Consider the following 144179-nt stretch of genomic DNA (forward strand, 5'->3'; position numbering starts at 1 on the left):
TACTCGCTATCAAACATCTAGTGATGATGACTCTGACTGTGATTCAAAACCCAGCTACAAAACACTTGCTAAAATTGCAACTGAACAACAGAAAGCTATGGAACATATTCAAAAACTGTTAGACAGAAGCGATGATCTATTGGGTGCTGAAATGACTCGATCTGAATCCTTAATTGAAGACATAAAAAATCTTCACGTTAAGTATCTGGAACTTGAAGATCATCTTGATACTCTCTCAACAACTCATGAAAAGCTTTCCTATGATTATCTTCAAAGGAAGCAAGAACTTGAGAAATTGAGAGCGGCTCATGAAGATCTTCAAAAGGAAAACGAGTCACTTCACGCCGAACAGATCAGTTCCGCTCAGGAAGGATTTGAACCACCATGTCTTAAATGCATTGAGCGTGATAATGCTACTTCTGTTGCTGAATGTTCCACTGCTACTGCTGTTGCAATATCTTCAACTGTTGATGTGGTAACTAACCCCTCTGCTGAGGATACCACTGCTATTGCTGATGAGAATGCTAGGTTGAAGACATTGCTTGAAACAGGGATGTACAAAAGTCTTAAAGGACATCAGACATTATGTGATGTCCTCAAGAAGCAGATTCTGAACCGAAACCCTAGGAAAGAGGGTGTTGAGTTCGTAAGGAAAATAAATGCAGATGGCTCTTACTGGAGACCTGAGCAGTACCCCAAAACCACATGGGTTGCTGCAAAGGAACTTTCAGCAGATCCATCCAATTTATCTGGCTTCACTTGTGCTAAGCCCATTATCATTGATGAATCCTTTGATGCAAACTATAAACTGTTTAAGAATCAAAATGGTGAAGTGTTTGCCAGGTACATTGGTACTAACTGCAGGAATGGACCGCCTATGAAGAAGATCTGGGCTCCGAAAAAGTGTCTGGAAAATCTTCCTGTGAATGTCTTCATGACACCTCACTTGAGGAAGACAAACCTCAGACCAAAGGCTTCACACGGTCCAAAGGCTTCATACAAACAGAGGACTCACCTGAGTCACACTAACGCAAATGTTTTGCACGGAAACCATACTCAGGCATATGAATATGAGAGTGGTTCATCGAACCGTCATGTTCATATGACCAAAAATTATTCTGCTTATTCCTATGAGTATTATTGTCCACCTGCAAGACTGTTTGCTAAGGCTTCAAAGCCAAAATTCTCAGATGCTGCACTTAGACTTATTGCTTCTAAGCCACCCTTGAAGATGTGGGTGGTTAAGAAAGCTTAACTCTCTTTTGCAGGAAAAGGTCTCCAGCAGAAAAACAAAATCTTCTGACGCTATTGCTGGGGACCTTAAAAATCTTGTAGGGCGCAAGATAAAATGCCCAAATGGCATCATTATGTACTTCGTTCCTGAACCGCATGCTACTCTCCCTGTTAGTCCTAATCTGGATCTAAGTTTTCATAAGCCACTGGTTCGTCAAATGTTTTTGCTTCACAATTCTCTTCGTGAAGCCTATCCCCCTAACTGCACTGTAGGGTACGACACCAGCGTCTTCAAAGTCTTCAGAATGGATTATTGACAGTGGGTGTACAAATCACATGACTCGCAAAAGAAGCCTTCTTATGGACTCAACCTTACGCCCATCCGACAAGAGCCACATCACATTTGCTGACACTGGTAAAAGTAAGGTATTGGGTCTAGGTAGAGTTGCAATCTCAAAGGATCAACACATGGATAAAGTCATGCTTGTTGAATCCCTTGGCTTCAACTTAATGTCTGGCTCAATGCTTTGCGATTTGAACATGATCGTAATGTTTGGAAAATATCGTTGCCTAGTACTAATGGAATCTGACAAGTCTCTAGTGTTTGAAGGGTATCGAAAAGATGATCTGTACGTGATAGATTTCTCAGCAGGGCCACAACTTGCAGTATGTCTTCTTGCAAAAGCTTCAGAATGCTGGCTTTGGCATCGGAGGCTTGGGCATGCTGGCATGAGGAACCTCCACACCCTTGCGAAGAAGAAGCATGTCATAGGCATCAAGGGCGTCAAGTTCAAGAAAGATCACTTATGCGGTGCCTGTGAAGCAGGGAAGATTACAAGAGCAAAACATCCTTCGAAGACAATCATGACTACTACTCAACCCTTCGAACTGCTCCACATGGATCTTTTCGGCCCCACTCACTACTCAACTTTTACTACTACTGCCTGCCTCTATGGCTTTGTCATTGTTGATGATTACTCTAGATATACTTGGGTGCACATAATCCTTTACAAGAATGAAGTGCAGGATGTCTTCAGACGCTTCGCCAATCGTGCTATGAACAATTTTGGCGCCAAGATAAAACACATCAGAAGTGACAATGGCACTGAATTCAAGAACACTGGCCTTGATACATATCTTGATACCTTGGGCATCACACATGAATTCTCAGCTCCGTACACGCCACAGCAGAATGGCGTCGTCGAACGCAAAAACAGAACACTCATTGAGATGGCCAGAACAATGCTAGATGAGTACAAGACTCCAAGAAAATTCTGGACTGAAGCCATTGACACTGCATGCCATACAATCAATCGTGTTTATCTTCACAAGCTTCTGAACAAGACATCTTATGAACTCCTAACTGGCAAGAAGCCAAATGTCAGTTACTTCAGAGTATTTGGCGCAAGGTGCTGGATCAAGGACCCACACCACACCTCAAAGTTTGCACCAAAAGCACATGAGGGCTTTATGCTTGGATATGGAAAGGATTCGCACTCCTACAGAGTCTTCAATCTCTTTCATTACAAAGTGGTTGAAACAGTGGATGTGCGGTTCGATGAGACAAATGGTTCACAAAGAGAGCAACTGCCAAATGTGCTAGATGAGATTCCAGCTAGTGAATCAATCAAGCTAATGGGAACTGGAGAGATTATACCTTCTAAAGCTCATCCTGAAGAAGAACTTATCATCTCAGCACCTGATCAACATGAAGACAATGCTCAGCCGGAAGACATTCCTCCCAACAACAACACAGATCAGCAAGAGCAAAGTCTTCGCCCTGTACATCCTCGTGTTGCCAATGAAGTGCAGATTGACAGAATAATTGACAGCATCAATGCACCTGGTCCACTCACTCGTTCAAGGGCAACTCAGCTAGCAAATTTCTGTGGGCACTTCACATTCGTCTCAATATCAGAACCCAAGAAAGTTGAAGAAGCCTTCATGGAACCTGAATGGATTCAAGCTATGCAAGAAGAGCTTCAACAGTTTGAGCTGAATAATGTATGGGAACTGGTTAAGTGTCCTGATCCATGGAAGCACAACATAATAGGCACCAAATGGATATACCGCAACAAACAAGATGAGAATGGTCAAGTTGTCAGAAACAAAGCTCGTCTCATTGCTCAAGGATATACTCAAGTGGAAGGCATTGACTTCGATGAAACATTTGCTCCCGTGGCTAGGCTTGAAGCCATACGCATTCTGCTGGCCTATGCAAATCATCATAACATACTTCTATATCAAATGGATGTGAAAAGTGCCTTTCTCAATGGCAAGATTGAAGAAGAAGTGTATGTTGCACAACCGCCTGGCTTTGAAAATCCAAAACATCCTGACATGGTATACAAGCTCAACAAGGCACTGTATGGCCTCAAACAAGCCCCTAGGGCCTGGTATGACACACTCAAATACTTCCTGAAGAGCAAAGGCTTCATACCTGGTTCCCTGGATCCCACTCTTTTCACGAAGACATATGATGGTGAACTGTTTGTGTGCCAAATATATGTGGATGACATTATCTTCGGCTGCACCAATCAGAAGTACAGTGAAGAGTTTGGATATATGATGCAAGAGCAATATCAGATGTCCATGATGGGGGAGCTGAAGTTCTTCCTTGGTCTTCAAATACGACAACAACGCAATTGCATCTTCATATCTCAAGAGAAGTATCTCAAAGATTGCCTAAAGAAGTTCAGTATGCAAGACTGCAAAGGCTTCACAACACCAATGCCAGCCAAACATCATCTAGGTCCTGACGACAATGGTAAAGAGTTCGATCAAAAGGTATACCGCTCCATGATTGGTTCTTTGCTTTATTTATGTGCATCTAGGCCAGATATTATGCTCAGTGTTTGCATGTGTGCTCGATTTCAAGCGGCACCAAAGGAGTCGCATCACTTAGCTGTGAAGCGAATTCTTCGATATTTGGCTCACACCCCAACTCTAGGATTATGGTATCCAAAGGGCTCAGAGTTTGATTTGGTTGGATTTTCGGATGCTGATTATGCTGGTGACAAAGTTGATCGCAAGTCTACATCAGGCACATGTCACTTTCTGGGACGATCACTTGTATGTTGGTCTTCAAAGAAGCAGAACTGTGTATCTCTCTCCACTGCTGAATCTGAATACATTGCTGCTGGATCTTGCTGCGCTCAGCTTCTGTGGATGAAGCAAACACTCAAGGATTATGGCGTTCATCTGAAGCAAGTACCACTTTACTGCGACAACAAAAGTGCCATCAAGATTGCCAACAACCCAGTTCAGCACTCGAAGACAAAGCACATTGAAATTCGTCGTCACTTTCTCAGAGATCATGTTGTGAAGGAAGACATTGATATCATATACATCAACACTGAAGAACAATTGGCAGATATCTTCACCAAGCCCTTGGATGAGAAGAGATTTTGCAAGTTACGGTGTGAGCTAAATATCCTGGAATCCTCAAATGTCCTGTGATCAGGCACACATCCTAACACTTATGCATATGATGACTTAGATGTGCAACACACGAAGTGAAGTATATCTTCAAATCAATGAAGACATACATTCTAAGTGTGAATACATTAATGTGGAATTTGACTTCAGAGCGCCACGATAATTGTGCGCCGTGTCTGGGTCTAATACTTCCTATACGGTGGGTAACGCCACCACCAAATGTTCTGTTTTGAAGTGTTTCACTCAAGGCGTTACCTTGCAATATCTTCACATTTGGTTTGGCTTCGAAATCAACATGTCTTCATGATTATCTTCACTACGTTGATTATATAGATGTATACATACTAGTGTTCTGTCCTCTACAGCATTCACTTATAGCTATGTCTTGTTGGTTGAATCTTTTGAACTAAGTGAATGTGATCGGACCCTAATCTCTCTATGCTTTCTATCTCAAATTCTATCTCTCCAAGTCATATGCATTCTATTGAAACTGTCGAATGTCTTCGCTGCGTCCTTGTCAGCAGAAGATATAGAGACAACCATAAAGTCTGTTTTCAATGCTCATTCCTCCACATAAAATCCGGAGAAGTAGGAACGACCGCCCGACAATCCAGGCGTGCGTGGGACGTGGAACAAACCCCAAACTTCCGCAAACAGGCCACGCGTTCCTCAGATGCTAATCGCCAGGGGCACCTGTGTAATAGCACAGTGCCGCCCCTGTGCCTATAAATTCACACTTACCGCGGTCATTATCTCCTTCTTCCACCCTCGCACGAACCCTAGCGCCACCGCTAGCTCTCGACGACGCCGGTGACGAAGCGCTTCGCTGCCGCAACCTCTCCGACGCCGTCCCCATGCCGACCACGGACATCGTTCTCTCCGCCGTCGCCGTAGGTGTCTTCCGTCGCCAAGTTAGGGCACGGAGGACTGAACTGCTCGGCATCATCTCTCACTTCCGTCTAGCAGTTCCAAGTGTGGTAAATAAAACCTCTTTTTACAGCCCCTTTTGATCTCATGGTTCTGTCACTTTCTACCATAAGAAGTTTATCTTCACACGAGTTAGATCTTTCAATCTGCATCTCATAACATGCCTAGTATATTCACTTGTGCTTCATGAAGTAGTTAGATTCCTCACTTGTACTGATCTATGGGTTCGTACAAATCTGGAACCAACTTCTTATCTATGAGTGAATGTCTTCGCACGATGAGGTCAATGTCTTCTAAACTGATTAATCTTCAAAACCTTCTGAGAATGCATATGACCTCTTCCCCTTCCCTCGCACCTTAATGCTGTCACAGGTACATGTCCGTGGGAGAGTCCTTCGGTTCTCATAGTCTGCATTCATTTGCAGAATTCCTACAGCAACACATAAATTCTCCTGAAGCAGTTCCTGTTGGTCCAGCAAAAGAAATCCTTTGAAGCCTTTGAGAGTTTTGAAGCCTTTCAAGTTAAAGTCTATGGCTTCACAAGCAGCAACAAGGAAAGGGGGCAGACAGCGACGCGAAGGAACTTCCAAAGATCTGCCTGAAGACCTGGCAGAAATGTATAAAACAGATCCAGAAGAGAGTTATGGGCAGCGCAAGACCCGGATCCAATGGATTCGACGCTATTGGGCAGAACAATGGTTCAAATACCGCTTCGTCACCCAGGAGTATGCTGAGAAATGTGCCATCAAGAGACCATGGGGGGACATCCTTTACAAGAATCTCATACCCAGGACCAGAGATGAAGCCATTGCTCAAGGCTTCTACGCATGCATGGTCCGAGGACCACAGCCTGATGATGCGCATCCGTCGTCACTCCTCTGGTGTCGTGACGACAATCTGTTCAAGCGCAACTTCCAGTTTGCCCAACAATCAGCGAAGCAGAACAAGAAGAAATTTGGGTTAGACTTCAACCCTGGCCCCTCCGCACCAAGGGCAGATGGCACACGCTACGCAGAACCCAATATCATCGGTCCATTTGCCAACCTTGAGGGCCTCATCACCCACATCTTAGTCCAAGGGACTGCCGTGAATGACCCTCCAGCTGACTCTGAGTCTGATGAAGCTCCTGCTGTACCGAAGCCAAAGCAGTCAAAGAAGCCAAAAGCTTCAAAGCCGGCCCCTTCATCAAAAATCTCAAGGGCGAAGCCATTGGCAACTGCACCTCCTGAAGACAGTGTGCAGTCTGAAGACGTATCCCGCGTCTCCAAGACCCAGAAGGCCAAGGTGCCTCAGCCACACACCGGCAAAGAGCTCACAGCTGCTGCCATTCTGCGGAGCGAAGCCATTGATCTGTCAAGTGATGAAGATCTTGGAGATGACGCTCTAGAGCAGCTCATCAAGAGCAAAGAAGAAGCTGAGATCTTCAACAATTTGCCTCTCTTTGATGTCGCCATCATCCATAACTTCATCGACGAATGGTTTGCCAAACCGAATATAAGCTTCGACGATCTGCAGCTGCCTGTTGGCCTCAGCGTCGCCTTCCAAGGCGCAATTGCTTCAGAACTTGCCATTGCCCAGCGCATTGTTGAACTGAAGCAGAAAATTGATCATGAAAAGGCTCAGTTCAAGAAGAATATGGCCAAGCTCAGCGTGCAAGAAGTAAAGAGCTTCAAGACCATGTTGCATGAGCTCAAGGAAAATTTTCTGAAGAAGCGTGCAGAAGCTCAGGGCTCACGTGAGCAGATGAAGTCTCTGGCTGAAAGATGTGTACAAGCCTACAATGAGGCTGAGAAGCGCAAGGCACTTGGGCGTCCTGGCATCGACCCCAAGATGGCCGCGAAGAAGAAGAAGAAGCTTGCTATGGCTGAAACAGAGGCACCTAGGCAAGAAGCAGTTCCAATTGTCTTCCCAACTGCAACGACTGGCTTTTTGTGAAAAGGCCAGTTAAGTGAATGATAACATTGTGAGTTGATTCATGGTAAGATCATGCCAACTTTCACAAGTATATCAGCAAGACAACTCCATCTAGGAGATTCTCTAAGGAGAAAATCATATTCTACACATATAGCAAACCTGCATCATATAGCACTACAAATTAATGCTTGACATTCAATTTGAGTTTATATTTTGTTCCATCCATATACATGGTATATAATGTTGCATTTAAAAATCTAAATTTGTACCATTATGAGCAGCAAATATTGTACTTGAAGGAAATATGCCCTAGAGGCAATAATAAAGTTATTATTTTATTTCCTTATATCATGATAAATGTTTATTGTTCATGCTAGAATTGTATTACCCAGAAACATAATACTTGTGTGAATACATAGACAAACTAAACGTCACTAGTATGCCTCTACTTGACTAGCTCGTTAATCAAAGATGGTTATGTTTCCTAACCATAGACATGTGTTGTCATTTGATTAACGGGATCACATTATTAGGAGAATGATGTGATTGACATGACCCATTCCATTAGCTTAGCACCCAATCGTTTAGTATGTTGCTATTGCTTTCTTCATGACTTATACATGTCCTATGACTATGAGATTATGCAACTCCCGTTTGCCGGAGGAACACTTTGTGTGCTACCAAACGTCACAACGTAACTGGGTGATTATAAAGGAGCTCTACAGGTGTCTCCAAAGGTACATGTTGGGTTGGCGTATTTCGAGATTAGGATTTGTCACTCCGATTGTCGGAGAGGTATCTCTGGGCCCTCTCGGTAATGCACATCACATAAGCCTTGCAAGCATTGCAACTAATGAGTTAGTTGTGAGATGATGTATTACGAAACGAGTAAAGAGACTTGCCGGTAACGAGATTAAACTAGGTATTGAGATACCGACGATCGAATCTCGGGCAAGTAACATACCGATGACAAAGGGAACAAAGTATGTTGTTATGCGGTCTGACCAATAAAAGATCTTCGTAGAATATGTGGGAGCCAATATGAGCATCCAGGTTCCTCTATTGATTATTGACCGAAGACATGTCTCAGTCATGTCTACATTGTTCTCGAACCCGTAGGGTCCGCACACTTAACGTTACGATGACAGTTTCATTATGATTTTATATATTTTGATGTACCGAAGTTAGTTCGGAGTCCCGGATATGATCACGGACATGACGAGGAGTCTCGAAATGGTCGAGACATAAAGCTTGATATATTGGAAGCCTATGTTTGGACATCGGAAGTGTTCCGGGTGAAATCGGCATTTTACTGGAGTATCGGGAGGTTACCGGAATGCCCCCCCGGTAACCTAATGGGCCTTAATGGGCCTAGTGGAGGAAGAGGAGAGGAGGCCTAGGGGCTGCCGCGCGCCCCTCCCCCAAAGTCCGAAATGGACAAGGAGGGGGGGCGGCGCCCCCCTTTCCTTTCTTCCCTCTCTTCCTTCTTCCCCAAGTCCTAATCCAACTAAGGAAAGGGGGGAGTTGTCGGAGTAAATAGCCATGGGTAGCCTAGCCGGCTTCCCCTGGCCCTTCTGAAAAAATTACGAGCCCGTCCGGCTCTCAAGAACCCAAGACATGGGGCCGCCTTCCCCTCGCTGGCTATCATCCAGGCCGGCTTTCGGAAGGCGGCCTGACTTTAGCCCTCATGAAGAAAGCCACGGGAGGGCCGACTTCGGGAAGCCGGCCGTGAGAAGGCTCACTCCAAGAAGCCGGCTCCCAAAAAGCGGTCGAGATCGTACCCTCAAAGTTTGCACCCACCTAACGGCGGTGCGACGGGGCGCGGCTACAGTGAAGCCTGCCACCCCCGAATCCCGGAGCACGCCTGACACAGTGCGCCGTACGGAGTGGCCATGACATGTCCGGCGCGGCACTGTTGCCATGTTGACCCTAATGTCACCCACGACGGGCCGCCAGCGCGGCCCCCAGACGGTGGGCCCCTTCGGGCAGAGAGACACCCGAAGGCGGCCACGCCTCCCCCCAGTCGGCCCAAGACAGAGCCGGCTCCCCGCAGCCGGCATGCCACCTCCCTCGAAGGAAACGCCCCATTAAGGAGACAAGACGCGGTGAGGCTACAGCGATCGCCCGACGGGCGGCGGCACTGTAGCCGCGCCTACCATGACGAAGCCCACGTCACCAAGATGGAGCCACAGTACCCCGCCGCCGACCAGGCCCTGGACAGTGGGGCCTGCCTGTCGACCAAGGGGCCGGCAGCCGGCGGCACCCACCAGTCGGCGGGCCCCAGCAGCCGGCGCGGAAGCCGGCGAGCGCAGTCACAGACGGCTGGGCCCCGCGCCCAGTCGGATTACCATTGTACCCCCGGGGGGTAGGCCTATATAAACCCCCGGGGCACCCATGCAAAGGGTTCGACCCCCTGCTAGCCCTAGACACCATACCAGGAGAAGAAGCAGGCTAGTCGTGCCCTTCTCCGTCCTCCCACCAAACAGCTCAACGAGCATTGTGTAGCTACTTGTCCATCTAGTGATCATGCGGAGACCCCGCAGAGCAGCAGTAGGGGTGTTATGTCCACGGAGAGCCCCGAAGCTGGGTAAGATCCGCCGGCGTGCATGTCTTCGCCTTATCCCGTTTCCAGGCACCGGCGATGTCTTACTGGCTCCCACAATGATAAGCCACCCATTGGCATATGTCGCTCCTACCACCCGACATTTGGCGCCCACCGTGGGGCCAGGTGCACCGTCATTCGGAGACCTGTTCTGGACGGGAACCCTTTTCCTCCCCTGCGAGCGTAGCCAGCCCAGCACGCCCGATGACGCTTGCCACGACGCGCGGCAAGGCGTCACCAACACCTGCGTAGCGAGCAGTCTCACCGATCTCCTCGACAAGACCCTCATCTCCGACGAGCTCGCCTCCGATGCGAGCACCGACCACCTCGCCAACCTCCTCGGCCAGCTCCATGTCTCCAACGAGCTCGCTGTGGATCTGGAGTCGGTTGGCTCCACCGATCCGATGCCAGTTGACTCCGACACGGCCTCGTTCGACACCTTCCCCACCAACGTCACGATCTACAACGACCCGCTTCCCCGAGCCGATGGCTGCGACGCTGTCACCACCGAAGTGATGGTTGTCGGCCACGGCGGCCTCGCCGACGAGAGCGACCACGACGCCCCACGCGCGGCGGCCCACGACTTGTCCACCCCCCTCCCGGCTAATGCCGATGACGAAGCACTAGAGGGACGCCGCCTCGCCCTCCTCGTAGAGGGCCGGAGGCTGGCTTCCGTAAGACGCCTCACTGAGGCTTACCAGCGCGAAGCTGACCGCGCCGCCTTCGGCACGCCGGCCCCGGGCGGGCCAAGCCGGGCCGGCCTTGTCAAGCAACGCGGCGCCGTCATCGCCGACACGCTGGGAGTCGACCGCCCGGTCTACGCCACTCCGCTCGAGAACTTGCGTGCCGCCCAGGCGGCCGTAGACGAGTTGGACGGCTTGGAGGCCGAAGACCTCCCCCACATGACCCGGCGCATCCAGCAACTGATTGACGCAGCCGCGCAGCGACACGAAGCCGACGCCCACGCGAAAAGCCCTCCCCCGCGCCGAGATCACGGGGCGACGTCCCGGACACCGACTACGAGCAACACCCGCGCGCGGCGCGAGAAAGAGCTGGCTGCCAGCCGCAGCCGGACCCGAATCTCCATCAAGCGAGACGCGGACGGCCATCCCCGAGCCATGGAATGGCGGGGCAACCCGCCTCCGCCTCCACCCCGTGGAGAGAGATATCCCGCCCCAACACCAGTGGCGCACCCGACTCTCAGCGGCCGGCTAGGCCGCCGCGAAGGAGTCGGCGAGAATGACGCCCGCCATCGGATCGACCGCCTGGCGCGATCCCTGGCGTTGGAAGAAGAAGACGATGGCGGCCCGCCTTGTTTCGGCCCCCGCATCCGCGACTAGCCCTTCCCCAAAGGGTTCTCGCTCCCAAGAGACACGCCCAAGTACAACGGCTCCGTGAAGCCGGAAGATTGGTTGATCGACTACTCCACGGCGGTTAGCATAGCCAACGGCAACCGGCGCATTGCCGTGAAGTACGTGCCCCTCATGCTGCAAGGCACGGCACGGACCTGGCTCAACAGCCTCAAGCCGCGCAGCATCAACAGCTGGCTGGACTTCACAGAAGCCTTCATCCGCAACTTCACCAGCACCTACAAGCGGGCTCCCAAGCCCAGACAGCTCTCCCTGTGCGTACAAGGCCCTGCCAAGTCCACTCGCGACTACCTCACGCGTTGGGCCGAGCTCCGCAACTCTTGCGAAGGGGTGCATGAGGTGCAAGCCATAGAATACTTCACAACCGGATGCCGAGAAGGCACCCTCCTCAAGCACAAGCTCCTCTGCGACGAGCCGACTACCCTCGACGAGCTTCTGGACATAGCGGACAAGTACGCCACTGCCGACTCCTCGATGAAGACCGAGCTTCGGGTAGACGCGTCCGGGAAAGTACTTAACCCGGCGCCCAAGACACCGGCTGGGCATTCCGGCCAACGCCCACACTCGAACGACTACAAGCGCAAGGGCCCCGCGCCGCCTCCCGCCAGTCGGCAGGTGGCCACAGTTGAAGACGCGCCGCCTGAAGGGCGACCCGCGCCCAAGAAGCCCAAGGGCGGCAGGCCGGCTTGGCAGCCTGCCTTCTCCTACGAGCAAACTCTCGACGCCCCCTGCAAGTTCCACAGCGGCGCGAAGCCGTCCAACCACACAACCCGGAAGTGCCATTGGCTCACGCGAATCTCTAAAGGCGAGGGGCTCGTGCCGCCTCCGCCTGCCGGCCCGCCGCCTCCGGCCCCGCCGCCTCCGGCCGCTCGGCCCGCAGTCAGAGCCGTGCACGACGAATTCCCCAACGAGCAAGCAACCTACATCGTCTTTACGAGCCAGCCCGAAGACCGGCGCAGTAGGCGCCGAGAGCACCAGGAAGTCAGCGTGGTCGCTGCCAACCCCGCCGGACACATGCATTGGTCAGAAAAGCCCATCAGCTGGAGCCAGGCCGACCATCCAGAGGTGATGCCGTCTCCAGGCTCTTATGCCTTGGTCCTGGAAGCCACCCTTGCAACAGACAGAAGCGCTGCCCGCTTCTCCCGTGTGTTGATAGACGGCGGGAGCAGCATCAACATCCTGTACCGTGACACCCTGGAGAAGCTAAACGTCAAGACGAAGCAGCTCATGCCTACTCGGACAGTGTTTCATGGCATCGTACCCGGCCTGTCCTGCGCCCCCATTGGCAAGATCAAGATTGATGTACTTTTCGGGGACAAGGAGCATTTCCACCGGGAAGCGATCTGGTTTGAAGTGGTGGACCTGGAGCCCTTACCATGCATTGCTTGGCCGACCTGCCTTGGCAAAATTCATGGCAGTTCCCCACTATGCATACCAGTAAGTGCATCTAGTGCCACCCCTAGTTGGTTTTGGAGTATTGACGACAAACCTAGTTGAGGGACTAATGTGTTTGTGAGAATTGCAGGATAACACAGGTAGAAGTCCCTCATTGATTCGGTTTTACTACCAGAGATGACCCCTAAAAATGTATGAAGACATTGAAGCCAAAGGTGGTATATGAAGATATTCACATTGAAGACTATGACAAAAGAAGACACGTTATGAAGCCTATGGAGCTCGAAGACTTAGATCTTTCGTAGTTCTTTTTCTTTTGTGTTGAGTCATAGGAACCACTGCACTGTTAAGTGGGGTCCAGGAGAACCAATTAGAATGACTGAAGTGATGCCTAAACCAAAAAGAAACCTATGTCTTCGAGTGAAGACAATGAGAGCGAATCTTGTCCAGAGCCGGACAAGTCAGCTTTGCTTGTAGCCCAAGTAAAGTTGCCATGAGAGTTTGAAATCTGACCGTTGAGACACGTGTCAGTTCCTTAGTGACCCAGGGTCATTTCAGACAAATCAGGTCGGGTTGCCAAGTGGCTATAAATAGCCCACCCCCTACAACCATAAACGGTTGGCTGCTCAGATTTCAGTGCACGGCTTTTCTCGTTTGAGAGCAACCCACCTCGAAGCCTTTGAGAGAAAATTCCTAGCGAGGAGAAAAGCCCTAACCACCCAGAGCCAGAGAACATTGGGCATCACTTAAGTCTTCTTGTCTGTGTGATCTGAAGACTTATTACACTTGAGGACTGTGAATCCTCCAGACGGTTAGGCGTGGCGTTCAGAGCATCCAAGAGACATTGTGGATTGCCAGTGAACGAAGTTTGTGAAGGTTTGGGAGTCTACCTTGAAGACTTACCAGAGTGATTGGGAGAGGACTATGTGACCTTAGCTCAAGGAGAATACGGTGAGGACTTGGTGTCCTGAGCTGCGTGTTCAGGACTGGGTGTCCGGGACTGTGTGTCCTAAGGTTTAAATACCTAGCCGCTCCAACCAGACGTACAGTTGTCACAGCAACTGGAACTGGTCCAACACATCATTGTCTTCAACGAGTCACTAGTTTCATCTTCACTTCCTTTTTCTTACTGTTACTCATTGTGAAGCCATTGCATGCTTGCTCTATCTTTTGTCTTCACAACGTGAATGTATGATCTGTTTGGCTTCATAACTTCTTCCTACCTGATCCTTATTACACTGTAGCTGTTTGTCATTGTGCTTTCACTCTATTGAATACTTGACCATGGCTGGCCTAGTGTAATCTAACTTCCGCTGCATAGTAATAGGCATAATCTTTGCTGTTTGTCTTCATAACTCCCACGTTTTGAAGACTTTCATGAAAATCGCCTATTCACCCCCCCTCTAGTCAATATAACGCACTTTCAATACCTCAAGATGAAGATACCAAGCACCAAAGGCGTCATCACCGTAGCCGGCGATTACAAGAAGTCCTCTGAGTGCGCGGCAGCCAGCAGCCGGCTGGCCGAGTCCCTTGTGATTGCCGAAGAAAAGAAGATGTTGGACCGAGTCGTGGCCATAGCCGGCAAGCAGTCGGCTGTGTCCCCCGACCCCAAGGAGCATGATGCTCAAGGATCTTTCCAGCCGGCCAAGGAGAGGAAGAAGATACCTCTTGACCTCGAGCACCCAGAGAGGTTTGCCGTCATCGGGGCAAACCTAAACAGCAAATAGGAAGGCGAGCTCGCCGATTTCCTCCCTGAGAATCGGGACATCTTTGCATGGTCCCCCAAGGACATGCCGGGTGTTCCGAGGAAATTCGCCGAGCACAAACTACACGTTCGAGAAGACGCGAAGCCAGTCAAACAACCTCTTCGCCGACTGTCGGAGGAGAAACGCAGGATTGTAGGGGAGGAGATAGCCCGGCTTCTGGCAGCCGGCTTCATTATGGAAGTTTTCTTTCCAGAGTGGCTCGCCAACCCGGTCCTCGTGCTAAAGAAGAACAACAAGTGGCGCATGTGCATAGACTACACAAGCCTCAACAAGGCCTGCCCCAAAGATCCCTTTGCCCTGCCAAGGATTGACCAAGTGATAGACTCCACAGCCGGATGCGAGCTGTTGAGCTTCTTGGATGCTTACTCAGGATATCACCAAATAAAGCTGGATCCGGACGACCGCCTGAAGACCGCCTTCATCACGCCATTTGGAGCCTTCTGCTACCTGACTATGACATTCGGCTTGAGAAATGCCGGTGCCACTTTTCAGCGTTGCATGCAGAAGTGCCTCCTCAAGCAGCTCGGCAGAAACGCTCACGTTTACGTGGACGACATCGTGGGGAAGACGGAGAAGCGCGGCACCTTGTTGGGAGACCTCAAGGAAATGTTTGAGAACCTACGCCGGTTCCAAATCAAGCTCAACCCCGAGAAATGCGTGTTCGGAGTGCCAGCCGACCAGCTCCTAGGCTTCCTGGTCTCCGAACGCAGCATCGAATGCAACCCGGTGAAGATCAAGGCCATCGAGAGAATGGCGATCCCCACCAAGCTTCGAGACATTCAGAAGTTCAACGGGTACTTCGCCTCCTTGAACCGCTTCATCAGCCGGCTCGGAGAGAAAGCTCTCCCCCTCTACCGCCTGATGAAGAAGAGCACTCACTTCGAGTGGAACGACCAGGCCGACCAAGCTTTTCACGAGCTGAAGAAGATGCTGGCCACGCCGCCCGTTCTGGTGGCGCCGACTGAGAAAGAGCCCATGCTCCTCTACATCGCCGCAACCAGCCGGGTGGTCAGCACCGTCATCGTAGTCCAACGCCCAGAAGAAGGCCGAGCCCAGCCGGTCCAGAGGCCGGTGTATTATTTGAGCGAGGTGCTGTCCGCCTCAAAGCAGAACTACCCGCACTACTAGAAGATGTGTTACGGCGTGTACTTCACCGCCAAGAAGCTGCAGCCCTACTTTCAAGAGCATCCCGTCACGGTCGTATGCACCGCCCCGCTGGCCGAGATCATAGGCAGCCGGGACGCATCCGACCGGGTGGCTAAATGGGCCATCGAGCTGGCCCCTTACACGATCTTCTACCAGCCCCGCACCGCCATCAAGTCCCAAGCACTGGCCGACTTCCTCGTTGACTGGGTCGAGACCCAGTACCTGCCGCCGGCTCCCGACTCCACCCATTGGCGCATGCACTTCGACGGGTCCAAGATGCGCACCGGCTTGGGAGCCGACGTCGTCCTTACCTCTCCCAAAGGCGACAAGCTCAGATACACGCTACAGATCCACTTTGCCGCCTCCAACAACGTGGCCGAGTACGAGGCGCTCATACACGGGCTCGGCTTGCCAAAGAGCTCGGCATTCGCCGGATCCTATGTTATGGCGACTCGGACCTGGTGGTCCAGCAATCATCCGGCGACTGGGACGCCAAGGACGCAAATATGGCGAGCTATCGCTTCCTGGTCCAACAACTCAGCGGATACTTTGAAGGATGCGAGTTCCTCCACGTACCGCGAGCCGACAACGAGCCAGCCGATGCCCTGGCTCGAATAGGCTCTACTCGGCAAGCAATACCAACCGGCGTCGCTCTACAACGCCTCCTCAAGCCATCTATCAAGCCGTCTCCAGAGTCCGACTCCATCTTCGTGCCGCCTGACCCCGATGCAGCCGGGACCGGCTCGAGGAACCAAGCAGGCGATCCCGAGACTCCCGCAGCTGGCCCGGGGACTTCGGCAACCGGCTCGGGGACTGCCACACCCGGCTCGGGGACTGCGGTAGCCGGCCCGGGGACTGCACCAGCACAACAGCTGGCGGCCGACTCCAGCATCTCACCACCCAGCCCGCCCACCCTGGTGGCAGTAGCCACTTTGGCAGTAGAAGAAGTCGCGGCTCCGTCATGGGCTCAGTCCATCCTCAACTTCCTAGTAAACCAAGATCTGCCGGCTGACGAAACAGAAGCAAGACAAGTCCAACATCGAGCCGGAGCATACACAATCGTCAACAAAGAACTAGTCAAGCGCAGTGTCACTGGAATCCTCCAACGGTGCGTCGAGCAAAAGAAGGGCATTGCAATCCTTAGAGACATTCACCAAGGAGAATGCGGCCACCATGCGGCCTCAAGATCACTTGTCGCCAAAGCCTTCCGCCATGGTTTCTTCTGGCCGACTGCTTTGGATGACGCCAAAGAATTAGTTAAACATTGCAAGGGGTGCCAACTCTTCAGCTCCAAGCAACACATGCCGGCTTTGGCACTCAAGACCATTCCCCTCACTTGGCCCTTCGCCGTTTGGGGACTGGACATGGTGGCCCCATTCAAGACGGCGCGCGGCGGCATGGCGCATTTGCTCGTCGCCGTGGACAAATTCACCAAGTGGATTGAGGCAAAGCCGATCAAGAAGCTGAATGGGCCGACTGCTGTGACGTTCATCGCAGACATAACAACTCGGTACGGCGTGCCACACAGCATCATCACCTACAATGGCACGAATTTTGCCAAAGGAGCCTTGGCACGTTTCTGCGCAGCCCAAGGTATCCGGCTGGACTTAGCATCCGTCGCCCACCCGTAGTCAAACGGCCAGGTCGAGCGAGCCAACGGCCTCATCCTCTCCGGCATCAAGCCCCGACTGGTCGTACCTCTGGAGCGCTCAGCCGGCTGTTGGCTCGATGAGCTGCCGGCTGTCCTCTGGAGTCTGCGCACTACACCAAACAAGTCAACCGGCTTCACCCCTTTCTTCCTTGTGTATGGTGCCGAGGCGGTCATCCCAACTGACATCGAGTTCGACTCGCCTCGAGTAACCACATACACGGAAGCGGAGGCCAAGGAAGCACGAGAAGACGGCGTCGACCTGCTGGAAGAAAGCCGGCTGTTAGCCCTCAGCCGGTCTGCCATCTACCAGCAGGGTTTGCGCCGCTACCACAGCCGGAAGGTCAGGCCAAGATCTTTCCAAGAGGGCTATCTTGTGCTCCGGCTGATCCAGCGAACAGCCGGCCAGCACAAACTCTCGGCCCCTTGGGAAGGCCCCTTCGTCATCAGCAGAGCTCTAGGCAACGACTCCTACTACCTGATCGACGCGCAGAAGCCGAAGGCATGCAAGAGAGACGACTCCGGCAAGGAGTCGGAATGACCATGGAACGCCAACCTCCTTCGAAGATTTTACAGTTGAAATGCGGTATGTATCACTCTAACTTTTGTATTATGTATGAGACAATAGGCCCCCCGAGGAGGGCTTGGGGACTGCCATCTCTTATCTATAAATGAAAAGTATCATGCTTATGACCTTGTCATTTCATTTACTTGTTCCGTCCGGCACCGGGTTCGACTAGTCGGCTCGGGGACTGGCCGACTGGAGTTATATTAGAAGTCCTACCCGCAGTCAGACAAGTAGTGTGCCGGCTCCCAAGCCTTCTCTTGCCAAAAGTCGCAGTTCGAAGAACCGGCTGTCCGGCTGGCAAGAGTTAAAGGCAGGAACGGGCGCCCACACGAAAAACGGCTAGGGACTAACGGACTAATATATCAAAAGCCGGTTTTTCTCCAACCGCCGACTGGCTACCAGAGTAGCCGGCCGGCCGGTTTCCATTCACTTCACTTCAATCCAAGAAAGCTCAAGTACTTGCCTCCCCAAAGGGGGAAGGCGGCAAAGGAAAAGGCCTAAGGATATAAAGCATACGCGAATGGAAACCAAACATGCACATAACAATATTTACATAAAAGACCTCCGAGAGGCCAGCATTCAACATAGTTTGGATACACCCCCAGTGGGTGGAACTGCGGAAACTTAATGAAGATTGTTCAAAAGACAACAAGCAGGAAAAGTAAAGACGGCAGGTCAAGCTGGCGGAGCGACCGACAAGCCGGGCTGGTTGGCGGAGACGGTTGTGCCGACTGAAGGAGCGGCCGGCTGGCGAACCTCGGCTTGGTCACCGCCTCCCGCAGAGGGCGCCCTTCCACGCGCCTCGTTGCTGGAGGCATGGTCGGCCTAAGGTCGGCCGGTTGTTCCACCAGCCGGCTCGACGTCTTCGCCGTCCTCCTCTTCGTCATCCTCGCCCTCGTCGCTGGAGGCGATCTCCTCTGCCGAGTCCTCGCCCACCGCCGGGTTCAGCCCGAACCACTCCTCCGGCTGGGCAACACCGTCATCATCGATTTCGGGCGCAAAAACGCTGATGTCGGTGCACTCGGCGATCTTCGAAGCCCGCTGGGCGATAGCCGGCCTCACCTCCTCCAGCTCCGCGTCGGCCTCCATCCGCCAAGTGCGCAGCTGGTCCAGGCTTAGCCCTGGGTACCAAGCCCGAACGAACTCCAACGCCCGCCCGGCTCCGAGGCGGGCCGCCGATGCCTTCCAAGCCTCAAAGCAACCGACTGTGACCTCCAGCCAGTCGGCAGTTCGGCTTGGGGTGCGGGGGATCGTCTCGCCGGGCCAGAGGGCGGCCAACACTTGTGCCCCGGCACGTTGGAGCCGGCGAAGCATCTGATGAGCCGGCTGCAACCACGCCTGGACAGCCAAGAGCTGCTCCTCAAGCGTCCGGTTCGTATCCGGCGCGATGTTGGCCCCCGCCTGACGGCGCGCCTCGCGATGGGCCTCGATGCTTTGGGCGGCGAAGGCGGAGTAGCCGGGGAAGTAGTCTGCACCAAAAAACAAGCAGCAGCTCAAGTTAAGCCAAAAACCCAGGTGGCAAGGGGCAGGAGAGGGGCGAGGAAGGCGGCTTACCGTCGATCAAATCCTCGATCCGGCCGAAGCCTTCATCCAGGGCTCGCCGGGTCTTAGCCCAGCTCGCCGCCTCGGTCTCAAACTCTGCCTTCAGGGCGGCCTCGCTATCCTGTGCCTTCTGCAGGACCGCCTTGTGGCTCTTCTCTTGGTCGGCCAGCTTCTTGGCCAGGCGATCACGCTCCTGGACCAAGGCAGCGTACTCGGCATCCTTGGTATGAAGGGCGGCCTTCGCTTCGCCGAGCTCCTTCCTCAAGTCGGTGTTGGCCCCTAAAGACAAAGAAAAAGAAAAACCAATAAGGAAAGAGTCGTCAAGAAAGATCCGACCCGACAGCTCAGCAGTCGGCCCAAATCTCGGGGACTACACCCAGTGGGTGCGCTGACGCGCCCCCACAGGAGACAGACAAGATCGAGTACTTACTTCGGCTGTCGGCCAGGTCGCCGGTCCTCCGGCTTAACTCCCGAGCCTGGGAGTTGAAGGCGGCAGCATGGAGGTTGTGATATTCCTGGAAGTTCAGACAAGAGGCAAAAATAAGGTAGCCGTCAAGAAAGATCCGACCCGACTGCGCAGCAGTCAGCCCGAATCTCGGGGACTACACCCATTGGGTGCGCTGACGCGCCCCCACGGAAGAAATTAAGAGAGCAAAGCGGCCAAGAATGAAGGACTCACCCGGATGGTGGCTCGCGTCGACAGGAACTCCTGGGTGAACTGTTGCAGCAGGGCGGCCTGAGCTTGCAGCCGGCTCCGGACCCCTTGAGCCGCCACATTTAGCTCGCCAGTCCCTCCGCTGGGAGTCCACTCGGACGTGGCAGTGCTGGCCGCCTCCAGATCTTCCGCCGACTGGCCTGCGCCCGCGACTCGGCGCGACTCCGGCGGAGCGGCGCCTCCCCCTGCGCGCCGGCCCGTCACCGGCTGCACCTCGAGGCCGGCTCTCTCCTCCGGCTCACCCCCGGCCGGCCCCTCTAGCGCCGCTGACGATTGGCCGCCTTGGCCCGCTCTGGTTGGCGCTGCTGGCGGCGCTCTCCTCGCAAAGGCCACGGGGTCCTCCCCCCTCTCCATCAGCGGCGGGTCTTGGACGATCTCCTCCGCCAAGGGCAATGGGGTGTCGGGGGCCATGGCTCGGAGGGGAATGGCGAGCAGCGGAGGCTGGTTGCGCGGACCCTCCGCCTCCGTCTCCGCGGTCGCCGCCTCCGCCTGGGCCTTGGCTGCCGCGTCGGCCTGCTCCCTCGCCGCCTGGGCGGCCGCTTTCTCCGCCGCCTCGCGCTCCTCACGCGCTTCACGGGCGTTCTGCTCTGTGGCCTCCCTGAGGTCGGCGCGGGGTCCACGCGGCGGGAGCTTGAACAACCTCCAGTCGGCCCAACTACGGAGCCGCCCGGACCACGCTCAAGGGAAAGCGGCGCCCTGTTCAGCAAGCGGAAGAAGTTAAGAAGAATGCTCGAACAAGAAGAGAATGATGAAGAGCATGCGACAAGGCAATTGACGACTTACGCTGAGACCGCCTGAGGCTGCTTCACCGCCTTGCGGAAGCGGGCTGCTTTCGCAGCCGCCTCGTCTCGCTTGGTCGCCGCGGTGGAGGCTTTGGACTTCTTTGGCCGACTGCCGAAGAGGCCTGAAGCGGCCTGGCGCTTCTGTGCACCACCGCCGGCAGCCGGCGCGATGGACGAGCCCGCGCCCTGATGGTCGGCCGCCGGCTGGCGACGCGGGGCGACTTCGGCTTCAGCATCATCTGGCCAGTCCTCGAAGCTCGCGGTGAGCCTTGAGCCCCCGGGCTCGGCGTCGTCCCCCACGACGGCGTCTTCCATGGCGGCCGCCCCCAAGTCCGGATCGTCGACGTCGTCCGCCGTGCGGTCGGGGGCATACTGTCGTTCTATCCCCGCTGTCCCAGTCATCGGCGGGAGAAGGGGGTTCTGCTAAGAAGGACCGACTGATTAGAAGCCGGCCATCATAAAGCCGGCTACCAATGAAAGGAAGAAAGAAAGGAAAGCTTACCACGGGCGGAGGGTTGGCGCGAGAATACGGCGCCTTGCCGTATCGCTAGTCCTCGGCGAGCTTGCAGTTGGAGATATAGTTTACCATATACGATACCTCCGCGTGAGGCATCTCCCTGGTGCTCAGCCGGCTTGGGTCGAAGCGGCCGCTCATCTGGCACATCATGTGGGGCCGGCTTTGGAGAGGAGATATCCGGCGCTCCACGAAGGCGGCCACCAAGTCGGCCCCGCTCAGGCCTTCCGACTGGATCATCAACCGAAGCCGGGAGACGGCAGCGTTCCCGGCCTGAGACAGCGATCGGGACCGGAAACTCCATGAAGCCTGCCTCCCAGCCGGCGCGCCGGCTACATAAGCCGGCAGGTTGACGTGGTCTCCTTGCTCGGCGATGTTATTCACGTAGAAGTATGATTTCTGCCAGATCGTCACCGACTGGATCAGGGGGATGGGCGGGAACGGGTTGTTCTCGCTTGCCCTCCTCATGGCGATGAAGGCCCCGCAGGGGGCGGGCACACCCGCGACGACGGTGCCGAGTTTGCTCTGGAAGAACTCCCCCCAGAGCTCCAGCGTGGGGAGCAGCCCCAAGAAACCTTCGCAGAGGGAGACGAAGGCCGACAGTAGCATCACCGCATTGGGCGTGAGGTGATGCGGCTGAAGGTTGTAGAACTCGAGGAAGGAGCGCAGAAATCCGCTCGCCGGAAGGCCGAAGCCGCGCAGGAAGTGCGAGCGGAAGACTACCCGCTCGCCCTCCTCCGGCGCCGGCGAAATCTCCGTCTTCGGCGCCAGGCGGACCCGCACAAGGTTGGCGTCGGGCAGGCGCCGAGTCTGGTGGAGGAACTCAATGTGGTCTTCATGGACGTTGGAGCCGTCCCACGAGCTCGACAACGCCATGGGAGCAAGACGATGTGGAGGCGCGGCAGCGCTGAGACGGGAGGCTGCGGCGGCAATGAGAGGAAGAAACGAGGGCGAGAAGGGGCGGTGCGAGAGAGAGAGTGCGAACCTCTGCCGCTCCCCCTCCTCCCCCCTACTTATAGGCTTGCGTGGCGAAGCCGAGGAGGCGCGGCGTGGGGAAACGTGGGGATCGATCATGCCCACTCCCCCACGTCCCGCGCTTATTATGCCTTAACGGCGAAATAAAACCACCGCGGGAAGGCGAGCGACCCATGTGGGCCACGAAAGATCCGCGCTCGGACCAAGGCCTGCGAGTGGCGGGCCCGGGCCTGCGGCGGCGTCCCGTCGCGCGCGTGCGCTAGCAGGATCTCGCTGCCACGTGGCCGCAGGAGGGCCCGCGGTCAGCACGCAGGTCGACCCCTTTTTCGCCTGCAAGACGCGGAGCTCTCTGAAGTCGGCATACACCTGCATAGCCGGCTCTTCAGGATGGGAAGCTGACCAAGCTTCTCGTCCCTTTGTTCGCCTCGGAGCTCGATCAGCTTCGGGGACTACTGTCGGAGTAAATAGCCATGGGTAGCCTAGCCGGCTTCCCCTGGCCCTTCTGAAAAAATTACGAGCCCGTCCGGCTCTCAAGAACCCAAGACATGGGGCCGCCTTCCCCTCGCTGGCTATCATCCAGGCCGGCTTTCGGAAGGCGGCCCGACTTTAGCCCTCATGAAGAAAGCCACGGGAGGGCCGACTTCGGGAAGCCGGCCGTGAGAAGGCCAACTCCAAGAAGCCGGCTCCCATAAAGCGGTCGAGATCGTACCCTCAAAGTTTGCACCCACCTAACGGCGGTGCGACGGGGCGCGGCTACAGTGAAGCCTGCCACCCCCGAATCCCGGAGCACGCCTGGCACAGTGCGCCATACGGAGTGGCCATGACCCGTCCGGCGCGGCACTGTTGCCATGTTGACCCTGATGTCACCCATGACGGGCCGCCAGCGCGGCCCCTAGACGGTGGGCCCCTTCGGGCAGAGAGACACCCGAAGGCGGCCACGCCTCCCCCCAGTCGGCCCAAGACAGAGCCGGCTCCCCGCAGCCGGCTTGCCACCTCCCTCGAAGGAAACGCCCCATTAAGGAGACAAGACGCGGTGAGGCTACAGCGATCGCCCGACGGGCGGCGGCACTGTAGCCGCGCCTACCACGACGAAGCCCACGTCACCAAGATGGAGCCACAGTAACCCGCCGCCGACCAGGCCCTGGACAGTGGGGCCTGCCTATCGACCAAGGGGCCGGCAGCCGGCGGGACCCACCAGTCGGCGGGCCCAGCAGCCGGCGCGAAAGCCGGCGAGCGCAGTCACAGACGGCTGGGCCCCGCGCCCAGTTGGATTACCATTGTACCCCGGGGGGTAGGCCTATATAAACCCCCCGGGGGACCCATGCAAAGGGTTCGACCCCCTGCTAGTCCTAGACACCATACCAGGAGAAGAGGCAGGCTAGCCGTGCCCTTCTCCTTCCTCCCACCAAACAGCTCAAGGAGCATTGTGTAGCTACTTGTCCATCTAGTGATCATGCGGAGACCCCGCAGAGCAGCAGTAGGGGTGTTATCTCCACGGAGAGCCCCGAAGCTGGGTAAGATCCGCCGGCGTGCATGTCTTCGCCTTATCCCGTTTCCAGGCACCGGCGATGTCTTACTGGCTCCCACAATGATAAGCCACCCGTTGGCATATGTCGCACCTACCACCCGACAGGAGTCCTACTCCCGGTAGGAGTAGGACTCCTCCTGCGCGCCTCCTCCTAGGGCCGGCTGCACCCCCCCTTGGCTCCTTTATATACGGGGGCAAGGGGCACCCCTAGACACACAAGTTGATCTCTAAGATTGTTCTCTTAGCCGTGTGCGGTGCCCCCTTCCACCATAGTCCTAGATAATATTGTAGTGGTGCTTAGGTGAAGCCCTGCGATGAGACCTTCAAGGGATTGACTACGAAGCTCGACTTGTCGCAAAAGGTTTTCGACAAGTTCAAGGGATTGACTACGATGAGACCTTCTCACCCATAGCGATGATTAAGTCTATCCGAATCATGTTAGCAATTGCCGCATTTTATGATTATGAAATTTGGAAGATGGATGTCAAAACTGCATTCCTGAATGGATTTTTGGAAGAAGAGTTGTATATGATGTAGCCGGAAGGTTTTGTCGATCCAAAGGGAGCTAACAAAGTGTGCAAGCTCCAGCGATCCATTTATGGACTAGTGCAAGCCTCTCGGAGTTGGAATAAACGCTTTGATAGTGTGATCAAAGCATTTGGTTTTGTACAGACTTTTGGAGAAGCCTGTATTTACAAGAAAGTGAGTGGGAGCTCTGTAGCGTTTCTGATACTATATGTAGATGACATATTACTAATCGGAAATGATATAGAATTTCTGGATAGCATAAAGGGTACTTGAATAAGAGTTTTTCAATGAAAGACCTCGGTGAAGCTGCTTACATATTGGGCATTAAGATCTATAGAGATAGATCAAGACGCTTAATTGGACTTTCACAAAGCACATACCTTGACAAAGTTTTGAAGAACTTCAAAATGGATCAAGCAAAGAAAGGATTCTTGCCTGTGTTACAAGGTGTGAAATTGAGTAAGACTCAATGCCCGACCAATGCAGAAGATAGAGAGAAAATGAAAGATGTTCCCTATGCTTCAGCCATAGGCTCTATCATGTATGCAATGTTGTGTACCAGACCTGATGTGTGTCTTGCTATAAGTCTAGCAGGGAGGTACCAAAGTAATCCAGGAGTAGATCACTGGACAGCGGTCAAGAACATCCTGAAATACCTGAAAAGGACTAAGGATATGTTTCTCATATATGGAGGTGACAAAGAGCTCATCGTAAATGGTTACGTTGATGCAAGCTTTGACACTAATCCAGACGATTCTAAATCGCAAACCGGATACGTGTTTACATTAAACGGTGGAGCTGTCAGTTCGTGCAGTTCTAAACAAAGAGTTGTGGAGGGATCTACATGTGAAGCGGAGTACATAGCTGCTTCGGAAGCAGCAAACGAAGGAGTCTGGATGAAGGAGTTCATATCCGATCTAGGTGTCATACCTAGTGCATCGGGTCCAATGAAAATCTTTTGTGACAATACTGGTGCAATTGCCTTGGCAAAGGAATCCAGATTTCACAAGAGAACCAAGCACATCAAGAGACGCTTCAATTCCATCCGGGATCTAGTCCAGGTGGGAGACATAGAGATTTGCAAGATACATACGGATCTGAATGTAGCAGACCCATTGACTAAGCCTCTTCCACGAGCAAAACATGATCAGCACCAATGCTCCATGGGTGTTAGAATCATTACTGTGTAATCTAGATTATTGACTCTAGTGCAAGTGGGAGACTGAAGGAAATATGCCCTAGAGGCAATAATAAAGTTATTATTTTATTTCCTTATATCATGATAAATGTTTATTGTTCATGCTAGAATTGTATTATCCGAAAACATAATACTTGTGTGAATACATAGACAAACTAAACATCACTAGTACACCTCTACTTGACTAGCTCGTTAATCAAAGATGGTTATGTTTCCTAACCATAGACATGTGTTGTCATTTGATTAACGAGATCACATTATTAGGACAATGATGTGATTGACATGACCCATTCCATTAGCTTAGCACCCGATCGTTTAGTATGCTGCTATTGCTTTCTTCATGACTTATACATGTTCCTATGACTATGAGATTATGCAACTCCCGTTTTCCAGAGGAACACTTTATGTGCTACCAAACGTCACAACGTAACTGGGTGATTATAAAGGAGCTCTACAGGTGTCTCCAAAGGTACATGTTGGGTTGGCTTATTTCGAGATTAGGATTTGTCACTCTGATTGTCGGAGAGGTATCTCTGGGCCCTCTCGGTAATGCACATCACATAAGCCTTGCAAGCATTGCAACTAATGAGTTAGTTGTGAGATGATGTATTACGAAACGAGTAAAGAGACTTGCCGGTAACGAGATTGAACTAGGTATTGAGATACCGACGATCGAATCTCGGGCAAGTAACATACCGATGACAAAGGGAACAAAGTATGTTGTTATGCGGTCTGACCGATAAAAGATCTTCGTAGAATATGTGGGAGCCAATATGAGCATCCAGGTTCCGCTATTGGTTATTGACCGGAGACATGTCTCGGTCATGTCTACATTGTTCTCGAACCCGTAGGGTTCGCACGCTTAACGTTACGATGACAGTTTCATTATGAGTTTATATATTTTGATGTACCGAAGTTAGTTCAGAGTCCCGGATATGATCACGGACATGACGAGGAGTCTCTAAATGGTCGAGACATAAAGATTGATATATTGGAAGCCTATGTTTGGACATCGGAAGTGTTCCGGGTGAAATCGACATTTTACTGGAGTACCGGGAGGTTACCGGAACCCCCCGGTAACCTAATGGGCCTTAATGGGGCTAGTGGAGGAAGAGGAGAGGAGGCCTACGGGCTACCGCGCGCCCCTCCCCCCCAAGTCCCAATTGGACAAGGAGGGGGGGCACGGCCCCCCCCTTTCCTTTCCTTTCTTCCCTCTCTTCCTTCTTCCCCAAGTCCTAATCCAACTAGGGAAAGGGGGGAGTCCTACTCCTGGTAGGAGTAGGACTCCTCCTGCGCGCCTCCTCCTAGGGCCGGCCGCACCCCCCTTGGCTCCTTTATATACGGGGGCAGGGGCACCCCTAGACACACAAGTTGATCTCTAAGATCGTTCTCTTAGCCGTGTGCGGTGCCCCCTTCCACCATAGTCCTCGATAATATTGTAGTGGTGCTTAGGCGAAGCCCTGCGATAGTAGAACATCAAGATCGTCACCACGCTGTCGTGCTGACGGAACTCTTCCCCGACACTTTGCTGGATCGGAGTCCGGGGATCGTCATCGAGCTGAACGTGTGCTAGAACTCGGAGGTGCCGTAGTTTCGGTGCTTGATCGGTCGGGCCGTGAAGACGTACGACTACATCAACCGCGTTGTCATAACGCTTCCGTTGTCGGTCTATGAGGGTACGTAGATCACACTCTCCCATCTCGTTGCTATGCATCACCATGATCTTGTGTGTCCGTAGGAAAATTTTGAAATTACTACGTTCCCCAACAGTACTCATACTAATTTAAATAAGCCGAACTCAGAGCATGAAATTATGCCGTGGATCATGTTCTGTTGAAGAAAAATAACCCCGAGGTTTATTGATCTGATTCAAGTGAAATAAGGAGGGAACAAATGAATGAATGAATCACGTAATATCTCATTTCTACAAGGGAACCCATCAGCCTCCTCACTAGCGTCGAGGAATCCCATTTGGCTATTTCCTACGCCCCAGGCCTCAACATCTTGTATAACATGTCCTCTGTCGCCCTTGACGTCTTCTCCGCCACCGCCATCGCAAACCCATGTAAACCATGTTTCACTTCACGCCTCATGTATCACAAGTACTATTACTCAACCATGCATATGAGTGAAGTATAGGAATGGATCACTATTACAGTACTATGCACACAACATAATTAGTTTTGCCGAGTGAAAGGGAGGGTTATATCATACCTATATGCCATTGACAAGACCGCATTGACCACCTCGGGTATGGCTGTTGGGATGATTAACAATGACTCAAAACAGAGAAGGGGAGGTAGATTTGCATTATTGTATTGTTCACTCTCCTGATTAATTGACATATGAGCTACCATGGCCAATCATATAACCACTCGTCAGAAATCCAGCTAAAAGTGTAAAGGAAGGACTATGCTCAAATCTCATTCCTATGAACACTCCAAACATGTACATAAGTGATCATAAATATGGTCATGACAACATCGAATTAATGCAATACTCCAGGTATTGTCCAAAGGCCCACTAATTTAGTAGCAGCCCGTTCATGGATTTCCCAAACCTGACCCTTTCTACAAATTAACATAGAAATTGAAGAGAATCTAGTTGTTACAATCTAGTTGTTACAATCAGTCTCTCGTAATCTGATAGTTTCTAGTTCAAATCAGTAAATAGTATACATGGATCTGATGCGGAAAAGGTGATCAAGGTGCTTACCTGAGATCAGTGGAAGTCGTGTGAAAGCCGAGTAGAGGGTGCAAGGTGCTGCTCAATGATATGGTAGATGTCTATGCCCATATGGAATCGATGACTCAAACATCGGTTGCTGCTGCTGTGGCTGGGCAAGGCGACTTCTCCATGTTGCCTTGGCTGAATCAAAGTATTAGAATATATGAAAACATGAATATCAGAGCTACAGAAATTCCTGGTTTCCGGAGAGACCTTGCAGGAGTACACGTAATATAAGATACTAAGAATACACAGTGGAGGAACAAAACAATGGAATAGAACTTGTGTGCCATTGGCCGCAGCTCAAAGCCCCATGATGCTGTGTCACTGGCAGTTGCACATCCTCTCCTCCTTGTTATAAAGTTTATCACGACCTACCTAGGGCAGTTGATCTGTTGTTAATTTAACATCCTACCAATCTGCACCTCCATCTGTTTCTCCTTCATCTCTGGTAAACTGGTCCGCCCATAACTCTAAACCAAGAAAACCATCCATTACATCACATGCCGTCTCTCAAACCGTTGAAAGGAGGTGACAGGAGGAGGGCGAGAGGACCTTGGAGAGGAGTTAAGGACGACCTACCTGTATCAAACTTCCATTGCTATACACCTCCACCAGTGAGCCAACCATCATGCAAAAATTGGCCTAAAAGCACAAAGAGAACAATGAGCACGATCCATTCCTGTGGCAATCCAATTAATTTTACTTGCTTGAGAAGTATTTCTGGCCGGCAGTGCAGAAACAATCAGTCAAGGTTGTGTACATGCGTGGGCTTGTTGAAGTTAGGGAGCCAGCTCTGTTTAAGGATAAACGTGTTGCTGCTGTACTAAGTGTCGGCCATCAGTAATTCATGAACGGAATTCTGCTTGCTTCGTCATCGTTTTCATAGGAAGTACTCGGTGGCATGGGGTTGTGCTAACAAATTGTACACATCAACTAATTTCACAAGTTGATAACCAACTATCATCAAAACAAAAATATTAGGGATCAAATTGATGAAGAATGAACCTGAACCTGTGTTTGGAGGCGTCAGAGTTTGGAAGACTCCTTGATTCCTCCTGATATATGGTCCTGCAGCATGATTTATGCCCTCTTGCACGGATATGGCCTCAAAAAGAACGCGACGGGACAGAGCTGAGGCGGAAGGTAGCTTCCCTGGGGCACAGGTGATTCAATGGCTGGAGATCAAGGGGATCGGGGAGAAGTTGGTTGGATTTTTGTAGATGGATTGCATCCCAGAAGTTTAGGACGTGAAAACTCCATGTGACAGGAAAGGAAGATGATGAGGAGGAGCGGCGCTAGGGTTGTCTTCCTGATGGGGAGGTGCCATATGCGAGGGAGATGTTCATTAGGGATCAAGCCAGACGTTTTCCCTTGGGCTGAGCGAGACATTTCTTGGCAGCCTATGTAGAAGTTTTTTTTTACAGGTCAAGATGGCGTGGGGGTGGGATATCGGGCCAGGACTCTTGTGGTACTTCATCAAACGGATGTAAATAGCTACTGTTTGATCGGACGGATAATTTCTTTCGTCTTGACAATTAACGTGGAGCCTCGATTAGTGCTTCCAATTAGTAAATATAAGATACTTGCCTAGCAACCATATGTTGGACTTGGAGCCATACGGAATGTCAGCAAGAAGTTCAGAGAACATGTAACTGGTTCCTACAACCTCAGAAGAGACATAATGTATCAAATCATAAGGAACTTAATTAGAACATCTACCTGTGGGTTGAGCAAGAACAACTTAATTAAGGGCTCTAATAAATCATCAGAAGTCGATACTTTGGGCGGCCCAAAATCACATGTTTCAGACAATATATTTGGAACACAAGATAGTCCCGTTAGTTATTTCAACTATTCACAGTGCAATTATTTTTCAAGTATTTTTCCTATCTGGTTTTAGTAGAGCATACTTACCAATCCATATATTTTGGTCATTGGCAAGAAATATATCGGAACAGTGAAAAAAATACAATGCGTGGTGAGTAATTAGCTAGGATTAACTAAACTATGAATTAAGATAAGGCTGCTACTGTTATCACAAGTTCAGCAACTAAAAATGCAAAGACGGACTCACTCAATTTATTAGCGATCCAAGCCATCCAACTAAACTGAAGAAGTCGGGTAAGTAGAAGCAGCCAGGCTACTTTTCCTCGGGTTCTGAAACTGCTGCATGTGCAATACTAAATCATAGAAACCAGTGAAATTTCATGATCTCGGGATGGATCATGACATGCTTACCGTTTTTATCCAGGTGCCAGAACCTGAATGCATGGGTGGCGGCGGCGCCGCTGCTATACGAAACATCAGGCGCATACGAGCCAAAGGGGCTGTCTGCGACGCCATCAGGGGACGTCGTGCGACCCTTCTTGCTGCAAGGGTGGAATACGGAGGCACCGCCGCTGCTGATAGTTCAGCGGTGGAGGGCAATGGGAAAGATGGGTTTGGACAGGATTGGGAACATCGATCTGGTGGTGTGCAGAGGAGAGGCACTTCCAGACCTGGCCGACACTACTCTTGTTCCCGGCAGAGCGGGAGATGAGTACGCTGCCACCGATCCCGTTTTCGGCCTCTTTAGATTTGCCCTCGCACAGCCGATCACGACCGCCTCTCGTTCCCGGTGGAACCATGGAGACTGAACGCAGGAAGACGTGGAACAAGGGGGGCAGGGCCAGCATGGCGGCCGGAGGCGACGACTCCTCACCCGCCTCGGTGGCCTCCGCAGCCACCCTCTCCCGGTTCTTGGCGTGCTCGCAGATCAACGCTAGGTGCTACTGAAAGAGAAGCGACGAAAGGTGAGAACCATAGCCGGGTTAGGGAAGAAATTGGGGAGGGGGGGCAAGGAAGAACCGTGATGGAGGAGAGCCGGAGGTGGAGGGAGGAGAACGGCCGGCGGCAGCGGCACACTGGGCATGGAGGCGGCGGCGTGGAACCCTAAGCGGATGAGAGGGATGAGAAAGATGGAGGGTGAGACCGTGAGATGATGGAGCGTGGGGTGGAGTATCGGCTTTGCGGCACCGGAAATGAGACGAAAAATAACAGCGGAAAAAACCCAGCGAAAGTGGTGGGACGAAAAAAAATCATGATAGGTGAGACGAAAATAAACCCGGAACGGAGACTACCAACTGAGACATTAGGAGTAGAGATTATTATTATTAGAGAATTAGAGATTATTTGTTTCCTGAAAATCTATTATTTGTTTCCTAAAGCAAATTGCATTAATGAGAGAGATCCGTTGATTTGACTAAGGTAGTAAAGAATATATTATTTGTTCCACCGCCGCCGACGACCCCCCCGCACCCTCCCCCGCTCCACCGCTGCCAACGACCCCCCGCACCCTCCCCCACTCCGCCGCCGACGACCCCCCGCACCCTCCCCCGCTCCACCGCCGCTGACGACCACCCACCCCCTCCCTCCCCCCGAGAGAGACCTAGGGTTCAAGATGCCGCTGCCGGCACTCCGCTAGGAAACAAAAAATCCTAAAAAAATACTAATGGCGCACCGCTAGGGGGTGCACCATTGCTATCCAAAAAAAGATTACTAATGGAGCACCTTTAGGGGGTGCGCCATTGCTATACAAAAAAAGGTTACTAATGGCGCACCTCTGGGGGGTGCGCCATTGCTATCCAAAAAAAATTCTAATGGCGCATCGCTAGGGGGTGCGCCATTGCTAAGCCTCCCCCCACTAAAATCGACAATACCCTTTCTTCCCCAATCCCCCCACCCACCCACTGCGCCGACCCATCTCACCCCTCACCTCTCGCCACCGTCGCCGATCCTCTTCCACCCACCGGCGACCTCGCTCCCGGGCTCCGCCGCCCCCACCCACCCCTCCCTCGCCTTCCCATCCCCGAAACCTTAGAAACCCGCGGCGCCCAGACCCACTGCGCCGCCCCGACCGAGACCCACTGCGCCGCCGGAGACTTGGAGCCTCGGAGCCGCCCCACCCCTGCCCCCTCATCCACAGGAGGGCCATCCACGTCCACCAGGAGAGGACGCCCGAGCACCTCGCGACCTCCCCGCCATCTATCCCCGCCTTCCCCAAGCTCGCCGAATCCGCCCTCCGTCGTCTCCGCTCCGGCCACCACCTCATCGTGGTCAGGTAATCTTCATTGCCCTCCTCCCTCTGCCTCTCTTCTCCTCTCCTCCCTCCAGGCCATGCCCTCTTCTTCTCTCTTTTGCTAGGTTTAGGTCAAATTCCTCTCGAATTTAGGTCAAATTAGGTTCAGTAACCATGGGCTCACACAACACAACACAAAAACAAAGCACACAGCTACTGAACTACACTGAAACTTAAACATGGTTGGAGTATAGTCAATGAATCACCAAGAACAGTGAGATCATCTTTTTCTTCAGATAATAATGGAGTACTTATGGGACATAATTATCTTAGTTTAGGCTCCTTCGGTAATGAGCTTAGCTGTGAGATACTCCATTTGTGGTGATGAGTACTCCATTTTTGGAGATGGGAGTGCATTCAGAGAAGAGAAGAGAATACAAATGAATTGGCTTGTTTATGTCAAATGCAAATGAATTGCTATTTGTGGAGTTTAGGCTCCTTTGAATCAAGGCAGCACTGTCAAATGAGCTCCTCTTCTTTCTGCTCCTTACCTAGACATAAACTTGGCAAGTTTTAGCAACAAGAATACAAATGATAGTCACTGCAGCTGCACATGATCTCTGCTAGTTATAGAAATTCATTATTTGTCCTATGTTTTCTATCAGGGTATTGTTTAGGAAGCTTGCTTGAGTTTGTGTCCTTTAATGTGTAAATCTGCAGTTCTAGCCACTGTTTGTAGTTGTAGCCACTCCTTGCTGCTAGTTCCTCAAGGAGTTCTACTCAAAATTAGCTCAACAAGTTGCTCAAATTATATGTAGTCAAGCTTGCAAATTGGATTTGCTGTAGTCAACCTATTAATATTTGTCAATTTTGAAAATTCAGTTTATTCGTTACTGAAAATTCAGTTAATTCAGTTAGGCACACAAATTTCAGAACTTTTGTGTGCCCTAGTACTTGGTGTTTGTAGAAAACCAGGAGTTTCAATGTGACTAGAATTTAGGAATTTATAGCCACTCCTTGCTGCTAGTTCCTCAAGGAATTCAGGTATTTGTAAAACTTGTTCATGTACTGAACTACTAATGCCTTGTGATGCTCTGAATTACGTGTGATGCCTCTGAATTACTTGTGATCACATTGAGAAAGACTTGTAAAGATGATGATCATCTTTTATAGAAAACAATTTTTGTAAACACGTCAGTAACTTTGCTAGTTTGTTGGGTTTTGTCTCCGACCATCGTGTCGTGATGATTTTGCAGGTACCCCGAGAGGTCCTTGAGTTTGCTGGAATGTCGATTAACTTCCGTTCTGGCAAATTTGGGTACTCCATATGTCCTATTTTCAGCAAATGACATGCTGAAATTTTCCGTGAATTTAGCATGACTTTGCTAAAAATTGGACATATGGGGTACTTGTGACTAATGCATGGGCCGGGGTATCTTAGTACTTAATTAAGTAGGATCAACTGCCCCTTTATTCTTGCTACATTAAACCATAGGTGGCAATAGAGCCAAGTGATTAGGCCCAACTTAGAATTCTCCTTCCCAGCTTAGCTTTTAGGATGCCTCAGTGTCGACAAACCATAAATTATAAAACCTTCACTTTTAGGGTGCCTTGGTGTCGATAAAAACCTAAATGATGAAAGCTTAGGCTTTTAGGGTGCCTCGGCGTTGACAAACCCTAAATGATAAAAAGCTTAGCTTTTAGGATGCCTCGTAGTCGACAAACCCTAAATGATGAGACCATGATCTTGTTCCTTGACAATAACCAACTTTTTGACCAAACTTTTTTCCTATTTAGAGCGAAACATGGCCTAGAACGATGAGGCCGCCGGTTCGGGCAAGCAATTCTGGGAGCTGTCCCAGGAGATGGAGGAAGAACCTCACCGCTATGAGGACGCCGCGGAAGACACCGATCCTGACTACACAACCCCTAGTGGCGTCGGGGATGACACCACTCATGGTGCCGCCGAGTATGCCACCACTGATGATGGCAGCGCATGCACAGATGGCAGCCAACCGAAGAGGCAATGGAAGGACCGGCGCCCGAACTTGCTCCGCACTGTCAAGGAGGAATTTACTGAAGTGAACTCCGACGGGCATCCAACGGCGCCCAAAGAATTAGTCAAGGGGTACTCTCTTCAGCTCGGGAGCATTCTCCGGAGCACCGTCTCGATCAACACCGAGAACCTAAGGCATAAGGACCGACGGAATTTGCGTAGCCTCCTCTTCACAAAGCTGCACGAACGATACATGTTCCCCGCTGACTTTGCAAACACACGCCTCTCAGAGAATAAAGTGAACAGTGTCGCCCTCACGACGATGAGCACGACCCTGTCTACCTGGAGAAGCGCGGTGAAGAGAATGATTGACAAAGGTGATAGTTATGAGAAGATCAAGGCGAAAAATCCTTCGATCAGCGAAGATGACTACAAGGAGTTCAATATCAAGTGCGAGAGTAGCGCAACCTCCGAATCAAGTCAGTGGGGCGGGAGTTGAACTTAGGGGAACACAAACTCAGTCCCGGCGGTTACAGAGTGGCAGAGCCTATATGGGACAAGGAGGACGCGGAGCGTGCCGAGCAAGGCCTACCACCCCGCTTCGAGAAATACCATGACAAGCAGACCAGGAACTATGTCAGGGCCCGGTACAAGGAGGACCCGATAACAAAGGAGCTTACCACGGATCCAAAGACCAGGGCGCTTGAGCTTGTTCTAGTAAGGAATACACCCCCATGTAATTAGCTCCATATGGTTGCATTCTAATTAATGAAGCCAAATTTCTAAATGGTTCACATTCCTTCCGCAGGAGACTGAAAGTAGTAGCGCGAGGTCGTCTCAGAGCACCCCTTGGGACAGCACTCTAAATAGGGCGTTGAACGTAATGAAAAAACAAGGATAAGCTCAGTAAGCCGTCGTCATCTGGTCGTGTGGCCGGCAAAGGCTTGTCCACAAAATGGTCGTCATACTATAACGCTGGTGGGCGAAAGGAGAGAAAGACCAGCTCGGAATGCCAGTCGCGTGAGGTTCAAGAACTCAAGGCACAAGTGGCGCGGATTCCGGAGATCGTCCAAGAGCAAGTGCAACAACAACTGGGATCGACGCTCACCGCCATTGTTCCTACCTTGATTCAGGGGCTGACGACGTGGATTGCGGACGGCCAACAGGGGCCGCCCCCGGTTCCCAACTTCACGGCCAGCAACTCGCACAACGCACAGGCGGCGCCATTGGTGTCTCCGACGGAGGCGGTATTGGTGTCTCCGACGCCGGCACAGGCATTGGAGCTTAATGCACCCGGGTGTACGCCGGCCGGCACCTCGGCAGCAAGCGGCCCCTCCGTCAGTTGCACGCCCGCCGTTGGTGGTGCCTCGACATTAGACGAGCTCGACGCCATCACGGTAACTAATTAAGCCTCTCGGCCGATGACTTCATCTCCTTGCCTTTGACTGGGCATCCCTGACGCCCTACATGTTTTCGCAGGGCGCCGCCGACGTTCCATGCACTCTCCTGCACTTCATGGGCGGCGAGTTGATCGATGTTGCCAAGGGCAGAATCGTTCAACCGGGCAACCCCGTGTTCCACGGTAATCCGATGCCACCCACCGTGAATAGGGTTGAACTGGTTCGGATGCTGCCAGGCTGCGACGAGTTGTTACCTCCGATTCAACCCCCTGGGGCCAACGAAGATGATGTGATGACCCTTAGCGCCTGCATAAGCTGGCCCCTGCTTTGGCCGAAGAGCCAGATTCGTTTGGGGGCGGGGGACACCACCCCACAGACAACACCGCCAGTCGTGTCAGCGCCAAGCCATGGCAAGACCGCCGCAACGCTACCGGACATGCCGGACATCCCTATGGCACAGGATCCGAACATGCATATGGCACGGGATCCGGACGATGACGACAACGATGGCGGTACATTTACCAACGTCGATAAGTACTTTGCCGAACATGGGTACGATGACAAATTCTTCGGGCCTCCATCTCAAGAACCCAACCCTGAAAAAGACGACCGTGATCATGTTGGTACCGTGGAGAAACCAAATTGCAACAGGCGTCGTCTGGCGTTCAGTTCTCAGGAGACGCCTACAGCTTCCGCCTTCACCGAGCCTCAGATAGCCGAGGTGCCAAATATTATCAGCCCCAACACACTCAAGAAGGCGGTCTGTGAGCAGAACTCGATCCCATTACAGCAGAAGAAGAAGGGACGGAAAAGAAAGAATAACAAGGGTGCCAGCCAGCCGGCACCAAGTACGATCCGTGCTCAGGACGGTCCACCATCACCTAAGGATATCTCGAGGATTGTGCATGTGGCGGGTAGGCCGATGCTACCAACTAATCTGCTCAATGCTGCAACCGGTGCTATGCGGAGTCTGCATGACAGTGTTCTTTCTTTGGAGAAGCGGCGTCTCTTCGAGAATGATGTGGTATACCCGGTTTTCGTGGCCAAGGTCCCAAAGGGCAAGGGCTTTGTGGATAACGCCATCGGGGGTACGATCGTCCTGCGGCTTGATGACATCTTCGCTATGTTTAACCTTCATCCGCTGCACTACACCTTTGTTCGGCTATTTTTGCTGAGTATGGAGATGCGGATCATTAGAGACAAGACCCCAGACATCGTGATAGTCGACCCCTTCTACATGCGTGCTAAGATCTTGGGCAGCGCTGGGGACTGGCAAGTCGCGAGTTCATACCTCGAAGGCGTCATTCTGGCAAACCCAGATAAGGATAACTTCCTCGTGCCTTACTTTCCCGAGTAAGTCATCCCCTCACCGCCCCGTAACATATGATTTCTTAGATTTCGATCGTTCTTTTTTTTCCTAACATTCCGTGTTTTGTGCAGTGACACACATTGCACACTCATCCTCTTAAGCCCGAAATATTCCATGGCCACGTATTTCGACTCGGACTGTCAGTCGAAGAAAGACTACGCAAATATCAAGAAAGTTCTTGATGATGTTCTCCCCGGCTACGCCAGATCTGGAGGCACCTTCAGCAGGCCAATTCGTAAGTACGGCAAGCACATGTTCGCCCACAATACGATGTTCCCCTGTGTCAAGCAGCCGCCTGGCGGTCAGAAGGATGCCTACTACGCCCTCCATCACATGCGGGCGACCGTACGGGACCATAATCACCTTCTTCTACCAAATAATCTAAAAGATTGGGCCGCAAGATTGTCGGCAATCCAGGACGCAGACATCAGACAAGAATTCTTTCGCTTCTAGTCGGAGTTTGCGGAAATCATCCATCAAGATGTCCTTCGTACCTCGGGGCAGTTCTACCTCAGACAACAACCGTCCAACAGTGAGATAGACACAACGCTACAAATGCAGTCTGACAACGCCCGCGATTTCATGACCATCACGAGAGACGACGGCTTCATCCATGCTCCGGTCCCTGAGTCGAGTCGAAAGTAGTGATGCTATGTGTAGTTCTGAAATATCGATTAGCTCATGTTGTAATTAAACTTTAATGAACTTGTATGTCTCTTTGGTTTGGACAGTCGTTCAACTTAGATGTAATCGATGATATTTATTAGTAGGACCATGAATCGTACTATTAATGTCTTGCTTTTCTCTTCCGATCCTTTTGTTGCATACTTATATATTGCTTATGTATTGTCTGTGAATTGTTACTAACGTTTTGTTTGGATAGTGCATAGAGATGCCGTCGTATGTCGTGTACAAGGGTAAGGTTCCCGGAGTCTACGACAACTGGGAGGAGTGTCGGAGACAGGTTCACCGTTTCAGCGGTAACAGTTACCAACAGTACACCAGTAGGGTGGAGGTGGAATCTAGATACGCACGCTATCTAGCGGGAGAGAGGAGGGAGCGGAGGAGGAACCGGATGAAGACCAGATTCATCGCGATGATGCTCATCGTGATGACCGCAGCTCTCTTCTATGTGATGGTAGTTTAGATGATCGATATCGACTTGTAATGTGAAGACAAACTCGCTACTCGCGGTCTCGAGACTTGTAATGTTCTATCTTTGTTCGGTATTTTGAATTCGGAGACTAATATGATGAATTGTATTCGGAGACTAATCTTCTATTATATTCGATGAATCTGTTGTTGTTGTGTGGTGCTGTCTATATCCTGTCCAGTAATATATTTTGTAACATGTGCAAATATCAGAAAAGAAAAGAAAATAATCCCTAATATTCATACTACTGGCGCACCACCAACTAGTGTGCCATTAGTAAGCCAGAGCACACTAGTGGCGCATCATCAACAAGTGCGCCATTGGTAAGCCAGAACACATCGGTAAATATGGCCCCTGGGAGGCATACTAATGGCGCACCGTGGGACATACTAATGGCGCACTGCGTGGTGCGCCATTAGTATACAAGATACTAATGGCGCACCCATGGTGTTCCATTAGTAACAAATACTAATGGCGTGATGCTAGTGGCGCACCTGTAGTGCGCCATTAGTAGGCAAAATAGGTGCGCCACTAGCAGGCCGTTTCCTAGTAGTGGGCCTGTTCCGGAGCTCCGCCGGAGGGGGCATCGATCACGGAGGGCTTCTACATCAACACCATAGCCCCTCCGATGAAGTGTGAGTAGTTTCCTTCAGACCTACGGGTCCATAGTTATTAGCTAGATGGCTTCTTCTCCCTTTTTGGATCTCAATACAATGTTCTCCCCCTCTCTCGTGGAGATCTATTCTATGTAATCTTCTTTTGCGGTGTGTTTGTTGAGACCAATGAATTGTGGGTTTATGATCAAGTCTATCTATGAACAATTTTTGAATCTTCTCTGAATTCTTTTTTGTATGATTGGTTATCTTTGAAAGTCTCTTCGAATTATCATTTTGGTTTGGCCTACTAGATTGATCTTTCTTGCAATGGGAGAAGTGCTTAGCTTTGGTTTCAATCTTGCGGTGTCCTCTCCCAGTGACAGTAGGGGGCAGCAAGGCACGTATTGTATTGTTTCCATCGAAGATAACAAGATGGGATTTATATCATATTGCATGAGTTTATCCCTCTACATCATGTCATCTTGCTTAAAGCATTACTCTGTTCTTATGAACTTAATACTCTAGATGCATGCTGGATAGCGGTCAATGTGTGGAGTAATAGTAGTAGATGCAGGCAGGAGTCGGTCTACTAGTCTCGGACATGATGCCTATATACATGATCATACGTAGATATTCTCATAACTACGCTCAATTCTGTCAATTGCTCAACAGTAATTTGTTCACCCACCGTAATACTTATGCTCTTGAGAGAAGCCACTAGTGAAACCTATGGCCCCCGGGTCTATTTTCCATTATATCAATCTTCCAATACTTAGTTATTTTTATTGCGTTCTATTTTACTTTGCATCTTTATCATAAAATACCAAAAATATTATCTTATCATATCTATCAGATCTCACTCTCGTAAGTGACCGTGTAGGGATTGACAACCCCTTATCGCGTTGGTTGCAAGGATTTATTTGTTTGTGTAGGTGCGAGGGACTCGCACGTGGCCTCCTACTGGATTGATACCTTGGTTCTCAAAAACAGAGGGAAATACTTACGCTGCTTTACTGCATGACCATTTCCTCTTCAAGGGAAAACCAACGCAGTGCTCAAGAGGTAGCAAGAAGGATTTCTGGCGCTGTTGCCGGGGAGGTTCACGCAAGACAAGTCAAGATTTCACTCCCGACAACGAGCCATTTCTGGCGCCGTTCCCGGGGAGTCTACACAAAAGTCAACATACCAAGTACCCATCACAAACCCTTATCTCCCGCATTACATTATTTTCCATTTGCCTCTCATTTTCCTCTCCCCCACTTCACCCTTGCCGTTTTATTCGCCCTCTCTCTCTATCCTCCCTTTCTTTCTCTATTTGCCTCTTTTTGCCCGTCTCTTGTTTGCTTGTGTGTTGGATTGCTTGCTTGTCACGATGGCTCTACCTAGATTTGGTGATCATCACCTTAAAAGGATGGAAGAGATCGAAAGCAACATCAGGAGTTTTATGGTTTTACAGTTTGAGCATAATAATTTCTTTAGAAATGAGCTTAAAGAACAAAAAAGCTTTATGGGTTTTATGAATAAAGAGCTCGATGATATGACTAAAGAATTTGATGGTTTGAGATCTCAGATTGCTCACTTTGAGAAGCTAATAGCTGAAGTCTTAGATAAGCAGGCCACCTTAGTTAATAAGATGGCCGCTAAACCAGAAATTTTTGATGATAAGAAAGATGAAGATCTAAAAGTTATTTATGTGTCCCCTATTAAATCTTTGTTTTGCAATATGAATCTTGATAATGATGGGACTGAATGTGATCCACCTTTAACTAGAAGGCTTTCCAAAAATTCCGAGTCTTTAGATCTTGACGCTAAAATTGTTAAAAGTGGGATTGAAGAAATCAAAACACTAGATATTAATGAACCCACTATTTTTGATTTCAAGGAATTTAATTATGATAATTGCTCTTTGATAGATTGTATTTCCTTATTGCAATCCGTGCTAAATTCTCCTCATGCTTATAGCCAAAATAAAGCCTTTACCAAACATATTGTTGATGCTTTGATGCAATCTTATGAAGAAAAACTTGAGTTGGAAGTTTCTATTCCTAGAAAACTTTATGATGAGTTGGAACCTACTATTAAAATTAAAATTAAAGATCATGAATGCTATGCTTTGTGTGATTTGTGTGCTAGTGTTTCCACGATTCCTAAGACTTTGTGTGATTTGCTAGGTTTCCGTGATTTTGTTGATTGCTCTTTAAACTTGCATCTTGCGGATTCCACTATTAAGAAACCTATGGTAAGAATTAATGATGTTCTTATTTTTGCAAATAGGAATTATGGGCCCGTGGATTTTATTGTTCTTGACATAGATTGCAACCCTTCATGTCCTATTATTCTTGGTAGACCTTTCCTTAGAACGATTCTTGCAATTATTGATATGAAGGAAGGGAATATTAGATTCCAATTTCCGTTAAGGAAAGGCATGGAACACTTCCCTAGAAAGAAAATAGATTACCTTATGAATCCATTATGAGAGCCATTTATGGATTGCCTTCCAAAGATGGCAATACCTACATCTATCCTTCCTTTTATGCCTAGCTAGGGGCGTTAAACGATAGCGCTTGTTGGGAGGCAAACAAATTTTATTTTTATTCCTTGATTTTTGCTCTTGCTTAGTAATAAATAATTTATCTAGCCTCTTCTTTGGTTGTGTTTTTTGTGTTTAACTAGTGTTTGTGCCAAGTAGAACCGTTGGGAAGACTTGGGGAAAGTCTTTTTAATCTTGCTGTAAAAAACAGAAACTTTAGCGCTCACGAGAACTGCTGTCATTTTTATTTGGAAAGTGCTATTTAGTTAATTATTTTTAAGATGATAAATAGATAAATTCATCACGTCCAGCAATTTATTTTAGAATTTTTGGGGTTCCAGATATTGCGTTAGCTACAGATTACTACAGACTGTTCTGTTTTTGACAGATTCTGTTTTTTCGTGTGTTGTTTGCTTATTTTGATGAATCTATGGCTAGTAAGATAGTTTATAAACCATAGAGAAGTTTTAATACAGTAGGTTTAACACCAATATAAATAAATAATGAGTTCATTACAGTACCTTGAAGTGGTGTTTTGTTTTGTTTCGCTAACGGAGCTCATGAGATTTTCTACTTTAAGTTTTGTGTTGTGAAGTTTTCAAGTTTTGGGTAAAGATTTGATGGATTATGGAACAAGGAGTGGCAAGAGCCTAAGCTTGGGGATGCCCATGGAACCCCCAAGATAATATAAGGACACCTAAAAGCCAAAGCTTGGGGATGCCCCGGAAGGCATCCCCTCTTTCGTCTACTTCTATCGGTAACTTTACTTGGAGCTATATTTTTATTTACCACATGATACGTGTTTTGCTTGTAGCGTCTTGTACTATTTGAGTCTTTGTTTGTTAGTTTTACACAATCATCCTTGCTTCACACACCTTTTTTAGAGAGCCACTCATGATTCGGAGATTGTTAGAATACTCTATGTGCTTCACTTATATCTTTTGAGTTATATAGTTTTTGCTCTAGTGCTTCACTTATATTTTTTTAGAGCATGTTGGTAGATTTGTTTTATAGAAACCATTGTTCTCTCATGATCCACTTGGATTATTTTGAGAGTCCTACAAAACAGCATGGTAATTTTCTTTAATTATTTTAGGCATTCAAGATTAATACTAAAATTTTCTTATGAGTGTGTTGAATACTATGTGAAGTTTGAAACTTGATAATTGTTTTGAGATATGGAGATGGTGATATTAGAGTCGTGCTAGTTGAGTAGTTGTGAATTTGAGAAATGCTTGTGTTGAAGTTTGTGATTCCCGTAGCATGCACGTATGGTGAACCGTTATGTTAAGAAGTCGGAGCATGATGTATTTATTGATTGTCCTCCTTATGAGTGGCGGTCGGGGACGAGCGATGGACTTTTCCTACCAATCTATCCCCCTAGGAGCATGCGTGTAATACTTTGCTTCGATAACTAATAGATTTTTGCAATAAGTAGGTGAGTTCTTTATGACTAATGTTGAGTCCATGGATTATACGCACTCTCACCCTTCCACCATTGCTAGCCTCTCTAATACCGCGCACCTTTCACCGGTATCATACACCATATACCTTCCTCAAAACAGCCACCATACATACCTATCATGGCATTTCCATAGCCATTCCGAGATATATTGCCATGCAACTTTCCACCGTTCCGTTTACTATGACACGCTCCATTATTGTCATATTGCTTTGCATGATCATGTAGTTGACATTTTAGTTGTGGCAAAGCCACCATTCATAATTCTTTCATATAGTCACGCATGCATCATTGCTATCCCGGTACATCGCCAGAGGCATTCATATAGAGTCATACTTTGTTTTAGTATCGAGTTGTAATCATTGAGTTGTAAATAAATAGAAGTGTGATGATCATCATTCATAGAGTATTGTGCCAAAGAAAAAAAGAGAAAGGCCAAATAAAAAAAGAAGGCCAAAAAAAAGAGAAAAGAGAAAATAAATAAAAAGGGGCAATACTGCTATCCTTTTTTCCACACTTGTGCTTCAAAGTAGCACCATGATCTCCATGATAGAGTCTCCTGTGTTATCACTTTCATATACTAGTGGGAATTTTTCGTTATAGAACTTGGCTTGTATATTCCAACAATGGGCTTCCTCAAAATGCCCTAGGTCTTCGTGAGCAAGCAAGTTGGATGCACACCCACTTAGTTGTTTTTGTTGAGCTTTCATATATTTATTGCTCTAGTGCATCCGTTGCATGGCAATCCCTACTCACTCACATTGATATCTATTGATGGGCATCTCCATAGCCCGTTGATACGCCTAGTTGATGTGAGACCATCTTCTCTTTTCTTTTGTCTTCTCCACAACCACCATTCTATTCCACCTATAGTGCTATGTCCATGGATCACGCTCATGTATTGCGTGAAGATTGAAAAAGTTTGAGAACATTAAAAGTATGAAACAATTGCTTGGCTTGTCATCGGGGTTGTGCATGATTTGAATACTTTGTGTGGTGAAGGTGGATCATAGCAAGACTATATGATTTTGTAGGGATAACTTTCTTTGGCCATGTTATTTTGGGAAGACATAATTGCTTAGTTAGTATGCTTGAAGTATTATTATTTCTATGTCAATATTAAACTTTTGTCTTGAATCTTTCGGATCTGAATATTCATACCACAATTAAGAGAATTACATTGAAATTATGCCAATTAGCATTCCACATCAAAAATTCTGTTTTTATCATTTACCTACTCGAGGGCGAGCAGGAGTTAAGCATGGGGATGCTTGATACGTCTCCAACATATCTATAATTTTTTATTGTTCCATGTTATATTATATCATGTTTTGGACATTATTGGGCTTTATTATACACTTTTATATTATTTTTGCAAACCTATTAACCGGAGGCCTAGCCCAGAATTGTTGTTATTTGCCTATATTAGGGTTTCGCAAGAAAAGAATATCAAACGAAGTCCAAACAGAATGAAACCTTTGGGAACGTGATTTTCAGAACGAACATGATCCAGGGGACTTGGACCCTACGTCAAGCAACCAATAGGGAAGCCACGAGGTAGGGGGCACGCCTACCCCCCAGGTATGCCCTCCACCCTCGTGGGCCCCCTATTGCTCCACCGATGTACTCCTTCCTCCTATATATACCTACGTACCCCCAAACTACCAGATACGGAGCCAAAACCCTAATTCCACCGCCGTAGCTTTCTGTATCCACGAGATCCCATCTTGGGGCCTGTTCCGGAGCTCCGCCGGAGGGGGCATCGATCACGGAGGGCTTCTACATCAACACCATAGCCCCTCCGATGAAGTGTGAGTAGCTTACTTCAGACCTACGGGTCCCTAGTTATTAGCTAGATGGCTTCTTCTCTCTTTTTGGATCTCAATACAATGTTCTCCCCCTCTCTCGTGTAGATCTATTCGATGTAATCTTCTTTTGCGATGTGTTAGTTGAGACCAATGAATTGTGGGTTTATGATCAAGCTTATCTATAAACAATATTTGAATCTTCTCTGAATTCTTTTATGAATGATTGGTTATCTTTGCAAGTCTCTTCGAATTATCAGTTTGGTTTGGCCTACTAGATTGTTCTTTCTTGCAATGGGAGAAGTGCTTAGCTTTGGGTTCAATCTTGCGGTGTCCTTTCCCAGTGACAGTCGGGGCAGCAAGGCACGTATTGTATTGTTTCCATCGAGGATAACAAGATGGGATATATCATATTGCATGAGTTTTATCCCTCTACATCATGTCATCTTGCTTAAAGCGTTACTCTGTTGTTATGAACTTAATACTCTAGATGCATGCTAGATAGCGGTCGATGTGTGGAGTAATAGTAGTAGTTGCAGGCAGGAGTCGGTCTACTTGTCTCGGACGTGATGCCTATATACATGATCATACCTAGATATTCTCATAACTATGCTCAATTCTGTCAATTGCTCAACAGTAATTTGTTCACCCACCATAATACTTATGCTCTCGAGAGAAGCCACTAGTGAAACCTATGGCCCCCGGGTCTATTTTCCATTATATCAATCTTCCAATACTTAGTTATTTTTATTGCTTTCTATTTTACTTTGCATCTTTATCATAAAAATACCAAAAATATTATCTTATCATATCTATCAGATCTCACTCTCGTAAGTGACCGTGTTGGGATTGACAACCCCTTATCGCGTTGGTTGCGAGGATTTATTTGTTTGTGTAGGTGCGAGGGACTCACGCGTGGCCTCCTACTGGATTGATACCTTAGTTCTCAAAAACTAAGGGAAATACTTACATTGCTTTACTACATCACCCTTTCCTCTTCAAGGGAAAACCAACGCAGTGCTCAAGAGGTAGCAAGAAGGATTTCTGGCGCCGTTGCCGGGGAGGTTCGTGCAAGACAAGTCAAGATTTGACTCCCGACAATGAGTCATTTTTGGCGCCATTGCCGGGGAGTCTATGCAAAAGTCAACATACCAAGTACCCATCACAAACCCTTATCTCCCGCATTACATTATTTGCCATCTGCCTCTCATTTTCTTCTCCCCCACTTCACCCTTACCGTTTTATTTTCCCTCTCTCTATCCTCCCTCTCTTTCTCTATTTGCCTCCTTTTGCCCGTCTCTTGTTTGCTCGTGGGTTGGATTGCTTGCTTGTCACGATGGCTCTACCTAGATTTGGTAATCATCACCTTAAAAGGATGGAAGAGATCGAAAGCAACGTCAGGAGTTTTATGGTTTTACAATTTGAGCATAATAATTTCTTTAGAAATGAGCTTAAAGAACAAAATAGCTTTATGGGTTTTACGAATAAAGAGCTCGATGATATGACTAAAGAATTTGATGGTTTGAGATCTCAGATTGCTCACTTTGAGAAGTTAATAGCTGAAGTCTCGGATAAGCAGGCCACCTTAGTTAATAAGATGGCCGCTAAACCTAAATTTTTTTATGATAATAAAGATGAAGATCTAAAAGTTATTGATGTGTCCCCTATTAAATCTTTGTTTTGCAATATGAATCTTGATAATGATGGGACTGAATGTGATCCACCTTTACCTAGAAGGCGTTCCAAAAATTCGGAGTCTTTAGATCTTGATGCTAAAATTGTTAAAAGTGGGATTGAAGAAGTCAAAACACTAGATATTAATGAACCCACTATTTTGGATTTCAATGAATTTAATTATGATAATTGCTCTTTGATAGATTGTATTTCCTTGATTTGATGATGAAATTGCAGAAAAGGTGGCACTGAAGCACCACTAGGACAATGAACCTAACTGTCCTCCTCAGGGATGTGACAGAGCAGCAGCGGAAAATAGAAAATCCCCCCTAATACCTTGCCGTGAAGGCAAGGAACCGGTACAATACACTGAGCCGTATGATTTGTGAATGTAATTAAACACAAATCCAGTCCCAGTGAGATCCATCTATGGATCACGGGGACATGCACCCGTGGGTCGGGAAGGCTACAAGGCCTGGTTAGATAGGTATGGTAGGGCTCGGGAGCAATCGTATAACCAGTTGCCATTAGATATCTGGCGTGAAGCGTCTCATTTTCGAGGGTTTGCACACCCAGTATACTTTACAGACGTGGTCATGGAAACATCAGTTCCACGAAGGGTTTAAACCCGTAAACATCGAAGCTTATGACATAATTACTGAACCAATTGTGTGGACTGAGGACTTCCTCCTCCACATTCATGTGGCTCTTGGAAATGATCTCCATGCCATCAAAAACCTACAGCTGAAGCTTAAAGGATCGGCTAGTCATTGGCTCAATAGTCTGCCCAAGGGCTCTATTGGGAGCTGGGAGCAGCTGGAGGATGCCTTTCGGGCGAACTTCCAGGGCACCTATGTTCGGCCTCCGAATCCTGATGACCTCAGCCATATAATTCAATAGCCTAGCGAGTCTGCCAGGAAATTTTGGAATCAGTTCTTAACTGAAAAGAACCAGATAGTCAACTGTCTGTATGAAGAAGCGATCGCCGCTTTCCGGAATAGTATCCGGGACGAGTGGCTGGCGTGACAGCTCAGACAAGATAAGCCAAGAACCATGGCGGCCCTTACCTCTCTTATGACCCACTTTTTGCGTGGGTGAAGATAGTTGTTTGGCTTGTAGCACTCATGGCAGTGAGGCCGGCACCTCGAAGGTGCGCGATGGCAACGGCAGGCTATGGCGCAACAAAAACAAGCAACGACATAAAATAGCGGCAGTGATGTTGAGGATGCAGTGGTCAACGCCGGGTTCAGCAATCCAAGGACTCGTACGAAAAAGAAGCCCTTTAAAGGGAATAAGGACGGTCGTACTACACTTGAAAAAAATCCTCGACAATCCTTGCTAGATACATGGCACTTTACATAAACCTGCAAACCATACAAACCAACACTATTGGGTTATCAAGCAGGCCAGAAAGATTGTAGTCAAAAGTCAAGGCAAGAGCTAGTCTCGTAGCGAGGATGAAGATGAACCTCGGAGGCCAATAATGGAGGCCAAAAGCAATTCACTCCCGAGGTAAAGGAGGTAAACATCATCTATGCCACTCACATCCCTAAGAAGGAAAGGAAACGCGCACTACGGGACATCTATGCCCTAGAGCCTGTAGCTCCGAAGTACAATCCATGGTCGGCTTGTCCGATCACCTTCAACAAATGCGACCATCCGACCAGTATCCGTCATGGAGGGCAGGCTACACTAGTCCTCAATCCCATTGTAGATGGATTTCACTTTAACGCGAGTTCTTACGAATGGAGGTAGCAGCCTCAACCTGATCTATGTTGACACAATCAGGAAGATGCAGGTATCGATCCGTCAAGGATCAAGCCAAGCAACACCACTTTCAAGGGTGTAATTGTTGGGGAACGTAGCATAAATTCAAAATTTTCCTACGTGTCACCAAGATCTATCTATGGAGTCATCTAGCAACAAGGGAGGAGTGGATCTACATACCCTTGTAGATCGCGCGCGGAAGCGTTCAAGAGAACGGGGTTGATGGAGTCGTACTCGTCGTGATCCAAATCACCGATGATCCTAGCGCCGAACGGACGGCACCTCCGCGTTCAACACACGTACGGAGCAGCGACGTATCCTCCTTCTTGATCCAGCAAGGGGGGAGGAGAGGTTGATGGAGATCCAGCAGCACGACGGCGTGGTGGTGGAAGTAGCGGGATTCCAACAGGGCTTCGCCAAGTGCTGCGGGAGGAGGGAGATGTGTCATGGGAGGGAGAGGGAGGCGCCAAGGCTTAGGTTTGGTTGCCCTCCCTTCCCCCCACTATATTGGGCCAAGGGAGAGGGGGGCGCAGCCTTGGCCCTTCCTCCAAGGAAGGGTGCGGCCAAGGGAGGAGTCCATCCCCCCCAAGGCAACTAGGAGGTGCCTTCCCCCTTTAGGACTCTTCCTTTCTTGCTCTCTAGGCGCATGGGCCTCTTAGGGCTGGTGCCCTTGTCCCATGTAGGCCAAGGCGCACACCCCTACAGCCCATGTGGCCTCCCGAGGCAGGTGGCCCCACCCGGTGGACCCCCGGGACCCTTCCGATGGTCCCGGTACAATACCGGTGACCCCGAAACTTGTCCCGATGGCCGAAATAGCACTTCCTATATATAATTCTTTACCTCCGGACCATTCCAGAACTCCTCGTGACGTCCGGGATCTCATTCGGGACTCCAAACAACTTTTGGGTTACCGCATACTAATATCTCTATAACCCTAGCGTCATCGAACCTTAAGTGTGTAGACCCTACGGGTTCGGGAGACATGCAGACATGACCGAGATGACTCTCCGGTCAATAACCAATAGCGGGATCTGGATACCCATGTTGGCTCCCACATGTTCCACGATGATCTCATCGGATGAACCACGATGTCAAGGACTTAATCAATCTCGTATACAATTCCCTTTGTCTATCGGTACGATACTTGCCCGAGATTCGATCGTCGGTATCCCGATACCTTGTTCAATCTCGTTACCGGCAAGTCTCTTTACTCGTTTCGTAACACATCATCCCGTGATCAACTCCTTGATCACATTGTGCACATTATGATGATGTCCTATCGAGTGGGCCCAGAGATACCTCTCTATTTACACGGAGTGACAAATCCCAGTCTCGATTCGTGCCAACCCAACAGACACTTTCGGAGATACCTGTAGTGTACCTTTATAGACACCCAGTTACGTTGTGACGTTTGGCACACCCAAAGCACTCCTGCGGTATCCGGGAGTTGCACAATCTCATAGTCTAAGGAAATGATACTTGACATTAGAAAAGCTTTAGCATACGAACTACATGATCTTGTGCTAGGCTTAGGATTGGGTCTTGTCCATCACATCATTCTCCTAATGATGTGATCCCGTTATCAATGACATCCAATGTCCATGGTCAGTAAACCGTAACCATCTATTGATCAACAAGCTAGTCAACTAGAGGCTTACTAGGGACATGGTGTTGTCTATGTATCCACACATGTATCTGAGTTTCCTATCAATACAATTATAGCATGGATAATAAATGATTATCATGAACAAGGAAATATAATAATAATCAATTTATTATTGCCTCTAGGGCATATTTCCAACAGTCTCCCACTTGCACTAGAGTCAATAATCTAGTTCACATCGCCATGTGATTAACACTCAAGGTCACATCCCCACGTGACTAACACCCAAAGAGTTTACTAGAGTCAATAATCTAGTTCACATTACCATGTGATTAACACTCGATGAGTTCTGGGTTTGATCATGTTATGCTTGTGAGAAATGTTATAATCAACGGGTCTGAATCTTTCAGATCCGTATGTACTTCGCAAATCTCTATGTCATCTTGTAGATGCAGCTACTACGCTATATTTGGAGCCATTTCAAATAACTGTTCTACATGGAGCTATTCTAAATTGTTGCTCCATTATACGTATCCGGTATCTCTACTCAGAGCTATCCGGATAGGTGTTAAGCTTGCATCGACGTAACTCTTTACGTCGAACTCTTTATCACCTCCATAACCGAGAAACATATCCTTATTCCTCTAAGGATAATTTAGACCGCTATCTGGTGATCTACTCCTAGATTACCTTTGTACCCTCTTTCCAGATATGTGGCAAGGCACACATCAGGTGCGGTACTCAGCATGGCATACCGTATAGAGCCTATGACAAAAGCATAGGGGACGACCTTCATCCTTCCTCTATCTTCTGCCGTGGTCGAGCTTCAAGTTTTAACTTCATACCTTACAACTCAGGCAAGAACTCCTTCTTTGACTGATCCATCTTGAACACCTTCAAGATTATGTCAAGGTATGTGCTCATTTGAAAGTACCATTAAGCGTTTTGATGTATCCTTATAGATCTTGATGCTCAACGTTCAAGTAGCTTAATCCAGGCTTTCCATTAAAAAACACTTTTCAAATAACTCTGCATGCTTTCTAGAAATTCTACATCATTTCCGATCAACAACATGTTAACAACACATACTCATCGGAAATTTTATAGTGCTCCCACTCACTTCTTTGGAAATACAAGTTTCTCATAAACTTTGTATAAACCCAAAATCTTTGATCATCATCAAAGCATACATTCCAACTCCGAGATGCTTACTCCAGTCCCTAGAAGGATTGCTGGAGCTTTGCATACTTATTAGCATCTTTCAGGATTGACAAAACCTTCCGGTTTGTATCACATACAACCTTTCCTCAAAAAAAACGTCGAGGAAACAATGTTTTGACATCCTATCTGCAAGATTTCATAAATAATGCAGTAATCGCTAATATAATTCCAACAGACTCTTAGCATCGCTACGAGTGAGAAAGTCTCATCGTAGTCAACTCCTTGAACTTGTCAAAAACATCTTAATGACAAGTCGAGCTTTCTTAATGGTGACATTTACCATCATTGTCCGTCTTCCTTTTAAAATCCATCTGTACTCAACAGCCTCACGACCATCGAGCTGTTCTGTCAAAGTCTACACTTTGTTTCCATACATGGATCCTCTCTCGGATTTTATGGCCTCGAGCCATTTATCGGAATCCGGGCCAACCATCGCTTCTCCATAGCTCGTAGGTTCATTGTTGTCTAGCAACATGACTTCCAAGACAGGATTACGTACCACTCTGAAGTAGTATGCATCCTTGTCATCCCACGAGGTTTGGTAGTGACTTGATCTGAAGTTTCATGATCACTATCATAAGCTTCCACTTCAATTGGTGTAGGTGCCACAGGAACAACTCCCTATGCTTTGCCACACACTAGTTGAAGAGACGGTTCAATAACCTCATCAAGTCTCCACCATCCTCCCACTCAATTCTTTCGAGAGAAACTTTTCCTCAAGAAAGGACCCGATTCTAGAAACAATCCCTTATTGCTTTCGGATCTGAGACAGGAGGTATACCCAACTGTTTTGGGTGTCCTATGAAGATGCATTTATCCGCTTTGGGTTCGAGCTTATCAGCCTGAAACTTTTTCACATAAGCGTCGCAGCCCCAAACTTCTAAGAAATGACAGCTTAGGTTTCTCTAAACCATAGTTCATATGGTTTCATCTCATCGGAATTATGTGGTGCCCTATTTAAAGTGAATGTAGTTGTCTTTAATGCCTAACCCATAAACTATCGTGGTAATTCGATAAGAGACATCATGGTATGCATCATATCCAATAGGGTGCAGTTATGATGTTCGGACACACCATCACACTATGGTGTTCCAGGCTGTATTAGTTGTGAAACAATTTCCACAATGTCTTAATTCTGTGCCAAACTCGTAATTCAGATATTCATCTCTATGATCATATCATAGATATTTTATCCTCTTGTCACGACGATCTTTCAACTTCACCCTGAAATTAGTTGAACCTTTCAATAATTCAGACTCGTGATTCATCAAGTAAATGTACTTAACATCTACTCAAATCACCTGTGAAGTAAGAACATAACGATATCCACTAAGCGCCTCAGCACGCATTGGACTGCACACATCAAAATGTATTACTTCCAACAAGTTGCTTTCTAGTTCCATTTTACTGAAAACGAGGCTTTCAGTCATCTTGCCCATGTGGTATGATTTGCATGTCTCAAGTGATTCAAAATCAAGTGAGTCCAAACGGTCCATTTGCATGGAGTTTCTTCATGCATATACACCAATAGACATGGCTCGCATGTCTCAAACTTTTCAAAAACGAGTGAGCCCAAAGATCCATCAACATGGAGCTTCTTCATGCGTTTTATACCGATATGACTTAAGTGGCAGTGCCACAAGTAGGTGGTACTATCATTACTATCCTATATCTTTTGGCATGAACATGTGTATCACTATGATCGAGATTCAATAAACCATTCATTTTAGGTGTAAGACCATTGAAGGTATTATTCAAATAAATAGAGTAACCATTATTCTCTTTAAATGAATAACCATATTGCGATAGACATAATCCAATCATGTCTATGCTCAACGCAAACACCAATCTCGATGGTAGAGGGAGCGTGCGATGCTTGATCATATCAACATTGGAAACACTTCCAACACATATCGTCAGCTCACCTTTAGCTAGTCTCCGTTTATTCCGTAGCTTTTATTTCGAGTTACTAACACTTAGCAACCGAACCGGTATCTAATACCCTGGTGCTACTAGGAGTACTAGTAAAGTACACATCAACACAATGTATATCCAATATACTTCTATCGACCTTGCCAGCCTTCTCATCTACCAAGTATCTAGGGTAATTCTGCTCCAGTGGCCGTTCCCCTTATTACAGAAGCACTTAGTCTTGGGTTTGGGTTCAACCTTGGGTTTCTTCACTAGAGCAGCAGCTGAATTGCCGTTTCATGAAGTATCCCTTCTTGCCCTTGCCCTTCTTGAAACTAGTGGTTTCACCAACCATCAACAATTGATGCTCCTTCTTGATTTCTACTTTTGTGGTGTCAAACATCGCGAATATCTCAAGGATCATCATATATGTCCCTGATATATTATAGTTCATCACGAAGCTCTAGCAGCTTGGTGGTAATGACTTCGGAGAAACATCACTATCTCATCTGGAAGATCAACTCCCACTCGATTCAAATGATTGTTGTACTCAGACAATCTGAGCACAAGCTCAACAACTGAGCTTTTCTCCTTAGTTTGTAGGCTAAGAAAATTGTCGGAGGTCTTATACCTCTTGACGTGGGCACGAGCCTGAAATCCCAATTTCAGCCCTCGAAACATCTCATATGTTTCGCGACGTTTCAAAACCGTCTTCGGTGCCTCAACTCTAAACCGTTAACTGAACTATCACGTAGTTATCAAAATTTGTATGTCAGATGTTCCCAACATCTACAGACGACGTTCGAGGTTCAGCACACTGAGCGGTGCATTAAGGACATAAGCCTTCTATGAAGCAATGAGGACAATCCTCAGTTTACGGACCTAGTCCGCATAATTGCTACTATCATCTTTCAACTAAATTTTCTCTAGGAACATATCTAAACAGTAGGACTGAAGTGCGAGCTACGACATAATTTGCGAAGACCTTTTGACTATGTTCAGGATAATTAAGTTCATCTTATGAACTCCCACTCAGATAGACATCCCTCTAGTCATCTAAGTGATTACATGATCCGAGTCAACTAGGCCGTGTCCGATCATCATGTGAGACGGACTAGTCAACATCGGTGAACATCTTCATGTTGATCGTATCTACCATACGACTCATGCTCGACCTTTCGGTCTCTTGTGTTCCGAGGCCATGTCTGTACATGCTAGGCTCGTCAAGTCAACCTAAGTGTTTTGCGTGTATAAATCTGTCTTAAACCCGTTGTATGTGAACGTTAGAATCTATCACACCCGATCATCACATGGTGCTTCGAAACAACGAACTGTCGCAACGGTGCACAGTTAGGGGGAACACTTTCTTGAAATTATTATGAGGGATCATCTAATTTACTACCGTCATTCTAAGTAAACAAGATGCAAAAACATGATAAACATCACATGCAATCAAATAATAGTGACATGATATGGCCAATATCATATAGCTCCTTTGATCTCCATCTTGGGGCTCCATGATCATCTTGTCACCGGCATGACACCATGATCTCCATCATCATGATCTCCATCATCGTGTCTTCTTGAAGTTGCCTCGCCAACTATTACTTCTACTACTACAGCTAACGGTTAGCAATAAAGTAAAGTAATTACATGGCATTGTTCAATGACACGCAGGTCATATAATAAATAAAGACAACTCCTATGGCTCCTGCCAGTTGTCATACTCATCGACATGCAAGTCGTGATTCCTATTACAAGAACATGATCGTCTCATACATCACATATATCATTCATCACATCCTTTGGCCATATCACATCACATAGCATACCCTGCAAAAACAAGTTAGACGTCCTCTAATTGTCGTTTGCATGTTTTACGTGGCTGCTATGGGTTTCTAGCAAGAACGTTTCTTACCTACGCAAAAACCACAATGTGATATGCCAATTGCTATTTACCCTTCATAAGGACCCTTTTCATAGAATCCGATCCGACTAAAGTGGGAGAGACAGACACCCGCTAGCCACCTTATGCAACTAGTGCATGTCAATCGGTGGAACCAGTCTCACGTAACAGTATGTGTAAGGTCGGTCCGGGCCGCTTCATCCCACAATGCCACCGAATCAAGATTGGACTAGTAACGGTAAGCATATTGAACAATATCGACGCCCACAACTACTTTGTGTTCTACTCGTGCATAGAAACTACGCATAGACCTAGCTCATGATGCCACTGTTGGGGAACGTAGCATAAATTCAAAATTTTCCTACGTGTCACCAAGATCTATCTATGGAGTCATCTAGCAACAAGGGAGGAGTGGATCTACATACCCTTGTAGATCGCGTGTGGAAGCGTTCAAGAGAACGGGGTTGATGGAGTCGTACTCGTCGTGATCCAAATCACCGATGATCCTAGCGCCGAACGGACGGCACCTCCGCGTTCAACACACGTACGGAGCAGCGACGTCTCCTCCTTCTTGATCCAGCAAGGGGGAGGAGAGGTTGATGGAGATCCAGCAGCACGACGGCGTGGTGGTGGAAGTAGCGGGATTCCAACAGGGCTTCGCCAAGCGCTGCGGGAGGAGGGAGATGTGTCATGGGAGGGAGAGGGAGGCGCCAGGGCTTAGGTTTGGTTGCCTCCCTTCCCCCCACTATATATAGGGCCAAGGGAGAGGGGGGGCGCAGCCTTGGCCCTTCCTCCAAGGAAGGGTGCGGCCAAGGGAGGAGTACATCCCCCCCAAGGCACCTAGGAGGTGCCTTCCCCCTTTAGGACTCTTCCTTTCTTGCTCTCTTGGCGCATGGGCCTCTTGGAGCTGGTGCCCTTGGCCCATGTAGGCCAAGGCGCACACCCCTACAGCCCATGTGGCCCCCCGAGGCAGGTGGCCCCACCCGGTGGACCCCCGGGACCCTTCCGGTGGTCCCGGTACAATACCGGTGACCCCGAAACTTGTCCCGATGGCCGAAATAGCACTTCCTATATATAATTCTTTACCTCCAGACCATTCCGGAACTCCTCGTGACGTCCGGGATCCCATCCGGGACTCCGAAAAACTTTCGGGTTACCGCATACTAATATCTCTATAACCCTAGCGTCACCGAACCTTAAGTGTGTAGACCCTACGTGTTCGGGAGACATGCAGACATGACCGAGATGACTCTCCGGTCAATAACCAACAGTGGGATCTGGATACCCATGTTGGCTCCCACATGTTCCACGATGATCTCATCGGATGAACCACGATGTCAAGGACTTAATCAATCCCGTATACAATTCCCTTTGTCTATCGGTACGATACTTGCCCGAGATTCGATCGTCGGTATCCCGATACCTTGTTCAATCTCGTTACCGGCAAGTCTCTTTACTCGTTTCGTAACACATCATCCCGTGATCAACTCCTTGATCACATTGTGCACACCATGATGATGTCCTACCGAGTGGGCCCAGAGATACCTCTCCGTTTACACGGAGTGACAAATCCCAGTCTCGATTCGTGCCAACCCAACAGACACTTTCGGAGATACCTGTAGTGTACCTTTATAGACACCCAGTTATGTTGTGACGTTTGGCACACCCAAAGCACTCCTACGGTATCCGGGAGTTGCACAATCTCATGGTCTAAGGAAATGATACTTGACATTAGAAAAGCTTTAGCATACGAACTACATGATCTTGTGCTAGGCTTAGGATTGGGTCTTGTCCATCACATCATTCTCCTAATGATGTGATCCCGTTATCAATGACATCCAATGTCCATGGTCAGGAAACCGTAACCATCTATTGATCAACGAGCTAGTCAACTAGAGGCTTACTAGGGACATGGTGTTGTCTATGTATCCACACCTGTATCTGAGTTTCCTATCAATACAATTATAGCATGGATAATAAATGATTATCATGAACAAGGAAATATAATAATAATCAATTTATTATTGCCTCTAGGGCATATTTCCAACAGTAATACCAGGTGTTGAGGCAAAATGGTCGGGGACCATCACCCTAGAGGTAGTTTTCAGCTCTCCCGAAAACGTCTGGAGCGAAGACTTGATCTTCGACATCGTTCCTTTCCGGAGTGGTTATCATGCACTACTAGGACGAACCGCATGCGCTCGATTCAACACAGTCCCGCATTATGCATATCTGAAGCTCAAGATGCCAGGACCAAAGGCTGTTATTACGGTCAATGGTAACACCGAACGCTCCTTGCGCACCGAGGCACAGATAGCGGCTTTCACAGCCAAGGCCCAAGCAGCCGAGATGGCATCTAAGACCCTCGCCGACTTAAAGGTACAAGGCTCATCAAAGTGTACCCGAGGAGTTCCCTTTGTCTCCCGGCGGCCAAATCACACCCACAAAATAGGAGTGTGTGCTCTACGACTCCCTCTGTGTAGCGATCCGACCTCAAATTGTCAAATCTCTGTGTATAAGTGTCATCCCTGGATCGGTAATGCTGACACACACAGTACTTGAAGGATTTACAACAGAGTTCAATCACACACTTATTAAATCGAATGTCTTAAAGAGTGTACTTATTACAATAATATAGCTGAAGGCCATCAAAGTAAGATAACAACGGAAACTTCGAAGGTAACGTGTCCATCAACTCCAACGGCATAGCTGAGTGCACGACAACGACCTAGCGCACCTTACTCTTCGTCTGAAAACTCTGCAACATAGTACGTTGCAGCCTGTGTAGGTCAGCACATGGAATATGCTGGCAAGATAAGACTATAGAGCATATGAACAAGTAACAGCTATATCTATATGCATATATGGCTGGTGGAGGCTCTATGGTTATCATTTGCAGAAAGCTAGTTTTTTCCTACAACAAAGGGGTATATTTTATTTAACTACAAAGTTTGTTGAAAACATTGAGAATGATAACCCCATCTCAATCCCAAAATTAATAATCATTAACCCAACAAGTTAATTAAGTAAAGTGATGGGATCAACATAGTAATTCAAGCACCAGATACTCAAAATATCCATAACCGGGGACACGGCTAACCATGATTAGTTTATACACTCTGCAGAGGTTTGCCCACTTTTCCCCACAAGACTCGATCTCCTCTGTTGAATTTCTCGCACTGCATAATGTTTGAGAAATGGATGACCAAGACACAGTCTTTCTGAAGAGGTCCCCTTAACCGATAGATAGGTCGGTACACCTACAATCCCCTACATCTGCTAGCCCATCATGGAAAGGATTCCCACAACTTACTCAACTATGCCAGAGCCCATAATGGCTTGTGGCTGCACATGGAAGTTTCCAGCATGAATAACATAATGATCCCTTTGAGCCTGGGTGGCGAACCATAGGAAAAATCACACGGATACCCCGGGATTCTCCTTTGGACAACACTGGATTTCCCCAGGTGCCCACAAACCAATCCACCCATATGTGTGTTAAAGTAGCCACCTTAAGAAAACCCTTAGTTCATAATAATACTCACAACTGTCATGAATCACTCAAACCAAACCACATCTACGAGCATAGCATAACAAAGTATAATAAGCGTAATGTAGTAACTCCTAGGGTTTGAATAAAAGGGCAATAGGTACTACCTCAACAACTACTTCCCAATACCAACATGTTAAATAGATTCTACTTATGCAATGTTTGAGGATTGAGACAAATGCATAAAAACTGGGTAATAAGGGATATGATGAAAGTGTTACTTGCCTTGCTGACGATCTGAAAACCCTAGTGATTCGTAGTAGCACGCTTCTCACTCCAGAAAATCTATCATGAACAAACAATAGCATACATAAGCACTCGAGTATAGGATGCAAGGGGTAAAACTCAAATGAAAAGATCCAAACTAAAGGTTCAACTGAAGAGCTTCGATTTGCAAAAAGAATCCACCCAATCGTAGCTACAAAACTCAAAAGAAGTTCGAATTCAAATCTGCTTGAAACCAAATTTTAATTTGTCAAAACCATGTTCAAGTGGGTCATTTGGAAAGAGGGGAACAAGAGGAAGATTTTGGCGTTGGTTTCACTGGATTTGGACAAGCAAGCAAAAAGGTTGCTAGTGTTTTAAGATCAGGGACTGATCTGTGAGAAAAGTATTCGCGGATAGGTCCCTGGCTAAAAATAAAATAAAAAGAAGAACCTATGGAACGAACGTTCGCTACCAAAACCAAACGAACGAACGTTGTTCACTACTACGGATTAACAGACGAATGTCCGCAAATTAGATTCGAACGAAAAAACCGAGAAAACCCTAACCCTAAAAAATAAACCGATCTAAACCGAAGAACCGAAAAAACCGAAATGAACTGGCGAACCGGGGAGGTATTATACCGGTTCACGACATCGGCGGGGTCAACAGCGGCGGCGGGACTCCGACGGCGGCGCACAAGCGGGCGGCGGCGGCGGCGCACAACAGCGGCAGCAGCGGCGGCGGCTGCGGCTAGCGGGCGGCGGCGGCTGCGGGACGAGGTGTGGAGGAGGCGCCAGGGTCGGCGGACTTTAAAGGGCTGGGGGCAGGGCTGCCTTGGGCGAGGGGGTGGCCCGTCGGGAGTCCGAGCCGGACTCCCCTCGGCGTCCCTGCGGCGGCAGGTCTCTTCCCGCTCGGGAGGAAGGCGGCGGGGTGGCGCAGGCTGCGGCCTGGCTCGGCTGGACCTTCGGCCCTATCGGACGGCGAACTCTTTTTTTTAAATAAAATTTTTCCCGAAGAAAAATCCTAATAAAATGTAAAAAAATCTAAAAATACCAGAAACAATTTTCACCGCCTAAACCTATTATTTAGAGCAAAGTGAACATTTTTCTGGCCTAAAAATGCAATTTTCAAAAATGCATATTTTTCTAATGCAAATAAAATAGCAAATAAAATGTAAATTTGATTTTAAAATTTCTTCTCCAATATTCCTCTCTTTTGAAGAAATCATATTTTATTTTTAATATTGGAAATAATTGGAGAAAAAATATTAAAATCAAATTGATCCTCTTTTCAAATTTGAGAAAATTCAACTATGAAAATATGCGAAACCTCCAACTCTCTCCTTGGGTCCTTGAGTTGCTTAAGATTACTAGGATCACAACCAAAATGCAAATAAAATATGATATGCATATGATGATTTATGTATAACATCCAAATTGAAAATTGGGATGTTACAAACCTACCCCCCTTAAGATGAATCTCACCCTCGAGATTCGGATTGGCTAGAAAATAGGTGTGGGTGGTCTTTCCGTAGGTCTTCTTCTCTTTCCCACGTGGCTTCATCCTCGGTATGGTGGCTCCATTGAACTTTGCAAAACTTGATAACCTTATTGCATGTAACTCGACTGGCAAACTCGAGAATCTTAACGGGTTTCTCCTTGTAGGTCAGATCACTCTCCAACTGGATTGCTTCCAGGGGCACTGTATCTCTTAGAGGAATATCAGCCATTTCAGCATGGCACTTCTTCAACTGGGAAACGTGAAACACATCGTGAACTCCTGATAATCCTTCGGGTAACTCCAACTTGTAGGCAACTTCTCCCATATGTTCCAGAACTCGGTATGGTCCTACAAATCTCGGGGCTAACTTTCCCTTAACTCCAAATCGTTTAACTCCTCGGAGTGGTGACACACGAAGATATGCTCTATCTCCAATTTCATAGACTACCTCCTTGTGTTTAGTATCGGCATAACTCTTCTGCCTGGACTGAGCTACCTTCAGTCTATCTCGAATCAACTTAACCTTCTCTTCAGACTCTTTGATCAAATCTGGTCCAAACCACTGGCAGTCTCCAAATTCATCCCACATTAACGGTGTCCTGCATCTCCTTCCATACAAGGCTTCAAAAGGGGTCATCTTCAAACTAGCCTGATAACTGTTGTTGTATGAGAACTCTGCGTAGGGAAAAGTATCATCCCAACTAGATCCATAATCTAGCGCACAAGCTCTCAACATGTCTTCCAGAATCTGATTGACTCTCTCGGTCTGTCCAGCTGTTTGTGGATGAAAGGCTGTACTGAAATCTAGCCTAGTACCCAAAGTCTGGTACAGCTGATTTCAAAACTTCAAGGTAAACTGTGTCCCTCTATCTGATACGATGGTCCTCGGAACTCCATGCAGACATACGATCCTGGTCATATATATCTTGGCCAACTTCGCGCTTGTATATGTGGTTTTTACTAGGATAAAGTGGGCTACCTTGGTCAAGCGATCAACTACTACCCAGATAGAATCATATCCTGATCGGGTCCTGGGTAATCCGGTGATGAAATCCATGCCGAGTTTGTCCCACTTCCATTCGGGTATTGGCATAGGCTGAAGTAATCCTGGTGGCTTCTGTTGTTCTACCTTCACTCTCTGACATACATCACATACTGCTACATACTCAGCAATATCCTTCTTCATACCTGTCCACCAGAAACGTTCCTTCAAATCCAAATACATCTTGGTGTTTCTGGGGTGAATCAAATATGGCGAGTCATGAGCTTCCTGAAGTATTAACTTCGTGATCTCCGCATTATTGGGCACATAGACACGATCCTCAAACCATAAAGTTTCGTGCTCATCCTCACGAAAACCTTTGGCTTTTCCTTTTCTCATCTTATCCTTTATCTCAGAAATTTCATTATCATCCTTTTGAGCTTCTCAAATCTTTGCCAATAGGGTAGACTGAACCTCCATTGCTGCACAAAACCTCTTGGAACTATCTCCAAACGAAGTTCCTTGAGATCGTCTACTAACTCCTACGGTAATCCTCCTCTTACGAGGGTATTGGCATAACTCTTGCGGCTTAAAGCATCTGCTATGACATTGGCCTTTCCTAGATGATAATGCAACTTCATATCATAATCCTTTATGAGCTCCAACCATCTCCTCTGCCTAAGATTCAACTCTTTCTATGTGAAAATGTACTTCAAACTCTTGTGATCCATGTACACATCACAACGGTTTCCAATCAAAAAATGTCTCCAGGTCTTGAGCGCATGCACTACGGCTGCTAACTCCAAATCATGTGTGGCATAATTCAACTCGTGAGTTCGAAGTTCTCGTGAGGCATATGAAACAACTCTTCCATCTTGCATAAGTACACCTCCATGTCCCAAGCGAGAAGCGTCGCAATACACTTGGAAATCCTTGCGTATATCTGGAAGAATCAGTACTACTGAGGTTGTAACCAAACGTTTCTTCAACTCCTGAAAACTGGCTTCACAATCCTTGGTTCATTTGAACTTGGTGTCCTTCTTGAACAATTCAGTCATGGGTTTCGCAATTTTGGAAAAATTCTCAATAAATCTCTGATAGTATCCTGCAAGTCCCAGAAAACTACGGATCTCTCCAACTAAGGTGGGTGCCAACCACTTATTGACAGACCAAACCTTGGTAGGGTCTATGGTTATACCTTCTCCTGACATAACATGTCCAAGAAATCCAACTTCCTTGAACCAAAACTCACACTTGCTGAACTTGGCATATAGCTGATGTTCACTGAGCTTCTCGAGAACTAAGCGTAAGTGTTCCTTGTGTTCCTGTTCATTCTTTCAGTATACCAAAATATCATCAATGAACACCACAACAAACTTATCCAAAAACTCCATGAACACCTTGTTCATCATACTCACAAAATAGGCAGGGGCATTTGTCAATTCGGATGACATGATCGTGTACTCATATAGCCCATACCTCGTGGTAAAAGCTGTCTTAGGTATATCCTGCTCTCGGATCTTCAACTGGTGGTATCCTGATCGAAGATCGATCTTGGAGAATACTTTCGCTCCTTGCAACTGGTCAAACAGATCATTGATCATCGGTAGTGAGTACTTGTTCTTGATCGTCACTTTGTTCAAAGCCCGATAATCAACAACCATTCTCAAGGACCCATCCTTCTTCTCAATTAAGAGCACTGGGGCCCCCCACGGTGATGAACTGGGTCGGATATAACCTTTCTCCAATAACTCCTTAATTTTCGTCTTAATTTCCTCCAGATCATTTGCAGGCATCCGATACGGTCTCTTCGATATTGGTCAGGTGCCTGGCAATAGCTCTATCAAAAACTCTATGTCTCGATCTGGCGGCATGCCTGGTAGTTCCTCTAGAAATACATCCGGGTAATCCTTCACAACAGGTACTTCTTCCTGAACAACTCCCGAGAGAGAATTCACTTGGGTCCTCCTTGGCGCATGCCTAGGAACATACTTGGTCCTTTTTCCCTTCGGGGTGGTGAGTAGAATTGACTTACTAGCACAATCGATATTTCCTCCATACATGGATAGCCAATCCATGCCTAATATCACATCCAATCCTTGTGACTCCAAAATTATTAGGTCTGAGGGGAAAACATGACTACCTATGGTCAATGGCATCAGAAAACATCCACTGCTTGCCATATACTCCGCTCCAGGTGAGCTTACTAACATAGGTGTCTTAAGAACTTTGGTGGGCAACTTATACTTATCCACAAATCCCCTTGATACGTATGAATGCGATGCACCAGTATCAAAAAGAACTATTGCAGTAAATGACTTAATCAAAATCTTACCTATAACTGCATCTGGCTGTTCTTCAACCTCCTCCACGTTAACGTGGTTCACTTGTCCTCTGGTGAAAGGGTTGGGCTTCTTCCTAGAGTTTCCATTTCCATTGCCATTCTTGAACTCTGAGCAATCATCGGCGTATTGTCCAGTCTTCCCGCACTTGTAGCAGGTGACATGACTCAGGTCCTTCTTGGCGGGTGTTGCTGGATTGGGACGGTTATGGCTGTTGCTTGTTCCATTCCCATTCCCATTCTTATGGCCATTGTGGTTATGTGTGCTTCCTCCATTGTGAGTATGGCCTCCATGGTTATGGGTGTAACCTCCGGAGTTAGGGGTAAAGCAAGGCTTCTGCTGAGCTCCAGAATTGTACTTCCCATGTCCATACTTCCGTTTGCGGCTCTCTATCTGCTCATGTTTGTTTTCAATCATAAGGGCCCTGTCTACCAACTCCTGGTAGTTAGTGAATGTTGCCACCATCAACTGCATACTCATCTCATCATTCAGCCCTTCCATAAACTTCTCCTGCTCCGCGGCATCTATGGCCACATCATATCGGGCATAGTGATCTAACTTACTAAACTCATCCACGTACTGCCCCACAGTATGGTTTCCCTAGCGTAAGTTGTGAAACTCACGTGTCTTCATGTTCATTGCTCCAATTGAGACATGGGCTATGCGGAAATCTTGCTGAAACTGATCCCATGTGACATTGGCTATGGGAAAAGTGGTTGTGTAATTATCCCACCATGAGGCTGCTGGTCCATCCAATTGATGTGCGGGAAAGCGCACCTTCTCAGCATCTATGCAACCTACGGTGGCCAGCTCCCTTCCAATCCTACGGAGCCATTCATCAGCAACAATCGGCTCGGTGCTACTGGAAAACACCGGCGGATTCAACCTCAAAAAATGGGCTAAGTTGTCAACTGGAGGTGGTGGCGGTGGGTTATTATTGTTGTTGTTGTTGCCTTGGTTCTGGACTAGTAGCTGCATCAAGGCATTTTGCTGTTGGCTCAACTGAGTGAGCTCCGGTGGGAAGACAAATCCGGGGTCACGTCTCGGAGGCATCTGATAGGTTTAGAGGGGAGAGATTAGAATAGAGTGAGGTCTAGGGAGAAATCACTACCCATATGCACATGAGAACAACACATTCATATCACACCACTGTCGGTGTCAAAACCGGCGGATCTCGGGTAGGGGGTCTGATACGTCTCCAACGTATCTATAATTTTTGATTGCTCCATGCTATATTATCTACTGTTTTGGACTATATTGGGCTTTATTTTCCACTTTTATATTATTTTTGGGACTAACCTATTAACCAGAGGCCCAGCCCAGACTTGTTGTTTTTTGCCTATTTCCGTGTTTCGGAGAAACAGAATATCAAACGGAGTCCAAACGGAATAAAATCTTCAGAAATGTGATTTTCTCATTAGATAAGACCCGGGAGACTTGGACCCCCCCGTCAAGAAAGCCACGACATGGTCACGAGGGTGGGGGTGCCCCCCCCAGGGCGCGCCCCCTGCCTCGTGGGCCCCTCGAAGCTCCACCGACGTACTCCTTCCTACTATATATACCTACGTACCCCCAAACGATCAGACACGGAGCCAAAAACCTAATTCCACCACCGCAACTTTTTGTATCCACGAGATCCCATCTTGGGGCCTGTTCTGGAGCTCCGTCGGAAGGGGAATCGATCACGGAGGGCTTCTACATCATCATCCAAGCCTCTCCGATGAATTGTGAGTAGTTTACTTCAGACCTACGGGTCCATAGCTAGTAGCTAGATGGCTTCTTCTCTCTTTTTGGATCTCAATACAATGTTCTCCGCCTCTCTTGTGGAGATCTATTCGTTGTAATCTTCTTTTTGCGGTGTGTTTGTTGAGACCGATGAATTGCGGGTTTATGATCCAGTTTATCTATGAATAATATTTGAATCTTCTCTGAATTCTTTTATGTATGATTGGTTATCTTTGCAAGTCTCTTCGAATTATCAGTTTGGTTTGGCCTACTAGATTGGCTGTTCTTGCCATGGGAGAAGTGCTTAGCTTTGGGTTCGATCTTGCGGTGTCCTTTCCCAGTGACAGAAGGGGCAGCAAGGCACGTATTGTATTGTTGCCATCGAGGATAACAAGATGGGGTTTTTATCATATTGCATGAAACTATCCCTCTACATCATGTCATCTTGCTTAAGGCGTTACTCTGTTTTTAACTTAATACTCTAGATGCATGCTGGATAGCGGTCGATGAGTGGAATAATAGTAGTAGATGCAGAATCGTTTCAGTCCAATTGTCTCGGACGTGATGCCTATATACATGATCATACCTAGATATTCTCATAACTATGCTCAATTCTGTCAATTGCCCAACAATAATTTGTTCACCCACCGTAGAATACTTATGCTCCTGAGAGAAGCCACTAGTGAAACCTATGGCCCCCGGGTCTCTTTCTCATCATATCAATCTCCATCACTTTATTATTGCTTTACTTTTACTTTGCCTTTTACTTTTTACTTTGCATCTCTATACCAAAAATACCAAAAATATTATTTATCATCTTTATCAGATCTCACTTTCATAAGTTACCGTGAAGGGATTGACAACCCCTAAGCATGTTGGTTGCATTGAGCTATTGTTTTTGTGTAGGTACAAGGGACTCGAGCGTAGCCTCCTACTGGATTGATACCTTGGTTCTCAAAAACTGAGGGAAATACTTACGCTACTTTGCTGCATCATCCTCTCCTCTTCGGGGAAATCCAACGCAGTGCTCAAGAGGTAGCAAGAAGAATTTCTGGCGCCGTTGCCGGGGAGTCTACGCAAAAGTCAACATACCAAGTACCCATCACAATCCCTATCTCCCGCATTACATTATTTGCCATTTGCCTCTCGTTTTCCTCTCCCCCACCGCACCCTTTCTGTTTTATTCGCCCTCTCTCTCTCTATCCTCCTTCTCTTTCCCTCGTCTTTCTTCCGCTATGTATGAATCCAAAAGGGTTGGGGGTTCTCTCCGGAGTTTTAGTACTTTGTACAACCCTTCTGTTCTCGCTAAGCTCATAAATAAAAATACTATGGAAAAACCTACCGGAGTTATCGATGAGAATATTAATAATTTTGATGAAGATGATTCTGGAATTTTTCGTTATTTACTTGATGAATCTTTGAAAGATGCTTGGTATAGAATACTAAGAATAAGGGCTAGTTATGTGCCTCAATATCAAATTGAAGTCTACTTAAAAAGTTTTTATATTGCCCTTCCTTCCTATTTTAAGCATGTCTTACATTCTATATTTGAGGATGGTTTTCTTGAAGGGGATGTCGTAGACACTTATGAAAAAATGAAAACCATATTTGGTCACCCCATGAATGAGAAAGTTGAATCTACATCTCTTTTGCTCTCTTACCAAAATGAATCTATTAAAGAGATGAAGGCTAGTCTAGATACAAATTTCCATAACATACTTAATATTTCTTCTACCATTAATAGCCATGCGCTTTATCAAAATAGAAGGATTAATTCTATATATAGCAAGTTTGCTCTTTTCTTCCCTAATACCAAAGATGGCAATACCTAGATCTATTCTTGTTTGTTATGCCTAGCTAGGGGCGTTAAACAATAGCGCTTGTTGGGAGGCAACCCAATTTTATTTTTGTTCCTTGCTTTTTGCTCCTGTTTAGTAATAAATAATTTATCTAGACGCTGTTATGGTTGTGTTTTTTTTGTTTAATTAGTGTTTGTGCCAAGTAGGACCGTTGGGAAGACTTGGGGAAAGTCTTGTTGAACTTGCTGTAAAAAATAGAAACTTTAGCGTTCACGAGAACTGCTGTCATTTTTATTTGGAAAGTGATATTTAGTTCATTATTTTTGCAGATGTTTAATAGATAAATTCCTCACGTCCAGCAGTTTATTTTATAATTTTTGGGGTTCCAGATCTTGCGCTAGCTACAGATTACTACAGACTGTTGTGTTTTTTACAGATTCTGTTTTTCGTGTGTTGTTTTCTTATTTTCATGAATCTATGGCTAGTAAAATAGTTTATAATCCATAGAGAAGTTGGAATACAGTAGGTCTAACACCAATATAAATAAAGAATGAGTTCATTACAGTACCTTGAAGTGGTCTTTTGTTTTCTTTCGCTAACGGAGCTCACAAGATTTTCTACTTTAAGTTTTGTGTTTTGAAGTTTTCAAGTTTTGGGTAAAGATTTGATGGATTATGGAACAAAGAGTGGCAAGAGCCGAAGCTTGGGGATGCCCATGGAACCCCCAATATAATCCAAGGACACCAAAAAGTCAAAGCTTGGGGATGCCCCGGAAGGCATCCCCTCTTTCGTCTACTTCTATCGGTAACTTTACTTGGGGCTATATTTTTATTCACCACATGATATGTGTTTTGCTTGGAGCGTCTTTTATGATTTGATTCTTTGCTTGTTAGTCTACCACAATCATCCTTTCTGTACACACCTTTTGAGAGAGCCATACATAATTTGGAATTTGATAGAATACTCTATGTGCTTCACTTATATCTTTTGAGCTTTATAGTTTTGCTCTATGTGCTTCACTTATATCTTTTGAGCTTTATAGTTCTGCTCTAGTGCTTCACTTATATCTTTTAGAGCACGGTGGTGGATTTTTTTTAATTGAAACTATTGATCTCTCATGCTTCACTTAGATTATTTTGAGAGTCTTTAATAGCATGGAAATTTGCTTAATAATAATATGCTTGGTATTCAAGATTTATAGAACTTTCTTTTGAGTGCGTTGAATACTAAGAAATGTTTGATGCTTGATAATTGTTTTGAGATATGAAGATGGTGATATTAGAGTCATGCTAGTTGAGTAGTTGTGAAATTGAGAAATACTTGCATTAAAGTTTGTGATTCCCGTAGCATGCACGTATGGTGAACCATTATGTGATGAAGTCGGAGCATGATTTATTTATTGATTGTCGTCCTTATGAGTGGCGATCGGGGACGAGCGATGGTCTTTTCCTACCATTCTATCCCCCTAGGAGCATGCACGTAATACTTTGCTTTGATAACTTCTAGATTTTTGCAATAAGTATATGAGTTCTTTATGACTAATGTTGAGTCCATGGATTATACGCACTTTCCTTCCTTCCACCATTGCTAGCCTCTCTAATACCGCGCACCTTTCACCGGTATCATACACCCACCATATACCTTCCTCAAAACAGCCACCATATCTACCTATCATGGCATTTCCATAGCCATTCCGAGATATATTGTCATGCAACTTTCCACCGTTCCGTTTATTATGACACGCTCCATCATTGTCATATTGCTAGCATGATCATGTAGTTGACATCGTATTTGTGGCAAAGCCACCATTCATAATTGTTTCATACATGTCGCTCTTGATTCATTGCATATCCCGGTACACCACCGGAGGCATTCATATAGAGTCATATTTTGTTCTAAGAATTGAGTTGTAATTGTTGAGTTGTAAGGAAAATAAAAAGTGTGATGATAATCATTTTTTAGAGCATTGTCCCAAGTGAGGAAAGGATGATGGAGACTATGATTCCCCCACAAGTCGGGATGAGACTCCGGACGAAAAATAAAAAAAGAGGCCACAAAAAAGTCCCAAAAAGAGAGAGAAGAAGAGAGAAGAGACAATGTTACTATCCTTTTACCACACTTGTGCTTCAAAGTAGCACCATGATCTTCATGATAGAGAGTCTCTCATTTTGTCACTTTCATATACTAGTGGGAATTTTTCATTATAGAACTTGGCTTGTATATTCCAATGAGGGGCTTCCTCAAAATGCCCTAGGTCTTCGTGAGCAAGCAAGTTGGATGGACACCCACTTAGTTTCTTTCGTTGAGCTTTCATATACTTATAGCTCTAGTGCATCCGTTGCATGGCAATCCCTACTCACTCACATTGATATCTATTGATGGGCATCTCCATAGCCCGTTGATACGCCTAGTTGATGTGAGACTATCTTCCCCTCTTTCTGTCTTCTCCACAACCACCACTCTATTCCACTTATAGTGCTATATCCATGGCTCACGCTCATGTATTGCGTGAAGATCGAAAAAGTTTTGAAAATGTCAAGAGTATGAAACAATTGCTTGGCTTGTCATCGGGGTTGTGCATGATTTAAATACTTTGTGTGGTGAAGATAGAGCATAGCCAGACTATATGATTTTGTAGGGATAGCTTTCTTTGGCCATGTTATTTTGAGAAGACATAATTGCTTTGTTAGTATGCTTGAAGTATTATTATTTTTATGTCAACATGAACTTTTGTCTTGAATCTTTTGGATCTGAATATTCATACCACAATTAAGAAGATTTACATTGAAATTATGCCAAGTAGCACTCCACATCAAAAATTCTCTTTTTATCATTTACCTACTCGAGGACGAGCAGGAATTAAGCTTGGGGATGCTTGATACGTCTCCAACGTATCTATAATTTTTGATTGCTCCATGCTATATTATCTACTGTTTTGGACTATATTGGGCTTTATTTTCCACTTTTATATTATTTTTGGGACTAACCTATTAACCGGAGGCCCAACCCAGAATTGTTGTTTTTGCCTATTTCAGTGTTTCGGAGCAACTGAATATCAAACGGAGTCCAAACGGAATAAAATCTTCGGTAACGTGATTTTCTCATCAGATAAGACCCGGGAGACTTGGACCCCCCATCAAGAAAGCCACGACATGGTCACGAGGGTGGGGGCGCCCCCCTAGGGCGCGCCCCTGCCTCGTGGGCCCCTCGAAGCTCCACCGACATACTCCATCCTCCTATATATACCTACGTACCCCCAAACGATCAGACACGGAGCCAAAAACCTAATTCCATCGCCGCAACTTTCTGTATCCACGAGATCCCATCTTGGGGCCTGTTCCGGAGCTCCGCCGGAAGGGGAATCGATCACGGAGGGCTTCTACATCATCATCCAAGCCTCTCCGATGAAGTGTGAGTAGTTTACTTCAGACCTAAGGGTCAATAGCTAGTAGCTAGGTGGCTTCTTCTCTCTTTTTGGATCTCAATACAATGTTCTCCCCCTCTCTTGTGGAGATCTATTCGATGTAATCTTCTTTTTGCGGTGTGTTTGTTGAGACCGATGAATTGTGGGTTTATGATCCAGTTTATTTATGAATAATATTTGAATCTCTCTGAATTATTTTTTGTATGATTGGTTATCTTTGCAAGTCTCTTCGGATTATCAGTTTGGTTTGGCCTACTAGATTGGTTGTTCTTGCCATGGGAGAAGTGCTTCGCTTTGGGTTTGATCTTTTGGTGTCCTTTCCCAGTGATAGAAGGGGCAGCAAGGCACGTATTCTATTGTTGCCATCGAGGATAACAAGATGGGGTTTTTATCACATTGCATGAAACTACCCTCTACATCGTGTCATCTTGCTTAAGGAGTTACTTTGTTTTTAACTTAATACTCTAGATGCATGCTGGATAGCGGTCGATGAGTGGAGTAATAGTAGTAGATGCAGAATCGTTTCGGTCTACTTGTCTCGGACGTGATGCCTATCTACATGATCATACCTAGATATTCTCATAACTATGCTCAATTCTGTCAATTGCTCAACAGTAATTTGTTCACCCACCGTAGAATACTTATGCTCTTGAGAGAAGCCACTAGTGAAACCTATGGCCCCCGGGTCTCTTTCTCATCATATCAATCTCCATCACTTTATTATTGCTTTTCTTTTACTTTTCCTTTTACTTTTTACTTTGCATCTCTATACCAAAAATACCAAAAATGTTATTTATCATCTTTATCAGATCTCACTTTCGTAAGTGACCATGAAGGGATTGACAACCCCTAAGCGCGTTGGTTGCGTTGAGCTATTGTTTTTGTGTAGGTACAAGGGACTCGAGCGTAGCCTCCTACTAGATTGATACCTTGGTTCTCAAAAACTATGGGAAATACTTATGCTACTTTGCTGCATCATCCTCTCCTCTTCGGGGAAATCCAACGCGGTGCTCAAGAGGTAGCGGGGTCCCGAACTATGCATCTAAGGCAGATTGTAACAGGAGGTGGGGGACACAATGTTTACCTAGGTTCGGGCCCTCTCGATGGAGGTAATACCCTACTTCCTGCTTCATTGATATTGACGATATGAGTATTACAAGAGTTGATCTACCACGAGATCGTAGAGGCTAAACCCTAGAAGCTAGCCTATGATTATGATTGTTGTTGTCCTACGGACTAAACCCTCCGGTTTATATAGACACGGGAGGGGGCTAGGGTTACACAGAGTCGGTTACAAGGGAGGAGATCTACATATCCGAATTGCCAAGCTTGCCTTCCACGCAAAGGAGAGTCCCACCCGGACATGGGACGAAGTCTTCAATCTTGTATCTTCATAGTCCAACAGTCCGGCCAAAGGATATAGTCCGGCTGTCCGAGGACCCCCTAATCCAGGACTCCCTTAGTAGCCCCTGAACCAGGCTTCAATGATGATGAGTCCGGCGCGCAGATTGTCTTCGGCATTGCAAGGCGAGTTCCTCCTCCGAATACTCCATAGAAGATTTTTAACACAAGGATAGTGTTCGGCTCTGCAAAACAAATTCCACATGCCACCGTAGAGAGTACAATATTTCCACAAATCTAATCTGCTAACAACTTTTCATAATGTGACATCACGCCATGGCCCGGTCATTATTCGAACCGTTTTTCTCAACCAGCTACTGCACATATTACGAGGCGGTTTTCTTGGCACGTCTTGTCGAAGCAGAGATCGTGTCCCCTTATCACGGGATTCTCATAAATATGGGTGTGGGTAACCCCACCGCACCATCAATCACGGCGCTTGGGAAATAAGCGAGTTTACCGGGCAGGTGGGGAGGCGCATAGTTTCTTCCGCCCTTATAAAGGGACAAGGTTTCCACCTTTTTACCCACGCCTTCTTCTCTCCTGCCCATCCATTTTCGCGCACTCGAGCTCCAGCGCCCAAGTTCGCATTTTCTCTGCAAAACCACTCCAAACATGTCCGGAGTGGGAGGCAAGTGGATGGCCTCCTCCGTTATGGAGGAGAACATTACGAAGCTCCGGGAAGCCGGATACCTGGCCGCAGATATCGCGCACCAGCTCCCAGTCGCGGGGCAGATCGTCCCTACCCCGGAACCCCACGAAAGGGTCGTATTCCTTACCCACTTCGTCCGCAGGCTGGGATTTCCCATCCATCCATTTGTCCGCGGGCTCATGTTCTACTATGGGCTGGACTTCCACAATCTGGCCCCCAATTTCATCCTCAACATCTCGGTGTTTATCGTCGTGTGCGAGGCCTTCCTCCGCATCAAGCCCCACTTCGGCCTGTGGCTGAAGACCTTCAATGTTAAACCGAAGGTGGTGGTCAGCCAGCAAGCGGGGTGCAGAGGCGCCATGGTGGGAAAAATGCCCAACGTCACCTGGATCGAAGGCCCCTATGTGGAGACCGTGAAGGGGTGGCAATCAGGGTGGTTCTACATCATTGAGCCGCGTGACACCAACTGGGTGGCGGCCCCCGAATTTTGATCCGGCATCCCCATGCGGCTCACCTCCTGGAAAGACAAGGGCCTATCTTGGGGTTCATCGGTGGAGCTGAACGGACTCCAGAAGTGTGTTAAAAACATGATAAGCAAGAAAATCAAGCTTGTCAACGTGGTCCAGGTCATGCTCTTCCGCCGGATCCTCCCGTGTCAAAGACTGGCATTCAATATGTGGGAGTTCGACCCGGCTAAGCACCAGACACTATGAGAGTTCTTCGACACGACGCACCAGGACATCTGGAGGGTGTTGTTCAAGTCCGCCGTGGTACCTCCTCCCCTTATCGAGAACCGCGGACTCAGCGCAAAGCGCCCTACCAATCCGGTAAGCTCCTTATATATCATAAGATGTTTCTTTCCCCAGTATAATCATGCGGGGGATCTAAACCTCCACGCCATTTAACAGGAGTGGGTCGCGACAGCGGAGCGGATCGATTATCCGGCCCCACTGCCCGAGGATCCAGCAAGGGCTCTCCTAACGGAGATGCTGGTTCCGGCACCCTATGAGGTGCCGGAGAAGAAGGCCAAGAAGAAGGCCACGGGGACCAGGAAAGGTCTCCGGCGCCAGGTCATATCGGACTCATCGTCTGATAACACCGAGGCGCCCTCCTCCCACGAAAACGAGGAGGAGGAAGAGGAAAGTTCTCCCCCCCCCCAGCCGGGGGAGACAAGAAAAGGAAGGCCGCCCCGTCAGGGGAGGCCGAAGGGTCCAAGAAGGGAAGGACTCTCCTTCCGAACTGCTCCACGACGGCCGCTTTTAGCGACGAGGAGTGGTTACCCAGGGACAAGCCCCTGGCAAAGTTGTAACTATCCGAATACCATGATAGTTCTTGGTATGTTTTATTTTATTGCTTCTTATCATGTCGAACATGATCATGCAGCCCATCCAAAGCCCATATCGACGATCCTCTTCGGATGGGTCTTTGGGCCTATCGGAGATGAACAACGATTCACTCCTGACCGCCTCCTCCCCCCGCCCTACAGACGATGTCGAGGTGTTGTCTCAAAGGGTACTGAACCAAGGGGAGACAGTTCCAGAGGCGCCCCAAGGCGACATTCCGGACGCTGGGCGCAAGAGGGGCAAGACTCCCATGGGCTCTAATGCTGGGGGCAGCAAGTCTAGCCACCAGCCGAATACTGCGCCGGAACCTCCAGTGGTTCTGGATTCCGTCAGGCAACCCCTCGCGAAGGGGGACAAGCCGTCTATGCCGATGGCCTCTGCCTATCCAGAGGCATCGGACAATTTGCTGGAAGCGCTTTGTGGCGCTTCCATTGACGAAGAGCACCGCACTATCATGAGTGCGGAGGTCAAGAAAGTTCGCTCCGCCAAAAGCAGACTGACTGAAGCCTGTGCCAGCCTCCTAACAGGCTTTGAGATAAGCAATCAAATTATAAGAAAATGTTACAGCATAGATAGTAGCCCTTGATGCTCTGTTTGGTGTTCGGAAAGAAAGTCCGAACAGAGGATCAAATAATAATCACAGGAGTCTAATCAGAATATATCTATGTGAATAAGCAGGCTTCACTGCTGGCCACTGCCGCTCGCACGGCGGAGGTCTCTGCACTAAAGTGGGACCTTGAGCAGTCCGAAGCAGAGCTCGGCCTTACCAAGAGGCTGCTCGAAGAGAACAAAGGTAAGTAATACCTCGTCTGTTTATTGATAAAGAAAAAGGAAAGTGGTTGTTAGATCACAGGATCGTCATGAATTTTTCTAGGGGCCATGACTGAAGCGGAGGCCCTGAAGAAGGCGCTATCCGAGGCCAAAGGAAAAGCAGCCAAGGAGCTTGCCAAGCGCGAGAAGCAAGAAGCCTGAGTTAGCGAGGTTCAGCAAGAGCTCCAGGAGTTTGTCAAGAAGTATGAGTCCTTGGAACGTGACTCTAAGACGCAAGGGTCCCAGCTTGCAAAGGCCCTCGAGAACGCACAAGATGCTAAGGCCGAAGCCCAAAAAGGCCCTCCAGGAAATTGAGGCGGTCAAGAAGATAGCGGCGGGTAAGGCATTCATTATGCAAAGCAAGCATGTGAAGGAAACTTTCCTTTTACTTACCCAAATTCGGAGCTCTCTAGGAGCATTCGCAGATCTACCCCGCAGTGTGTCGGATGCCGCGGAGTTCTACCGGGCCGAGGAAGGGAGCTCGACAGAGAAGTTGTTCTGGTCTCAGTATACTAGGACCGAACATCCGATGCCCTTGAGCGACCAGCTGAAGCAACTGGTCAAGCTTCACAAGGCAGACGAACTGGCCATGAAGGGTCTCATAGTCCGGATGTGGCCTGGCGAGCCCTTGCGTGGCAGCTACTTCGGCCTGGTAAAGCGGCTTGTGAATGCCTGCCCACGGCTTCAAGTCATAAAGCGGTCCATCTGCATTGAGGGTGCGCGCAGGGCTTTTGCTCGGGCGAAGGTGCACTGGGCGAAGCTGGACGCCGAAAAGCTGGTGAAGGAGGGGTCGCCGGAGGGCAAGGAGCATCGCCACCCCGAAAAGTATTATGACAGTGTCCTGAAGGCTGCTCGCCTTGTGGCAGAGGAATGTGCTAAGGATGTAATATTTGAATGAATGTACTCATGTGATCCGGTAATGTGAAACGAGTTCATGTGCGCTATGCAACGCTTGCTAATTTAAAATATTACCTTCTATGTGGCCGTTTATAAAATTTGAGAGTTGGCCAGTCGCCGGCTTCTGCCCCCATGTAACTAGTACTGAGGTGTTCGAGATAAATCTAACCACTCTTTATCCCAGTTTTGGGTCCTTCGAAGGAGGTGTTCAGCACAACGAACCAGGCAATCAGACTATAAAGCTTTATCACTCTCACTTAGCCATAGAAGTCTACAATTTTAAATTTTCGCGAAGCCCTAGTATTCGGAAGGCCGAACTTGGGGCGCTGTGTACGCCTAAATCGGACAAGGCCGACTCCTCGCCCGAAGCGGAAAAAATCTTTAAGGATTTGAGACCTCTCGAACAGCGACCAGCTCTCACCGCATCATGACAGTCAGTTTTCGGCTCTCTACTGAGGTGCTCGTCCGGAAGAACCGGGACACAATCGCAGTAGTTCTCCAAGTGCTACCTTAGCCGATATAGTGGAATGTAAGGTACCAAAACATGGGAGCCAGGTAAACCCAACTATTGACCCAAGACATGATTCGGAGCTGATGCATATAATGCTATAAGTTCGGGGTGCTGCACTGTCGAAAGTGTTCGAACTTTTCATGTCGTGTTATGGGGTACACTAAAGCCCATAGCGCACTGGTCGTATCAGAATGTATGGGTGCGATTTGTCGTAAATAAGCAGACAGGGAAAAAAGATAAAGGAATGCAAGAATGAGCTAATGATGTACATTGGTATTTAAATGATACGTCAAAGCGTATGCATACACACTACAAAAAAATACACTTCCGTGATGATACGTGTTTGTCACAGTAGGTCGCTTTTTTGTCATGCATGTACATCCATGACAAATTTATGACAGAATCAAGATAGTCATACATGTGCTGTCGTAGAAGTGTTCCATGACATTACCAAAATTATCATCACGGAAGTGTCCACTTCCATGACGATAAATCGCGCGTCACAGAAGTGCTTTCGTCAAAGGTGACCGACACGTGGCATCCACCATAACGGAACGCCGTTAAGCTATCGGGTCGGGTTTTGGATCCGATAACCCGTTAACAGCCCTGGCCAATGGGGATTTTCCACGTGTAAAATCATCATTGGCTGGAGGAAACACGTGTCGGCTCATCGTTGGGACAGATGTCAACCACTCATTGGACGGAAGGCACCTATGATACCTCGACACGTGGCATGGCCCAACAGAGGCCCATTCCTGTGAAAAGGCCGGCCCATTTGAGTTGGTCAAAAGCTGGCGGGTCGGCCCATTGAAAGCCTGTTAACGGCCTGTTCAAATATAGCCCATTTACAGCCCGCTAACCCAAGGCCCGTTACACCCTATCCGAATTAGGCCCAGTAGCGTCATCTGGGCCATCCAATATGATTCCAGCCCGTTTTCACTTCTGGCCCATGTATGGCCCATGACGTCTTTCGGCCCATATGAGGCCCTATGTAACTCTTGGCCTACTAACGGCCCGTGGAGAAACTGGGCCGTAATGAACAGTGTATCACTTTACACCCATTAACGGCCCGTGGTGAAACTGGCCCGTAATGAACAGTGTATCACTTTATACCCATTAACGGCCCGTTATTCTGTTGGGCCGTTTCCAGCCCATGTTATCTTTCGGCCTTCTCAGAGCCCGTTTATTCTTGGGCTCATTTCCAGCATTCGTTTACTTACGGCCCGTTACTGTCATTTTCTGCTTGTGGGCCAAATTCAGCCCGTGGTTACAGTCGGCCCGTTTGTGGTCCGTTAATACGTTCGGCCGATTTCATAGCGTCATCAAATAAGGCCTATTAACGATGGCCCATTATGGTCGGCCCATGAACGGACGATTCCAACTCTAGCCCGTTTACGGCCATAATGCGGTCTGTTTGGCCCATGTTTGGCCAATCGATTATACGGCCCGTATAAGGCCCATTGATAATACGGCCCGCAGAAGGCCCATTGTTTCTACGGCCCGTAGAAGGCCCATTGTTTCTACGGCCAGTAGGAGGGCCAGTGTCACTACAGTAAATATTAGCCCATGGTTATTGTGGCCTTGTTTTAAAAAATAGGTTATTGCAGCCACTAGCTAACCGCGGAAAAAGAACTGCAATGACTACAAGCAAACAAATAAACAAGACAACAAGGAAATAAATAAGCAAGCAACTAACGCTAGGCTATCACGGCTATTACACATATTACATCCACTGGGTATCAAAGTTCGCCACCAGTGCAAATATAGGGAACAAAGCAGCATATCATATACACTGGTTGTCGAAGTTGGCGACCAGCGCAAATAAACGCCGCAGCAAAACAAATCCAGAATTGAAACCACTTCAGAAGATCTCAAGAAACAATATCCTGGGTACCCATAATGCTGGCAAGATGCTTAGCAAGCTTATTAACTTTCTCTTGTTTGGCGCTTAAATCCTCCAGCGCTTGCTGTTGCACCAAAAAATATGCATCTGAATTCTGCAGGGACTTCCTCAGTCCTTCAGCTTCCTATCGCAGCACATCTAATCGATGTCTTCAACTTGAAGTTGAGACTCAAGAAGACGAACTGATTCAGGCAGCGAGTTCGAAGAGCTTGTGCCAGCAGTAGTGGCCAGTAACTCGAACACTACATCAAGACAGGACTTTTGGGTTTCCTCACTGTCGTCAAGATAGTTTTTATCAGCTTTCTTGGAGACCAACAGGGATGTCTCACTAACTTGAACCTTATCTGCATTACTTCCTTTACCATTGGATAACGCGGTACTGTTCTCCAATATTTTGTCTGCATTCTAAAAGAGAAACAAGAAGACACATCACATGTTTACCATGTTGTATATGAAACTCATTTCGGTAAATGAGTTCAGTAGTAAAGTGGATAGGATAACAGCATGAAACAAACATATATCTATGTACCATGGTCACTTTATGGTCTATACCATTCTAGTTTTTGTTGCCAAATCAAGATAGAGACACAGTTCAAATAATATTTGTTCAAGACAAAGCAGAATAGACCGAATATAAGTGTGGGTAACTATAGAGCAATAACAACACTTGTAATGTGCATGACATGAGAACATAACTGTTTATTCAATTGAAACTGAAATCAACATAGAGCAGGTTACAACAGCAAACCAGTTAAAGAAAGAGGTTTAAAACATACCTGTTGCGCCATTGGAGTTTCAATTCCATCCTTCAAACTTGAAAATAGTTGGTATGAGTAAATACAGTCATGCAAGAGCAAAGGAGTATGAACCATAGCTACAGAACCTAACCTGAGAACAAATCTTCTTCTCCTTTAAGCGTTGAGTTGGGATTCGGAGTGGTGGTCCTCGTGCTTTGCGCACTGCAGTTCCCTTACTAACTGCTCGTGTTTGGGTGCTCTATGGTGGAGATGGTGCTGTGTCAAGCGGAACTAGGTTACTATCTGCCAGGGTTGGGGTTAGAAGGGGTGTAGCTGGTTCTCTATCCAACTGGGTAGGGGTACAATTTGTGAGAGTCTGGGTTATGTGTGGTGGATCTGGTCCTTGGGCAAGTACAACCATGGTTCTATCTGCATCAACTGGTAGCACTATCTTTTCTGAAGACCGTGTTGTTACTCCCTTAGATACTGCCATCACGCTCTCCAATTCAAATGGCTGATAAACAAGAAAAGTAATTGAAAGTATAGACATTGTATGATAGATAGGTGCAATGGATAGTGGGGAATAAAAGAGGGCATGGAATAATTCATATTTAAGTTGTCTAACCAAACAAGATAGCATGACACAATTTCACATATATGATGGCTAACTAAACAGGATAGCATGACACAATTTCACATATATGATGGCTAACTAAAAAAGATGGAAAGACATAGTTCAAAATATGAGACTGTAAACAGCATGACATGACATAACTATATAATGTGTTTATTAAATAGGTTGGCATGCCATAATTCACATACATTCACGGATAGAATGCCATAATTCAAAATATGATGACTGTAAACACTAAACAGGATGAGATGATATAACTATATGATGTCTTTATTAAATGGGTTGCCATGCCATAATTCAGATAGATGATGTGTATGTACTATGTAAACATGATGGCATGATATAATTCAAATATATGATTTATATAGTAAGCAAGTAAGCAGATGGCAATCCATAAATGATGTAAAAACTAAGCAATGCAAGACAACATGCATGACATGGGTAATATAACCCTTACAAGTTTGAGCATAGACCTCAGGGGGAAAATAGACATGTCATCTGTCTTTGAATCCTCCTTTGAGGAGCTCTCTCTAACCAGCAAGATGTCTGCTTCAGCAGGTAGCATTGTCTGCTCTGAATACCTTGTTTTCACTCCAGATACTTCCATCACCGCTTCAAATGGCTGATGCACAGGAAGAGTAGTTGAATATACAAACATTGTCGCCAAATGGAACACGTAATACAAAAAAATGATAGCATGGTATAATTCACATACATGATGATTGGCTAAACAGCATGGCATTGCATAATTTACATATATAATGCATTTGCAACAAGATAGCATTGTATAATTCACATATATAATGTCTTGCAGCAAGATGGAAATGCATAATTCACATATATGGTAATTAGACACTGAATAGGTGGCATTCACACAAAGAATGTCTAAACTAATGAAATGACATAGCAATGCGAGACACCATACGCATGATATGAGCAACATAACCCTGCCAAGTTAGAGCATACACCTCGGGGGGGAATAGGACTGGTCATCTGTCTCTGAATCCTCCTCTGAGGAGCTATCCGTAACCAGCAAGATATGCGCTTCGTCAGATAGCATAGTCTGCTCTGAAGACCTTGTTTTCACTCCAGAATTTGCCATCACCGTGTCAAATGGCTGATGCACACAAAGAGCAGTTGAATGTAATAACATTGTTGACAAATGTAATATGTAACGAAAAAAAGGATGGCCTGATATAATTTACATATAAGATGACTGGCTAAGCAGGATGGCATTGCAAAATTCACATATATGATGCCTGGCTAAACAAGATGACGTTGCATAATTCACATAAACGATGAATAAACTAAACAGATGGCATTCGCACAAAGTATGTCTAAACTAAGCAGATGACATATTTGATGTATAAAGTAAGCAATGCAAGACACCATATGCATGATATAACCAACATCAGCATGCCATGTTAGAGCGAAGACCTCGGGGGGTAAATAGGAGTTGTCTTCTCCTTCTGAATCCCCCTCAGAACAGATATCTTCCTCTCGATTACAATCCAAAATGTGTGGAGGGGGGCTGCCTTTGTGCCTACCATGGAGCGACATCTGCATGAAATTTTATTGCCACACAAGGCTCGTCTCTTTTGCTCTACATGTTCAGTTCCATTGTTTACAATAACTGTCATGCATAGGAATAAAACATAGTGAGATTATGTAAGGAGTGCATGCAGAAATCCAGAGTGATGGTAGCAACCTGTGGATAGACCCAAAACCAATAATAGCAGGCAGATAATGGCTTCAGTTAAAAAATACAGACAATGGCTTCTTTACTGTTTGTTTCCCACCCAACATGAAACTCACAGTAGACACCAGAGATTAACCAGATAGTAGATAGATACTATTGATAGCAGCCCTGATATGTACCCCACAACCATTTAAAAAATCAAGTTTGACCATTAGTTTGGAGCTGACTCAGAGTCTAATCGGTGAACAGGACGATAAAGTAGCATGTAATATTAAGCGATGCATAACGTAAGCAGACACGAAAGAGTGCAACCTCTCTTGCGGACCTGTGTAGTCCTCGAGGTCATCTTCTCGGTTGATGATGGTAGTGCAGTTTTCATGGCTGCCAGCGGCGGGGAAGAAGATCTGAGGCTGCGAAAGACAGTCTGGAGGCCGGATCCCTGTTGTGCTGGACCCTTCTGTCATTGGAGCAGCTGAGCTGGGGTGGACGACGGCGCAGCAGGAGCAGGACAAACCACGCAAGGTTTTCTTTGACAACTATCTGTAAGAGAAGTAATTCTGTAAGGGCTCGTTTGAATTGGAGGATTACAATAATGCAGGGATAGGAAATAGACAGGAATAGGATAGGAATGCACGTGCAAAACAGAGAATTTAAAAACACAGGATTTCTGCCAATCTGGGTGTTTGATTCACAACAATTGGAAGATCACAGGATGCAAAGAAGCATGGTGAGATTAAGTCAAACCACAAGAAAATGTACGGTTATAATGCTATTATGCTACTATCTCTTAGTCTTGTGCTTCATGAATAGGAATTTGAAAAGGAGGACAAGTGAAAATTAAAATTCCTATGTTTTTTCTTTCAAGGAGACACTAAAGGAACAAATCTGTGTGCTCAGTGGACAATATATATAACATGTAGAGTAAAAAAGAGATGCAACAAGTGTACAACCTCTTTGGCGAAGCCATGTCGATCTCAGCGTGATTGGGTTGGCCGGTGAGGATGCTCCGGCTAACTTGGCTGTCGAAGGAGGGGAAGAAGATCTTAGGCATCTGGAGATGGATCCCGAGGTACTGCTCTACTGTGATGGAGGGTTTCGTCATTGGAGCAGCTCCGGTGAGTTGTACGACGCCGAGGCTTAAGCAGGACAAGAGAGACAACGAACAACGTTAACCTGAGTGGAATTCTAATAGCATCTCCAATACATGACGTAAAATACATAACCACAAAGTGCTAGATGTAAAATACATCAGCCGCTCATCTCTGAACTTAACTGTCAAAACTGAATTTAACTGTCGAAAGTGAACTTAACTGTCGAAACTGAATTTTGCTGTCGAAACTAGATGCACTAGCAAGGTGAGGCTACACATCAGCCGACTGACTTTTTCATCTCTAGTCAGTCGATTTTGCAGCCGTTGGATACGAAATCAAGGGCATGCGGATCATCTTCAACCTCCACCCCCCTGAGCCGGCCAAACAGTAGCCCCCCGCCGCCCATGGTGCGCCGCCCCGCCCACCCCAAAAACAATCCCCACTGCCTGTCCGCCGCCGCCCTGGCCATCCCTCTAGCCCCCCCCCCCCCCCCCGTGCCGAGCTTTTTCTCCAGCGATCCCCACACCACTGCCCCGCCACCGCCGGCGACCACCGCCCCCATCCTGAACCCTAAGATAGATAGTGGGGTACCTCTCCGACGAGCCCCCTCCCCACTGCGGCTGGTTCTTCCTTCACCCCGGCGGCATCGGAGTGAAGTGTAGCTAAATCAGAGCAGCATCGCAAGAAAGAGCAAGAGCGAGAGCAGCAGCACGAGCAAGAGCAATAGCAAGAGCAGACCAGGCAGGGGACCGAGAGCAAGAGCAGAGCAGCAGCGCGAGCGAGAGCTAAAGCAGCAGCAGGTCCTACTGATGTGGACGTCGCCGCCGAGGGAGCGACGCCATGGAGGAAGTGGCCGGCGACGCCGGCGTGGATAGAGCCGTGCCGTGTCGGCTCGAGACCGAGCGCCGGCAGCATCGTGAGATCGAATCAAGAAGAAAATGCGGCGATTAGTGTACAACCTCTTTGGTGGCGCCAATTAGGCCGCAGCTTCATCTGAGGAAATGGTGATGATGATGCTCTTCTGGTGGTGCAGGTGAAGACGGCGGTGTGGGAATGGAGGTGGCGCAGAAGACAAGGGGAACGTCGGGACAGCTCCTTGGAGGTGGAGGACGGGGTGGCTGAACCGGCGGGACGATGAGATCGACGACGGATCCTCATCCGGTACGGTGGATGAGGGACGTCGAGGTGTTGCTGCGGACGACGTCGTCGGGGAAGAGGCTCCGGCTGGGTGGCGGACGGAGCAGGGTGTGGGGTTTCGTCGCAGGTTTTCATGGCCTCGGTGTATGAATGGGTGGGTAGATGGGATGGCAGTGGGGAACCATGGCTTAGAGACGCGCTTATCCAAAATGTGGGGTAAGTTACGAAAGTACCCCCACCGATTTGAGGCGGTTCTTTCGGTTCAGGGGTACCACGGGCATTTCGCGTATCGGGATTTCACAAGAGGTGGGAGTTTTCGTGCGCGTTGTAATTTCGAAATAGCAAGGCGCGGGTTGAGATGGAGGGATTTGTCAGAGCACAACGAGACAAAAATATATCTTAGATATTTCGGGCTAACAAGGCGCGGGTTGAAATTTCCGGACAAGCCTAACATGTATTGTACCAAATCAATGCGCCCTACAAATGTCATTCAAAACTTTGAATTCATGTTATGTTCAATTAAAATATTTCGCTACGTGTATAATGCATGCAACCTACTACTCAAATGAACGTTTTAGTGCATTCCAAACGTATATACTACCGCTTCAATATGAACTAAATTTGAATTCGTTTCTCTATTTGAATAAGATCTAAAATAATGATTGTTGTAAAGTCAAAGCATTTGAATTCATTTCTCTATTTTAATAAGATCTACAATCATCATTATTGTCAAGTTAAACCATCGTTTGTGTATTATCTTCACAGCACACCACATGATTAGTCTCGAGTTACATATGAACTATGTGTACTATATGAACTCGAACTAGATTTTTTGAATCCACTTTATTTTGATTTCAAATCACATTACATTTCTAGCTCTAGCTAGATCTTCATAATCTAAACCATGTCTCATATGTATAATGTGTTTATCACATTATGTATGGTGCCCCGCCCCCTACGCCTACAAGTATTTAGATGTGAGTTGCAAACACCACACATTACCACAAATTCAAATAAAATGTGAGAATGTTCGATATATAGTATTGTTTAGATTGTTCGATATTTAGTTGTAAGCTGCAAACGCCACACATTATCACAAATTCCAATAAAATGTGAGATTGTTTGATGTATAGTATGGTTTAGATTGTTCGGCATTTAGTTGTGAGTTGCAAACACCATGTATCACATTATGGTATAACATGTGCACAGCACGTGTATCACCGCTATATTCATGCATGCAATGTTTAAAACACTATGATCTCCTATTCAAATATATGAATCCGCTTTCATATCAAATTATGATCTTTGTTAGTCTCTTACACCCACACAACCCTCTAACCTTTGTAGCTACCACTAACTTTCTCTCGTGCATGCACACGCCCTCCTCGCCCTCCCCCTCCCTCGGCATTCTATCCACCGGGCACATTCATTTTTTTCTTTAGGTCGTTCTCCCAGAGTCTCCACAACTCCTTTCCGACACACACCGATCGATAAACCTCTCCAGCGATGCCTGCCTACAACATACAAACACACCTTCAATCTCCTCCTTTATGTGTCCTTGCCTCGTGCCTCTCATACGGTCAGACACACATGTAAACTCTCGCCCCTCTTTTCATCGCTCTCTCACAACCGCACACTCCTCCCCCTATCTAGCTAGTAATTGGGCCTCCCGCACCACCTCCTAGCTCCATTCTCTCTGTCTATCCGTCTCGCTGGGCCTTATTAGCCCCTAACAAATGGATGTACACCGACCGATATCTCGCTATACATATAGCTAGCTAGGTCCTTATAACTCGTTTTTACCCACATGTCAATCGATCTACCTCATTAGTTGTGTCTCTCCCTTCCTCTGACAAACTACAATTGATCTACCGATCTAGTTAGGTTTGCTTACCAAACACATGGTTCCCCTTCATCATCCATGGATGCGTCCCGACAGATCTATCACGCACAGGCACACACAGAAACACATCCCCACTCTTATTGATAACATTGCAGTTCCACCCTTAGTTTGTCTAGTAGGCCTCTCCCACCATCTTCGAGAAGCAACTCCATCACCCATCCAGCACTCTACCCCTCTCCCTCCCTCTCCCTCCCTCTCTCTCTGTCCTCTATCTCTCTCCCATCATATTTACTGTCCTTCAGTTATGTATGGATGTCGACCAATCTCCCTCAAGACATAGCTGGGTCTCTCCTTCTCAACACATATACGAGTCGTTCTACCTCTATAGTTAGGCCTCTGCCTACCCCTCCCACCACCCCCTCCCCCCCCCCCCACACACACACTAATACATCGAGCACTCTACTCATGTCTCCCTGCCACACACAAACTTGACGTGTGCCCTCTAACATTCTGGTAGGCCAGTCGCCCTATATCTTTGACTTGTACACACACACAATTTCGATTGCTCTCTTCATCGATCTCGCACCCACCCACTTGATCCTCTCTTCGACTCTATCGATAGCTATGACCCCTCCCTCTCTTCTTGTGGATTGCCCGACCTCTATGTATGATATGGATAGGCCTCCATTTCACACACATTGCATGCAAAATTTTGTTTGAGATGTCATCGACACATATTCCCACAAATAATTCACGAAATCAACCCCCCACCCCACCCCCACCCCAAAACAAAAAACACTCACCAACGCGGTTTGTATCTCTCACACACACCCACGTAGGTGGAGAACGTGCACGAAGAGAAGAAGTGCATGCACGGCGCACGTACTCTCGTCTCTTTCCCAACCACACCCGCGTGGGTACATGGTGGATCTCATTTCTGTACGAAAAAGGCAGCCCACGTGGTAATTTGGCATGTGTACTGGTTGTCCACTTGGTGGAGGGAGGATCGTCTACCACGGGTGAACAAACAAATTGCGACTTGACGTGTTATGTTAAAAAAAAGAGGCAAACCATGTGGGGCCTACCTTAGAGGCAAGGCTCTATACACTGGAGTACTTTTGATGTGTCCAGTCAACTTGCAGAACGAGGAGAAGCTTGCTTAGTACGCCGTCTCCCCCGCCCACGGGCGCGGTGGCTCGCAGGATGAGGTGAAGCTTGCTTACTACGCCTTACGCCCACTCCCTCGCCCATGCGCGCGGTGGCTTGCAGGACGAGGAGAAAAATTTACTACTCCCTCCGTTTACTACTCGTCCCTACTACCTTGGTTATAGAGATTATATCATATTGTTTGGAATATATATGTCCTTTAGTAGATTTCAATATGAACTACTAGTACATACTCCAAACATTGATGTATATAGACGTATTTTAGAGTGTAGATTCACTCATTTTGCTCCATATGTAGCACTCTCCCTCGCCCCTCGCCCCTCGACCCTCGCCCACGTGGTGGACGTGCAGCAATTCATTCGGTCTCATATAGCCAGAACGATATATACTGCACTACCATTATTGCTCGACTTCCTGAAGAGGTGAAGAGCCAATCGCAAGGTCAATATTTTGGAGATGCCAAGCGCAAGGTTATAGGAGAATGAGTAGTAGGTGCCGCGTCATTTATAAATAAAGTTTTTTTTCTTCAGTGGCACGTACGCAATATGATAGGTTCATATGGAGAGAAAAGGAGTACATAGTCAGGACGGGCCAGCCTACACGGTTGCTTGCTGGGGTTGCTCTCTTCACACTCTCTCGCACAAAACGACTGTGGCCACATCTCTAACATCCCGGCGGATCACGTCTGCTTGGGGAATGGGTGGATGCTTAGTGTAGATGCGGTGGCCGTTGCCGACGGCGAAAACCCACTGCCGGCACGTCCCGATCAGGGGTCCCCGCCGTTCTCTCTCACAAAGCCGGTGAGGTTGCCTTCGACCCTTGCTCATTGTCGCGACGTGGGCAGTTGCCGCCTCCCGCCACCCTCCTCAAGGTTGAGCTACGTCCCTCAGGTACAACTCCCTTTACAGCCGGCTTGCACCACTACTCCAGCTGCCCACATCACTCCCTGTGGATATTTCTCTACTTCTTTGCCCCGCACATACCTCTACTGGCTTCTACGTACTGTATTTGTGACGAGTTTATGTCTCATCAACTAGTCCCAGTAATCTTATTCTAATCACGCTTGTTCAATTTCTTTGCCACAGGGATGCTCATCTCGATTTTGGTGAAACTTCACAAAATGATCCGATAGTCAAAAGGTTGCAAACTTCATTTATTAGGAAGCTCGAACGTTGCTAGGAAATTGAAGCCTGGTCAGGGTTCACAGTTCAAGGGCTAGGGACTGCATGGATCGTTTTTTTCTTTAGCTGCCTCTGTTCCAAAATAAGTGTCAACTTTAGTAGTAGTACAACTTTGTACTAAAGTTTTCACAAAGTTGAGGAACTTATTTTGGAACGGAGGGAGTACATATTTGATGTGATCTGTCAATCATTGAGATGCAATAGCATGCATGTTAGTCTCCTTTGTATTTGATGAAATGTTGCAACGGGCAACCTTGGACGCAAGATACATGTAACAGAAGCTGGAAGCTTCATAGCATTGTACAAATTTATCTCGCTGATAAATTACAGTACGTACTATATTAGTACTTCCTCCGTTCCTAAATATAAGTCTTTGTAGAGATTTCACCATGAACCACATGCGGATGTATATAGATGCATTTTAAGTGTAGATTCATTCATTTTGTTCCGTGTGTAGTGGAATCTCTACAAAGACTTATATCTAGTAGTAATAGCTAGCCCCCACTACTAGGAATTCTCTATCCTCTCCTTGAGCCACGTCATCAAAATTGATGTAGCCGTTAGATGAAGTAAATCAGTCCATAATAGCTGTCTGATCTTGACGTTGAGAGGCTCCACACTAAGCCACATGCAAGCATGCAGAAATACCGTGCCACATGCATGTGAGTGGGTTTTAAATCACATAAACATGTCTGCATGCAAGCATGCACCGGTAGCATGCATGTAAGTGAGCTTTTAAGTCCCATTAACATGTCAAAAAGAAAAATATAATCCCATTATGCAGTAGGAGTTCAGGAGTTGGCTGATCTTTTTTCCTTACGTGGGATGATCTAAATTATTATGGGAGTTTATTTAGTTTGGCTACCACATTTGTCATGCGGTTATAGAGTTTTTTTTTTGTTCTATGAAATCGATAATTTTGCGCAGAGAGATATACCGTTGTTCCGTGCCAACGCGCGGGGACTCATATAGTAATATTTAGGAACGAAGGGAGTACTATGTAAAGAGTTAGGTGTCGCACGGTGATAGTAGTGTGAGGTGGGCCATGTAATCACTAAGCCTGCGTGTTTTCACTGCTCTTGCACGCCTCCGCTGTAAGAATGGAGAAAATTGTAATCTAGTAGTAGTAGTATACCTCCTTTCGCCGAAAGCATGGGACATCCAGCAGTCCTACCACCTCAGTAATAAAGACCAATGAGCCGTCAAATCACATAGACACAGTAGTAAGTTGGACGGACAAAGCAACCATCACTCTTGCGCCAGTGAGAGGTCGCGTCCGCTCTGCCCGGGCATGAATGCGGCACCGATTCTTTGGAGCGGCGCTGACCGTTTCGGGCGGGAAGCACGCGCGGGCGATGGAGGGGCTTTGGGTGGGCCAGGCTAGTCAGGAGCGGGCGTGGCAGCTGTCCGCATGTCCCTACCGGACACGCCCAGAAACAAGAGGATGCACCGACTCTCACGGCTAAAATTGTACACTACACAACATCTCTCTGTAGGAGTAGGTCGATCTGTCGCTCTCTCTAACACACACATGGTGTTAAACACACACACACACACACACACACACGCACCTTGGTCCCATTGCACCTTCTAACGTGACTTATTACACCTAGACGGAGGGAGTAGTAAGTATACGAGATACGGTTGCACACTGACTTAAGTCGAATACAAGTGGCCAAAATTTGTGTGCATGTTATAATAAGGATTCACTTAAAATAGTACGTGAACGAACAGAGGGATCAATTGGACAGTGTTCCCGAGCAGTAGCGAGATGTGTGAGGTAAGATACACCGCTGGCGCTTTTAATTTTTCTTATTAATTTGTTTGTTTCACCCTCTGACTGGTGGGACCCAATGTACTACGTGGAGAGAGGTAAGGTGACTAAGGCTGCATTATTTCTGCACCACTGTGGATAGTCTTACCTCCAAAGCCACATGACACGATTATGATTGAAATCCCAATGACTCCCACACACACACAAAAAAAACACGACATGCTTGTCACACGAATGCAGGAATGTATAAAAGGTTATTTCCCTCTCGTTGAACATAACGGGAGGGTTGTGTAGCTGGTTAGCCTGTTCGCTCACTCTCTCGCCCTCTCCCGCTGGAGCCTCAGCGCTTGTAGTTGCTCTCTTCACACTCTCTCGCCCTCTCCAGATCTAAACAAGACTTCGTTGGCCTCTCTCTCCCCTCACTGCTGCTCAAAGAGCCGGCAAGATTCGTCCGCCGGGAAGGGAAGGAGGCTTAACGCTGTCGCCGTCGGCGAGGGACTACCGGCGCAGCTATTCACTTTCAACCCAGTGGCGGCGCGGGAGGGCCTCCGACCCCTTCTTCTTTGTCGTCGTCCCATCGCCCATCGAACCACGCCCCAAGAACCTTAAGGTATAATTTACTTACTCCACATGCATTGCTCTAGCTACATGTATACCATGAATCTAGGACGTGGTTCAAAGCGGAAAGGAGTGGGGGAAAGTAGTGGGAAAAGTTGTATATAGCATGAATCTAGGACGTGGTTCCAAGAGGAAATGAAGGGGGAAAGTTGTATAGCATTAATCTGGGACGTGGTTCAAAGAGGAAAGGAATGGGGGAATGTAGTGGGGAAAGTTGTATCGCATAAATCTAGGACGTGGTTCAAAGAGGAAAGGAAGGGGAGAAAGTACTAGTTCAAAAAGGAAAGGAAGGGACAAGGCTGTAGAGTTTGAGCAGGACTAGATTTGCTGCGCTCACATAGGGAAAGGCGTCTAAAGATAACAAAACTAGGACCAACACAAATATGCTCCTTGGTTGCTTGTTCTTTGTTGCAACAGGCTGTCCATGACCACAGTACATCGGTAGATGCACATGGTGCTGGTGCATCCACTATCCCGTGCAACTCATTAGCTGTTATTAATCTAAGGCCATGTTTGGTTAAAAACTCCCTAGTCCCTACCTGCTGGGTTCCAGGGACTAAACATGGACTAGAGGTTATTAAATAACATGCTAAAATACCATGTTACCCCTAGTAATGAACTAATAGAGACAAGGTGCGATGCGTGGCAGGGGCAACTGTTGGAAAAAGTCCCAAAAAGACTCCCTCGGGGTCTTGTTTCTTTAGTCCCAAATGCCCACTTTTAGTCCCTAAAAGTCCCTCCTCTTTGGTTTAGATGGGACTGACACGGAGTTTTTTTAGTCCCTACACCAAAATGTCCCTGTAAACAAACACCCTCTAATAATGCCGCTAGAAAATTGATGCAATGCCAAAGTTAAAAGCAAATTACATGTTTAATGAATTTTATTGTTAATATAATCTCTATGTTAATATTAATCAATGCCACCGTTTGAGAAATGCTACTGTCTTGCTTTCTTTCCCATTTAGATAAGGTAGATGCTTCTTTTTGTTGGCTTCTGTGTCATCCACCGTTATTGACCACTAATTGTTTCCTTTGCACCTCTGTGTAAACAGGGTTATCTGCTTCACCTCATTGCCATTGTGACCTTTTGTTGCACTGCACAAAACACTTTTGTTTTAAGAGTGTTTTGTGCAGTTCAACCAAAATTTCACACCGACAACGTTGCTTGATTGCTTGATCTTAGTGGAACTGCACAAGAGGAGATCTTACTTCCTATCCGTTAAGGCGAATTTGGTTCAGATCTTCTTCTTGTGATTTGTTTGAATTCCGCATCATGAGAGGTCAGTACTAGCCTTCTTTCACATGATTCTGCAGTGTGCATTCATATATTTTGCTACTTGTACGATAATGTTGCTTGATTTTAGTGAACTGCACAAATGGAGACAAGACTTCCAATATGTATGTGCACCGTAATATCCCATTGAGGTGAGATAAGGATATTTCACAACTGTTGGCCTGTATTTTGCCACTTTCATCAGAAAATTAAGTTTAGTACTATACTTGTGCTCCCTAATTGACATGCAAAATCTTACATTAAAGGCGAAGCTTGTTTGTTATTGAACCAAGTGATGAAGGGGAAGAACAAGGGGAAGAAAAACAAAAATCAACTCCCGGTGCTGTCATGAAAAAGTGGTATTGTCCTTGAGAAGTGTTTCATATGTGCTGTTTTAAATATTTCCTTTCCTCTTTTTCGAGCAAACAGGGATGCTAGCATTTAGTAGTCCTCTTGTCTTTGCACAACAGGATCATCTTCCTCTGAAGAAGAATATTGCCGGGGGTTTGCTGATCCACGGGCACCTATGGGACCGGCGGACCGGGTCCCTTTTGGTTCGGTGGGGGCGGAGGTCGCACAAAGAGCAGATCGAGGCGAAGCACGCGAACGATTTACCCAGGTTCGGGCCGCACGGATGCGTAAAACCCTACTCCTGCTTTGTGGTTTGTATTGATTTCTAGCTCGGGAGCGAGGAGTGCTACAGTACACACCGGCGGCTAGCAAGACCGAGCGTGAGTGGATGAACTGCTAACCCCCCCCCCCTACGTTGCACACGGGCCTCCTTTTATATGCTCAAGGGGTTACCCATAGGTGGCAACAGAGGTAAAGGGCAAAAATGGAAGAGTGGTGGTTGGTACAACTACCTGTACAGTGTTATCATACCTAACCCTGGCGGCAGGGGACAAGGGCATTAATTGCCCGTCTATGTCGCCTAAACAGTACCGAAATGGACCGCTAGGGACGCCACCGTTTGCCACGATGGTTATCTTGTCAGCGCCTGCTTGCCACGATGGTTATCTTGTCAGCGCCTGCTTGCCACCGCGCACCCCTAGCTGCACGGCCTCCTGCCACGTGTGCTTGGGAGAGTCCTAAAGCGACACGTTGGCAGGTGTGCTGGAGCGCGGGCACGAAGTGGGGGTTTCCCGCGGCAAGCTCCTTGCCGCGGTCGTCGTCTTGTCGTGTTCGGGAGCTTGTCGCTCACCGGGCCTTGCCGGGACGCGCGGCGCGTCGCGGCAAGCTTTCTTGGTATGCCTTGAGTGGCCTTCCGGCAAGCTCCTCTTGTCGGGGTCTCGTCTCCTTCCCGGCAAGCTTCTCTTGCCGGGGCCTTGGTTTGAGTACTTTGTTCTTGAATGGTCTTCAAAGGAACCACGGAGGGTCTTGGCGGTCACCCGGCAAGCCTTGCCGCGGGATGCTGCGACTGCCCGTGCATGAGTTCGGGATACTAGGGTACCCCTACTCTAGTACACCGACAGGAGCCCCCGGGCCTGGGCCAGACACGGTGCCGAGCGCTGTTGGGCCAGGCCCAAAACAGTGCACGGGCACGCGCGGCCTAGGTCACGCCGCATATCTCTCCGCTTCCACCGCGCACGCCCAGAACGGCACGCGTCAAACGCGGCGTCGTGGGTGACGTGGGCGGCGTGCGTGGGGCTAAGCCCCGCGAGCATGCGTCAGGCCATGATGAAGGGGGCGGTTCACGCCCTCCCCCCTAAACGGAGGTAGGCGTGGGGGCGTGATGCATTTACTGGACGAGGCCGGTGCGCGGTTTTTCGAGGCGTCCACTCCCCGTGATCATGGGGTGGGGCGAGGCCGCCTCGTCCGTCGCTTCGGTTCTGCATCTCCGCCACGCGGCTCCCATGCGCTTGGGGTCGTGGGCGATGGAAGTGGGAATCTGGGCCGTCGCGAGCAGAGGCAGCGGGTTGGCCCTGACTCCCTGCTCTTCCCGTGCCTTGATTCGCTGAGCGGGGCGGCCGAGCCCCCACCTCGCTCCTTTATAAAGAGCGGGAGGGGAGCACAGAAGCCCGCACTCTCTCATCTCCTCCTTTCTTCAGCTTCTGCTCCCCTTTCTCTCATTCGCCATGGAGAAAGGGAACCCTGGCCCTTCATCGGTGGCAGCGAGGGTCACCGCCAGACAGCGCACCCCTTCCTCTCCCACACCCGTGGTGGCGGAGCCAGCCATAAGGGGAAGAGGGAGGGGGCGAGGTCGTGGACGAGGTCGAGGACGAGGTCGGGGCGCTCGGGGAAGAGGCGGACGGGGCGGTGCGCTAGCTTCGCCTCCGCCGGCGGCTCCTCCCCCCACGGCGGTCCATATAGGGGACGACCCTTGCAAGTTCTTTGTCAGGCTGCGCCGGGCGCCTCGTCGTCGCCTCCGGCTTCCAGCTCCATTTGCGAGCGCGATGGAGTTGGACCCGCCCGAGACACTGAGACTGCACATGAGGGGCTGTGGGATCAGCGGCACGCGAGTCCGCGTTGTATTCCCAGCCCCTAATGTGATGTATCTTGATCGAGGGTGGAAGACGTTCGCCCGTATCCACAGCCTGATGGAGGGGTCTACCCTCCATTTTAAGTTGATGGAGGGCGATCTCCTCTCCGTCAAGGTCTTCAGGTGCTTCGGCACTCGGGCGAAGTGCTGCGTGGACAGCTCCTCCGATAGTGAAGGCTCCCCCTCGAGCGAGACTGACGAGGAGGGGAGCGACAGCGACGATGAAGGTAGCGGGCGGCGGGATGGCGGGTCCGACTAGGTGTCGGGTGCCGCCTCGCGCGGCACCGGCGACCCCATCATCCATGTCGCCGGCTCCTTGAACTCCCCGGGGTCATCTCCTTGGGCGGCTGGCGTAGGGAGGCTGCGGAAGGGGAAGAGGGCTGGCGACAAGGCCGTCAGCTCTGAGTACGAGGGCGTGGTGCCCCCGACAGCGTGCTGACGTCCTGCCGCCCCGTCTTCGAGCCCCGCTTCCGGCGCCGTCGTCACCGTCCAGCCTTTGGACGGCCCCCGGGATGTTCTCTTGGTGTCTTCTGGCACCCGTAGCTCGCCTAGGCGCCCCTTTTCCCCTTTTCGCCTCCTTGACCTACCTCCTGAAGAGAGGGAGAGGAAAGGGATTACGGGTATCTTATCTTTTTAATTTGTAAGCCTTCGGGCCTTAGTTGCATCTAAAACTTGTAATCCTCTCTTTCATGTTTTTCATCCTCTATGGACTGTACCTGAGTGGGATGTTTTTTAATGAAAAGGGGATGTTTGCCGGGTTATTTGTCCCGCGGGTTGAACCCACGCCAAGGAGCAAATCCTTGGTATCCCTCGGACAGACAGTTCGCCTCCCGGCAACAGGCCCTGCCGCCTTCCCACGTCGCTCGACCTTACTCATGCCTTTAACGGAGGCGGGAACGAGGTGGGTGCGGCCTCCTCGTTTCATCCCTCTGCTGCCGCGACTACGACCAAACTTGGCCCCAGGAACGGGCCCCAGGGCCTAGAGTTGAGGGAGCACGGCAGTTTTCGGGAGGAAACGCGGTTTCGCATTCCCCAGTCCATAAGAGGATGCATGATGAGGGACGAAAGACTTATCTGATATTGCAGCCCCCGGCAACTCTGGCTTGCCGTGGACGAATCTTGGCACTCGCAGCCCCCAGCAATACCGGCTTGCCGGGGCCCAGGTGTCGGCGCGCCCTTCTTCTCCTTTTCGTCCTTAAGTAGTCTGGCCAGGATATGCGAGCCCTGTGAATGAAAGAAAAGCAAAGGGACGGACACTCGACCTCTAAGCTAGGGGTTAGCTGTTGTTAGGCACTATCAACCCTAACCAAGGACGAGACTCGACCTAGCATGCATGCTATAACCCCGGAGTGTCAGCGCTTCATTTACTTGTGCTCAGGGTCTGCGCCTGGCTCTGTACAAAGGATTACATGCAACAGAGGCAAGACTTGTACAGAAGGGTGGTTGCCGGACAGGGTCTGACAACCGCGCCTTACGGGTAAAACTTACGAAGATGCTCGATGTTCCAGGAGTTGCTCACTGGTACGCCATCTTCGGTCTCAAGGCGGACAGCGCCAGGCCTTGTGACTCGCTTCACCCGGTAAGGGCCTTCCCACTTCGGCGTCAACTTGTTGGAATTCTTGGCGGACTGAACGCGCCGAAGAACAAGGTCGCCTTCCTCGAGACTCCTGGCATTGACTCTGCGGCTATGGTAGCGACGCAGAGCTTGCTGGTAGCGAGCAGCTCGCACAGCAGCCTGGAGACGGTCTTCCTCAAGGAGCAGCGCGTCATCTTGCCGCAGCCGCTCTTGCTCGAGCTCATCATAGGCGAGCACTCGAGGTGACCCGTATACGAGTTCCGTGGGGGTAACTGCCTCTGCTCCATAGACTAGAGCAAAGGGTGTCTGTCCAGTGGCTCGATTTGGCGTCGTTCTGATCGACCAAAGAGCCACCGGCAGCTCCTCGATCCAGTTCCTTCGGCACTTGTGCAGCCTATCGAAAGTTCTGGTCTTGAGCCCGCGCAGCACTTCAGCATTTGCCCTCTCCGCTTGACCGTTGCTCCTCGAGTGAGCAACAGAAGCGAAGCAGATCTTGGCGCCAAGATCTTGGACGTATTGCATGAAGGTGCGGCTCGTGAATTGTGTACCGTTGTCGGTGATTATCCTGTTGGGGATCCCGAAGCGGCAAACAATCGACCTGAAGAACTTGACGGCTGACTGTGCGGTCACCTTCCTCACTGTTTCCACTTCCGGCCACTTTGTGAACTTGTCGATTGCGACGTACAAGTACTCAAAGCCCCCGACAGCTCGGGGAAAGGGGCCGAGGATGTCGAGCCCCCAGACCGAAAATGGCCAGGATAAAGGGATCGTCTGGAGAGCTTAAGCTGGCTGGTGTATCTGCTTGGAATGGAACTGGCACGCTTCACACTTGGTTACTTGTGCAGTTGCATCCTGGAGGGCTGTTGGCCAGAAGAAACCTTGCCGGAATGCTTTGCCGACAAGTGCTCTTGCGCCAATGTGGTGACCACATATGCCTCCGTGTATCTCTGCCAACAGCTTTTGTCCGTCTTCCCGGTGAATACACTTCAATTTCACACCGTTGGGTCTTCTTCTGTACAGTGTCTTGTCGACAAACTGGTACATACTTGACTGCCGGGCTACTCTTTCCGCTTCTTCTCGCTCTTCGGGAAGTTCTCCTGTCTGAAGGAAACGGACAATCTGCTGCACCCATGTTGGAGCCTGCGGCTCGACAATAAGGACTAAAGGCAACTCTGCTGCTGCGGGAACATCCGCTTCTACGGCAAGAACCTGCGGCTCTGCCGGAGCTTGACGTTCCCCGACAAGCTTGCCGGGGCGAAACTTGCCGGGAGCTTCTCCTTCAACGGAACAAACCCTAGGGCTTGCCGGAGCATCTTGCTCCTCAGCGCTCTTAGTGTTGATCTTGGAGGCTGCTGCGGGAACATCCGCTTCTACGGCGAGAAGCTGCGTCTCTGCCGGAGCTGCCATCGTCTTCTTGCACTTGCTGGTGGAGCTCGATGGTGCGTCCTCAACGGCAGCGCAGCACTCCGAAGAGGTGCGCTTGCCGGAGTGGGCATCAGAACTCTTGCCGGACTTGGTCTTCTTCCCCCCGGGAGCTTCAGCGGCAAGTGGATCGCGATCTGCCGCGGCTGCTGCTTCCTGGTAGATCTTGTCGGCACAGATAAGAGCATCCTTCTTGTCGCCAGGGACAGAAATGACGCTTATCGGGCCTGGCATCTTCAGCATGTTATATGCGTAGTGAGAGGCTGCCATGAACTTGGCGAGTGCTGGATGGCCAAGTATCCCATTGTAGGGCAATGGGATATCGGCAACGTCGAATGTGACCTTCTCAGTCCTGAAGTTTAGCTCGCTGCCAAATGTTACTGGCAGCGTGACCTTCCCCTTCGGCTTGCTCCTTCCCGGGTTGATTCCTTGGAATGTGCCGGTCTCTTCGAGCTCGCTGTCAGGGATTTGGAGTTTCTGGAGCACAGCGGAGGAGATCAGGTTCAAGCCGGCCCCGCCGTCAACTAACATCTTAGTGACCTTGAGGTTGCGGATAGTTGGTGAAACCAACATCGGCAGGCACCCGACCGCAGTTGTGCGATCAGGGTGGTCCTCAATGTCAAAGATGATAGGCGTGCTGGACCATTTCAGAAGCTTGCGTGATTCAACAGGCGGTTCCGCTGCATTGACTTCCCGCGCCCATTGCTTGAGTTGGCGGTGTGAAGTGTGCAGAGAAGCACCGCCGTCAACGCACAAGACCTCTGTGGCTTTCTGAAACTCCTGCTCACTGGTCTCAACATCATCCATGTCTTCGTCGTCGTCATCTTCATCATTGTCGCGGCCGCAGGGAGGCCTGTCTCCTTGCCGCTGCTTGACCTTGCCGCGGCGTCCTCCCTGTCCGGTGCGCTTCTTGCCGGATTCTCCAGCACCCCCTTGGGCCCTCTCCTTGTCGCGCCGCTCGTACTCAGCTTTTTGCTGCTGGACAAGCTGCTCGACTTTCTTGCAGCTCCGGAGGTCATGGCCCTTGGTGCGGTGAATCTTGCAGTATTGGTTGTCGGAGCCGTCCTGCTTGTCGGCGGCCGCCACAGCCTGGCAGTTGGTGCATGCGGCAACCTCCTTGCCGGAGCTACTGACCTTGGCTCGCTTGGCGTCACCGTCGCTGCCGGACTGCTCAACGACCAGCACCTCTTTGTTCTGCTTCTTCCTGTTGTTGCGCCGCCGGTTTTTCTTTGCCGGGGCGGCATCCTCGCTGTCAGATCCCCCTGCTCCAGTGCTTTCTCCGGGGAATTTCCTCCCTTCCTCAGCGTGTGCACACTTGTCGGCCAGGGCATATAGCTCGCTGACGTCCCGAATCTTGCACATCGCCATCTCCTCCCGCATCTTGCGGTTACGCACGTTCTGATGGAACGCGCTGATTACCGCGGCAGGGTGGATATTTGGGATGTTGTGCTGTACACGGCTGAACCTCTGGATATACTTGCGCAGGGGCCCTCCTTCCTTCTGGATGAGCAGATGAAGATCACTCTCTTGGCCATGAGGTTTGTGGCCGCCTGTGAAGGCGCCGACAAACTGATGGCATAGATCAGCCTAGGAGGATATGGAGTTGTCCGGCAAGTGCATGAGCCAGGACCTGACGTTGGGCTTGAGCACCAACGGGAAGTAGTTGGCAAGGATCTTATCGTCCCGCCCCCCAGCAGCCTGCACCGCGATGGTGTAGATGCTGAGGAACTCCGACGGATGCGACTTGCCGTCGTACTTCTCTGGTACATCTGGCTTGAAGTTCTTCGTACTGGGCCACTGGACTTGCCGCAGCTCACGAGTGAACGCAGGGCAACCTACCGCGTACGGCAAGTCGCCTGGCTCCTCCGGCGCATGCATGTCAACAGAGGGCCCAGCCCGCTGGTCTGATTGGCGCCGCGCTTCTCCCCGGCGCTCGATGCGAGTACGAGCGTCTTCTTGTTGTCGTTCTTGAAGAACTTGGCGCTGATCGTGACGAGCTCACGGATCTGACGACGCGGTGGAGTCGCTGTCGAGGTGGACCCGGCGAGTCAACGATCTTGGCCTTCGGGGTGGAGAGTGCATAGTAGTTGCACCCCCACCAGTCTTGTCGTCTCTGGCTCGTGCCTGGCTGGCTTGCCGCGGCTGAGACGCGCTCGGCTGCCGTGGAGCGTCGCCGTTGGCGAAGCCGATGAGACTCTGGATAGTGGCCCTCCAGTCGTCGACCTTGTCCGCCGCTGGAGGGTAGTCTAGGAGCAGCTGAGCTCGCGCCAAAGCTTCTGCTGCGGTGGCGGGTGGCGGTGGCGAACGGTGCGAGGAGCGGGATACGCTCGGACTTCTAACTACGTTAGAAGGAGCAGTATCTCGTCCAGGCGACCGTGTCTCGCTCGCGCCAGCAGGTTGACGTGCATGGTGGTCCTGAGCGCTCCGAGATCCACCAGCTCGATCTTGATCTAGCGAACGCATGGTACCGTGAGTACCATAACGCTGCCGGTCCCGCGCCTCCTGAGATGGGCGCGGCGCATGCACGGACGTCGAGGTCTTGGGGTGTGCCCGGTCATTGTGGGAGCCGGCTACGCCGCCGATGGGCGGCGCAGCCTTGTCCTGGGACCTGGCAGCACCGTGGGTTCCCTCGTCGACGCGTGCCCTTCCGCCGGTGCCTGCCCCACCAACCGTTTGGTCCGGCGGTGGCTAGCTCGGCGTGGACGGAGCAGCTGCCTCCGAAACTTTCTTCTTCGGCGGCATGTTGATGAAGATGATGAAGATCTAGCTCGCGAGAACGCCGGATCTGGTTCACACAACTTCGACGCCCCCTACCTGGCGCGCCAGAGATGCCGGGGGTTTGCTGATCCACGGGCACCTATGGGACCGGCGGACCGGGTCCCTTTCGGTTCGGTGGGGGCGGAGGTCGCGCAAAGAGCAGATCGAGGCAAAGCACGCGAGCGATTTACCGAGGTTCGGGCCGCACGGATGCGTAAAACCCTACTCCTACTTTGTGGTTTGTATTGATTTCTAGCTCGGGAGCGAGGAGTGCTACAGTACACACCGGCGGCTAGCAAGACCGAGCATGAGTGGATGAACTGGCTAACCCCCCCCCCTACGTTGCACACGGGCCTCCTTTTATATGCTCAAGGGGTTACCCACAGGTGGCAACGGAGGTAAAGGGCAAAAATGGAAGAGTGGTGGTTGGTACAGCTACCTGTACAGTGTTATCATACCTAACCCTGGCGGCAGGGGACAAGGGCATTAATTGCCCGTCTGTGTCGCCTAAACAGTACCGAAATGGACCGCTAGGGACGCCACCGTTTGCCATGATGGTTATCTTGTCAGCGCCTGCTTGCCACGATGGTTATCTTGTCAGCGCCTGCTTGCCACCGCGCACCCCTAGCTGCACGGCCTCCTGCCACGTGTGCTTGGGAGAGTCCTAGAGCGACACGTTGGCAGGTGTGCTGGAGCGCGGGCACGAAGTGGGGGTTTCCCGCGGCAAGCTCCTTGCCGCGGTCGTCGTCTTGTCGTGTTCAGGAGCTTGTCGCTCACCGGGCCTTGCCGGGACGCGCGGCGCGTCGTGGCAAGCTTTCTTGGTATGCCTTGAGTGGCCTTCCGGCAAGCTCCTCTTGCCGGGGTCTCGTCTCCTTCCCGGCAAGCTTCTCTTGCCGGGGCCTTGGTTTGAGTACTTTGTTCTTGAATGGTCTTCAAAGGAACCACGGAGGGTCTTGGCGGTCACCCGGCAAGCCTTGCCGCGGGATGCTGCGACTGCCCGTGCACGAGTTCGGGATACTAGGGTACCCCTACTCTAGTACACCGACAAATATGGAGTACGTGAAATGACTAGTTCCGATTATGCCAGGATGAAGAAGCCCTTTCTATCTTATCATCAGAAGGAGCAGTTGAAGGATGGTTACATTACTCCCCACAAGACCAAACTAACTTCAGCTCAGAAGGACTGACAAAATCTCCATTTTTTGCTGTGATGCACAAGTACAATGTTGTTCTAGGATTCTTTCTGGTGAGTTCCATTTTTCTAAAAGTGTGCTCTACATGGACCATGTATGTGCCTGTTGAAACTATAATTCATAGTACAGTTTGCTCTATACTAATCACTTTTCTGTATTTGTGCAAACAGGGGTGCTCAGCTTGATTTCAATGCGAACTGCACAAAATGTTCATGAATACATCGAATCATTCATTTCCACCACAAGAAAGGAGGTGTCAATAAGTCCAAGGCGTTGCAACATATAAGGGCGAAATCATACAAGCTACGCGCGAATTTGGTTGATTTTGGTGGAACTGCACAAAAAGAACAGCTGGTTTATTTAGCACGAGGTGCCATGTCAATGTCCGAACTGATGGCAAACCCTGCCCATTCCGCAATCATAGGCATTTGATATTTGGAATGGGACAACCTTGTCAAATTTTGCTCATTGATTTTAGTAAGACATGTGTTTGATATTTTCGAATGGGACGCCCTTGCTGTCAGCAGCGTCGATCAATTTTTTCTTTATTCTTTAGTTGTGAAGTAAATATTGCCTCTGACATGTGAGTCGCTGAGATGCATAATCATCGATTGTTTTGAATGTTCTCTATGAATTTCCAGGCCTGTGTGTTTGATTGCAATGTACAGAAACGCTAAAAACCTGCTCAAACTCTTTCTACTCCTTCTGTTCCTTTTTACTTCGCACATTGTGAAAGTGCATACTTTTTTGTATAAGATTGGTCAAAGTAGAGATACTTTGACTGCAGACAAAACTTGTATGCAGACTAGAAAGGACCGGAGGGAGTACATGTGAAACTGCTGCAAACGAAGTGATCACCCTGGGAATAATGCTAGTACATATTGTTTTGCATGTTCATCCAATGCTAGTGATACAGGAATTCGAACTAATCGAAATAAATTCATTCATACACGGTCGGATTTCATATAAACATGCCAGATTTCATTACATGTCATACATTCTTCAACTAAAAAGGGGTGCGCTGGAGGTATAATTAATTAACCGAAGCTACCCACCTGTGTCCCGCTGAGCCGGACAGAAGCTTCAGTGACTTAACTGCAGGTGCAGTTGCGTAACTGACATGTGGCCTGTTGGGCCCACATGTGAGTCAGCCAACTACACCAGCAGTTAAGTAGAAGCAACGTTATTCTCCAGCAGAACTCCCCGACTCCACGTCGCCGCCAAGAAGCTAACCGGCCGTCAATGGTCAACCCGCCTAGCTTGGCTTCAACAGGAGGGTAGCAGCGGTGGCCTTACTTGGACCCGAGCGGCGGCGACCTACCGTGTTCTACTCTTCCTTGTTTTCTGTGTGGCGCTGCCTTGTTGGCAGCGCGGCGGGGCCTCGGCGGAGCCGGCGATGTCCTCTGTCTAGTTGCCGGCGGGTGGCGCCTCAGCGGAGCGGTGGAAATCCTCCCCCGTGTTGCCGGTGGGGTGGGGCCTCGGCTGAGCCGGCAATGTCCTCTGCCTCGTTGTTGCCGGGGCGGGGCCTCGGCGGAGCCGGCGGTGTCCTCTGCCTCGTTGTTGGCGCCGCGAGGCCTCGGCAGAGCAGGGCCTCGTCGACGCCAGCAGAGCGGGGACTCGTCAGAGCCGGCATTGTCCTCTGCCTCGTCCTCGGTCTCGCCAAACAGCACCTCGCCCGCTTCATCGCCCTCTTTGCTAGCCTCTTTGTAGGCGGCCGCAGCCTCCGCCACCCGCATGCGCTCCCGCCAGCGCTCAAGGCCGCCCTTGCGGGCGGAGTGGTACGAGTCGAGCAGCGCCTCCTGCTCCGCCCGCTCCGCGGCGATCTGCTCCTCCGCCTGCAAATGCTCTTGGAGGAGATGGTGGTTGTAGGCGGCGTCGGCCTGCGCCTCTCGGAGCTACTCCTGACGCATCTGCCTCACACTGTCCATATATTGGGCACGGGCCTCGCCGATGGTCATGGTGCAATGCAACGGCGAGGATGGCGCAGAGGAGGGGGTTGGCGTCGGATCGTCGACTACCATGTTCTCCATTGGGACGTCGTCATCCTCCGGCTACCTGCCGGCCAGCCGGTCGGCAGCAATGGCTGCCATCTCCTAGTGGTCCATCGTCCGCCCGTCCCGAAGAGCGCTGGAGCGCGAGGAAGCCATGGTGGGCAGTAGTGGTGTGGACAGGAGAAAGAGAACGGATGCGGATGACTGCGGCTATGGCCGGCGCAGCAGTTTATATAGCAATGGTGGGCGGGCGGAGGGACGGACGTGTTGCGCCGGAGTAGCTGCCTCGGCAACCGCGTATCATTAATGTGGGCGGCAGATGGACGGACGGACGGCACTTGTGTCGTTTAAAGGCGGAGCAATCGCCTGCACCGGGAAGCGGAGTGGGCGGCGCTGACTGTTTCGGGCGGAAAGCGCGCGCGGGCGAGGAGATGACTTTACTTGGAGAGGATGACAATGGGGACCCACCAGGTCCATAGCCTCACGTATGCAAGTGCCTCCTTATTTTATATATATATGTGTGTGTGTGTGTGTATAAAACTATACTCCCTCCGTCTAGGTGAATAAGTCGTATTAGAAGGTGCATCACGACGTAGGTGCAAGCAGATTGGTGGAAAAGAAGAATATTTCTCTCTTCTAAACACAACATTTAATCACAGCAGTTAAGAGGATACCTTATTAGCTACCCATGCAGGCCATCGTAATTCATAGCATGCAAAGCGCTTTTATTTTTTGCCTAATAACCGCATGGACGTGCTACATGCATTGGTCCTTGCCCGAGCAAAAAAAAGGGAGGAAAGGGGTTTCCACGGGAGACAGCGAGGCAGAGGTGGAAGCGCTCGCTGGAGTTATTTATTTTGCTTCCCCCTGGTTTCCTGACATCACGGTCCCACACCATTGTCAACCTATATAGTACTAGTCAAAGAAGCGGCCGACAGCTGGGACCAAGCAGCTCGAGCAGTATTTGTGTTTTTGAGGTGTGAGCACTGTAGAGTTTTTCGATGTTTAGCCCAGATATTAATTTTTCTTCTCTGAACAACAACGAAACATCGCTGCAAGTATTAACTGGGCGGGTTCTGGCCCGTCTAGCCCAGGCCAGATATCCAGCCCAGATATTAATTTTTTTCAAGCTGAAAATGGCTAGCCCAGCTATACTTTTTTTAGGAATACCCAGGCAAGGTCAAGTTGCTATTCTCCGCCCCGCTGGGCTGCAAATCTTTCCTAGGAGGGATGCATTAGGCTTATCAAGAAAATGGGCTTTAAGAAATAATAAATGGGATGTAATTATAAAAACTAGGCAGTAACTATAAAAAATGCACCAAACACATGATTACTTTATAAAATATTATTTTTGGATATTGAAAATTTTAATTTCATTAATTGTTGCGAGCGCAATGTTTCGTTGGGTTTTTACGTAATATAAATTTATATTGAAATTGTATTTAATCTGACTATAAATTTCGGGATAAAAATACTTCGGATCCCATCAAAATGTGGGAAATTTTATTGAATTCTGTTTTGAACGGTTGGTTGAAATGGGCTGTACTTTTAACAAACTGTAAATGGGCTGTAGTAAATTCCATTAGAATTCAAAAATGGGCTACACATTCTTACAAATCTCAAATGGGCTATAAGTTCTCTGCCACACACTTCTGGCCTTACTAAGTTGACGCGTCCCCTAAAAAAACAGAGTTGACGTGTATGCAAGGCTTTGTCAACTTATAGTCAACACACGGTTCTAGCAGTAGTGGCCGTTGGATGTCCATCCAACGGATGCCGTGCTTCTTCTTCAATCTCGGATATTCTAGCTTCACCCGCCCAAAAATGATTCCTCCCCCTGACATCTGGGGCGCACCGTTTCAGAAGCTGACCTGTGGGCCTACTAAGTTGACGTACCAAGGGCTTTGTCAACTTAGTCAATATAAACGATTCTAGCTGCAGTGACCATACGATGTCCATCCAACGGCCGTAATGCTTCTTCAACCTCTGGTCTTCTTGCTCCAGCCGCCCAAAGCAGCGCCAGACGTGCCGCCTGCTCCTGCCTCCCGTGGCCGGCTGTGCTGCCGTGGAGGCCTCACCGCCCCCTACTATTCCCACCGCTGGCCAGGCCCTGCACCGACGGCAGCCTCACACCGCAGTCAAACGAGTGAACCCTCATACTCCTCTCCGTGTGGGCATCCACTGCCGCGTCTCCACCGGCTCCGCGTCGTCCCCTTCCTAGGCCTCGCCGTCGTCCACCGCCCTGGTGCTCTCGGCGCGGCGTGGTCAACGTGGAAGGAAGGACTTCCATCGGACATGGACTGTACGTGGAGAGGCTGACAGCTGGGTCCACGGCGGCAGCAAGGAAGTGCCTCCATATTACGCGGAAAATAATGATTCCTCCACCTCACAGCAGGGACCCACCAGACGGGCCACCAGTATTTTGCGAAAAAAATCGTTTCCCCCTAACTGCTGGGACCCACCGAATGGGCCACCGTATTTCGCGAAAAAATGTTCCCCCCGTTGTCAGCTCGGACCCACCGGAAGTGCCTCCTTATTACGCACAAAAAAATGAATACTCCCCAGCTAGCTGGGACCCACCTTGCTGAGAGGCTGACTTGTGGGCCTACTAAGTTGACGGGGACGAAGGGCTTTGTCAACTTAGTCAATATGAACGATTCTAGCTCTAGTGACCGTACGATGTCCATCCAACGGCCATAGTGCTTCTTCAACCTCTGGTCTTCTTGCTCCAGCCGCCCAAAGCAGTGCCGGTCGTGCCACATGCTCCTACCTCCCGTGGCCGGCTGTGCTGCTGCCGAGGCCTCACCACCCCCTACTATTCCCACCGCTGGCCAGGCCCTACGGCGACGGCAGCCTCACACCGCAGCTGAACCAGTGAACCCTCGTAGTCCTCTCCGCGCGGGCTTCCACTGCCGCGTCGTCCCCTTCCTAGGCCTCGCCGTCGTCCACCACCGTGGTGCTCTCCGCGCGGCGTGGTCAACGTGGTCAAGGAACGACTTCCATCGGAAGAGTATTGTACGTGGAGAGGCTGACAGCTGGATCCACGGCCACAGCATAGTTTTTTTGTGATTTGCCAAGTAAGTCGCTTTGTCAGGCCTGTTGGGCTGCAAATCTTTCAAGACAAGGAGGGCTTTCATTCGGCTGGCCGAGAAAATGGCCCATCAGTAATGAGAAATGGGCTGTACATTTTTAAAACACATCAAACCGGCAATTAGTTTCAAATATCTTTTTTTTCATTTCAAGATTTTAAATTACATTAATTTTTATGCGTGGAGAATTTGTTGGATTTTATATTGATATACATTTATTTTTAAAATCAGTTTGAATGTGAGTCAAAATTTCGGGATTAAAAATAGTTCGGGCCGCACCAAAATATGCAAAATTTCGTATAATTTTTTAACCGTTGCCACAATATGGGCTGTAATGCTAACAAAAAGAATATGGGCTTCAAAAAAACATTAAGAATTAGCAAATGGGCTGTAAATTATTAGAAATAATGGCAGATGGGTTGTATGCTGTTTTCCACAGATTTGAGGCTTTCCTAATAAAAGGTTGACGCACAAGCACTAACTGTTGGATGTCCATCCAAGGGCCGTCGTGCTTCTTCAATCTCTGCTCTTCCTGCTCCAGGCGCTCAAACAAGCGCCGGTGGGACTGCCTGCTCCCTCCTCCTCGTGGCCGGCTGTGCTGCCGCGCAGGCCTCACCGCCCGACCGTACTCCCATCGCTGGCCTAGCCATCCCTCTACTCATCCACACCTGCTGTTATTCTCCAGCGATGGCAGATGAACCAGTAAACCCTCATACAGTCGTACTCCCCTCCGCGTGGGAAACAACTACCGAGTCTTCCCTGCCTCCGTGTCGTCCCCTTCCTAGGCCTCGCCGTCGTCCACCGCCCGGGTGCTCTCGGCGCAGCGTGGTCAACATGGTCAAGGAATGACTTCCATTGGACGTGGACTGTACGTGGAGAGGCTGACAGCTGGGTCCACGGCCGCAGCAAGGAAGTGCCTCCTTATTACGCGGAAAATAATGATTCCTCCACCTGACAGCTAGGACCCACCGGACGGGCCACTGTATTTCGCGAAAAAACGTTTCCCCCTGACTGCTGGGACCCACCAGCTACATCTTCGCACGCAAGGAAGTGCGTCCGGGCAAAAAAACGATTCGCCCCCTGACTGCTGGGACCCACCAGCTACATCTTCGCAGGCAAGGAAGTGCCTGACAGTCGGGACCCACCTGGTCGAAGCGTACGTAGCGTTGTCATTCTGGTCGCGAACGTGTACGTACATACTGGTCGATGTAGAGGCGCGCACATGTCGTGGTAGAGGCGCGCACGTGTCATAGTAGAGGCGCGCACGTAGCATGTACATGTACGTACAGCGGCCAGGGTGCAAGAAAGAAAATACGGCCATGTATGTGTACATACGGGCGGGGTCTCGAACGCCTACTCACGCATACGTACGGCCAGGGCTCATGTACATTGCTGGGTGAGAACAGAGAAACAGTGTCGTCGTCGTGATCATGGGGAGGCAACGGAATGCGTCGTGTTCATGGGGAGGCAACGGAACGCATGGGAGCCAACCGGCTGGGTCGGAACGGAATGCGTGGTCGTATTCATCGGGAGGGCTTGGACAGAACAGGCGATGGAAACGAGGCCTGGCGTACCGCACAACGGAGGAAACAGACCTCCTACATTCGGGACGGGGTCCTGTTGATCGGGAGGGGTCTGGCGTACCGCAAAACGGAGGAAACGGACCTCCTACGGTCGAAACGGGGGTCCTGTTGATCGGGAGGGGTGTGGCGTACCGCAAAACGGGACTCCATGGGATATTGTTCATCTCCGCCGTCAACCCCCTCCAGCCTCCACGAGCTACTGTTCATCCACCGTCGACCTCCTCCAGCCTCTACCTGCAACTATTCATCCACGGGCTCCTGTTCATCCAGCCTCCACCGCGCGCTACTCCACCGGCTACTGTTCAACCAGCCCTCTCCACGGCTCCTGTTCAACCACCCCTCCACGGGCTACTGTTCACCTTGCCCTCCACCGTCTACTGTTCATCCTGCCCTCCACGGGGTGGTCTTGTTCATCCAGCCCTCCACGGGGTCCTGTTCATCCAGCCCCAACCGGCTCGATCGATCGGGGTCCTGTTTATCCAGAGGCAACACCACGGGGTCCTATTCATCCACCCCCACCGGGAACTGTTCATCCACCCCCCCCCCACACACACACACAAAGCACACTGTTCATCCAGAGGAAGCATCGATCGGCTTTAGTTAGCAGCAGTAGCGAAGGAATCGCTCGATCGGGTTCAGTTAACAGCCATCGATCGATCGCTCGGGTTCAGTAACGCGTAGCCTGCAGTGCAATCGCTCGGGTTCAGTTAGAGCCAACGCCTCACACACACGCGCGTACGTGTACGAGAGAAACGTGCATCGCTCGGCCCCTGACCTCCCACCGTAACCGGGAACTCCCCGAAATTTTCCTCGCCCTCGCTTCTACCACGGTTTTTTCCGTCATGGACGGCCCAAAGAATGTCATGCAGCTGCGTCTCCGGCCCGCCCAGGACGAAAAGCCCATTTTCTGTCATGATTTTTTGTCATAGAAGTAGGAGCCCACCACATCTATGATGATACCGGGTTTTGTCACAATTATCGTCATAGAAGTGTCATATGTATGACAGGAAAAAATTTCGTTTGGCCCAAAATGTCACGGATGTGTCTTTTTTTTGTAGTGACATGTAGTGCAATAAGTAAAAATTAGGACTATTTGACATGTCCTATCCAAGGTAAAGCTGTGTGTGGGTATGCAAAACAGGTATATCGATCGTTAAAAGAGACCACCTGAGGATTCCCTTGTACGTCAAAGCTTCTTGCTTCCTTGGTGTTTCCTTCCCATGACGGGTCCGATAATCAGACGATCGAAGAGGGCCTTCAGAGAATAGGGGCCTGAAAGGAAGAAAATGTTAAAGGTATATGGGTCCTGAAGCGGTTGAGCCGCATTGCCGTGCCTCCGCCTATGCCCATGGTATCTTGAGTGCGTAATTATGTACGCGTGGCGCAAATTTCACCGCTTGAGTGGGACTAGTACGGAGGTCGAATTGCTAGGCGAGCTCTCAAGGTGTCCGGGGTCTTGTTCACCGAATTGGCGGTTTGCCTCATAAGTCTGCTTTGCGCTTCTGCTGCGAGGGCCGCAGTGTGCTCCTCCGTGCGGAGCGAGTGTTCTGTGTTTCCATTAACTATAATAACCCCGCGAGGTCCTGGCATTTTGAGCTTGAGGTATGCATAATGCGGTGCCGCATTGAATCTGGCAAATGCGGTTCGTCCAAGCAGTGCGTGATAGCCACTACGGAAGGGGACGATATCGAAGATTAACTTCTCGCTTCGGAAGTTGTCCGGAGATCCAAAGACCACTTCCAGTGTGATTGAGCCTGTGCAACAGGCCTCTACACCTGGGATGACACCTTTAAAGGTGGTTTTGGTGGGTTTGATCCTCGAGGGGTTTATACCCATTTTACGCACTGTATCCTGATAGAGCGGGTTCAAGCTGCTGCCACCATCCATAAGGACTCGAGTGAGGTGAAATCCGTCAATGATGGGGTCAAGGACCAATGCGGCAGAACCGCCATGACGGATACTGGTGGGGTGGTCCCTGCGATCGAACGTGATCGGACAAGAAGACCATGGGTTGAACTTTGGGGCGACTGGCTCCATCGCATAGACGTCCCTCAGTGCACGTTTCTGTTCCCGCTTGGGAATATGGGTTGCGTATATCATGTTTACTGTTTTCACTTGGGGAGGAAATTTCTTCTGTCCTCCTGTGTTCGGCGGCTGCGGCTCCTCCTCGTCGTCGCTATGCAGCCCCTTTTCCTTGTTTTCGGCATTCAACTTGCCGGCCTGTTTGAACACCCAGCATTCTCTGTTGGTGTGGTTGGCTAGTTTATCGGGGGTGCCGTAAATTTGACACGAACGATCGAGTATGCGGTCCAAGCTGGATGGGCCCGGATTGCTTTTCTTGAACGCCTTTTTCCGCTGACCGGATTTAGAGCGACTGAATTCGGCATTAACTGCCGTGTCTTCGGCGTTGTCGCCGTTGCTGCGGCGCTTGTGTCTGTTGCGACGTGGTCTGCCGTTGCTATCTTTAGCATCTGAATTGCCAAGATTTCTTTATGTGTTGTTGCTGCGAGCCAGCCAGCTATCCTCGCCCGCACAAAAGCGGGTCATGAGTGTCGTGAGGGCTGCCATGGACTTCGACTTCTCTTGGCCGAGGTGTCAGGCAAGCCACTCGTCGTGGATGTTATGCTTAAATGCCGCTAAGGCCTCGGCATCCGGACAGTCGACAATTTGGTTCTTTTTAGTTAGGAACCGAGTCCAAAATTTCCTGGCTGATTCCCCTGGCTGTTGGGTTATGTGACTCAAGTCATCGGCATCCGGTGGTCGCACATAAGTGCCCCGGAAGTTGTCAAGGAATGCGTCTTCCAAATTCTCCCAACTGCCAATGGAGTTTGCCGGCAGGCTATTGAGCCAATGCCGAGCAGGTCCTTTGAGTTTTAATGGGAGGTACTTGATGGCATGTAGATCGTCACCGCGGGCCATGTGGATGTGGAGGAGGAAATCTTCGATCCATACCGCGGGGTCTGTTGTACCATCATATGATTCAATGTTCACGGGTTTAAAACCTTCTGGGAATTCGTGATCCATTACTTCATCAGTGAAGCATAGGGGGTGTGCGGCGCCTCTGTGCCGGGCTATATCACGATGCAGTTCATACGAGTCTTGTCTGTTGTATTCGGCCCGGCCGAATTTGCTTTTAGTATATCTGGCGTGACGGTCGTCGTCACGCGTTGGGGCGCGCCCCCGTGATCTGTATATAGATCTTGTATGTCCTGCTTTGTTTTCCAATACTTCTCGCAGGTCCTGCGTATTGCCCCAAGCCTTGGTCTTTTTGTTTGACTGGTGACGGGGTGCGGACTGGACTTCGGGCTGATATGCTGCTTTGTCTCGGCCACGAGGTGGCCGGTCAGCCGCATCATACACTGGTGGCGTAGGCTTTAATGCTTCCTCCTCAAGTTGGGGTAGCAACCTGCGCTTTGGGTAACTTTTGGTTGGGCGCTCGAGTTCGTATTCCTCGGCCGCCAGGACCTCGGTCCATTTATCCGCTAGCAGATCTTGATTAGCTTAAAGCTGCTGTTGCTTTTTCTTCAGGCTTTTTGCTGTGGCTATAAGCCAGCGCTTGAAGCGCTCCTGCTCGATGGGGTCCTCAGGCACGATAAATTCTTCGTCGCTGAGGCTCACCACATCATCGGAGAGGGGCATGTAATTTTCATCCTCTGATTCTCCGTCTGTCGCCTGTTCCTTAGGGCTAGCTTGCCCATCCTCCCGCTCGAAGCCTGGCTGGAGGGGATTGTCTTCGTCTTCGGCACTATCCGTAGCGTTATTATCTCTTGTGCCAGTATCGCTGCTTTTGCTATGGCGGGGCTTAGAGCGGCGCCAATCACGCCGGTGCTTAGATTGCTTCTCGAGGGGATTATCCTCCGTTGCCTTATTGCCATCGCTTTCTTTGGGGGTGTCCACCATGTATATATCATATGATGAGGTGGCTGTCCAGCGCCCTGTGGGCGGTGGTTCCTGTTCTTATCCTGCATCGTCGTCCATACCGTCGATGTCTTCGAAGCCGAAATCAAGCATGTCGGTTAAGTCGTCGACAGTGGCTATTAAGTGGGTGGTGGTTGGGGAGTGAATTTCTATGAGGACCGGATTTTCGGGGTATTAATTTCCCAAAAGCGGCCCTTGTGCTCACCAGCCCCAGGATTACTGTTAGCTGATGAGGCACCAACTTGTTACAGAAACTCCAAGCAAAATACAAGATACGTAGTACAAGACCATTCTGGCCTATGAGTACAACGAATGGTTTATAGTGGTTGATGGCGGAAGCGGTTTGCGGGTCATCAGTGTCTATGGGACTCCATTTCCCACAGGAACAGCTGACCAGGATAACTCCTATCTTCGCGAGGCTGCTATCTCCATTGCGTAGGTTCCAGGGCTGTCATCGCAACGCTCCTTTCCACGCAAGAAATCTGGCCAAGACAATAGCCAGGGATAAGCCAGTGAGTACTTTGAATGTACTCGCAAACATCATGAACACTGGTATAATAAATCAAAAGATACTCATGCTCTGAAATATACCATGATCACTACGTCAGTCATAAATGAAACTCATGATGCATGCAAGCAGGTCAATCATGTCAAATATGAATATGCAATCAGGGAGTAAAAATAGAGTGCACCGATCGAGTGTCTGAAGCGACGCTTCGAAAGGATAATAATATAAAGCCTGCCTCAGTCGGGCGTCTGAGTGACACCACATAAAGGGCTTATAAATAATTGAAATAACAAGCATGCCATAGTCGGGTGTCTGAGCGACACCACATAAAGGGCTTATAAATAATTGAAACTAGATGACACCCCGCACGTTGTTGCGGGAACTGTTGCAAAAAAATGAGATATGTTACACAAATGAAATATAAATAATTTGGATATACTTTTAGCCATATCGTTTCGTGGCTAAAATAAAACCATTTCATGAGATTGAACAATGCAGAACTGGCTAGAAAAATACATAACATTTCCTTTCAAAATATTAACATTAGTGGTTACAGTTCCCACTGGCAAAATATCGTGACCTTCCAAACATTTGTGGATCTAAAACATCTCGCCCACAAAGAATAAATAAATATACCACAAATCAAATAGGGATTGGAGATTTGCTTCAGAGATGGTACTGATTCTTCTTAGTTGCCCACATCATAGCTCACTACTTATCTTCATGGCGAAGACAACAAACAATCACCTCCATTAACAGGAACAGAGCGCTGGCACTTGAAAAGGGGAAAAATAATAGTGTGCAAGAGTTGATGACAGTGAGAGCATAAATTGCCAATTAAGTTTGTCCCATAATTTCTGCACAAAAAACCAAACCCCTGCTACATTTAGTGAAGGCAAAATTATACAACAATTAGCGTGAAAAAAGTGTCATGATGAAATAAAATGTGATGCAATTTTGACTTAATAAGGCAAGACCAGTCAAGGGAGAAAGCTTTTAAATTTAGCACGGTGATGAACCTTTGGTCAATAATTGAACATGACAATTCAGAATCATGTTGTGCATTCAATATTCTATTCTAAGTAATATTACAAGTCTATAATATTCATGGTTTGGGAAGTCAGGATAACCTATTCTAAAACAAAGGCATGTACGTAAACAGAACGAATATCACAATGAAGAGAGAACGGTGAAGTAAATTTTACTGATTTCTAAAGCTGAATACAATTAGATTAATGGTATAGAACTGAAGCAGTTTTATAGGATTCAAAGAATAACAATCTGCAAGGATAATTAGAGGAGGGCACGTTCTTACTTCTATAGAATTGAGTGAAGATTTTCTTCAGAGGTGGCAATCATTCTTCTTAGTTGCCCACACCATGGTACTATTTTTAGGTCCATGCAAGACTAATGAGAATTGAATGAAAAAAAATCGGCTGACCTTCCTTCAACTATTTTTGTATATCTTCCTTCAACTACTCAGACTTATACTTGTCAACACTCTCGGATGCGCAAGTGTAAAAAAAACACTCTCAGGTGCTCATATATGCGGAAGTAACTCACAACATTAAAACATGAGACTGACTGGAGGATAACTAATCCATTCCAGATAAAACCTTTCTTTACCCTGTAATCCAGACCAAAGTAACCTGCAAACATCAAGATATTTTGATTATTCCGAAATATGCTCAAAATACATCAGTACTTAAAAATAGAAGATGTATTGAACAACTAAGAAGATTATGAACATCATACCATCAAAATAGATTTGTGCATTTTGTAAGACAATTTCTTCAGAGGTCTTCTTTAGTAAGGGGCAGTACAGTTTGTGCGAATTTATGCAATCATACAAAAAAAATGGGGCAGCAAGAGTTACCTTTAGTGGATGGTCACAAAGAAATTCAGTAACATTAGTGATCCAACCTGCTAGAGCAAATGAGGCCAATAGCAAATATGCATCTTGAAAGTAGTATATGGTATCTCAGGTGTACCTAGATATGCTCTTCAGTCTTGACTGCTAGTGTCTCTACTCATCACAGCAGATCATGATGCAGTTATCTCAAAAAAACTGTTTGAAGCAGCAGCTCTCCTCCTCCTGACCATGCCAACACTTCCGTTGGCTGCTGCTACTACTTGCTGCAGTTTAGCCTAGTCGATTAGGTGGATGGTGATAGTAGTGGGTGGGATAGAGGGCTGCCAAGCCCTGCATCAAAGGAAAAGAAGAGACGGGTCGAGTGGCATGCGGGAGCGAGGACGGGGAGAGTATTAATGTTCAGAAAAGATGTTACTGTAGGTAAGCACGCGTCAAAATCAACGGCAGTCGGCGGCGGGGTTTGTCCTGACGCTGTCGAGTGGCCAGTGGGAGGAGGAGGCCACGGCATGCGAGCAGCGACGCCAGCGGCTCGAACACGACCATTGAGAAGGCCGCTGCTCTGGTGAGCCGTCGCTCCACCTCGCCACCAGTCTGAATTGACCTGAAGCTCGACCTCGCTGTCTCATCTTCTTGGCTCTGATGTGATCGACGCCAACGGCTCCAACGCAGCCAGCGAGAAGGCCGCTGCTCCGGCGAGCCGTCCCTCCGCCTCGCCACCAGTCTGAACCTTGACCTGAAGCCCGACCTCGCCGTCTCATCTACTTGGCTTTGATGTGATCGATTGATGGGTCCCCGTGTAAATATAGAGCTGCATCCTTTCCACTGCCGTGATTTAATGGACTTTGGAGAAGGTGAAGTGGGTGAGAAGTTCTGTGGAGAAGGTAGGAGGTCGCGACTGGGAAGAAGAGGGGGCGTTGTGGTGTGAGGTCGCAGGCGTGGGGAAGAGGAAGCGTAGGACGGGGAACCTCTCAGGGGGAAAAACGTTCCCAACAAAACAGTGCGGTGTGTAATCCTCTTCCTCCATAGAAAAAAAAATGTGGGATGACTAAGAGAATAGAAAAAAAACTCGATGATGTGGCAGATTAGCTGAGGTGGATGGCTGCATGTTGATTGTTGGTGTGGACAGCTTGCATGTCAAGAGAAATAGGTTAGTGGGAATCAACTATTTAGGTATTATAGATAACAAGCATGCCACAGTCGGGCGTCTGAGCGACACCACATAAAGGGCTTATAAATAATTGAAACTACATGATACCCCGCACGTTGTTGCGGAAATATTTGCAATACATTTCCATGATATGTGATTTCTATGGGACGTGAATAGTGATACTACGAAAACTAAAATTGCAAATTCATATGCTTTATTGTGTTTGATTAATGTATTGTAAAATATCTAATATATGTTTGCATGTTGAGGTGGACATTTTCATGTGCATGAATGCATGTTGTGGTGGGCCTTTTGCCATGCATGTTGCTTGATGATGTGCCATGCTTGCATGTTGAGAGAAATATATTAGTGGGGGCTAGCTATTTAGATATAGAAGATAACAAGCATGCCACAGTCTGGTGTCTGATCGACACCACATAAAGGGCTTTATAAGTAAATGAAAATAACAAGCATGCCACAGTCGGGCGTCTTAGCGACACCGCATAAAGGGCTTATATATAAAAATAATCACAGTGAATATCTAAGAGGTAGAACCATCCCAGGGATACTCATTAATTTCAAATAATACAAATGATTAGTCCACAATAATAATCATAATCATCATATGTCACAGGTCATAATCAATGTTCTGGTTTAGTAGTTTCTCCTCCGAAGACCGACACTAAGACCGACACTTGACCCATCCCAGACTGTAGTCCTTAACCATGGACACGGCTATTCGAATAGGTATAATCTCTGCAGAGGGTGTACTCTTTACCCACGAGTAACAGATTCCTTTAGTCCATCGGGACTAATTCCGTCTACGGTCTTTTAATTGAAAACCCACCTAACCGCACACACCAGCCAAACTCACCGGTGTCTGGAATCACCCTTGACACCCGTTAAGCAAAACTCTAAGTGGGGAGGCTACAACCTCGACTTAGCATGGGATCACAAAATTTATACCGCGTGCAAAAACTGGGGGAGCTACCCCCTTCGGCTACAACCGAAAACACCCATGCCCCCGAACCAGGTGGCATGCCTACTGGAGGCCTCCAGTATCTTCCACCATGGCCTCTCTGTACGGTGTGTGCTAGGAAAGGGGTTGACAACTTACTGAACCGTACCCTACCTGTGGCAGGGACAAGTGGTAGTACGAAACAAGTATGGGGGTTACCAGAACAAGACTCGATCTATGGTCGACTTAGGAGGTTTAAGTGTTTCCTGCATGGTTAGCATAACAAATATGTTTCAACCAACAGACAAAGTCACCACTCGTCATGCCTCACTTTGCCGTACCGGACACAACCGTCTCAACAAAGACCGGAGACGAGCTCGTGTCTACCCAAGACAGAGGCTCTCCCGACTTCCTCCCGGTAGGCAAGAAAGGTATACGAGGGTGTCTACTATCACAATATATCGAATGCCAACAACACAGAATTCAGCAATATGCACTTATGAGTATAATCATATCATCACATGAAATAACGAAAACTTGGTGTCGAAGTGGTGTTGCGATCGTATCAAACAACACACAATAATATTATGCCAGGGTTCAAAAAATGCTTGCCTTCAAGGTGTGGAGAGGTGAGGTGCTCTCCAAAACTTTTGAAAGTTTTCTTCTCCCTCTCCAAATTCCTATTTTAAATAAATTTAAATTAAAACATACTTTAAAAACAGTACAAAAAGGTTGTTTGGAAAATTTTTAAATAAATATGAAAATAAACTAGACCAAATTTGAGGAACAACAGAAAAAGAATCAAGTCATTTGGACTTATATTTAAAAAGATATAGTCGGTCAAAGTTGAGTCAAAAATCTGTTTATAAAAAAACAGAAAAGAAAACGTTTCGGGGGCTTACGCTTCTCTCTTAGTGAAGTCGTATTTTGTGAAATGCGCCTCCACTTAAAACAGCGCATCGGCGGGGCTGAGTCGCTGACAGTGGGTCTAGCGGGCCCACTGGTCAGGTTTGACCAGTCCCCTGCCTTCTCCCTCCTCTGTCCGAGCCGAGGCGGGGGCTCCGGCGATCGACGCCGGCGAACATCGGCTCCTAGGAGCCATCCGAGGGTGGGGAAGGATCCGCCAGTCCAGGGCGGTCCTCCTGGTGGTCGAAAGGGCCCCGGGGACGGAGGGAATCATCGGCGGCGAGCTTCGCGGCGGGCGGTGGCTTCGGGTGGATTTGGGGGCCGGGGCTATGGTGGTTCCCGATCGCGTTTGAGGTGATGAGTGGCTCCGCAAGGTTGAGGGAAGGAGGATGGTGGCACTGGAAGGACTAGGGGGCTCTGGCTATGGCGAATTTAGCCGAGGGACGGCGACGATCGTCTCGGCCGGAGGTGAAGGAGATGGCCTCTGCGGTTCATCTTGATGCGCGGGATCGGTCTAAGGAGAAGACACGGTGCTACCTGAGGCTGATAGAGCGAGGGGGTTTCGTTTTATAGTCGCCAGAGGTCGTTTCGTCGGCTGCCCGAGGATAAGCACGACGGTGGCGGCACTATTGCAGAGCAGGGGAGGTGGGGGCTGGCTGGCAGGGCTTGCAGAGGTAGACGACGGGGTTGTGGATGAGCACGGAGGGCGGGGGTACTCGGGGACGCGCCAGGTGGCCCGTACGGCACCGACCACAGCAGGCAGCGATGGCGGCTAGCTTCTGGCTTGCCGGAGACGTGGCGAGGGGCTGGCTGGCTTCAGGGGCTAACGACGAACTCTCCACTGTCCAAGGAGGCGAGATGGCGCGCTGCGGTGGTTTGGGCGGTGCCGACCTGAGCAGGGGCGGCTGCCAACGCCTGCGTGCCGCCAAAAGGCTCGCTGCGGCGGCGCTGCGAGGAGCCAGGGGTGGCCGCATGCCATGGGCGAACGGACAAGATCGTGGCTTGGTCCCTCGGGCAAGGAAAGGCCAAGAGGCACGGAGTAAGCGCGACGCGGCGGCTCGGGCGCGCGGCTGTAGTTGGCGCGCTCTAGGTGCGCCAAGTGCACGCCCACCAACTGCTCGGCGAAATGCCATGGCACCCAGAGGGCTTGGATGATACTGCAAGTTACCAGACTAGTTAGGGTGATTACTAAACCTCTAGTGGACAAGCTGGCTAGGCAAGTAAAGCAACTCTATAATGCTAACTAAAATCTATGCCAAAACAGTTCATGCACTCCAACTGTTAGACGAAATGCTAGGGGCATCCAGAAGGTTTTGCAAGTGACCAAAGTTTCCAGATCCGAGTCTCTTTAGGTACTAGAAGATATGGCATGGTTGGTTTGGGAAAAATCAAAACTTGATAGTGCAAGTTTTTGAGAAAGCCAAATCTGGACAGAAAGATAAGGGTATTTTTGCATGCACTTAAAATCCTCCAATGGGTCCACTCTCCTGGACTTAAGGGTTTTGTAGGGTGGTCTAAAAGCAGGAAAAAGAATCATGGGTAAAAGAGTAAGTAAAAAGATGGTTGCAGTACAAATCACCAAGCTGGACCAGAAAGATGGGGTTGATTTACTCAAATTTTTCAAAGAACATCAGTGGATTTTTGCATAAAGTTGAATTATATACTGCCACTGATATCCCATAATTTTGGTGGAAGTTTTAAATAAATATTTAAATAGGTTGTAGTGCAAAATTGCCAACTGGACCAGATTTGAAAATTTGGTGTAGAGCTCAAAATATCCAATGAATAAAAGATGATTTTGCATAAAAGTGATTTAAAAACAGCACATGACATCCCCAAATTTTGGTTGGAATTTTAAATAAATTTATCAAAGGGTTGTAGTTCAAATGGTACCCTAAAACCATGGGAGACCATTTTTAAAGAAATAAAGATCAGGAAAATAATTATATAATTAATTCCTCTGATAAAAAGAAAAGTTTTCTTGAGAGGGTATACAAGTCCAACAAAACATTTGGAAAGTTTTCACTTGGGGTAAAAACTCCATACTAACCAAGAAAAGAATGGTTCCGAAATCAAAAGGAAATCCAGAAAATAAAAAATTTATTTCCTCACAAAATTTTAATTAATTTAAAACAAGGTCAAAATTTTTGGGGTGTCACAACACTACCCCCCTTAAGAAAAATCTCGTCCTCGAGATTTGCTAAGGGTCGTTTTGAAAAATATTGCTCCTATCAGCTGAAACCAAACAGCTTACTCATAGCACGAACTTGGGTACATCGCATAAGTTGCAACACATAAATAAACATAGCTATGACATTTACAATGAAAATGGTAAATGACAGGGTCCCGAGAAAAAGTCTCTGGTACTGGGGCACACTCTTCTTCCATCGGGGAAAGTGGATTGACTAGTCGATGAATGCGTCTCTCCTGGTCGGGTCTCAGTGGTCTGCCGATGGCGATCTGAGGATTTAAATCAGCGAGGCTCTGGAGATAACCCATTACCCACTGGGTCAGACGCTCTTGAGCGATGACATACTGGGCAAGGTTGGCCAGTATTGTGGTGGACGGGTAGCACTCATGGTACTGCAGGTAAAGTCCCACAATAATTTAACAAAACTATCCGGGGTTGCATCTGGAGTTCTCAGATAAATACTAGGGCTCGGCATGTCGAAGGAATAGCTGTGAGAGTTGTGCATAGGGTGAGGGGTACTTGGCAAGGTCACGAGGTGGCCTTTTATATAGCATCCAGGCTAGGTTATTTACCACGGTGAGAGGCACTAGTTTGTCGGTTCTGCTCTCATGGGGGTCGGGGTCCAAGCCACAGATACACACCTCTCACAAAAGTGACGTGTTACTGTGGGTGTCGTCGGGGTTGGTTCAGGTCTGGTGGGTTGGTTTACCTAGGTTTTTCGACCTGGCTAAGATAGGATTAGCCAATGGTCAGCCTGGCTCTGATACCAAGTTTGTGAGGACCGGATTTTCGGGGTATTAATTTCCCAAAAGCGGCCCTTGTGCTCACCAGCCCCAGGATTACTGTTAGCTGATGAGGCACCAACTTGTTACAGAAACTCCAAGCAAAATACAAGATATGTAGTACAAGACCATTCTGGCCTATGAGTACAACGAATGGTTTCTAGTGGTTGATGGCGGAAGCGGTTTGCGGGTCATCAGTGTCTATGGGACTCCATTTCCCACAGGAACAGCTGACCAGGATAACTCCTATCTTCGCGAGGCTTCTATCTCCATTGCATAGGTTCCGGGGCTGTCATCGCAATGCTCCTTTCCACGCAAGAAATCTGGCCAAGACAATAGCCATGGACAAGCCAGTGAGTACTTTGAATGTACTCGCAGACATCATGAACACTGGTATAATAAATCAAAAGATAATCATGCTCTGAAACATGCCATGATCACTACGTAAGTCATAAATGAAACTCATGATGCATGCAAGCAGGTCAATCATGTCAAATATGATTATGCAATCAGGGAGTAAAAATAGAGTGCACCGATCAGGTGTCTGAAGCAACGCTTCGAAAGGATAATAATATAAAGCCTGCCTCAGTCGGGCGTCTGAGCGACACCACATAAAGGGCTTATAAATAATTGAAATAACAAGCATGCCACAGTCGGGTGTCTGAGCGACACCACATAAAGGGCTTATAAATAATTGAAATAACAAGCATGCCACAGTCGGGCGTCTGAGAGACACCACATAAAGGGCTTATAAATAATTGAAATAACAAGCATGCCACAGTCAGGTGTTTGAGCGACACCACATAAAGGGCTTTATAAGTAAATGAAAATAACAAGCATGCCACAGTCGAGCGTCTCAGCGACACCGCATAAAGGGCTTATATATAAAAATAATCACAGTGAATATCTAGGAGGTAGAACCGTCCCAGGGATACCAATTAATTTCAAATAATACAAATGATTAGTCCATAATAATAATCATAATCATCATATGTCACAGGTCATAATCAATGTTCTGGTTTAGTAGTTTCTCCTCCGAAGACCGACACTAAGACCGACACTTGACCCATCCCAGACTGTAGTCCTTAACCATGGACACGGCTATTCGAATAGGTATAATCTATGCAGAGGGTGTACTCTTTACCCACGAGTAACGAATTCCTTTAGTCCATCGGGACTAATTCCGTCTACGGTCTTTTAATTGAAAACCCACCTAACCGCACACACCAGCCAAACTCACCGGTGTCTGGAATCACCCTTGACACCCGTTAAGAAAAACTCTAAGTGGGGAGGCTACAACCTCGACTTAGCATGGGATCACAAAATTTATACCGCGTGCAAACTGGGGGAGCTACCCCCTTCGGCTACAACCGAAAACACCCATGCCCCCGGACCAGGTGGCATGCCTACCGGAGGCCTCCAGTATCTTCCACCATGGCCTCTCTGTACGGTGTGTGCTAGGAAAGGGGTTGACAACTTACTGAACCGTACCCTACCTGTGGCAGGGACAAGTGGTAGTACGAAACAAGTATGGGGGTTACCGGAACAAGACTCGATCTATGGTCGACTTAGGAGGTTTAAGTGTTTCCTGCATGGTTAGCATAACAAATATGTTTCAACCAACAGACAAAGTCACCACTCGTCATGCCTCACTTTGCCGTACCGGACACAACCGTCTCAACAAAGACCGGAGACGAGCTCGTGTCTACCCAAGACAGAGGCTCTCCCGACTTCCTCCCGGTAGGCAAGAAAGGTATACGAGGGTGTCTACTATCACAATATATCGAATGCCAACAACACAGAATTCAGCAATATGCACTTATGAGTATAATCATATCATCACATGAAATAACGAAAACTTGGTGTCGAAGTGGTGTTGCGATCGTATCAAACAACACACAATAATATTATGCCAGGGTTCAAAAAATGCTTGCCTTCAAGGCGTGGAGAGGTGAGGTGCTCTCCAAAACTTTTGAAAGTTTTCTTCTCCCTCTCCAAATTCCTATTTTAAATAAATTTAAATTAACACATACTTTAAAAACAGTACAAAAAGGTTGTTTGGAAAATTTTGAAATAATTATGAAAATAAACTAGACCAAATTTGAGGAACAACAGAAAAAGAATCAAGTCATTTGGACTTATATTCAAAAAGATATAGTCAGTCAAAGTTGAGTCAAAATCTGTTTATAAAAAAACAGAAAAGAAAACGTTTCGGGGGCTTACGCTTCTCTCTTAGTGAAGGCGTATTTTGTGAAATGCGCCTCCACTTAAAACAGCGCATCGGCGGGGCTGAGTCGCTGACAATGGGTCTAGCGGGCCCACTGGTCAGGTTTGACCAGTCCCCCGCCTTCTTCCTCCTCTGTCCAAGCCGAGGCGGGGGCTCCGGCGATCGACGCTGGCGAACGTCGGCTCCTAGGAGCCATCCGAGGGTGGGGAAGGATCCGCCAGTCCAGGGCGGTCCTCCTGGTGGTCGAAAGGGCCCCGAGGACGGAGGGAATCGTCGGCGGCGAGCTTCGCGGCGGGCGGTGGCTTCGGGTGGATTTGGGGGCCGGGGCTATGGTGGTTCCCGATCGCGTTTAAGGTGCTGAGTGGCTCCGCAAGGTTGAGGGAAGGAGGATGGTTGCACTGGAAGGACTAGGGAGCTCTGGCTATGGCGAATTTAGCCGAGGGACGGCGATGGTCGTCTTGGCCGGAGGTGAAGGAGATGGCCTCTGCGGTTCATCTTGATGCGCGGGATCGGTCTAAGGGGAAGACACGGTGCTACCTGAGGCTGATAGAGCGAGGGGGTTTCGTTTTATAGTTGCCAGAGGTCGGTTCGTCGGCTGCCCGAGGATAAGCACGACGGTGGCGGCACTATTGCAGAGCAAGGGAGGTGGGGGCTGGCTGGCAGGGCTTGCAGAGGTAGACGACGGGGTTGTGGATGAGCACGGCGGACGGGGGTATTCGGGGACGTGCCAGGTGGCCCGTACGGCACCGACCATAGCAGGCGGCGATGGCGGCTAGCTTCTGGCTTGCCGGAGACGTGGCGAGGGGCTGGCTGGCTTCAGGGGCTAACGACGAACTCTCCACTGTCCAAGGAGGCGAGCTGGCGCGCTGCGGTGGTTTGGGCGGTGCCGACCTGAGCAGGGGCGGCTGCCGACGCCTGCGTGCCGCCAAAAGGCTCGCTGCGGCGGCGCTGCGAGGAGCCAGGGGTGGCCGCATGCCATGGGCGAACGGACAAGATCGTGGCTTGGTCCCTCGGGCAAGGAAAGGCCAGGAGGCACGGAGTAAGCGCGACGCGGCGGCTCGGGCGCGCGGCTGCAGTTGGCGCACTCTGGGCGCGCCCAGTGCACGCCCACCAACTGCTCGGCGAAATGCCATGGCACCCCAGAGGGCTTGGATGATACTGCAAGTTACCAGACTAGTTAGGGTGGTTACTAAACCTCTAGTGGACAAGCTGGTTAGGCAAGTAAAGCAACTCTATAATGCTAACTAAAATCTATGCCAAAACAGTTCATGCACTCCAACTGTTCGATGAAATGCTAGGGGCATCCAGAAGGTTTTGCAAGTGACCAAAGTTTCCAGATCAGAGTCTCTTTAGGTACTAGAAGACATGGCATGGTTGGTTTGGGAAAAATCAAAACTTGATAGTGCAAGTCTTTGAGAAAGCCAAATCTGGACAGAAAGATAAGGGTATTTTTGCATGCACTTAAAATCCTCCAATGGGTCCACTCTCCTGGACTTAAGGGTTTTGTAGGGTGGTCTAAAAGCAGGAAAAAGAATCGTGGGTAAAAGAGTAAGTAAAAATATGGTTGCAGTACAAATCACCAAGCTGGACCAGAATGAAGATGGGGTTGATTAACTCAATTTTTTCAAAGAACATCAGTGGAATTTTGCATAAAGTTGAATTATATACTGCCACTGATATCCCATAATTTTGGTGGAAGTTTTAAATAAATATTTAAATAGGTTGTAGTGCAAAATTTCCAACTGGACCAGATTTGAAAATTTGGTGTAGAGCTCAAAATATCCAATGAATAAAAGATGTTTTTGCATAAAAGTGATTTAAAAACATCACATGACATCCCCAAATTTTGGTTGGAATTTTAAATAAATTTATCAAAGGGTTGTAGTTCAAATGGTACCCTAAAACCATGGGAGACCATTTTTAAAGAAATAAAGATCAGGAAAATAATTATATAATTAATTCCTCTGATAAAAAGAAAAGTTTTCTTGAGAGGGTATACAAGTCCAACAAAACATTTGGAAAGTTTTCACTTGGGGTAAAAACTCCATACAAACCAAGAAAAGAGTAGTTCTGAAATCAAAAGGAAATCCAGAAAATAAAAATTTTATTTCCTGGAAAAATTTTAATTAATTTAAAACAAGGTCAAAAATTTTGGGGTGTCACAATTTCTTCGCCGTCTGCTTACCACTCAAGCCGGACATAGTTCGGTCAAGGGTCTCCTGACAACGAGAGAAACCTCAATGAATTTAGCACGTCGCCCAAGGGCGAGTGCTGAAAAATATCTGCGGAGGAAAACTCCATGATCGGCGCCCAATCAGATTCGATAGGCACGAACGCAGGCGGTTCGGAGCCCGTGGCCGGGGACGAATCCAAGGGTCCGGCAACACAGGTCTCGTAGGAGGTGAAGTCAGTATTCGGCTCTATCGCCGCTGAGTGTGCGGCCTCCGTGGCGGGGTCCATCCACCCGTCCTCGGACGATGCGATCTGCTGTGGATCAAAGGCCGGAGTTGCCACAGGTGTGATCTCCCGAACACCGTCCGGCCGCAGAGCTAAGTCATGCTCATCGTGACTGTGCGGCGCACCTGACATGGGCTCAAATCCGTCGAAGATTAAGTCTCCGCGAATGTCGGCAGTATAGTTCAAACTTCCAAACCTAGCCTGATGGCCAGGGGCATTGAGGGAGTCCTGGATTAGGGGGTCTCTGGACAGCCGGACTATATCCTTTGGCCGCACTGTTAGACTATGAAGATACAAGATTGAAGACTTCGTCTCGTGTCCGGATGGGACTCTACTTGGCGTGGAAGGCAAGCTAGGCAATACGGATATGGATATCTCCTTCTTTGTAACTGACCTTGTGTAACCCTAACCCTCTCCGGTGTCTATATAAACTGGAGAGTTTTAGTCCGTAGGACACAACAACTACAACATACAATCATACCATAGGCTAGCTTCTAGGGTTTAGCCTCTCTGATCTCATGGTAGATCTACTCTTGTACTACCCATATCATCAATATTAATCAAGCAGGATGTAGGGTTTTACCTCCATCAAGAGGGCCCGAACCTGGGTAAAACATTGTGTCCCTGCCTCCTGTTACCATCCGGCCTAGACGCACAGTTCGGGACCCCCTACCCGAGATCCGCCGGTTTTGACACCGACATTGGTGCTTTCATTGAGAGTTCCTCTGTGTCGTCGCCGTTAGGCTTGATGGCTCCTACTATCATCGATGGCGATGCAGTCCAGGGTGAGACTTTTCTCCCCGGACAGATCTTCGTATTCGGCGACTTTGCACTGCGGGCCAATTCGCTTGGCCATCTGGAGCAGATTGAAAGTTACGCCCCTGGCCACCAGGTCAGGTTTGGAAGCTTAAACTACATGGCCGATATCCACGGAGACTTGATCTTCGACGGATTCGAGCCTCTGCCTTGTGCGTCACGTGGTCACGATGAGTACGGCTTAGCGCTACCATCGGATAGTGTTCAAGAGATCGCACAGGCAGCCGCCCCGACCCTCAATTCGGAGCCAGGTGCGCCTTCCGCAGACGGGTGGATGGACCCCGCCACGGAGGCCTTACCCTCAGCGGCGATCGAGCCAAACATCGACCTTACCTTGCACGAAAGTCGTGTCGTTAAACTGCCGGATCCTTCTCCGGCCATGGACTCCGAACCGCCTGCGCCCGTTCCTATCGAATCCGATTGGGCGCCGATCATGGAGTTTACCTCTGCGGATATTTTTCAGCACTCGCCCTTTGGCGACATACTAAACTCATTAAGGTCTCTCTCCTTGTCAGGAGGATCCTGCCGAACTATGTCCGGCAGGACTGGGATGCGGACGACGAAGAAATTCGAGGCCCACCCACCACCCACTTAGTAGCCACTGTCGATGACTTAACCGACATGCTCGACTTCGACTCTGAAGACATCGACGGTATGGACGACGATACGGGAGGCGAAGAGGAACCACCGCCCACAGGGCACTGGACAGCCACCTCATCATACGATATATACATGGTGGATACACCCAAAGAAGGCAATGGCGACGAGATAGCGGAGGATGACCCCTCCAAGAAGCAACCCAAGCGCCGACGTCAGCGGTGCCGCTCTAAGTCCCGCCAAAGCAAAAGTGGTGATATCGGCACAGGAGATAATAATACTCCGGATAGTGCCGAAGACAACAACAATCCCCTCCAGCAAGATTTAGAGCAGGAGAATGGAGGAGCCAGCCCTCCTGAGAGAGCGGCAGATGGAGAAGAGGAGGATGACAATTACATGACCCCCTCCGAAGACGAGGCAAGCCTCGGCGACGACGAATTCGTTGTGCCAGAGGATCCTGTCAAACAAAAGCGCTTCAAACGCCGGCTTATAGCCACGGCAAATAGCCTTAAGAAAAAGCAGCAGCAGCTTCAAGCTGATCAGGATCTGCTAGTTGTCAGATGGGCTGAAGTCCTCGCGGCCGAGGAATATAAACTCGAGCGCCCCTCCAAGATTTACCCAAAGTACAGGTTGCTACCTCGACTGGAGGAAGAAGCGTATGATACGGCTGATCGGCCACCTTGTGGCCGCGATAGAGAGGCATTCCAGCCAAAAATTCAGCCTCCACCCCGACGCCATTCAAATAAAAAGGCATGGGGAGATACGCCAGACCTGCGAGAAATATTGGAGGACAAAGCAAAGTATGTAAGATCGATCTACGGATCACGAGGGCGCGCCACTCTATGAGACGATAAACGTCACGCCGGATACAGCAACAGCAAATCCGGCCGGGCCGAACACAGCGGGCAAGACCCATTCGAGCTGTGTCGCGATATAGCCCAATACTGAGGCGCCGCACACCCCTTATGCTTCACAGATGAAGTAATGGCTCATCAAATCCCAGAAGGTTTCAAACCTGTAAATATTGAATCATACGACGGCACAACAGACCCCGCAATATGGATCGAGGATTTCCTCCTCCACATCCACATGGCCCGCGGTGATGACTTACACGCCATCAAATACCTCCCACTAAAGCTCAAGGGACCAGCGCGGCATTGGCTTAACAGCTTGCCAGCCGAGTCCATCAGTTGTTGGGAAGATCTGGAAGCTGCATTCCTCGACAACTTTCAGGGCACTTATGTGCGGCCACCAGATGCCGATGACTTGAGCCACATAATTCAATAGCCAGAAGAATCGGCCAGGCAATTATGAACTCGGTTCCTAACAAAGAAAAATCAAATTGTCAACTATCCGGATGCAGAGGCCCTAGCAGCTTTCAAACACAACATTCGCGACGAATGGCTAGCCCGGCACCTTGGTCAGGAAAAGCCGAAATCTATGGCAACCCTCACGACACTCATGACCCGCTTTTGTGCGGGAGAAGACAGCTGGCTGGCTCGTAGTAATAACATATCAAAGAACCATGGTACTTCGGATACCGAGGACGGCAATAGTAGGTCACATCGCAACAAACATAAGCGCCGCATTAACAACGATAATAACAAGGATACGGCAGTCAATGTCGGATTCAAAGGCTCTAAACCCGGTCAGCGGAAAAAGCCATTCAAACAAAGTACGCCGGGACCGTCCAGCTTGGACCGTATACTCGATCGCTCGTGCCAAATACACGGCACCCCAGAAAAGCCAGCCAATCACACCAACAGGGATTGTTGGGTGTTCAAGCAGGCCGGCAAGTTAATTGCCGAAAACAAGGACAAGGGGCCACATAGCGATGACGAGGAGGAGCCCCGGCAGCCACACACCGGAGGACAGAAGAGGTTTCCCCCACAAGTATGGACGGTGAACATGATATACGCAACCCACATCCCTAAGAGGGAGCGGAAGCGTGCGCTCAGGGACGTATATGCGTTGGAGCCAGTCGCCCCAAAGTTCAACTCGTGGTCCTCCTATCCGATCACTTTCAATCGCAGGGACCATCCCACTAGTATCCATCATGGCGGATTCGCCGCACTGGTTCTGGACCCAATCATTGACGGATTTCACCTCACTCGAGTCCTTATGGATGGCGGCAGCAGTCTGAACCTGCTTTATCAGGACACAGTGCGCAAAATGGGTATATACCCCTCAAGGATCAAACCCACAAAAACGACCTTCAAGGGCGTCATTCCAGGCGTAGAGGCCCATTGCACAGGCTCAATTACACTGGAAGTGGTCTTCGGATCCCCGGATAACTTCCGAAGCGAAGAGTTAATCTTCAATATAGTCCCGTTCCGCAGTGGTTATCATGCACTGCTCGGGCGAACCACATTTGCGAAATTCAATGCGATACCGCATTATGCATACCTCAAGCTCGAGATGCCAGGACCTCGCGGGGTTATTACAGTCAATGGAAACACAGAGTGCTCTCTCCGAAAAGAGGAGCACACTGCGGCCCTCGCAGCAGAAGCGCAAAACAGCCTCTCAAGGCAATCCACCAGTTCGGCGGTTCAAAACCCGGACACCTTCAAGCGTGCTCGGAGCAATCGGCAGATAGACCGCCTGGCGCGATCTGAGCTCGCGTAGCAATGCGGCCCCCACCCCAGTCCCAGCCAAACGGTGAAGCTCGTGCCACGTGTACATAATTACGCATTAAAAATACCATGGGCACAGGTGGGGAGGGGGCACACTGCGGCACGCCCCAAGACGCGACTTAAACCACACTAGGGGCTTCCCGTTTGGTTATTTTTCTCTTTTTTCAGGACCTTAATCTCTGGAAACCCTGTCCGGCAGCACTATTGCCGAACACATGATGCAGCAACCAAGGAGGCAGAAAGCTACGTCACACCACGGAATTCCCAGGTGGATTACAATAACGAGCGAAATATTTGATTTAATACTATTCCTCAGCTTGCCCTTCGAAGGGACATAGTCCCACTCTTTGCTTATCGCACTATCTGTATCATTCTGCTTTAACGCACCTTTTTGAATAAACAATGCATACCATCACGACTATTATTGCATTCTTGTTATATATATATATATATGTGTGTGTGTTCATTAACGACGCCTTGCAACCGTACACTTTGGTACGGCCAATACACCAGGGGCTTACGTACCCCACAATATGGTGTGAAAAGACCGAACACTTTCACAAGTGCGGCACCCCGAACTTATAGCATTATATGCATCAGCTCCAAATCATGTCTTTGGTCAAATGTTGGGTTTGCCCGGCTCCTATGTTTTGGTACCTTACGTTCCGCTCTATCGGCTAAGGTAGCGCTAGGAGAACTACTGCGATTGTGCCCCGGTTCTGCCGGGCTGAGCACCTCGGTAGAGAAAGCTAAAACCGACTATCATGATAAGGCGAGAGACTGGTCGTTGTTCGGCGAGGTTTTCGAGTCCCTAAAGACTTATGCTACTTAGGGCAAGGGGCCGGCCCTGTCCGGCTTAAAGGCGTGTATCGCACCCTGAATTCGGCCTTCCGTATACCAGGGGCTTCGCCGAAATTTAAAATTATAGAATTCTATGGCTAAGTGAGAGTGATAAAGCATTATTAGTCGGGTTGCCTTGTTCGTTGTGCCGAGCACCTCCCTCGAAGGACCCAAACATGGGAACAAGAGTGCTCAGGTTTATCCCGAACACCCCAGCACTCGTGGCATGGGGGCAGAAGCCGAGGACTAGCCATCTCTCAGATTGGATAAACAGCCAAACAGAAGGTAATATTTTAAATTCACACAAGCGTTGCATAGCGCATATGAAACAAGTTTTCATCATACAGGATCGCACGAGCAAGTTTACTCAAATATTACATCCTTTGAACATTCGTCCGCCACAAGACGGGCACCCTTCAGGACACCCTCATAATAAATTTCGGGGGTGCGATGCTCCTTGCCCTGCGGCGGGCCTTCCTTGATCAGCTTCACGGCGTCTAGCTTGGCCCACTGCACCTTCACACGGGCGAAAGCCCGGCGTGCACCTTCGATGCAGACGGACCGCTTGACGACCTCCAGTCGTGGGCAGGCATCTACAAGCTGCCTCACCAGGCCGAAGTAGCTGTTCGGAAGGGCGTCGCCAGGCCACAACCGGGCTATAAGGCCCTTCATGGCCTGTTCGGCCGCCTTGTGCAGCTCGACCAGCTGCTTTAGCTGGTCGCTCAGAGGCATCGGGTGTTCAGTCCCAGTATACTGAGACCAGAAAAACTTCTCCGTTGAGCTTCCCTCCTCGACCTGGTAAAATTGTGCGGGGTCCAACACGCTGCGGGGCAAATCTGCGAATGCTCCTGGAGAGCTCCGAATCCGGGTAAGTAATCGGTAATTTACTTTTACATGCTTGCTCTACATATAGAATGCCTTACCCGTCGTTATCTTCTTCATTGTGTCGATCTCCTGGAGGGCCTTTTGGGCTTCGGCCTTGGCACTTTTTGCGCCCTCGAGGGCCGCGGCAAGCTCAGACTCTTGCGTCTTCAAGTCAAGCTCCAACGCCTCGTGCTTCGTCATGAGAGCCTGGAGCTCTTGTTGCACCTCGCCCACCCGAGCCTCTTGTTTTTCCCGCTCGATGCGCTCCTTGGCCGCTTTATCTTCGGCATTGGTTAGCGCTTGCTTCAGGGTCGCCACCTCGGTCGTGGCCCCTGGCAAATATACGATGATCCTGTCATTTTGCAATCGCGTCTTTTTTTATATATACATATCTATAGACAGGGTATTACTTACCCTTGTTCTCCTCGAGCTGCCTCTTGGCAAGGCCGAGCTCTTTCTTGGACCCCTCGAGGTCCTGCTTCAGTACGGCAACCTCCACAGTCAGTGCGGCGGACGCCAGGAGCGAAGCCTGCATACGCGTATTGACATACTTATATTAGACTCCTGCAATATTATTTGATCCTCTGTTCGGCTTTTCTTTGTGAACACCGAACAAAGCATCAGGGGCTACTGTCTATGCGGTAATATTTTTCCTATATTCTAAAAACACTTACCTCAAAGCCTGTTAGAAGGCTGGCACAGGCTTCAGTCAATCCGCTCTTGGCGGACTGAACCTTCTGGACCACCGCACTCATAATAGTATGGTGCTCCTCGTCGATGGAAGCGCTGCGAAGCGCTTCCAGTAGATTGTCCGGCGCCTCTGGATGGACAGAGGTCACCGGCACAGGCGTCTTGCCCCTCTTGGAAGGAGGCCGCCTGCCCGAGCCCGGAACCACTGGAGGTTCCGGCGCGGTGTTCGGCTGAGGGCCGAACTCGGAGCTCTCAGGGGCCCCGTCCCCTCGGCTCCCGGAGTCTGGAAGGTCGCCTTGAGGCGCCTCCGGGACTGTCTCCCCTCGACCCGGTGCCTCTTGAGACAGCACCTCGGCATCGTCAGCAGGATGAGGGGAGGTGGCGATCGGGACTGGATCTCTATCCATGTCCGACGAGCCCAGGGAGCCGTCCGATGATACATCGATACTGGCAGGCCTGCATAATTATGTTCAGCGTTAGAGAAAGCAGTGCGACAAAGGAATGCTATGAGTTACTCTGGTATCCGAATACTTATGATCTCCCCAGGGGCTTGGCCCTGGGCAACCACTCATCTTCGCCTTCGTCGGCGGCGGTGGAACTGTCCGGAAGGAGAGTCCTTCCCTTCTTGGACCCTTCGGCCCCCCTAGTTGGGGCGGCCTTCCTTTTCTTATCTCCCCCAGCTGGAGGGGGAGCATCTTCTTCTTCTTCCTCGTCTTCGGGGGAGGAGTGCGCCGCAGAGTCATCGGACGGTGAGTCCAACGACACCTGGCATCGAGAACTCTTTCAGGTTCCCTTGGCCTTCTTGGTCTTCTCCGACACCGTATAAGGAGCCGGAGTCAGCATCTTCACTAGAAGAGCGTCCGCTGGGCCTTTGGGCAAAGGAGACAGACAGTCGATCTGTCCGGCCGTCTCCTGCCAGTCCTGTCAAAGGTACGGGAGTTTAGATCCCACATGGAGTCAATCTATAAAAGATTAGTATCATGTGAAAGGTAAAATAGATTACCGCACTGGCTTGGCGCTTCGCGCTGAATCTGCGATCCTCAGTAATGGGAGGGGGACCTCGGCGCTTTTGAACAGCACCCTCCAGGCATCTTCATGAGTTGTTTCGAAGAGCCTGTTCAGAGTTTGGTGCCGTGCCGGGTCGAACTCCCACAAGTTGAAGTCCCGTTGTTGGCACGGGAGGATCCGGCGGTGGAGCATGACCTGGACCACGTTGACAAGTTTGAGCTTCTTGTTCACCATGTTTTGAATACATGTTTGGAGTTCGGTCAGCTCTCCCGAACTACCCCAGGACAGGCCCTTCTCTTTCCAGGGGGTGAGCCGCGTGGGGATGCCAGATCGGAACTCGGGGGCCGCTGCCCATGCAGGGTCACGCGGCTCGGTGATGTAGAACCACCCCGATTGCCACCCCTTTATGGTTTCCACAAAGGAGCCCTCGAGCCATGTAACGTTGGGCATCTTGCCCACCATGGTGCCTCCGCACTCCGCCTGGCGGCCGCCCACAACCTTCGGCTTGACATTGAAGGTCTTCAGCCATAAACCAAAGTGGGGCTTGATGCGGAGGAAGGCCTCGCACACGACGATAAACGCCGAGATATTGAGGATGAAATTCGGGGCCAGATCGTGGAAATCCAGGCCGTAGTAGAACATGAGCCCCCGGACGAATGGGTGGAGAGGGAATCCCAGTCCGCGGAGGAAATGGGTAAGGAACACTACCCTCTCATGGGGCCCGGGGGTGGGGATGAGCTGCCCCTCATCTGGGAGCCGGTGCGCGATGTCGTCGGGCAGGTATCCGGCTCTCCTCAGCTTCTTGATGTCTCCCTCCGTGACGGAGGAGACCATCCACCTGCCTCCCGCTCCGGACATGGTAGGGGAAGTTTGAGGTGGGAAGTGCGGACTTGGGCGCTAGAGCTCGAGTGTGCGAAAATGGATGAGCAAAGGAGGAGGAAGGCGTGGATGAAAAGGTGAATCCTTATCCCTTTATATGGGCAGACGAAACTATGCGCCCCCCCCACTAGCCTAGTAAGACTCGCTTATCCCCCAAGCGCCATAATCGATGGCGCGGTTGGGTTACCCATGCCCGTATTGATGAGAATCCCGTAATAAGGGGACACAATCTCTGCTTTGACAAGACGTGTCAAAAAACTACCTCGCGTTATGTGCGGGGCTAGTTTAAGGAAACGGTTCAAATAATCACTGGGCCATGACATAACGTCATGCTGCCAAAACAAGTCAGCAAATTAGATTTGCGAAAATATTATTCTCTCTACGGTGGTATGTGGAACTTATTTTGCAGGGTCGGACACTATCCTTGTATTCAAATTCTTACGTGGTGTATTCGGAGGAGGAACACGCCTTGCAATGCCGAAGATAATACTGCACGCCGGACTCATCGTCATTGAAGCCCGGTTCAGGGGCTACTGAGGGAGTCCTGGATTAGGGGGTCTCCGGACAGCCGGACTATATCCTTTGGCCGGACTATTAGACTATGAAGATACAAGATTGAAGACTTCGTCTCGTGTCCGGATGGGACTCTACTTGGCGTGGAAGGCAAGCTAGGCAATACGGATATGGATATCTCCTCCTTTGTAACCGACCTTGTGTAACCCTAACCCTCTCCGGTGTCTATATAAACCGGAGAGTTTTAGTCCGTAGGACACAACAACTACAACATACAATCATACCATAAGCTAGCTTCTAGGGTTTAGCCTCTCTGATCTCGTGGTAGATCTACTCTTGTACTACCCATATCATCAATATTAATCAAGCAGGACGTAGGGTTTTACCTCCATCAAGAGGGCCCGAACCTGGGTAAAACATTGTGTCCCTGCCTCCTGTTACCATCCGGCCTAGACGCACAGTTCGGGACCCCCTACCCGAGATCCGCCGGTTTTGACACTGACAGGCGTAGCTCTTGATCTGCTCCAGATGGACAAGCGAGTTGGCCTGTAGTGCGAAGCCGTCGAATACGAAGATCTATCCGGAGAGAAAAACCTCACCCTGGATTGCATCGTTGCCGATGATCGAAGGAGCTATCAAGCCTTATGGTGACGACATAGTGGAACTCTCAATGAAAGCACCAATGTCGGTGTCAAAACCGGCGGATCTCGGGTAGGGGGTCCCGAACTATGCGTCTAAGGCGGATGGTAACAGGAGGCGGGGGACACAATGTTTACCCAGGTTCGGGCCCTCTCAATGGAGGTAATACCCTACTTCCTGCTTGATTGATCTTGATGATATGAGTATTATAGGAGTTGATCTACCACGAGATCGTAGAGGCTAAACCCTAGAAGCTAGCCTATGATTATGATTGTTGTTGTCCTACAGACTAAACCCTCCAGTTTATATAGACACCGGAGGGGGTTAGGGTTACACAGAGTCGGTTACAAGGGAAGAGATCTACATATTCGAATTCCCAAGCTTGCCTTCCACGCAAAGGAGAGTCCCACCCGGACACGGGACAAAGTCTTCAATCTTGTATCTTCATAGTCCAACAGTCCGGCCAAAGGATATAGTCCGGCTGTCCGAGGACCCCTAATCCAGGACTCCCTCAACCACCCAATTCAAACAAGGGCATATAATCGATCTAGCTACCATTACAAAATACTCGGACTACTACTATATACATGGGGAATACTATTGATAATATGGTGGTCAGCTAGAAATTTTGATCAGAAGAGGACTCCATGATATCTGCTCCAGCTTCGTCTTCATAGTCATCATCACTGTCCGGGTCAGAGTCTGTGTCGTCGATGATGATGTAGTCTTCGGGATGGTTGTCCTCTCCTGGCACCGGGTCTCCCATGAATATTCCTACCTTCTTCTTCAGGTCTTCATTCTTCTCCAGTGGTACTGCAATTTCCTCTTCATATCCATCGCGTGTAGACTTGAGTTCCTCTTCTAGCTCCATGTTCCTGGTCATCACCTTCTTCAGGTCTATCATGCTGGCGCACATCTGGTTCTCCTGACGACGAATGTGTTGGTTTAACTCTTGGATGTAGGCTGCAATAGACTTGTCCCTCCTGGTGCAAATCATCTCCCATTGCTCATCTCGGCGTCCACATATCTGGTAGATGGTGTCCTTAAGATCCTTGTGGTATACTTCGCTGATGCGTCCCATGGCAATGTGAGCTCCCATACTCTTTCCTAGACTCCAGGTTGGTGCATCAAAGGAAAACTCTATGGGCTCAGTAACTGGTGTGAATGTACTTCCTAGAACATGTACTCGAACTGTCCAGCGCTCTTCTTCTGGTAGAGTGGCGGTGTAGGTCCCCGTAAAGCTTGGTATTCCGATGTTCAGGTATCTAGTGACCTCCTTAAAGTGTCATCCAAAATGGGGTGTCTTCGTCCAGTTGAACAAACTTGTTCCTTGGGTCCGCCATCTATAGAGTGGTAAGAGGAGAAGAGTCAGAAATGAGTAGAGAAGAGTGTCCTATGGCTTATCTTAGTGGTCGCGTCCTACAGTCATCGTGTGCTCTAATACCATTTTGTAGCGATCCGACCTCAAATGGTCAAATCTCTGTGTATAAGTGTCATACCTGGATCGGTAATGCTGACACACACAGTACTTGAAGGATTTATAACAGAGTTCAATCACACACATATTACATCGACTGTCTCAAAGAGAGTACTTATTACAATAATATGGCTGAAGGCCATCTAAGTAAGATAACAGCGGAAGCTTCGAAGGTAAATGAGTCCATCAACTCCAACGGCATAGCTGAGTGCACGACAACGACCTAGCGCACCTTACTCTTCGTCTGAAAACTCTGCAACATAGTACGTTGCAGCCTGTGTAGGTCAGCACATGGAATATGCTGGCAAGATAACACTATAGAGCATTTGAACAAGTAACAGCTATATCTATATGCATATATGGCTGGTGGAGGCTCTATGGTTATCATTTGCAGAAAGCTAGTTTTTCCCTACAACAAAGGAATATATTTTATTTAACTACAAAGTTTGTTGAAACATTGAGAATGGTAACCCCATCTGAATCCCAAAATTAATAATCATTAACCCAACAAGTTAATTAAGTAAAGTGATGAGATTAACATAGTAATTCAAGCACCAGATACTCAAGATGTCCATAACCAGGGACACGGCTAACCATGATTAGTTTATACACTCTATAGAGGTTTGCGCACTTTTCCCCACAAGACTCGATCTCCTTCGTTGAATTTCTCGCACTGGATGATGTTTGAGAAACGGATGACCGAGACACAGTCTTTCCGAAGAGGTCCCCTTAACCGATAAATAGGCTGGTACACCTACAATCCCCTACATCTGCTAGCCCATCATGGAAAGGATTCCCACAACTTACTCAACTATGCCAGAGCCCATAATGGCTTGTGGCTGCACACGGAAGTTTCCAGCATAAATAACATAATGATCCCTTTGAGCCTGGGTGGCGAAACCATAGGAAAAATCACACGGATACCCCGGGATTCTCCTTTGGACAGCAGTGGATTTCCCCAGGTGCCCACAAACCAATCCACCCATATGTGTGTTAAGTTAGCCACCTTAAGTAAACCCTTAGTTCATAATAATACTCACAACTGTCATGAATCACTCAAACCAAACCACGTCTACGAGCATAGCATCGCAAAGTATAATAAGCGTAACATAGTAACTCCCAGGGTTTGAATAAAGGGGCAATAGGTACTACCTCAACAACTACTTCCCAATACCCACATGTTAAACAGATCCTACTCATGCAATGTTTGAGGCTTGAGACTAATGCATAAAAGTGGGTAATAAGGGATATGATCAAAGTGTAACTTGCCTTGCTGATGATCTGAAAACCCTAGTGATTCGTAGTAGCACGCTTTGCACTCTAGAAACTCTATCGTGAACAAACAATAGCATACAGGTAAAACTCAAATGAAAAGATCCAAACTGAAAGTTCAACTGAAGAGCTTTGATTTGCAAAAAGGATCAACCCAATCGGAGCTACGAAACTCAAACTACGATCAAAAGAAGTTCGAATTCAAATCTGCTTGAAACCAAATTTTAATTTGTCACAACCATGTTCAAGTTGGTTATCTGGAAAGAGGGGAACAAGACGAAGATTTTGGCATTGGTTTCACTGGATTTGGACAAGCGAGCAAAAAGGTTGCGAGGGTTTGAAGATCAGGGACTGATCTGTGAGAAAAGTATTCGCGGATAGGTCACTAGCCAAAAATAAAATAAAAAGAAAAACCTATCGGAGAACGTTCCCTAACAGAACTAGATGAACGAACGTTGTTCGCTACTATGGATTAACATACGAACGTCCGCAAATTAGATCCGAAAGAAAAAAACCGAGAAAAACCCTAACCCTAAAAAATAAACTGATCTAAACCGAAGAACCGAATAAACTGAAACGAATTGGCGAACCGAGGCGGTATTATACCGGTTCACGACGTCGGCGAGGTCAACGGCGGCGGCGGGACTCCGGCGAGGCAAAGCGGTGACGGCGGGACTCCGGCGACGACGAGCGGCGGCACGCGGGACGGCGGCGGTGAACAAGCGGGCGGCGGCGCACAGCAGCGGCGGGCTACAGGCGGCGGCGGCTGCGGCTAGATGGCGACTGCGGCTGCTGGACAAGGTGGGGAGGAGGCGGCGGGGTCAGCGGGCTTTAAAGGGCCGGGGGGCGGCGCTGCCTTGGGCGAGGGGGCAGCCCGTCGGGAGTCCGAGCCAGACTCCCCTCGGCGTCCGTGCGGCGGCGGGTCTCCTCCCGCTCGGGAGGAAGGCGGCGGGGTGGCTCGGCTGGGCCTTCGGCCTAGTCGGGCGTCGAACTCCTTTTTTTAAATAAAATATCGCCCCAAGAAAAATCGTAATAAAATATTAAAAAATTCTAAAAATACCAGAAACAATTTTTATCGTCTAAACCTATTATTGAGAACAAAGTGAACATTTTTCTGGCCTAAAAATGCAATTTTCAAAAATGCATATTTTTCTAATTCAAATAAAATATAAATTGATTTTGGAATTTCTTGTCCAATATTCCTCTTTTGAAGAAGTCATGTTATCTTCACTCTTTTATTTTTAATATTGGAAATAATTGGAGAAAAATATTAAAATCAAATTGATCCTCTTTTCAAATTTGAAAAAATTCAAATATGAAAATATGCGAAACCTCCAACTCTCTCCTTGGGTCCTTAAGTTGCTTAAGATTTCTAGGATCACAACCAAAATGCAAATAAAATATGATATGCATATAATGACCTATGTATAACATCCAAATTGAAAATTGAGATGTTACACTCTGCTTAGTTGAAGATTACGTATCTTGGGTACAACATTTTGGTCTTAAAATTTCATGGGGGCCGTGGAGCATAACAAAAGCGCACTACTCGGCTCAACCAAGTAGCAACCTACTAGTACTAAAGGCCGACCCGGAACAACCTACAGGGCATCATTAAGCTGTCATTCTTGTGGCTACTTCATACAACCTCTTCAAAGGATCCGCCGATCGAATGTGTCAAGCAAAGGGAGGGCGCTGTAGGACGCGACATTGTTCCTGCCTTGGATTGGACAAGGTAAAATCTTTGGTCATTTCTAAAATTCATGTACAGTTATAAAGTTCTTGAAACTTTTCTACATTAGTGACTATTTTTTATAATTCACGAACACCTTTCAAATGTGGTGAACATTTTAAAAATGCATGAGTACTTAAAAACTTGTTAATGATTTTTACTACTAATGAATGTTTGTTTTCATTCGCGAACATTGACGAATCTCTGAACATTTTTCAGTTTAATAAAAGTTTCTAAAACTCATAAATATTTTTTAATTCTTGATTTTTTTAATTTGTGTGTATATTTTAAATTTGCGAACATTTCTAAAATGTATGAACTTTCTAAAATTGATGAATATCTTTTTTAGAATTTGTGAGCCATTTTTCAAATGTTTGAAATATATTTAATTCCTGAACATTTTTTCTAAATTCGTGCAACATTTTTAATTTACGATATAGAAAAGGCTCCAAATGTTTCTTTCAAAAACAACTCGAAAATGAACATGGCGGAGTTTCTGCAGTCTACTGTTTCGATACGGCGCGAGCGCCATGACTCGCATTAAGCAAGACCGCAGCAAAGCTCTCACTCAAGGTTTTCCCACCCTCCTCGTCTTATTGGGCCAGCCCATTGCCATTAAAAGTAAAAAAAAAAAGAGAAAGGGGGAGTAGCAGGGTTCGAACCCTGGTCTCAAGGGATATCGCTAGCACTAGGAACTCCGCCGAATCCCTTTTCTGGTATCTCTACTCCTAATGGAGCAGTTGATAGCCTGGTACTCCGGTTTTCTTTTCGTCCGGTTTTATTTTCTCCCACCTCCCACGGGTTTTCTTATCCATTAGTTTATTTTTCACTCCACTCTTTTCTTTCAAAAATCAGCACTTTCCTAACATACAAAAGATGATGGATCTAACTTTTCTAATCCAAATCAACTGATCCTTCTCATTAATGCAATTTACTTTAGGAAACAAATAATAGATTTTTAAAAAGCAAATAACGTATTTTAAAAAAATTAACAAGTAAATGAAGGAAATATGCTCTAGAGGCAATAATTAAGTTGTTATTTATATTTCCTTATATCATGATAAATGTTTATTATTCATGCTAGAATTGTATTAACCGGAAACTTAGTCCATGTGTGTGAATACATAGACAAACAGAGTGTCAGTAGTATGCCTCTACATTGACTAGCTCGTTAATCAAAGATGGTTAAGTTTCCTAACCATAGACATGAGTTGTCATTGGATTAATGGAATCACATCATTAGAGAATGATGTGATTGACTTGACCCATCTGTTAGCTTAGCACTATGATTGTTTAGTTTATTGATATTGCTTTCTCCACAACTTATACATGTTCCTATGACTATGAGATTATGCAACTCCCGAATACTGGAGGAACACTTAGTGTGATATCAAACATCACAACGTAACTGGGTGATTATAAAGATGCTCTACAGGTGTCTCCGATGGTGTTTGTTGAGCTGGCATAGATCAAGATTAGGATTTGTCACTCCGATTGTCGGAGAGGTATCTCTGGGCCCTCTCGGTAATGCACATCACTATAAGCCTTGCAAGCAATGTGACTAATGAGTTAGTTACGGAATGTTGCATTACAGAACGAGTAAATAGACTTGCCGGTAACGAGATTGAACTAGGTATGATGATACCGACGATCGAATCTCGAGCAAGTAACATACCGATGACAAAGCGAACAACGTATGTTGTTATGCAGTTCAACCGATAAAGATCTTCGTAGAATATGTAGGAACCAATATGAGCATCCAGGTTCCGCTATTGGTTATTGACCGGAGATGAGTCTCGGTCATGTCTACATAGTTCTCGAACCCGTAGGGTCCGCACGCTTAACATTCGATGACGATCGGTATTATGAGTTTATGTGTTTTGATGTACCGAAGGTAGTTCGGAGTCACGGATGTGATCACGGACATGACGAGGAGTCTCGAAATGGTCGAGACATGAAGATTGATATATTGGAAGGTTATATTTGGACACCAGAATGGTTTCAGGTGAGTTCTGGCATATACCGGAGTACCGGGGGTTACCAGAACCCCCCGGGGGGCTTAATGGGCCTACATGGGCTTTAGTGGAAGAGAGAGGAGGCGGCCAAGAGGTGGGGGCGCCCCCCCCCTAGCCCAATCCGAATTGGGAGGGGGCCCGGCCCCCCTTTCCTTCTTCTCCTCTTCCCCTTCCTTCCCCCTCCTAGTAGGACTAGGAAAGGGAGGAAACCTACTCCTAGTAGGAGTAGGAATCCCCCCTTGGGGGCGCACCATGAGGTCGGCCGGCCCCCTCCTCCCCTCCTTTATATACGGGAGAGGGGGGCACCCCATAGACACACAAGTTGATCTTTTAGCCGTGTGCGGTGCCCCCATCCACAGTTTCACACCTCGATCATATTGTCGTAGTGCTTAGGTGAAGCCCTGCGCCGGTAACTTCATCATCACCGTCACCACGCCGTCGTCCTGACGAAACTCTCCCTCGGCCTCAACTGGATCAAGAGTTCGAGAGACGTCACCGAGCTGAACGTGTGCAGATCGCAGAGGTGCTGTGCGTTCGGTACTTGATCTGTTGGATCGCGAAGATGTTCGACTAAATCAACCGCGTTACTAAACGCTTCCGCTTTCGGTCTACAAGGGTATGTAGACACACTCTCTCGTCTCGTTGCTATGCATCTCCTAGATAGATCTTGCGTTATCGTAAGATAATTTTTGAAATACTTCGTTCCCCAACAGTAAACCATGACAAACAAATCTTATTGTGAAAGTGTAATCTCTACTCCTAAAGGAGTCTACACTTGTGATGGTCAGTCGTGGTTTGGTTTGTTCATATGGCTCCCCTCGTCAAAGCTTATCGATCGATTCAATTACCATTCAAAGTAAAAAAAAAGGGGGGGGGAGTAGCAGGGTTCGAACCTTGGTCTCCAAGGATATCGCTAGCGCTAGGAACTCCGCCAAATCCCTTTCCTGGAATGTAGTAAGGGTACGTCCTACTTCAGGCGATTCGGTTCGGTTTTCTTTGTCTTTTTCCTTTTCTATTTTCTTTTGTTTCTTGTCTTCTTCTTCATCTTTTTTTCATTATTGTTATGCATTTTGTTTCTTCGTTTTTTATTTTTAGTTTTATTTTATTTTTTTATTTCTTTGTTCTCTTTGGTTATGATTCTACATTTGTCAACAATATTTTTCTAATACATGTCTAACATTATTCCAATAAAATTAAACATTTCTGTAATACACGGTCGACATTTTTCCTATACCTATTTTAAAAAATTTTCAAAATGCTTGATTAAAATTTTTCAAATACAAGACTTTTTTAATAGTGGTCAATGCTTTTTCTATACATTTTAAACATTTTTATTGCTTGATTAACAGTTTTCATATTAAAGGATTAACATTTTTAATACATTGTCTACATTTTTATATACCCATTTAACATTTTCCAAATGCTTGATTAACATTTTTTCAAACACTTGTTCAATGTTTTTTAAATGCTTGATTAACATTTTTATATACGTGATAAAAAAATTCATCATTTTTTAATAAATGAAAAACATGGTTTCTATACACATTTACCATTTTCCAAATGCTTGATTAACATTTTTCAAATATTTTTTCAATATTTTTCAAATGCTTGATTTACATTTTTATACTCATGATCAAATCTTTTCATCATATTTTTAATACACGGTCAACATTTTTTCTATACACATTTAACATTTCCAAATGCTTGATAAATATTTTTCAAATACTTTTTCAACATTTTTTTCAAAATTCTTGATTAACATTTTTATATACATGATCAAAAAATTCTTCATTTTTTAACATCGTTCCGAATGTTTGATTAACTTTTTTGAAATACTTGTTCAAAAAATTTCTATTTACATTCAACATCTTTCTGAATGTTTGATTAACATTTTTGAAATACTTGTTCAAAAAAATTTCAAATACTTATTCAATATTTTTCAAATATTTTGTTCAATATATTTTTCAAATGATTTTGTAGAGTGTTTTTTATTATATATAGTGATACTATTCATTATCCAGGGTGCAGAATAAGTTATTCTTCACCTGAGGTAATCTTTCATCATTAAATTACGTTTGGATTTCAAATAGTTATATTCCTATTGATTCACTACATAAAATTTGACATAAGAAAATAAAAATATAGGTCATAAGACAAGAAAATTTGCAGTTTATGTGTATTTTACACTACGTTTTTACGTTTGTAATTTTACATAACATAAAATATGTTTTACGATGATTTTTTTTTACGGTCTCTTTTTACGTCGGAAATAAGACAAAACCTACGGAACGTAAAATTATGGTGCATTGATGATAGAATAGAGGGGGTGAAAAATAACTATTCCTCACCCCGGGGTGACGAATAGTAGGCATATATATATATATATATATATATATATATATATATTCCACAATGTTAATATATATATATATATATTCTTGGTTTGGTCCAGTCCTTTTCATTTTGATTGGCCTTTTATGGGCTTCATAGAGTCCGCGAAAAATAATTAGGTCAAAATAAATTAACATTGTGGAAATTTAAACAGGACCTCCTGTTTGGATCTTCGATGCAACAACCTACGTGTCATTCACATTTACTAAATCCCAACTCGCTCTAAATATATGAGTGACCGTCCTCATGTTTAAGCGAATGAGCTAATTAAAGAAAGGATTGTGGACTTAAATAAAATATTTAAACGAATGTGGCTAATTAGAAAAAGGATTATGGGTAAACCGGTGGAATAATTAAAAGAAAGGTTGTGGTCTTAATAAATAGAATTTTCAAATAGATGAGGCTAATTAAAGGAAGGACTTGAGGTAAAAAGGTAGGATAGTTAAAATGAAGGATCTGTATGCTTCAATGTGTTGGGGATATTAAATTAGAAAATGAAGGATTTGATTCCCGACTAAAACGGGTGAGGACGTCACGGTAACTAAAGAAAGGATTATACTTAGATGGAATCAGTGCGAGATTATGCCCAACAAAGAAAATATGAACGCGGCTAAATTGCATCGTATTTTTTATGTTCATTTTCTAGAAGGAGCGTTGCAGCATTTTTTTCATAGTGAATCCAATGCTGTGGGACATTATACTTGCACAAAACATCAATTTTTCCCGTTGCAACACACGGGCATATGTGCTAGTTATACTAGATGGTACCCCGCGCGTTGCTGCGGGAATTTGTAGCACTATAGGAAGCATTTACATAGCAAGAAATAATAAAATCATAAGAATGTACTTCCTCCGTCTAAAAATATAAGGTACTTTTTTAACCTTTGATGATATAATATAAAGCAGGAAAAACAGTACTATCTCCATACTTTCTTAATTAGAATGCACCATCAACATCAAAAAGGAATATATACATTGATGAGATCTTTCTCATAATAATTGAAGGCAATATAATTTGATTATCTATTAGAAGTGCATCAGACCAACGAAACAGTAACAACATAAATTCATGCAAATTTTCGAGCCTTGCGTGTTAATTGCACAAATAGGAATTAGCTTTGATCGTCCGCTATGATCCATTTTCTAGAGGAAAAGTAACCAAAGGTACAAAATGTCATGGTTACTAAGTAGGACAAAAAATATACTTCATTTTTCTACATCTTATTCAAGCATAGAACAGCTAAAGTGAAGGAGAATCAGAAAGGGCCATACTTGATCCTCTCCCCAAGGATTGTCATTAACATCAAAACAATGAAATAATGATATTCCAAGTATTATTCTTATGTTTTTAAAGAAAATGTATAGCCTTAGAGAACATTGTTTATTATAATTACACACACGCGCTCAAAAACAGTACATCGCTTACTATTAGCATAGATAAATAATAAAATAAATAGAAAAGTGAAACTCAAGGTTTAGTCAGGTTGAATATGTAGCTGAACAAACACGAACACCATAAGGAACCTGTAATTGTAATGTATCAGAAAATTTAGGGAACAAAAACATACCTTTTAAATTTAAGAA

This window comes from Triticum urartu, chromosome 2A (genome assembly GCF_056163025.1).
Source record: "Triticum urartu cultivar PI428250 chromosome 2A, HENAU_Tu73, whole genome shotgun sequence".
Classification (NCBI taxonomy): Eukaryota; Viridiplantae; Streptophyta; class Magnoliopsida; order Poales; family Poaceae; genus Triticum; species Triticum urartu.